The sequence below is a fragment of the Antedon mediterranea genome, chromosome 7 (genome assembly GCF_964355755.1).
Source record: "Antedon mediterranea chromosome 7, ecAntMedi1.1, whole genome shotgun sequence".
Lineage (NCBI taxonomy): Eukaryota > Metazoa > Echinodermata > Crinoidea > Comatulida > Antedonidae > Antedon > Antedon mediterranea.
The window spans coordinates 10,687,010-10,813,735 of NC_092676.1; the positions used below are offsets into that span (position 1 = coordinate 10,687,010).

At 32.7% G+C, this 126,726-nt stretch overlaps 9 protein-coding genes and 1 long non-coding RNA gene across 14 annotated transcripts in view; 7 read left to right on the plus strand and 3 right to left on the minus strand.

The window, feature by feature from the left end:
* LOC140055414 (uncharacterized) overlaps positions 1-904 on the plus strand; it is a 3,929-nt gene extending 3,025 nt beyond the window's left edge. Inside the window, exons 6-8 of the mRNA XM_072100754.1 lie at positions 1-189; positions 353-526; positions 701-904. The exon at positions 1-189 is cut by the window's left edge and continues 18 nt beyond it. Coding sequence (XP_071956855.1) covers positions 1-189; positions 353-526; positions 701-881 — 544 coding nt within the window. The 3' untranslated portion in view covers positions 882-904. The remainder of the gene's footprint in view (positions 190-352; positions 527-700) is intronic.
* LOC140055415 (uncharacterized) lies at positions 895-10,112 on the plus strand. Its single transcript, XM_072100755.1, has 26 exons — positions 895-899; positions 972-1,454; positions 1,564-1,614; positions 1,838-1,918; positions 2,026-2,061; positions 2,191-2,359; positions 3,695-4,020; positions 4,196-4,279; positions 4,399-4,482; positions 4,592-4,675; positions 4,793-4,876; positions 5,094-5,195; positions 5,736-5,849; positions 6,010-6,093; positions 6,338-6,448; positions 6,575-6,691; positions 6,878-7,138; positions 7,249-7,558; positions 7,776-7,901; positions 8,078-8,223; positions 8,491-8,570; positions 8,667-8,791; positions 8,946-9,098; positions 9,225-9,302; positions 9,495-9,589; positions 9,781-10,112. Exons 1-26 carry the CDS (start codon positions 895-897, stop codon positions 9,839-9,841), a joined length of 3,450 nt encoding a protein of 1,149 aa, XP_071956856.1. The 3' UTR covers positions 9,842-10,112.
* Positions 10,113-18,968: 8,856 nt separating this feature from the next.
* On the plus strand, positions 18,969-27,526 carry LOC140054513 (uncharacterized). Its single transcript, XM_072099532.1, has 4 exons — positions 18,969-19,364; positions 26,208-26,729; positions 27,092-27,130; positions 27,249-27,526. The coding sequence occupies exons 2-4, from the start codon at positions 26,390-26,392 to the stop codon at positions 27,326-27,328; spliced, it is 459 nt and encodes a 152-aa protein (XP_071955633.1). The 5' UTR covers positions 18,969-19,364; positions 26,208-26,389; the 3' UTR covers positions 27,329-27,526.
* On the plus strand, positions 27,410-30,127 carry LOC140055416 (NACHT, LRR and PYD domains-containing protein 3-like). The gene is made up of 3 exons (XM_072100756.1): positions 27,410-27,488; positions 27,589-28,557; positions 28,677-30,127. The coding sequence occupies exons 1-3, from the start codon at positions 27,410-27,412 to the stop codon at positions 30,125-30,127; spliced, it is 2,499 nt and encodes an 832-aa protein (XP_071956857.1).
* A 2,959-nt stretch (positions 30,128-33,086) lies between these two features.
* Positions 33,087-33,452, plus strand: LOC140055418 (uncharacterized). Its single transcript, XM_072100757.1, has one exon. The coding sequence runs from the start codon at positions 33,087-33,089 to the stop codon at positions 33,450-33,452; it is 366 nt and encodes a 121-aa protein (XP_071956858.1).
* A 3,559-nt stretch (positions 33,453-37,011) lies between these two features.
* On the minus strand, positions 37,012-38,518 carry LOC140055419 (organic cation transporter protein-like). The gene is made up of 4 exons (XM_072100758.1): positions 38,323-38,518; positions 37,808-37,916; positions 37,414-37,611; positions 37,012-37,060 (listed from the first exon to the last, which is right to left on the minus strand). Exons 1-4 carry the CDS (start codon positions 38,516-38,518, stop codon positions 37,012-37,014), a joined length of 552 nt encoding a protein of 183 aa, XP_071956859.1.
* Positions 38,519-39,467: 949 nt separating this feature from the next.
* LOC140054570 (uncharacterized) lies at positions 39,468-40,385 on the minus strand. Its single transcript, XR_011846531.1, has 3 exons — positions 40,308-40,385; positions 39,888-40,056; positions 39,468-39,614 (listed from the first exon to the last, which is right to left on the minus strand). It is a non-coding gene; the product is annotated as an uncharacterized lncRNA (long non-coding RNA).
* An 18,762-nt stretch (positions 40,386-59,147) lies between these two features.
* LOC140054512 (transcription initiation factor TFIID subunit 12-like) lies at positions 59,148-71,018 on the plus strand. Of its 5 annotated transcripts, none has more exons than XM_072099527.1 (7): positions 59,148-59,238; positions 60,232-60,385; positions 64,285-64,377; positions 64,610-64,822; positions 67,900-67,977; positions 68,227-68,341; positions 69,037-71,012. In XM_072099527.1, the coding sequence occupies exons 2-7, from the start codon at positions 60,263-60,265 to the stop codon at positions 69,159-69,161; spliced, it is 747 nt and encodes a 248-aa protein (XP_071955628.1). In that variant the 5' UTR covers positions 59,148-59,238; positions 60,232-60,262; the 3' UTR covers positions 69,162-71,012. The 5 variants fall into 5 exon arrangements, with proteins under 5 accessions (XP_071955628.1, XP_071955629.1, XP_071955632.1 ...); XM_072099528.1 differs by having other exon boundaries at positions 59,231-59,327; XM_072099531.1 differs by having other exon boundaries at positions 59,235-59,334; positions 64,610-64,774; positions 69,037-71,018.
* A 3,160-nt stretch (positions 71,019-74,178) lies between these two features.
* LOC140054510 (lysine-specific histone demethylase 1A-like) lies at positions 74,179-103,995 on the minus strand. The gene is made up of 18 exons (XM_072099525.1): positions 103,862-103,995; positions 92,348-92,641; positions 91,521-91,662; positions 90,976-91,109; positions 88,963-89,041; positions 88,589-88,681; positions 88,136-88,324; positions 87,692-87,786; positions 86,190-86,341; positions 85,702-85,792; positions 82,923-83,057; positions 82,523-82,596; positions 81,417-81,664; positions 80,940-81,124; positions 80,202-80,444; positions 75,977-76,284; positions 74,583-74,649; positions 74,179-74,394 (listed from the first exon to the last, which is right to left on the minus strand). The coding sequence occupies exons 2-17, from the start codon at positions 92,624-92,626 to the stop codon at positions 74,625-74,627; spliced, it is 2,472 nt and encodes an 823-aa protein (XP_071955626.1). The 5' UTR covers positions 92,627-92,641; positions 103,862-103,995; the 3' UTR covers positions 74,179-74,394; positions 74,583-74,624.
* A 349-nt stretch (positions 103,996-104,344) lies between these two features.
* On the plus strand, positions 104,345-116,085 carry LOC140055029 (uncharacterized). The gene is made up of 6 exons (XM_072100178.1): positions 104,345-104,472; positions 109,724-110,203; positions 112,447-112,593; positions 112,948-113,421; positions 114,820-115,240; positions 115,834-116,085. The coding sequence occupies exons 1-6, from the start codon at positions 104,413-104,415 to the stop codon at positions 115,935-115,937; spliced, it is 1,686 nt and encodes a 561-aa protein (XP_071956279.1). The 5' UTR covers positions 104,345-104,412; the 3' UTR covers positions 115,938-116,085.
* The last annotated feature ends 10,641 nt before the right edge of the window (positions 116,086-126,726 follow it).

The window sequence follows — 126,726 nt, forward strand, 5'->3', positions numbered from 1 at the left end:
AGATGTTACTTGCAACCATGTAGCCCAGCCTGCTGCTGAGTTTAATTCTGCTACCCATGTCATCAAAGACCAAACAGCAACTGAGGCTATTAATGATGTTGACAACTACACACCAGATGATGTTGTTTCTAAAGCCATTGATACTCCAGTAACTGAAGATATTTCAGTTGCCGATGACAATCAGTTGGGGTTAGTTGAAATAAATTGAAAATCAAAAACAATACAATGTGTCAAAATAAACATTGTTTGAAAGTTGATATAAAGCTTATTATTTTTTTAAGGAATGCTAATTATTTAGAAGATGATTTTCTCATTCAATATTTTGAATACAAGACTTATTTTTTATTTTCAGACATGCTGATTATTGGGAAGGTGTCCAGCCTGCTTACAATGCTACTACCCATACCATCAAGGACAAAGCAACAACAGAGGCTGCTAAAGACAACCACACACCAGATGTTGTTTCTTATTCCCTTGACACTCCAGTGACTGAAGATATTTCAGTTGCCGATGACAATCAGTTGGGGTTAGTTGAAACAAATTGAAATTGAAAAAAACAATACAAAAAAAGCACAGAATAGGAACATTGCCTAATTATAATACATTTGTCAAAATAAAGATTGTTTAAAAGTTGATATAAAGCTTATTATTTTATAGGAATGCTAACTATTTAGAAGATGATTTTCACTTCAATTTTCAGACATGCTGATTATTGGGAAGATGTCCAGCCTGCTTACAATGCTGCTACCCATGCCATCAAGGACCAAACAGCAACTAAAGACAACCAAACACCAGATGTTGTTTCTAATTCCCTTGACACTCCAGTGACTGAAGATATTTCAATTGCTGATGAAATTCTGTTGGGGTTAGTTAAAAAATAAAACAGAACAAGCAATGATGCATATTTTGAAATAGGTTTCTGTTGCTGAACAATATTGTTGTAATAATGCTCATTATTCCTTGTTTTACAGGAATGCTGATTATCTAGAGGATGTTGTTGTTTTCTTCAATGATAAATCCTCATTTGTCTTACCAACTGATGCAGGTCAAAATGCCGTACAGGGTAATGGTGACACACCAACATCAGCCTCTGAGACCAGTATCGGTGATCAAATAATAGTATACACTGCTAATGAAGATGAAAATAAGTTTTCAGTTCCAAATAATGTTGATTGTCAACAAAAAGTAATTGTTCCAGAAGACAAGATCTTTATTGAAAATTTTGCTGATGAACCCTCAATGAAAAGTTCTCTAGAAACGTTTGTGAATGAAGAGATTCTTATTGATGACATTGACCACAATGAGCTGACACCAACTACTAGCTCATTAAACATCGCTAAATATAAATCAACATCAATATCTGAGACCAGTTCCATTTCTGAGGAAATTGTATCTGAAGCCAGTGATAATGAATATTTATCCATTAATGTCAGCCATTCAGAGGAAGTATGTCTGTAAGTAAAACAACCATAAAAGTCTGAGAACTTTTAGATCTTACATTCTTTCACAAAACATTCAATAACACAGAAAGGTATTATAATTGAAACTCATTTTATTTTCTAGAAAGAGCACTTCATCTAACAGATTGATTGAAATTCAACCTGAAACTGTCATGTAAGTATAAATAAGTGCACTTTTTAGAAATATTATTCACTTTCGTGGCATCACTACCAATGCATGTAACTATTTATCCTTCTAACATAATTATGTTTGTATTTATATCTAATTATGTTATTTTGTACCTCACCGAAAAAATGTTAATACTTATATTTTTGTATGGTAGCAGTTTATCATTAAAAATAATAATTAACCAATGTATTTATTCTATTATCTTCAGCATTAAGACTGATACAATCACATTGGACGATGACCAACTTCTTGCAAATGAAGAACATAGCATAACACCCACATCTGTTTTGTATGTAATATTGTTACTACTCTGAAAATGTTAGGTTATCTGGAAATTTTTGTGAAGGAATGTATGCTTTTTCCTTTTCTATTAATCTAACTGTAATCTTTTTACAGAGATGATGACACCTGCCCATTCTCATCACCATTGAGGTTTGTTTGCAATTACCATATATTACATTTGCATATAATATATATGTACATATTATGTACTTATCATTGTTAACTGGCTTAATACTGGATTTATAAACATTATTTTAATTACATAGACTTGTTTTTCAGTGTTGAATCATATATTCAGGATGATATTGATACACTTATCACAAACAAGACTGATCATGTGGCAGCTGCCATCAAACAAGTTGTATCACAGATCTTTGATGACGAAGACCATCTTAGTTCATCATCACTAAAGTTCAATTCTACTTCAGATGATGAAAATCTCTTTGAGGTATACTTTTTAAATGTTTAAACTTTTTTAAACAAACATTTTATTGTAAAAAGTGATATTTAATTTATCATTCATTATCAATTGATTAGTGAAGTAACTTAATTCCTTGCGTTCAACAATCAAATAAATTGTAATTGGTGTTGGTGGTTAAAATACTTGCCTTCAAATCCCAAGTTTCACGGAGTGACTCAAGATTCTTTTAACTGAACTTCCTAAGCCTCAATGAGTTTATAAGCATGATAGATTACAAAATAGTTTATCCTGTGTAATTGTTGAGATGGTCGCTGTTGCATTTTTGTAAAATAAAAAATAAATAAAAAACCTAGTAGGAATCATATTGTAATTGTTTTGTAGGTATTATCAGCTCACTAAGTACCTATTATCAAAATAAATTAAGTTACAATGAATAATTTCTATTTATTACGATCTTAAAATCATTGAAATATGAAAATATAAAATATTAATTTGTATTGATTTATTATAATAATGTAATTGACAGCCTCAACGAAGAAGAAAAACACCATATTAGGTAGGATCCTGTCATAAAATTCATGTCAAACTCATTTAGTTGTGTGCTGTTTTAAAACGTTGTTGTTCTTTATTTCACTATTGAATGTTCTAAGAATATTTTTAAAGGCTATTTTACCGAGTCTCAACGGCATAAAAAAAAACCTTGGTAGTAATAGATTTAAACTTAAAATACAACATCAGTCAGTCTTGTTAATTTTAATGTATTATAGTTTGCCTTTTGTGTTCTCACTTAAACTACTAAAGAGCAATACTATTTTTAGCACTAACATGTTGCCTTACTGACCATAATTACATTGTTTAGGCCACTTTGCCTACTACTGATTTTTCTGTTGAATTGTTATTTGTGTTAATATGGTTTGTCATTGTACTTTGTGTAATACTTTTTATTGTTTTAATTTAAAACTGGATGTTTGTGTATGTAATGTAATGTATTTTGTAAATTTTAAAAAATGTTGCTGCTGTAATAAAAAAACAAAGATAAAGATGACGCAATGACTCTGAATGCTTATGAAATGAGCACCATGCAATGATTGACTATGATGACAAAGATAAAACTGATAATGTTGACAAATTAATACATTATAACTGTATAATGTTAATACCATGTTAATGCATTTATCAACTTATATAATATCAGAATATTAAAGAATGAAACATTATGAAATAAAAGTTTAGAAATATTTTGTCAACATTGACTTGTAAAGAAATCTATAGCCTAACTGACGGTAGAATGGAGTAGTAGAAATTCTAGATGACTTTATTATTTTTATTAACTAATTAATTTTTATTTAATCTTTTAAACAGGATACTGTTTCAATCCAGGACGATCGATCCTACCTACAAAATCAAATACAAGACTTGACCACTGAATGTGAACATCTGCTTAAAGACAACGAAAGCTTCAGCAAGGAAATCAAAGCTTTGCGATCTAAGTTCCACCAGTTAATATTGGAGAAAGAAAAAATCACACAAGATTGCAATGATGATTTATTTGATTATTCTGAAGCAGTGAAAGAAAAAGAAGAAATAATTGAAGAACTGAATAAGGATGTACAGTGGTATACAGATGAATCCAATGCCTATAAGGAAAAGAATGATAAATTGCAAGCTGAAATACAACAGTTAAAAAAGTAAACAACTATTTATAGTTACCTTTTGTTACCATGTTGTAGAAAAACGATATTCATTCTGTACAATGTATGTTCACTTTGACCTAATTATAGTTTATTTTTCCTATGACTTATCTGGTAGTATATAGTCAATTAGTTGATTTTTTTTATAATTTTAGTAATATTTGTTTTTAAGTACTTCAGACAAACAGAAAATAACAGAAGAAAAGCTTTGTGAAGATAAAACTTTACTCAATACCAAAGCTAAGGTGTTAGAAAGGTGAAGTATTTATATTGTAATCTTATTGTTGTTTGGAATACTTAATGCCTAATAATTTACCAGAATTAAATAAAATAATGATTATCAATCACTCAATTTTTTTTTTCATTTTGTATTAGCGATATTGATGAAAAGAAAATTATAGTACAGAGACTTTGTGAAGACAACAATTTCCTGAAAGATAAAGCAGAGTTGTTGCAAAGGTAAGATTTAAAAATTAGTATTAAACAAGATGACCCATATATTCATTAACATAATTAATACATAAAAAATTACAAGATTTTGTGATAATAGTAACTTTTGTTCAATTAGGACTTTGAATCAACAAAAACTTAAAAAAGAAAAACTTAGTGAAGAGAATGTTTCCCTAAAAGACAAAACTGAGGTGTTACAAAGGTGAGATTAAAATTCAATTTATTACCATTACTTTTATAATAGCTATTTCTTAAGCTTTGATTATCATGGAAACATAATGTAATTATGGTCTCTTAATAGTAACTTTTGTTCAATTAGGACGTTGGATCAACATAAACTTAAAGAAGAAAAACTTAGTGAACAGAATGTTTCCCTGAAAGCCAAAACTGAGGTGTTACAAAGGTGAGATTGAAAATCATATTAATAACATGAACTTGCAATGAAAAAGCTATTTCTCAAATTGTGATTATTATTAAAATGGTCTCCTACTAGTACTTTTATTTTATAAATTACCAACTCTAAAAATAATAGAATATCTGTTAAGTACAATGGCATCTATTCAATACAATTAGAACATTTTTAATAACAATTTTTGTTTTTATTTGTTACAATTTTTTAGCATGGTTGATAAGCACAAAACTGCTGCAGAACGATTTGTTACTGAAAATAACACCCTCAAACAAGAACTTGAGAAAGTAAAATCATCAGAAGATGAAAAAAAGTATGTGGTTTTCTTAAAATTAAATATAATTATTAAAGATGGATTTTCCCAAACAAAACAAAATGAAAAAGATTGTTAAAATCATACTTTGAACATGCAATTTGCAGTTTTGATAAAGTTATTTCATTTTATATAAAAAGAACAACAATAATGATTTCACTTATAAAAAGACAAAATAAACAGTTTTTTATCTTTCGTGGGAATCACCCACCTTTATTGTAATTTCTTCTCAGTTAACTTTAATCAAAAACTTTCTGACAGACAATTTGACTATTTTTTTGCTTTAACCCTAGAGTTTATTCAGGTGATTCAATTTTTTTTTCATTCCAAATTTTGGTTAAATGGAATAACTACTTTCCATTACAATGAAAAATTGAAAAAAGAATTGTAAACAATTATTTTTTAGAGGACAATATATCTTTAATTTATTTTAAATATAAATATATAAATTATTCATTAGTGGGAATTGTTTTTCAAAATATTTTTCTTGTTAAATCTAATGAAATATACATTAAAAATTGTTGTATTTGATTAACATAGAAAACTGAAAAAAGTGTCTCTTATGATGGATGACCTGATTAATGAAAACAACAAATTAAAAACTGAACTGGACTTAGCAACGAAAGAAAAAAAAAACACTGAAAATCTCTACAAGTACGTCATATATTTTTGGTTTTTTTAAAAATCATTCCTTAATTGAAATATAATCATATAAATCACAGTTTATGTTATTATTTTAGTGCCATGCTGTATTAAACTATATTTTCATTAACAACATACACTGTTGTGATAATTGTAACTTTTATTTCAACAGGACTTTGGATCAACATAGAATTAAAGAAAAAAACCTTAGTGAAGAGAACTTATCCCTGAAAGACAACATTGAGGTGTTACAAAGGTGAGATTGGAAATCAAATAATAACTTTTATAATAGCTATTTCTTAATTTTTGATAATTATTACAATATGGAAATGGTCTATTAATTGTGTATCCATTAAAAATGTAACTCTCTTATTAAAAAGTTATTATATCCATCATCAATGTAATGGTATAACTATTATGGTAGAAATGTTTTTATTTATGAAAATGTCAATATCATTAAACATAAATGTTAATATTTTTAATGTTAACATTAATTATAGCGACTTGGATGAATTGGTTTGGAAGCACAAAGAGTTGGAAGAATACAACCTATTTATGGAAGACATTTTTAATGAGAGAGATGCAGTCTTGTGTAGAAAAGATAGTGAAACGTAAGGAATTCTAATTCATTTATATAACTTAAACCTCAGACACATCTCTACTCTGAATTATTGGGATATTTAAAGTAGGCATTGACAAAACGTATATTTTTATAAAATGTATATATTTCTTTATAGTATCATTGCTAAATTAGAGACAGAGAATATTCGTTTAAGTGATCAATTTCAGCGTTTGCAATCTCAATCACGAAAAGAAAGAAAAACACATGATGTATTTGGCACCCGCAAACTAAAGTAAGTGTTAATTTTTTTTTTGTAAGGTTATTTTAAAATTTCCATCAAGTTCTAGTATCTTTATGAGGAACGTCTTACTGCTTTGATTTTCAGAGTTGATTGCATGCTGCTTTCACATGTGAAGAATCTACATTGGTGCATTTAGTATTTCACTCAGTTGCTAAGTGATTTGTTTTCTTTTCTCAGAGCTATTCAAGACCTTGAACGTAAACTAGTTGATTTGAGATATAAGAACAAGACTCTTAAGCAACAACTTACTGATGAGAGCTTTAAGAATGACGCCTTACAATCTACATTTGACGTGTTAGACATCCAAATCCACAATCACAGAATGAAAAGTGAGGAATTGGCGGAGGAGCTGGATAGAGCTTCAGAAGAGAATGATGATCTTCAACAAGAGTTGGTACAAGTAAAAAAACTTTTGCAAAATGCCACCAACAACCAGCTGTAAGTAGAAATGTTGTGTTTGATAAGTATTTAGTACTCGAATTAAATGCAAATGTGAGCATTTTGTACAGTATTTATCTTAAGGCATAACTTTTTCAATTGTTTTTTAGTTTCTTCCAACCTATGGCAGTACATAACAAGAAGCTAATGGTTCAGAACGCATCTTTGCAAGACAGCCATCTGGGATTGCCTACCAACACCATTGGCATTGATCACATCACATCTGAAAATTCGCCACCAGATTTATACTCCAGCACAATGAATGCACTCAAAAGAACATCAAACAATGTTAATATTGCAACACTGAAAGTTGTTGAAAGCTTTGATGGAATCAGTAGCAATAGTAGTGTTATTAGCAGCACAGATGACAGAAACTCCAGCTTGCCGACAACTAACCATAACATGACACCATCACATAAGGTAAGCATTACCTTTTCGGTTTAAGTTCTTAAGATTATGACGTTTACTAAGTTGTTTTAATGGAGTTATTCCATGTCTATCAACTAAATCATTTATAAAATTCACCCCATGATTTAAGTTCTTAGTAATGGAATGGCTATGTACATGTAGAACAATGCATACAATGTATATTAATTCTTATTTATGAAGTGTTATAGTTTAACAACTTATGTTACAGACCTATGTAAACAGACAATGGCAAGAAAATATGACATCAATGTTTGGGGAGCAAAACAAACAAATGACTTTATTTAAACAGCAAGTCATGGATGACATTGTTGACATAAAGAGACAAGTAGCAGAGGTTTGTGCTATATGTGTGATTAGTGTTACTGTAATCTATTGTATTAATGAATACATTTCCATTCCACTCAATCACTGCCCATTAATATGACACCTTTACTGTAACATATGCAGCTACAGTAGGTCTAATGAATTATTATTTTGGAGTTTGTACTTTAAAACACTCATTCTTTGTAGAGCATTCCAACCAACAAAACTAATTATGTAGACAACAACAACACTGAAAAATCAGAAGAATTAACAATCCTAAAAAGAAAAGTGAAAACATTGAAACATCAATTATTGGAACAGAACAAGACAAATGCAAGAAATGTAGCTTTAAGGTGTGTTTTTTAAATTATTATTTTTAAATAAGCCTACTCTTCTATGCTGCCGAAAAATAATTTACAAACATAAAAATCACAGATGTTAATTGTATGATGTTAATGTAGAATAATAACTTGAATTGCCGCCTACAAGATTTAATTGTTTGGAAATCTCCATTTCTGGGATTATTTTTCTTAATATTAAAGTTACTGTATTCTAATTACAGTACTGTTAATGTTCAAATTCAGTTTAAAACACCCATGCTATTTTTAATCTCTAAATAGTGTACAAAAGGACGGCAAAATTGAATGTTTAACTGGAATAGTGGAAGCAATTACAGCTACGAACCAGAAGCTGATGGAAGGTAGTTTTGGCTATAAAGTCTGTAAATAAAGTAATTAAAATCACTTACTACACTTACTTCTTCAATAATTTCATTTATTTTTTAACTTGTTTGTAGAAAACAATGCCTGGAAAGCTTTAAAATATAAAAACATGATTTCTGCCGGAGACACAAAGCTTCAAAACAAAACAGAAACATCAAAGAAAATTGGAGATTCCAGCAATAGACCTACTATTTCAGATGTAAGTGTGTAACAATTGGAATATGATTACATTCAAGGGCATTAACATATTCATTATTTACATGAAAACATTAGTATTAACATTTGGAAATGCGAAATAAATGTGTATTTATTATATCTACACACACATTTTTTTTTTCTTCTCCTTTTTTTAGGAATCGGCCACAACTACCAAAACAATTGTATCAAAAGATAAAAGACTAAAGGCTCTATTTGCCCATCAAGAACAGAGAATGCACACAATCATGGAGAAGAGCATGGAAAGATCAAAGACCCAGATGGACAACTTTAGAAAGCAATTCAATGAAGTAAGAACAAAGTAAAACGACGATGATAATGATGATGATTTTATTTGAAAAGAAAATATACTTAATGCTTAACATTTTTAGATAAAACTCCTCCAATTAATTTGTGTATTTTTGTTTCTTCTAAAGATGATTTGTATTGCGAAAGTATCCAAATCTAAAGTTACAGGAAACAGTACAAACAAGGACGACGATGACTTAACTGAGGTATGTTGAAGGAAAAATAATATTACTGTATTATAATTATGAACTCACATAAATAAAAAAGTTATTAAATTATTATTAGTATTTCGCTCAGTTAGCTCTCTGACTTAGTTTTCCTTTAAATTGTATTTACCGTAATGATTTTTATTCTACTACTGTAACATTAACAATTTGTTACTGTTTTCTGATTTATAGGCAATGGGTGACATACCATACTGGACTACACATAGCACAGAAAATGATACAAATGACATCACAATCAGCAGCAAACCAACTCGACAACCATCACAGTAAGTTTATGTTTACTAATTGTATACAATGAATATGCTAATAGCTAAAGGTAAAAATCTAATAAAAAAATCAAATATCTTTAACAATTTATAATGAACATAATATTACTTTTAACAACTTACAGGTTTTTAAAAACGGTTATTGTGTTATTATTATTCATTTATATGATTTTTTAATTTTTATTTTACAGAAAAGGTCATAGCAATGAGACTGAGCACACACATACTAAAGCATTCAGAGGCTTCGTCTGACTCTACTATCTCTATTATTTTAATTGAAAATTATTTATCAGATTTATATCGTTAGTTTATATCGTACAGCAGGTGTTACATAATACACATTTTTGAAAAGAATAATTATAATTTATTATTTATATGAACTTTTGGTATTATTTTAGTTTTTGTTAAATAATTATGTTGAACCCAGATGTGAAAACGACCACAAATGTGAAAACGTATCACCCACAATGTGAAAACGACCACAAATGTGAAAACGCATCACCCACAAATGTGAAAACAACCACAAATGTGAAAACGCATCACCCACAAATGTAATAAACAGTGCCCACAAATGTGAAAACGCCCACAAATGTAAAAAAAAAGGAGATTTTTTCGCCCACAAATGTAAAAAAATCAAATCAAATTTAGTGCTAGGCTCAAACAAATTTGATCGAGTTAATACATTATATAATGATTATATTGAGTTGTTTCAATACTTGTGAGTTCACGATACGTCTGCTACAGTCGTCATTAAAGCTTTGGATTATTGCGTATTTTACGTAATAATAACACATACGTACCTTGGCAATGATTTATAATGGCTCGCGTGCAACGCGACTCTACAGCTCACTATGTCGGTCGGTCGGGTCGGTAAACACTAACTTGAGCACGCGACTGCAGGTATGTTAATAAATTTATATTGAGACAATTTTAACTTGTTCTTTTAACTTCTATCTGCCATGCCATCAGCTCTTTGATTTATATTTATATACAGTATTATATTAGCAAGCTAGCTCAATTGCTTAGATTGTGGAACTGAATTCCAGGACCGCTAAAGGGATTGTCTATCAACCCATCGTCATCCGTGTCCTCAACAGTCAATTTGACAGTGATTCGCTATGATCTTTGCACAATTCTCCCTCCAATTTGGCTCAGACGTCATCAAAGTATTTTCTGGTGGTACAAGCAGCTGTAAGTTCACTCATCAGTAATCCTTGGCTACAAGTTCTTCAAGATCGAGAGTTCCTCTCCAGCAAACGGATTATTTTAACAATCCATATACTTTATCATCAGGGTAGGCCAGCTACATTCCAACGTTTTGGCTTTATCTCGTCCCCACATCCTAATCATCCATTTTACTGCATTGAAGATTTACTAGTTTAACAATTTCATTTGCTACATACAGCGTGACACACAGAACAGGACAAGTGAATGGTGTCTGGTTCTTTTAATACATGAACAACGAGGAATAAAAACTCCCAAGCTAGAATTATATAAAATATAAAAAGATGGATTTAGGATGAATACAGTACTATCTTGTTGCTTCTCTTCTGATTCTTGGAATGTGTAACCAATATAGAATTAGCCTCAAATCTCCTCCAAGGTCCTGTTGCCATGGCATATTTGATAAAAGGGAATTAAATCATTTGTAAAAAAAAAAAATATTCTATTGTGACCAAATATCACATGTCACAACAGTATACCGTAAGATTCTTCTATAATTCTTCTTCAATGTCTAATGATTCAGACATCAAGTGGTTGGGTACGAGAAATCGTGTTTTTCAGAAGAAATTCTACAAAAACATTCCCTTTAGTGATTAAGAATGGCACGGTGCATTGTCGATTAATGAAATTATATTTCTATCACCACGCTTCATTCAGATAAGTTTATCGAGGATGTTTACAATAATTTCAGTACGCATCATCCAATATTTGTTACTGGAAAAAGTAATAAGTACCACACCGACGAGGGATATTCGGTATCTTTTAAAAACAGCTTAATTCCTGAAATAAAGACGGTAATAAGCACTTAATAAGCATTAACATTGTAATTTTGTTGTCAAAAGTCAATACGATCTTTCGGGTGACCGCTTACACGGGAGGTAGGCCTAATGATCATACAACTCTAATTGTTTTGCAGAAAATATATTATATAAATTACAGAATAGTTTTATTTTAAATATGTTAATTATCAATTGTAGGCATTTGGATGTTCTAACTTTTAAACATCTTGCATCCAAAACTGATAGTGGAAAGCATTGTATCCCAACCAGATTTATTCGTTTGTGGAATAGCCTACACTACCGGTCAATATTAAAGACGCCTTTGTTTGCGGAAGTTGGGTACAATTTAAAAACATGTTAATGGACCACTTTAAAAATACTATGCCTCTTATATAATTATGGTATTAATATTACATATTTATATTGTTTTATGTTTTAATGTATGCTTTGAGTGCTGGTGTGGCACGCCTTATGGCGACAGTGGTCCTTCGACCGCTTTTGCCACTCCTTGGCACACTCAAAGTTTATGTATTGTTTTAATGTTGCTAAAATTAATAAAATAAAATAAAATACACAAGACTATAGCCTAGCCTATCAGGCCGAACTACTACTGCAATAGAAAGCAAGCTAAGTCTTATGTGTACATACATCGAAGTAGTTTATAAAACAGTATAACACTCACCAAAGATGCCTCTAAAATACAACTAAAAACTGAACAGCTACAGTACTACTGTAGTAGCCTATTCTAGTTAACAGCATACAATCAAGCCTCTATACAGATAGCACTTCACACTACCAAGTACAAAAGTCTACTGCCCAAGCCAGCATACTAGGCACGCCTGTGCACAATAAAACTTTATCTATGTGTACACTAACAAATAGATAGGCTATATAAACGTGCTATTGAATGCGTGGCCGTAAAGGGAGGTCGCCGCTTACGGGAGGAATAATGCGTATACGACGTACGATTTATTTCATTTCATTTCATTTATTTCATTTATTTATTTCACTTTACAAATATTTAAATATAAAGTGGAGGAGCCTAAAAGAAAGCAAAGCTTGTGGTGAATAGGCTCCTCAAAACAAAACAAATAAAATATAAATAATATAACACAATTACAAACTCCAAAAAAACAACAATTAAACTAATATCTTTTCTCTAACACATAAGTTTAACATGTTTAAAACTAAAAAAACAAGTAAAAAATAGATTATATAAATTATTTAAGAAATATCAAATATATCAATAATAAAAGAATTTACAAAGAACCTTCAACCAATAATAGTTTAAATTGACGTTTAAATAAAGCACGGTTATGAGATTTTTTAAGAGATAAAGGAAGAGAATTCCAGAGTTTAGGTCCAGTGTATACAAGGGTATTCATTTTAAGACTAGTTCGAGTAAATGGCAGGTGATACTGATCTTTTTGTCTTGTTTGGTGAGTGTGGTATTGTTTATTTTGAGTGAATTTACTGGATATTATAGGTGGTAAGTGTCCGGCGGTTAATTGAAACATGATGACACCAACATTAAATCTATAGAGATCCTCAATTTTTAATATTTTATTTTTTTGAAAGAAATCTTGGGTGTGAGCACGAAAAGTTACCCCGGAGATAATTCTCGTTTCTGGATGAATAAAATTTTAGTAATAATTGATTTTGAAGCATTTCCCCAAGCAAGAACACCATAATTTAAGTACGATAAAATAAGAGTAGAATATAAAATATTTAATACTTTTTGAGGAAATATTGATTTCAATTTATACATCATGCCAACAATTATTGATAATAATTTGCAAAGGTAATTAACATGGGCTTTCCAGTCAAGTCTGTCGTCAATAAATATACCAAGAAATTTTGTGTTGGCTATTTGATTAATAGGAACATTGTTGAAAATAATATCTTTTGGTAACATACTATATTTGTTACTAAACAACATAAAATTGGTTTTTAGCATATTTAGGGATAGCTTGTTTGCATGTATCCAAGTAGTAACCTTTTTTAGTTCTTGATTAACGATGTCACAGAGACTATCTGGATCATCATGTGAATAAAACAGACTTGAATCATCCGCAAACAGTATTGACGACATGACATTAGATATATTATTGAAATCATTTGCATAAATTATGAAGAGAAGTGGGCCCAGAATCGAACCCTGGGGGACACCACATGTAACAGGTCTGCAGCTTGATTCAAAATTATTTAATGATACAAATTGTTGCCTATCTGAAAAGTAACTTCTAAACCATTTTTGAGCCACCCCTCTAATTCTATAGTTTGATAATTTATGCAGTAAGATTTCATGATTAACAGTATCGAAAGCTTTGGAGTAATCGAGGAAAATACCAATTGTATGCATAGTATGATTATCTCTAAGGCTGATGTAATCATGTCAACGAAGTGTAAAATGGCATGTGACGTAGTGTGCTTTTCTATAAATCCAAATTGAATGTTTGAAAAAATATTACACTGGTTTAAAAAATGTAAAGTCCGCATATATACAAGCTTAAAAGACTAAAACATTCATTTTGAAGAAATTTAAGTCTTTCCATAAATACATCAAAAGACTTGTTAGCGTCATTTTCATCTAGAACTAATTGCCAATCAGAGTTTGCCAAACGTTCTTTAAAGTGAGCCAACGATTGGGGATTAAAAGAGTAGATTGTCTTATTACAATGACAGTTACAATGTTGATTAACCGTTAGCGAGGTTTTTGCAAATATCGGAAAATGATCCGATATATCGGATACAATAATTCCCGAGACCGGGAAAGGGTGGATATTGCTAAAAATATTGTCAAGTAACGTAGATGAAGTATCAGTTACACGTTTGGTAATAAGTGGAATAAGTGAAAATGAAATTAATGTATCTAGAAATTCACTAATGCGTGCATTTTCATCGTGATGTAGTAAATTTAAATCGCCCATAATAAACACATTTTTATTTGTTAATGCTTGATGTGAGAGAATGTTTTCAATTTCAGTGTTAGATAATGATATGTTACTTTGTGGTGTACATGACTCCAACGACAATATTTTTTATTAGGACATCTGATTTCTACAAAAATAGATTCCAATATGTCATTCATAAATTGTAATTCAGATAATTCGAATGTACAAGGCAAGTATATTGCTACACCACCTCCACGTTGATCGCCAGGTCTACTGTTTGTTAACAAATTATAGCCAGGGAGTGAGTAAAGGTTATGTGAAGAATCAGATAGCCAAGTCTCTGTGAGACCAACAATTGTATATACAATTAAATATTAAATATTAATATTTAATTAAATATACGCATAAAGAATCAGAATATATTGTGGGGAATAGTATTATAAAATTACATAGGGAGATTTGATGATAAGACATTTTTCGAGTGAAATCCCGATAGCTGAGTTTTATTGAGTAAGCTTGCAGGAATAACTGTAGGCTATCTTCCTGTGTCCCGTTAAGGACCGAGATGTCTGCCCATGTCTTCTTTCTTGGGCCCACTCTGTCACGGCAGTTAGTTTCAAAAGATGATTAAATTAAAAAATGTATTAATAATTATTAGGATGGTATTCATTTGAATAAATACCTCTCCAATAAAACATCACTTTGAATAATAACCCCCCCCCCCCCACCCCCAACCCAACTATCTAATAAACTTCCATCCACATATTTATAATAACACAATTATACTATTTGTAGTAGAATTCACCGCACTGTTATCTACAATTTACCAAGCATTTGTTATTCTTTTTTACCACTTTTCATATCTATTAGAGGATTTCATTTGATTATAAATGTTACCATATTATTAAAACTAATTAATTTAACATATATCCCTCGAATAAGCACCTCCCTCAAATGACATCCGCCTCCCCCAAAGGGCCCTACCAAACAATAAAAACTATACTTTCAAATGTTATTAATCATCTAAAACACTGTGAAACAAAGTAGTTTAGTTTTACGAATGTCAAGCATTTTCAATAATGGTAACCGACAGAAAACGTATAAGGAGAATATTATCATTCCGAGAACCATCGTCTACACTTCCTAGAGGGGGAACGAGCGAAGCGAGCTCACCCTCTAGTACTTTAAATTTGTCATTGATGATCTCAGTGAATCAGACTTAAAGAAAAAAAAGAGGCTTGAGAGAATGATGAACAAGGCCTATGAAGAAGGGAAGCGACCTACTTTCAGAAATGGTAACCTCTATATCAATGGTCAGTTGTATGGCTAACTTTAATTGTATACATTATCCTGAGAAGTAATGATCACGGCCTATGAAAAGTGTCTTCCAAAGGGACACTGTATTGATTGATGGAAAGTGCCTGTTTCCAGTCACCTTTAGGGTCAAATCTATTATTTTAACTGCTCCCTTGTGTATAAAATAGAGAAAATATTTGAAACCAGGTTGTTGCAAGGTGAACTTACTTATCTTAAACCCGGAAATTACTTTGACCGGGAAGAATTGAAATTGAGATGAAAATCTAATGTTGAAATCATAAATTTTGTTAAAAAACTCTTTATAACATCTTCCTAAGATAGAAATATGGAACAATAGCGTCGATGTGAACACTAATGTTATCAAATCTACGTTTCGCGGTACATCTCAGATAGATAAGGTAGGTATCCAAGGCGGAGATTTGTACCGAAGTTTTTGCATTGTGCTCGCCTATGTCAGAATTAACCATAATTTATATATAGATTATCACTCTGTAGGCCTACTTTGTACGTACGTATATGTAATATTAACACGTATGTACGTATTCAATAAAACGTACGTACGTAATAATTAGTTTTAAAACTATTTTTACACCAAAAGCAAAACTCCGGAGACACTCTAGAGTTGACGCCCCGGCCCCCGGTGTGTTGGTGTGAAAGGTAAAATCAAACAATTACTCCGGAAAAAAAACATCGAGGTTGAATGCCCTCCGGATGCATATACCAACATCAAACTTCGGAATTTTTAGGTCAAAAGGTCATCAGTCACACTTAATCATCAGTTCAAAATATTTTTACAAAGACTGTTATCACACGTAAACTTTCTTTTCCGATATTCTTGCTTTGTGTGCAAACGATATATATTTCTTGGTATATTTTTAGTTTAAGTTGCTCAATTTACAGGGAAAAAATCGAATTCCTAACCGTTTTTTTGTTGTCAAAATCATTATTAGAGTTTAACATAATATGTGTCGGAATTGCATGTTTTTTCATAAGTATTATCTTAAGCGAACGCAAGTTATTAAAATCACTGATGTGGCTTGAAACTATTTTTTTCTTTTGGGTTTACGGATGGAGTAACCGATATTGAACATATATACCAAGTTTGAAATATTTTTAAATTCCAGAAATATTTTTTCTCGATGTTTTTGTATGTGACTATTTCCCTGTGCTCCCATTGGTGCCAAATTGGGTCCACTTGAGCACAGTGTAACATACGAAAAGATATTAAAATTTAGTGAATTTTTTCTATTTTATATTTTTACTGTGCTCACTGGCGCGCGCGCCAAATTGGGTTCACGTAAGCACAGTGTATTAACATACGAAAAGATATTAAAATTCAGTGACTTATTTCTATTTTATATTATCACAGTGCCCCCCTGGCTCCAAATCGGGTCCACTTGAGCATAGTGTATATTAAATACGAAAAGATATTAAAATTCAGTGACTTTTTCCATTTATATCACTGTGCTCCACTGGCGCCAAATTAGGTCCACTTGAGCACAGTGTATTAACATACGAAAATATATTAACATTCAATGACTTATTTCTATTTTATATCACTGTGCTCTCCTGGCGCCAAATTGGGTCCACTTGAGCACAGTGTATTAACATACGAAAAGATATTACAATTCAGTGACTTTTTTCTATTTTATATCACTGTGCTCCACTGGCTCCAAATTGGGTCCACTTGAGCACAGTGTATTAACATACGAAAAAATATTAAAATTCAGTGACTTTTTTTCTATTTTATATCACTGTGCTCCCCTGGTTCCAAATTGTATCCACTTGAGCACAGTGTATTAACATACGAAAAGATATTAAAATGTAGTGACTTATTTCTATTTTATATCACTGTGCTCCCCTAGCTCCAAATTGGGTCCACTTGAGCACAGTGTATTAACATACGAAACGATATTAAAATTCAGTGACTTATTTCTATTTTATATCACTGTGCTCCCCTAGCTTCAAATTGGGTCCACTTGAGCACAGTGTATTAACATACGAAAGGATAGACTTGCCCCAAGTCTGTATTATCTTTTTTTTTTAATTATTTTTTTTTATTTCGACCGCGATTTTTGTCTGAAAATACAGACTTGTGAAACACGTATAGAAATCGATTTGCAGACCGCAAACATACGATAAGAATGACGTAGGTTATCATACCGTATTTGGCTATATGGGGCGGGCGGTATGTGGATTTCGAATCAACCAATGATCATTTTGTTTCAAGATGAAAGAGATCGAGTACGTAGGCCTACCAGTGCTTAATGTACGATCGAGACTGTTGAAATATAAAATAGTAATGCCAAGTTGTTTTGTTTATTAATTGTTTAGTCCTTGGCCTAGGCCTCTTTCGTAGGTCCTACTCAACTCGCACGTATGACCTGCCAAATAAAACGCCAATGAAGTAGGCCTACATACCACCGGCACACAACAGGGCTACACCACCACACAGAATTCTTGGTGTCAAACCACGTGACTTGTGCGTGTTTCCCCAGACGGAGTATCCAAAATCAAGTAGTATACGTATGAAACGCCATATGTGCCAAAATATTTATCTTTTAACTAATATTAAGACAAAACTCCGTCTGGAACCCAGACTAACGAAAGGATATTAAAATTCAGTGACTTATTTCTATTTTATAGTCACTGTGCTCCACTGGCTCCATACTGGGTCCACTTCTTGAGCACAGTGTATTAACATACAAAAAGATATTAAAATTCAGTGACTTATTTCTATTTTATATCACTGTGTGCTCCCCTAGCTCCAAATTGGGTCCAGCTGAGCACAGTGTATTAACATACGAAAAGATATTAAAATTCAGTGACTTATTTCTGTTTTATATCACTGTGCTCCGCTGGCGCCAAATTAGGTCCACTTGAGCACAGTGTATTAACATACGAAAATATATTAACATTCAGTGAATTATTTCTATTTTATATCACTGTGCTCTCCTGGCGCCAAATTGGGTCCACTTGAGCACAATGTATTAACATACGAAAAGATATTAAAATTCAATGACTTATTTCTATTTATATCACTGTGCTACACTGGCTCCAAATTGGGTCCACTTGAGCACAGTGTATTAACATACGAAAAGATATTAAAATTCAGTGACTTATTTCTATTTTATATCACTGTGCTCCTCACTGGCGCCAAATTGTGTCCACTTGAGCACAGTGTATTAACATATGAAAAGATATTAAAATTAGTGACTTATTTCTATTTTATATCACTGCGCTCCACTAGTGCTAAATTTGGTCCACTGGAGCAGCTACCGTAGTACTATTTCTATTTCGTAAGTAAATAAAGGCATAAATGGCGCTCCGTAGAAGTAGAGAATGCTCGAACGTCGAAGCCTCGAGCGAAATAATGACGCAAAGATCGTATAGCGGCCGTGGCGCTAATTATAGTAGTAACTTTGAAATATGACGCTCTGAATATACCTCCATCTCGCTACTATTAAGTTCTAGGCCTAGGCCTAGGCCCTGCAAAAGAAAAGAAGACAAAAAACTTTGTATATTGTAGAGTAGTACTGATAAACATTCAAGGGATAAAAGGCAAGCTTTTACTAGTTTTTTTCAGAAGAAGGCTAGCTCCCTAACTATAGTATAATCCTTCTCCTACCTACTACTAGTTTTGGCGCTAGTTCCGTTTCGCACCTGTCATTTATTTCGACTCAAAATGTGTTAAGAAACTTTATCGTGAGTACCACACCTTAGAATTAGGCCTCAAAAATACTTTTACGAAGGAGATCACACAAAAAGTAAAAAATAAATGCTTTAAATTGATGAATTTACAGACGTGTTTCTCGCACATCGGTTCATCAATTTCGCATACGCCATGTTCAATGTTGTTGTTTCTATGGAGCGCCAAAGGAGCAATCATAATAGAGGGCTAAAAACTCAATATAATGCGTATATTTAATGCATTTATTGGTGAAAATTACGTTCAATTTTAATATACTGTATTTTGTCAATGTCAATGCAACAAAACCCTAGGCCTAAATCAGCATCACTACCATGGAGTAATCACTACCTAGCCTAGGCCTAGGCCTAATAAGACTAAGAGGAATATTATTTAGACCATTGAGGTATAAAAACTACAGTACATGTAATATGATGATGAATTTGTCGATTTTCATTCTTAAAAGTTAACGAAAACTGCGAAAACCATGTACAGTATCAACAGTAACATTTTTTTTTTGCATTGACATTGACAAAATATATTAAAATTGAACGTAATTTTCACCAATAAATGCATTAAATATACGCATTATATTGAGTTTTTAGCCCTCTATTATGATTGCTCCTTTGGCGCTCCATAGAAACAACAACATTGAACATGGCGTATGGAACCGATGTGCGAGAAACACGTCTGTAAATTCATCAATTTAAAGCATTTATTTTTTACTTTTTGTGTGATCTCCTTCGTAAAAGTATTTTTGAGGCCTAATTCTAAGGTGTGGTACTCACGATAAAGTTTCTTAACACATTTTGAGTCGAAATAAATGACAGGTGCGAAACGGAACTAGCGCCCTAGTTTTATACTGTGTATGGTAAGTAGCCTAGGCTAGTGAGTAGTACTGGCTAGGCCTACTAGCTAGCCTAGAGGCCTAGCTAGGTAGGCCTAGTAGGCCTAGCCAAAGAATATCAAGAATGATAATCCGCGATTTTTGCATTAGAAATTTGTAACAGGGAGTCCTCATAAGGGCGGATGTATACAGACTAAATAAAGAAGACTTGATTTAATACAAGATATTATACATGTCACATTAAATGAAATAGAATTAGGGCCTAGCTAGTAGGCTATGCAATAATATATTTTCGCCGTGGCTAAAGATACGGTACCGTATTCTAACTTCTGTTTACTAAAGGTACGGTAAAATTGCATTACGTCATAATCAGCCAATGGGGTGCTGGTACGTGTGTGACGTCATCGTATAAGGACTTGGGATTTTTTTTCATATCGCGTCTGTTGTTGGTTGTATATATGTAGAGAATTCCTATCGGCGGCGCCAGGCTGCGTGGATGTGTGTGCGCTGCAGATGAGGGTTTTATTTTTATTTATTCCAAATGGCCTATTTAGGCCTATATTTTTTTAAAACTTTGTTTACAATGGTGACCATAAACAACAAGCAAATGCGGAAAATAAAGGGGCCCTTAAATACTATGATTTAGACAGCAGTGTAGCCCCAGGGCTGACGAGTCACAGAAATCAGCGCACACATATGCAGCTGGCCACAGCCTGGCATCGCTTTCCCTAAAACAAACAAACTCATATAATGAGGTTATACATAGTACGTAGTAAGTATAGGCCTAGGCCTCTTTTAAAACGGTTTTCTCTATTCTAGAATTAAAATCAACATGGCTTTTCAATAATAATAACAGACGTAGGCTACATTTAGTTTTTGTCACACACGACGGCGATAATAGCGATAAATAAAGCATAAAGAAAATGCGGTTGATCCCTGTTTTCGCCATACCTCCATGGTTTTCGCGATATGAAAAAAATCCACATAGGTCCTTATACGATGACGTCACACACGTACCAGCACCCCATTGGCTGGTTATGACGTAATGCAATTTGACCGTATCTTTAGTAAACAGAAGTTAGAATACGGTACCGTATCTTTAGCCACAGCGATATATTTTGCAATTATAAAACATTTTATAAAACATAGTTAACAACAGCCTAGGCCTAGTGTAGGCTACATTCACTTAAATACCATGTTAAATTAGTTCACAAAGAAAGGCCGAACAGCAACAACAAAACAACCAAGCGTTTACTAATCTACGGCCGGTAAATTAAGTAATGTTTTTATGATATAGTTTGTATAAAATACATGTTATTAATAGGATACAATGTTAAATTTCATTTTTTTACCAGAAACAAGTTAAATATAGAAATATTATTAAACTATCCATCATGAAAACGCGTAAACAACAACACGACCGGTAGCGCCCGGTTGAAGAAGCAAACTGTTTATTCGGCAGTTTTTTCTAAATAAATTGCATGAAATGAACAATTAAATATCCAAACAACATTTAACATGATGATTGGCATGTAGTTAATAACATGTTATCATGAAAACACTACCGGTGGTCCAGGCTTAGATTAGTGTGACCGTCACAAAAAGTTGTATACATTCTGACTTACTGTATGGCGGCGCCCTACTGCATGGACAATATTACTGTTTGTTACAGGGAAAACCGCGGATTACTCATTCTTGTGATACATATTCTTTGGCCTAGCCTAGTAGAGGCTTGGGGCCTAGCTAGAAAGGAATGATTGACAGACGATCAGGGGCATGGATGGAGGATCGGGGCCAGACAATCAGGCTTATTCCAAGATATGATCGGGTACCAACGGTATAGACGTTCGGGCCCAATATAATTATTAGAATTTGGCCCTACTAAGTACTACAGTAGCTACTAACTAGCTAGGCCCATTATAAAAATAAAGGAAAGATGATCGGGTCCACGAAAACGAATTGAATTTATAGTTGTTTGTTGTGCACTCCGGCCATAATTCAATTTGGCTTCCTGTGTAATGAGCCGTTTGTATGAAGTGCCACTGGCTACTTTTTTAATTTATGCTACAGTTATCATAAATTAAAGTTAGCAAGAAATTAATTTTTTTCTAATCATCAATTTTTATGCTACTGTTATAAAAAAAAAATGCTTTTGTAATACTATCTTCAGTTATCTTTATGTTTCTTATAAATACAAAGAATCTCGGCAATTTAAAGTATATTATTTTTATGACATGCTAAATTAGTGGCCTTAATGCTAGCTATAGTTTCACAGCCAAAAAAACATGATTTTGAAGTTTAAAAGTTTATTGATTCAAAAGCATATTAATTAATTAACTAATTACTGTTGGAAGGAAGGGGTTAATCAGTTTACTAATGTTAGGCTAAACATTTAGAAATATAGAGATATATTAGAGAAAATGTAATTAAAAAAAATAAAATAAAATAAATAAAAAATTATGGATCTTTCTCGCCCGAACTCGATTTAATATACTATTAATTATGCACTAAATATAGTGTATTTTTACATGAAAAAATATAGGAATTTGTTGTTGCCCCAAGAGCTTTGGGGTTTATTTGAATATAACATTTTTGAAATCAAGATTTAAAATGAGCCTGTACAAATCAGGCGAACGAAATTATATTTTGGGTATTGAAAAAGAACTCGAAATCGAAACTCATCGTACGTTCAAAATGTATCCATCGTTTCGTGTGTATTTGCAAATTATTTAATAGGAGGGTTATTAAATAATATTATAAACTAGTTAGTATTTATATTTTGAGGTATTTATGAGAAATCAAGATTTAAAATGAGAGAGCTATGTACAAATCCGGCGAATAAATTACGGCAACTTGCTGAGTAAAATAAACTTCCATAAAAGTAAGCTTGTTTTGCAGTTATTTACCTCCGCCAAGGAGGTATATGTAATCGGTAGGGTGTGTTTGTTTGTTTAATTACAAGATCTTTACCAAAATGAATACAGATAGATAATTTTTGGACCATGGTCCCAATTCTGGACCACTTTTTAGTATACTTTTCAGACCTGCTAGTGTTAAAAGATAGGACAGAATTTTTCAAAAACCGGCGAGCAGTCTTAAAGTAACAAGTAAACTGGAATTGCATTTTCTCGAGAACTACTTGTCCAAAAAACTTCATTTTTGTACAAAAGGCAAGAGTTATAATTTGTGATTTGTAATTTTAAAACATATTTTGCTTTAATGTGCATGTTTTTTTGATGCGAGTTGTTTAAAAACACTATTTCTTTTCAAATTCACTCGTTTGATTTTCGCATTGCTGTTCTATTGTTAGTCAACTGAAGCTATTGTTAATTGAAAGGCTTGTTACATAACCATTACACCAAACTCGCATACACATGCTTGTAGTGAAATTATATTATACAGTATTAACAATTTTTTGTTTATTAATTTCATACATGCATTTCAAATTCATAAATTTCCCGTCCGCGACATTTTAGGTGTTTTTTTTACATTTATTTTAAAAGTAAAGATGCAAAAATCTTAATATTATTTCATTGTCTTCTCCTGAGGACTATATCTCACACGGAAAAAAAACGAAACTGTTACAGAAATAACATAGGCACTGTGACAGGTTACTTATTTTGTTGAAAATTCATATTGTTTTTTGGATCCTAAAATCACCAAAAAAAAAATGATTGTTTTCCATGGCCAACGGTGTCTTCTTATTTACTAATACCGTAGTTCCTCGGGTATAATCCCACCCCCTTGTACGTGAAATTTGCCAGAATTTGGGAGGTGGGACTATACCCGGGGATTTCCCGGTGCATGAACTGAAAATGACGATATTTCTTCTAGCTACGATTTATGTATACGGTAGCTATATTCCGATGTAGGCCTAACAATTAGACGGCCATCTAGGCCTAATTGGTCTTACCTGTGCTATGTCTACCGTATAGATTTTCCCCCCCAGATTTCTACTTTAAAAATACCCTAAAATATGATCTAGCCTAGGCCTAGCTTCCTAAATAATATCGACATGAACTCATACAAGTTCTCCGTCTCTCCGGTTCCCTCATGCTCGAGCTCTGTGTAAATCGCATGTTGTTGCATGTGACACGAACTTCAGGGGCCGATTGCAATAAAGGTCTTAACCGCGGTCTTAGACTTAAGCCCAAGATGAAACCCTTAGCAACGATGGTCTTAGATTTAAGACCATTGCAATAAGAAGTCTTAGGCTTAGAATTTCAGCGCCGTGGTCTTAGATTCTAAGCCTCTTCCAGGCAGGCTTACGCTAACCGCGCGACGTGAGCGCTCCTAGGCTAGCTTGTAATATCATGGCGAAATTAACTTCTTTAAATACTGCTGTGAATTGATTTTATGATACTAGTGTAGAAAAGGGGTATTGAACTATAAGACATGTGTATTATTATTTTTGTCTACCAATTGTTTCAGTAGATAAAATCTGTATAGGCCCACACCTACCTGACGATCAATTACTATTAGCGGTCCACAACCGCACCAACAAGCTGTACGCATATTGTCCATACGCGGCCTAGCGCTACACTATTTTGACCAAGAAAAGACTACATATAGTAGCATATTTAAAATTTATTTTGTTTGAAGTATTTGTTTTTAAACTTTAAGCATGTATTAATTAACCAATATTTACTATCAAATTACATACAATTTTGTTGCCAATATTTTTAATTATTTGCTAAAATCTCCTAGTATTTACGTAATCTTAACGCTATTGAATAGGCACTGCAGTGTGTCCATTCATGCATTAAAATGGCCTCAATATATACTACTGAGGAGCTTGTCGCTACTCCTTATTGTTAACTTACCCTATTTGCACTTGTTGGTATAGCACCCTCATTTATCGGTAACTATAGGCTGGTTTGATTGTTTGAAATTCTTTACTAATAAAGTCTCAGTTAAGACCGCTATATTGCAATCGACTTTGCTGAGAGGCTTAACTAAGACAAAGTCTTTATATTGCAATCCGCCCCTGCACAAGCTCCGGTCGGTATAGAAGGCGGTGTTTTTTTTTAAGGTAATCAAGCATGCAGTTAGTATAAACAAGGAAGAATGTACACGGCGAAAGGATGTACAGAACGCGACGAAGGTTGTATTCAACTTCACGATGACCAATGTTTGATGGGTCAGCCAAATTTATTAAAATTACTTACTTATTTTTTGGTGAGAATTTGTTTTAAAAAAATCGACGTCGGCCTAGCTAGCTACAGTAACCCTAGGCCCACCTCTGTCCGGCCCTGTCATAATGTTAAATTATACACTGGGACTTTGCCCAGGGATAAGCTTGCGTGCTAAGGTAATCGTAAATTCATGAATTACAAAATTTGGCAAAATTCTGCTATAAAAATCAGGAAGATTTTTTTCAGTAGTTAGGGAGTTTAACCTAATGTAATAACTGTCTGGTGACTCCCTAGAAGGTGAAAAAAAATGGATGGTGGATAATTTTTGCTATAGCATGAAAATAAAACTCTGAAGTTGAATAAAATTACTAGAAACGTAAAATTCAAGTTATATTACCTATATTTAGTCATCTGATAACATTTTTTACCACACCGTTTATTTTTCAAAGTTTTTTAAAAATGCCTCTCTATTTACAACATTTGTGTACAAAAGAATAGAGTTTTTACTGTGTAGTTTGGAGTATCTCCCCACTGATAAGAAAGTGCTTATTTTCAACAAGCTTGTGTAACACAAATGAAATCCTCAAAATTATGAAACATAGGGAAACTATAGATCAATATTTATTGGAATGTATGATCAATAGAAATTTTTTGCCCGCACCTGACCTTTAAAACAGTGGCAATCTTTTTAAAAACAAAATAACATTAACAATGACATTTTTTTTATTTTGCAGAAATTTTGCTCAAATGGCAGCTTTTGAAACTAATTCGGAGTTCGCTAAATTGAAGTCTGATCTCAGTCGACACTTTGATGGTAACAGAATTCGTTGGTTGAAATTCTGTTTATTTGACCACTTAACTATAGGGGACCTTACAGAAGCAAATTCTATTGGAAATGATTTTTTCAATAAGCTAAATGACAAATGGGGATATTGCACCTAATAATGTTAACATTTTATTGGAGGTTGCTAAACTATCCAATTTGAAGAAAGCCGAAGATCTTGTAGTCCAGTATATTAAAGATAATAATGCTGAAAATACTGACACAGAAAAGGTATCCTCTCATCGAAAACAGATGTTTAAAACTTTGCAAAATGCTAGCCCGGATGCATTGAAGAGGATTATTGGTCACTATGATCTGGCAATGTATGAATACACAAATATATGGGATGTAGTATTTAGATTAGAGACTGACAAACTGTTATCAGATGAACAAAACAAAAGAAACATATTCATTAGTCTTCTTCAACAAAGTGGTATGTATTTTATAATTAAAAATCTGTTATTGTGATTTTTTTAATTAAATAAAGTGGAATATTTCATCACCAAATCTTCGGAAAAATTATTCTTGGTTTACATTGCACATATCTTCCCTAACTGAACTGTGAAGTGATGACATCATCCCTATTAAATGGCTAGCATTTCCTCTATCCCTTGATAAACTGTGAGGTGATGATGTTTGGTGATCATATCATATCATGGTCATCCATAGTAGAATCTAAACTATCTATACTTAATAAGTTAGTAATATTGTATAATATTGTAACTTTTTTCATTAGGGCCGATGAAATTTGATTTAAATACTGTATAATCTTAAAGATATATTTGCTTTTTTTAGATGATAACGTAACATCCAATAGAAAAAGAGCAAGACAAGGTATTTAAATTCAAACAATTTAAAGTTGTTATAGCACATTTCAACTATCAAATTTGTTATTGCTGTATAAAATGTGTTTGATTGAAATTATTGTAAAAAAACAATTTTGTTTTTCCAGGGAACAGTGGGGATGAAGATGATGGAGCATCAGGTTCCAAACATAAACAAAAAAATATTTTTAAAAATTTTTATACCTGATAAAATGGTTTTTTTTTCCCTAAAAAAATGCCAGACATTTCATCAGTTTAATTAAGAATCATTGATGCAACCTACTTGGAAATGTACCATTTTTTAAGATATCAAACTGTTCTCATCAGCACAGACAACCACTTTTGTACAAGAGAAACTCATAATACTCGCAATAATTTAAATATGTTTAGATCTATTACCATGTCTCAGGTATCTTGCATGTGGATTTTGACCCACTGTAAGTCTGTTTTATTTATTTTATATTACAGAAAAAATAGAAGCATACCTGCTAAACAGACAAGAGACATTCTTCCGCAATGCCACGACTTTTACACCGGCAATATTGAATAAGAGATACAGAGTCGACATTTCTGAAATATTCACAGAGTTGGACTTACTTAAAGAAAATGACAGAAAGAAAGAGATTCAACCAACAACGTTGAAAGATGTGTTAGCGATAATCAAATCTAAACCAGATTGTAAAGTTCTCATAGATGGAGAGGGTGGTATAGGTAAAACAACTTTATTAAAGTACATAGCATACAATGCAGCTACTGATAAATTATTTGAAGGTAAATTTTTATTTCTGTTGAATGTAAGAGATTTACAGAAAAGAGATGGAGTCTTAGATCTCATTGCTAAGCAAATCAATATAAAAGATTTTAGTTTGAAAACAGAGCTTAAAGAAGATTTAACATTAATAAAACAATTCATAGCAAAACATGATGATAAATTTGTGTTGTTGTTGGATGGATTAGATGAATTAAGATTTGAGAATAAATGTGTGATTCAGCTTTTTAGGAAGGAAAAATTGATGAATAGCGTAGTGATACTTACTTCTCGTACAGAAAACATAAATGAATTCATAAATGCATGTGACTTACATGTAAGAGTAAAAGGATTTGGGAAGAAGAGTATAGAAAAGTACATTGAAAAACATTTTGAGTATTTTGGAAACCCAGAACTTGGAAAATCTCTAAGAAATGAGCTTGAAATTGGACAATATAGTTGGCCACCTAAACATCCAGAAATATGTTCAATGAGCAAGAATCCAATGTTACTCCTTACAATTTGTGTTATATGGGAAGATTCACAAAATATTTCTAATTATAAATCTGATCTTTTCAAAGAAATCTTTCGAAGTATTTTGAATCAGTTCATTGAAAAACAGCAACACAAATTTATTTCAAATTTTGAGGAGGCTCCAGAGGAGTATGTACTTGCTATGATTCTGTTAGGTAAATGCATGTATCAAAGCTTGAAAATAAATCAACTTTCAATAAACAAAAAAGATTTGAAAGCTAGATGTAACAAAAATATTGTTGATATGGCAATAAATCTTGGGTTTGTTATGAAGATGTGCCAATTTCAAAATCTAGCTTTGAAGATATTTATACGCCACCTCACAAGTTGATTAATGAATCGTTGGTAGGATTTTATTTATACAAAGTAGTTGAAAGTAAAGGTATTAAGAATAAATGCACTGATGATTTAAAGCTACTACTTGCACCATTGGATGAAAATGAATGGAAGGTAATACGAGAAAGTGATCATTTCAAAATGACAAGAGAGTTTGCAATAGGGTTTCTTGGTGCTGATGCTGGTAGTTTTTTAAAGCATTGGATTTCAAATGATTTATCAACATATCGATCTTTGGTTACATGCTTCAAATGTGTTAAGCATCATCACGTGGATGCTGTGGAAAAAACATTAAATAATCACATTAGCACTACAACTTTAGAAATAAAACAACAAATACAAGATATTTCTGATTCGTTAGGAATGTTCATGCAACATTTTCTACCACATGAAGAAACTAGTGAACATGTTATACATCGTATAAGGCAATTTCATTCTTTCATTGTTAACATTCATTGTAGTGGGGATGATGGTTTACGATGGAACGAATTTCTTAATACACTTTCATCTGATCATAAAGGAAAAGTTCTTGCACACATATTATGTATTGCAACTTTGTTTGAACTAAACGTGGCTAATTGTAATTTAACAGGTGATATAATAAATGCCATGATCACAGAGTGTTCCAATAAAGGAGGCAAGTTAAAAGTATATGACTTTAATATCAATAGTAATAATCTCAGCGGCATCGATGGTACTTTACTGTTTTCTTTATTGACTATTTCTCCTCAGCTAGATTCCCTTGACATGCACAATTGTAATCTATCAGGTCATTCAATAAATGATATGAGCAGAGAGTGTGCTAAGAGAGGAGGTGAATTGTCTTTAATCTATCTCAATGTGAGTAGTAATAATCTCAGTGACATTGATGGTACTTTACTGGGGTCTTTATTGTCTATGTTCTCTAAGCAGAGGCCACTAAAAATGCCTAGGATTGATACACTTGACATGCATGATTGTAATCTATCAGGTGAGATCATGAATGGTGTGATCAGAGAATGCTCAAATAGAGAGGTAATGTTAAGATTGTATGACCTCAATATCAGTGGCAATAACCTCGGTGGCATTGATGGTACTTTACTATGTTCTTTATTGATTATGTCTCCTAGACTTTGTAAACTTCAAACACATAATTGCAATCTATCAACTGATATTATGAATGGTATGATAACAGATTTTTCTAAAAGAGGAGTGAATACAAAGTCCTTAAAATATCTCAATATCAGTAGAAATGATCTCCGGAACATCAATAATACTTCACTGAAATCTTTATTGAGTGTGTGTCCTGAGCTACTTGACCTTAACATGCAAGAATGCAATCTATCAATTGACGTTAAGAATGATGTGATCAGAGAGTGTTCTTACAGCAATGTCCACTTAGCATTATAAATTCTCATCGAGGATTTGTTGTTGGGATGATTGGTATATTACTGGCATTTTTACTTGTACGTCTCTTAAACGTGTGATATTAATGAGTATGAATATTAAAAAAGAATGTATTTACATTGATTGTATTGCTTCTTTTAAAATATCTTGACTAATGAATTGATCAGTTATACTTAGTGTAGTGTTTATTGACTTAACTTAATAATATATTCTTAAAAAATAAATGTCAATATCATTATACCTATACCGTAGTATTCAGTTGTAAATGTACTGTATACGTTAATTATGTTTTTTGGGTTTTTTTTTTGCATGGTGCCATAATATCTTATTTGTATTTCTTTTCGCTCTGTATTTGTAGTAATGTATTGAACAATTTAACCATGTAAAAAGTTTAACTCTCATGCAGTATAGTAAATATATAATTATTTTTAATGTAAAATAATGCGCTATTTGGTAATCTAATAGTATTTAAGGAATGCTATAATTTATTACCCGCCGTTGTAATATAAGTAAATATGTTATTTAATATTTGAATAAACGAAATTAAAAAATGATTGTGCATACTGTTTATTTTGTTTAATTCTGTAATGAGTAATTCATATATTTTATTCATCTATGTTTAGTAGGTCTACGTCAGCATTGAAGAAAATGTATGGATTGAAATAAAGAAAATAATACGCACATACACTTACCCAAGCAAAATAAATAATAGCATTATATGTTGAGGATGATTTTTATCTAAAACAACAGCGATTTCCAGGAACATTTCCTCAATGTCACCGAAAATATTTGTCATGGCTGACACATGGTGCCAACGACCTTTTGATGCTTCTTAGAAAGTTCATGTCTCACTGAGATACTTTGGCGCAATGTTGGTTTGCTTTGTAGTCACTAGTGATTAACTCCTAAATCTCTTATTATTATCTCAACAGCTTCAAATTCCAATTCCATAGTATTTGCTATTTATTTTTATTTTTTATTTAACCTTATTTAGTGAGGATGATCCTAAACAGCATATGCTGACAATTAAGGGGCCCTCATATAAACATTATAAAAAAAACATATGGAAAAAGAAAAACGGATGAACTATGTTAAAAAATATATATATACATAAATACAAAATATAGCCTACAAAACTATACAAAAAGTTGAGGTTTTTCTTCTGGAATTAAATATTTTTTAGAGCAGACTTAAAATTGTTTATTGTTACCGCATTTCTCAGTTTGGTATTTTGGTGCTCTATAGATAAAGCTGTTGTAAAATTGTCGGTTTAGGGAAAGGGACGACAAATTTCCTCTCACGGACACATCGATGATGTAGGCAAGGCAGCCCAGTTGTAGATGTATGCGATATTGGACTGTATGAGGATTTAAAGTGTTATAAATGTTAGTTCGTGGTGTGAGAGGATGAGCTTTAAGGATACTGCGAAATGCTCTTGTATTTTTATATTTGAGTGTCCGAAGTGTGTGTATGTGTATGTATTTTTTTTATTATGAAAGTTGTTACCAAGCTATTAACTAATGTGGAAAAACGGCATCACTTTTTTTTGGTGAAGAAACTGTAAAGTTTGCTGGCTTCAAAATTCCATTATTCCTTGAAGTGATGATCGGAAATAACGCGTCTACGTCTCACAACACCTAGGATCACGAAACCTAAGACCTAATATTACAAATTCTAAGATATACGACAGCTTAAAAATATACATACTGCTAAACATAGTAGGTTTAATGTATTAATGCTTTTTACCATAAATATAATATCACAACTATTTTGGGATTTTATGCCCTAAATAAAACCCAATCTTCACATTTTTAAATATCCTATCATTGTTCATTAAGTCATTGTATAAAGTCTTGTAATTTAGAAACTTATAATCCTGTACTTTCAATAGATAGAAATGAAAAAATACAGTTGGTACTGTATTAAACATTGAAATTAAATGTCTTTTGCGATTTGGGATCGAAATCTATTTCTGATAGCAAGATAAAGACTATTCGGTAAACAAAATATGAATGAAAAAAAAGAGAAGTCATTACTACAGTTGAAAATAATTTGGATTCCAACAACGAACAATTCAATTCAATTCAAAATTTTATTTCACAACAGAAAAAAAGTATATCGATAAATAAATATTAACATAATGGTTTGAGTGAAATTGGTACCCACTGTAAGCTTAATAGCTTTTAGCATGGGAAGCTATAATTATATCAATAAACAATATTATACAGATATTGACTGCTTAGAGGTTAAATATAAGATTTGACATCCAGAGGGAATGATATTTTTTTCGAGGGAATATATATTTCCATTTCTGAAATGAAATGTTTGCTTCTTGCGAATAAGCATTTGTTTCCTGATGTTCCTGGTGAAATTAATGGAGTTTACCATGACGTGGATGTGGGCAAGGCCAAGCCAATCAAACAACACATAAACCCAATAAAGAGAAAGTGATGCAAGCAGAAGTGGACTATGTGTTGAAAAATGGCATCATCGAACACAGCAACAGTGACTGGAGTTCTTCTTGTCTGCTCGTACCAAAAGCGGATAAGACTTATCGATTCTGTACGGATTATAGAAAAGTCAACAATGTTACCATCACAGATTCATATCCATTACCTAGAATTAATGACTGCATTGATAACATCGGTAACGCTAAATATGTAAGCAAGCTAGACTTACTTAAAGGGTACTGGCAAATTCCCCTGACTGAGGAGAGAGCAAAACGTATATCTGCATTTGCCATGAGCACTGGTTTATACCGTACCAGTATAAACGCATGCCCTTCGGAATGAAGAATGCTCCACCACGATTTCAACGATGAACTAGTCCGAGATATTGATGGCTGTGACGGTTATATTGATGATTTAATCATCTACAGTAGTTCATGGAGTGCACGCCTGAACATTTTGAGAACTTTATTTGAACGATTAACTCAGCGGAACATAACTGTCAACTTGATAAAATGCGAATTTGGCCATGGAACAGTCTGTATCTGGGTCATACAACAGTTGTGAGTGGACACGTCCGACCAATTGACGCCAAGATCCGATCAATCAATAAATTTCCTGTCCCAGAGAATAAACGACAACTGATGCGGTTTCTTGGAATGGCGGGATACTACCGAAAGTTATGTAAGAACTTTTCCACAATTGCCGCACCACTAACAGCTAATTTAGCCAAAAACACTACACATGGTCGAAAGAGTGTGATATCGCCTTTTAACATCAAAGCGTCATTGATAAGCGGTCCAGTCCTTTACGCTCATAATTTTGACAAGAAGTTCCTGTTTTTGTCGACGCCAGCGGAGTCGGTGCCGGAGCAGTTCTAATGCAGAAAAGCGAGGATGGAACTGAATACCCAATATGTTATTTTTCAAAGAAGTTTTGATAGACACCAAAAGAACTACTCGACGGTTGAACAAGAATGGTTAGCCTTAATGTTAGCCTTAACTAACTTTGACATTTACTTGTCGTCTGTCCCATCAGTGTACATACGGACAATAACTCGCTCACCTTAATTAAGAAAATGAAATTAAAAATCAGAGAATTCTAAGGTGCGGACTGATGTTACAGGAGTATAATTTGGACTTTCACTTCATAAAAGGCAAGGATAATGTTTTTGCAGATGTCTTGTCTCGAGCACATAAAATTGATGCGACATATTATATTCACTTAATTTGTTATTATATGCATGCTTTTCCTAATTTTTATTTTACTTTACTCCTAGTTATGTATATTGTCTTAGAGGGCGTTTTCCCCAGAAAGTTTTTAAAACTTTCTTATGATAGGGCGGGGAGTGTCACATAGCTGTTTACTGTACTAGCTTGTTTATGAATATATTGCTGTGTGCACTTTCGCTGTGGAATATAATTAATCCCTTGTCCACTTACTTAGGACTTTAACGATTTTTGGTATGTCCGAATCTACCCCACTTGGTCATCAATTTGACATATTGATGACCATGTTTACCAACTTTGTATAATTATCAGCATCAGACCACTTTCTATTTTTAAATTGTGTTACCCAGTGTATTCTGATTTGGATAAGTACCTATATGCAAAATAGTTAACTACCCCCTCTAAATAGCAGCTATACCCAAAGATTGTTAGTTGTTGTGTGGTTCTTCTCTGCAATTCTGGGTAAGACTATTATTTTTGTTCTTTAATTTTCACCACCTCCTAAATTGTCCAATATCTAATATATTTTATGTTATTTTATTTGGTTATCGTTGTGTAAATAATTTGTAATATTGTAACTCCAGTTCTTACTTCTTTCTGTACATGTGTTATTGAGCCGTGCATGTGACACATTAATCTTTTTGGTCCAAGAATAAACTAAGCCAGTCAAATAAAGAAGTTTTAGTTTAATGAGCTTTCTTATTTTGTATGTTCAATTTTTTATTCTTGGATATTTCTAATCATTTTTCTATATTTTGTTTACCCCACAAATCATTATCCGTCCACATACATAAAAACAAGATAACATAGCATGCATACAGAAAACTATTGCATTACGCCTAATTGATTTATGTGATAACAGTTGCCATTATTCTTTAATTTGCGCACGGCTTTTATCTCGAATAACCATAATATTCTTCTTCAAAAACCTGCTGATCATTATCTAGGGACCTTTCTCTCAAACGGACACTTTCGGAGCCCAACACAAAATGTACCTTTAATAGTATGTCCCCTTGAATAGAAGATGTGTTTAGTTTCAATCTATAAACAAAAATAAACCATTTAAAATGTTTTCGCCAATAATTGTCGCTTATTATTTGTAAACTTTTTACTGTATAGATTTTCTACTGCTAATTGAAAAGTATATAATTCTTGCTTTTGACTTGTATAAAGACAAAAATATAATTAATATATCATAATAGTATACTAAGCGAATTGTTGCCGCGCAACGCCCCTTCCCGCCGTGCGTTCTGTATGTTTGTTCTGTTTAGAACACACCCACACAAAGTGTACGTTCTTAAATTCTCGCAATTTATTTAAAGTGTATTTGATCGGTGAAAATTGCGTAAGTGTTTTTATTTATTTATTTTTTAAAAGGCTTATGCCTAGGTCTAGTATGTGTAACATCCCAAGACACTTCCTGTTTTTTAATGCAAAATTTAAGAAAGTTAAGTTATACATTGAAGTAAAATTGCTTGGGCCTCTAGGCCTAGAATAGGCTGCAGTGTACATGTACTAATGCAAGGGCCTAGCTAGGCTAGGTCTACTAGGCTACTAACTATAGGTAGCCTAGGTCTAGCTAGTAAACTAGGCCTAGGCCTAGTTGTAGGCATAGCCTATGCCAGAAGCCTACCACATGATACCATTCTTACCTAAAAATATAAAGTGAATCCAAGGCCTAGGCCTAGGCCAGGTCTAGAATGGTTGGCCTAGGTTACCTCTAGGCAGGCCTAGGCCTAGGGCATAATCTAAGTATTTTATTTAACTATGTATTGTGTATTCTACTTTTAACGTATTTTAATATTTGTTTATTTTATAAATTTGTATAATAAAATAATAAAACTTATGTTAAGCTTGTAATTTGTACTCTTATCTCTCTTTTGTTCCTGTATTGTTTTATTTTTATACCTCTCCCGTTTCATTGATTGCTTTTAATCTTTGTTCTTGTTATGCTTTTTCTTTTCTGTTATTGTAAATTGAACTATATGAATGAACAACGTTTTAGGCATAGATGTGTGACCTGTATGTGACCTAGGTCTATTTATCAGTAGGCCTACTAGGCCTATCTCTAAGTATAAATTAAAATATTTATATCATTGTATAATGATTTAATATAATAATTCTATTTTTAAAAGAGAAAACAGATATGGATGAAAATATCGAAGACGTACAAATAGACAGATTTTTAGATAACGCCTCTATCAAAGAACTAAATAATATCCGAGTAGAAGTGCCAGAGTTAGAACATCACGGTAAACACTGGTTTCTTGATGATCTAAACGCTGTAAAAGAACGATTGAGCTACATACATTTATGGGAAATACACACTGAAGCGAAAAGAGTGGTAAAGAATTGCCTTGAACGTGCACATATGAACTATGAACATCTCGAACAGCATCACTTGTATAATCATGAAAAAATACAATCAAGAAATAAACATGGCGACCACGACGAGCGTAGATTCAGGGAGAATACTGCTGAAACGAAATATTTACAAGAACATAAGAAGGTCAATCGTGAACTTTATGATACGGCAAAAAATCTTTGTGGATTTACTGTAAATCAAGCTTTGCATGAACTATCACAGGAGAAAAACAACAGTAGACTTCGTGCGTTATTCAACAAATGTAAAACATAGACTTTTCTTTTTTAATGCTGATGATCTTTAAAAACATTCATCAATCTGTGTTAAAATATCTTTTTTGAAGTTGAATTTAATTGAAATGAACAAAATGAAAGTGTCTTTAAATTCGTTGTTATTTCAGTTGTATGAGGCTCATTTCGAATACTACAATTACTATTTTGAGGCGGTCAAAATAGAAAGGCTCCAATGTGCTTGGTTTTTTTACTTAACCAGTCTCATTAATTGTTCACATTTTGTTGACACTAATATAAATGTTATACATTTAAAAAATTATCATTATAAGTATTTTAAAATATCAGAAAACGATTGAAATCCCTAAATTATCCTTAAAAGACATACAAGAAGTCCAAATTGTCCAAGTTAAACTCGTTTACCAAATTAATGATTAAAAAAACAGTCGTTTACCAAATTACTGATATAAATAACAATGATTTTAGGAGAGTGTTCGTTTAATAAGGCTTCTGCAGAGATCTTCAACACGTTGAAGTTTGATTTCTGTCTCGAACGTTTCCAGAATAAAAAATCGGAGAAACGCACATCTATGCTGTCTATTTATCAAATAGTATCTTAAGTGATTTTCTCAGTAGCTACTTGCGCCATCTCTCCAATTGGCATACTTGAATAAAATGGAGAGGAAAAAACATCAACATTGCACAATGTTGTTTACTCAGAATAGATCGATAGAAACTTCACAAGACTATATTGATACCGTTGGCTATGCATGCCAGACGTTTTCTTTATACAAGCACAGCAAAGCTTCTGAGAGTACAAAGATGAGCACATATGCCATTTTAAGAAATTACGTGGCGTGATAAAGGAATACAAAAGCGTCACATTGGATATAGTATATTTTTCTATTTTTTTGTATATGTATTGTAATTAAACTTATTTATTAATAACGTGATTCCGGTTTACTGTTTCCTTCGTCCGAAAAAAAACACCATTATTATTATTCTATTGGTAAACTACCTGTACACGTTTATGGTCTGTGGCAGCTTCCGTCCAACAGTTTCGGGGAGAAGTAAACATGATAGGCTCGACAAAAACGACAAGCAGCTGAAGAACAGAACGGGGAGTGGTTTCCACCAATACGATAGCAGCGGAACTAAAGGTGAAAATATGCTTCCAAATCTACCCGCCATTGAGGCAACACCCATGCCAGCACTCCTATATATTCAAAATATGTATCATTGTTAATTTAACAATGATTTAACAAGTGTATGATTCTCAAAATTGTTATATTGATATGGAACTTCATACTATTTTTTCGGACATACAGTAAAATAAGCGTGTTGGTGGTTTCTAATTGATGGCGTAATTTAAATCTGAGGTTCTCCGAAAAAATGAATTCTACACATCTTACCTAACAGGGGTTGGATATACTTCAGCCGAATGAACAAATATTGAACCAAAGGCAGATGTAACAGCATATTTACCAACCATGACAATCGTAACCAAAACCGCTCCAGGTTCTACAATGGAAATGACCGAGTATGCTTAAAGTTAACACAGAGTTACCTAAACAATTTGAGTGACCATGATATATTTGTGTCCCCCCTGAACAATATTTTTTTAAACAAAGTTTTTGTTAAAAACATGCAATGTATTGCTACATAACAGGTCAAAAAATTGGACGGGAAAAAATTGACCTGAAAAAATGTCTTAAAAACAGAAAATGTTTAATTTTATGTGTGTGTAACAATTTATTTTGACCTTTTATAAATAAAACCATTACTTTTGTTAAGGTTTTTCCAGGGAAGTGAGCAAATATAATAATTTTCAGAGAAGAGTGACATTTATTCACTCTTCCATGATCTTTAACCAACAAACTTGTATCACTTCGAAAATAATAATTTATGAATACCGGGTGATACTTACTAATAAAACCAGCAGTCAGACATGATATTGTCGACGTCATCATAAACAAACAGAACATTCTACGGCGGCCATACTTATCAATCAATACCAGAGTGGTGAAATGTGCTGGATATTCAAGAAATCCATTTATTATAAATACTAGGTAAGGGTCAATACCCAGACCAGATGTACTTATTGAGATCCCAAAGTACACCATTACAACTACAAACCTAAATAAATAAAAACAAAATAGGCCTACTATAAAATGTATTACTAAAGGTCAGAATGTTTCACATTTATATTAATCATCTACCAAAATCAACTAACTATATTGATTTCCATTTATTCGCTGATGATTCAAATGTATTCCATTCGTACTCCAATAACCAACTTTAATTTAGATAAAATTATTAAATGGTGTTATGCTAATTAAAGTTAACTAATAATTAAAACAAAACTAACTATTTTGTTTTTTAAAACAGAAGAAACATCTTGATCAAAATTGGATCTCTATTTATTGGAGAGAATGTAATTGAAGTAGATAAAGTCTTGTTTGTTGATTTGTTTTGATAAATTTCTTTCATGAAAAAATCATATTGATACCTTATGAACTTTAACAAAATTCGGCTTTCTTTAAAAACAAATTACAATACGCAATCATTATTTATTTGATTTCAGTACTGCCGATAAGAATCCTTATAATATTGGAATTTTTTCGGAATGCAAATAACAGTAATTTGTCTTGAATTTATAAATATGCAAAAGGTTATCAAAATATGAAAACATACCAGTTGAACATAATAATCAGACTATACAATCGCAGTTTTGAATCACGAAATATGTCAAATACTGTGTATACACGTTTGGATTGTTGCTGAAGAAAATAAATAATATTCGAAGAAGTTATTTCTTAATAATGGTTTAATTCTGTCTTTTGTAACTCAATTTCAAACCAACCCTACCAAACCTACTCCCAATTTATCACCTCATTACTTTTAAAAGGAAATAAAGTTGGATACAAATGTTATCAAATTGTATATAAATAAACTATTTGCTTTACAGAAAAATATACATGTACAATCGACCTTCAGTACGCCTGGACTAGAGTGAGGCCATCGAAAAAAAAAAAAATAAAGGGAGCATGCTAGTTGATAAAAATGGGTGTATTGTGTGTACCTACCACTTTGGGTAAATTCAAAAATGATTCCGTAGGAAGTGAGGTGTTCTCTTTACCAATTAACTTTCTTAATGCAATCTCAGCTCTACTTTTAAAACCTCTAGACAGTAACCATCGCGGTGACTCCGGTAAAAATCTAAATCAAGTATTATAACGAAATAAATATGATGTGTGTTTGTTATTTGCGTTTGTCTAAAGAATCCAAATGTCAGGTCCAGATGAATTGTACATTCAAAATCCGAAATATGTTTTGCACACAATTCTAATGTAATTATATAATGATAAATTTTCTTATAATTGTTATTAAACACACTACCTCAGTATTTTCAGTAATTTTTAATTCACTTATTAACTAATTAATAACTTATTAACACTAATAAATGTAAGAAATAAAAGGAGTAACCCTTACGGTAAGTAAAAAAGACTGAATGCAGCAGGAATCGCCAGTACAAGTTGAATTGTTCTCCAATCTCGTACAAAGTAAGCGACCAATGTGAGTATAATTATACCAGTTGACCAACAAAAACCTAGTAGTGTTGATAATCGTGTTCTCCATTTTACTCCAGCTAATTCAGATACTATAAATAATGAATGAAACTTCATGACAACTAAAAACCAAAACATAACAATATTATCGTATGGAGCTAGATCATTGATGTGATGCAATAGTCCGCATTCTAATGTAAAGATTAATTAGTTATTTTTGTTGTTGTATTACCCAAAAAATGAATGTCTTGTCTTATTTCGTTGTGTGTTATTATTCTATAAGAACTGATTAAGAATGAGCTATCCTGTAAACTTAAATACAATTTATAATTATTAATTATACACAGTGTAAAATCCACCAAAAAGATTCCCATGGCAGCAGTGGCAGTCACAAATCTTAAAAGAGTATACATCTTAAAAGACTGTGCAAACGAAGTTGCTATGCCAGCTCCACTTTGTACAACAACGCATATCATAATGGTTGGTTTACGCCCAATCCTATAAGAAGATAGATATTAAGTACATGGTCAGTTTGCCAACTGCTTTGGTTTATCCGTATTTTAGTTCGTTAGTGACATTTGTTAATTAGACAGTTAATTGATTAATTTGGCAGATTCAATGATTACTTTCGCTTTTGCGTCAGTTGCAATGATCATTTGCAGTTCTTTTATTGTATTTGTGAGAAATGCGTTTCAAAAGTGTCAGTCACAACAACAAATTACGACACACACACGTCATTTGGTTGTATCTAAACTTTTCCTATACAATTTAAATATGTTGTTATTGTCTACTTTTTTAAAATCTGTCAACAATGTGTTTTGTTCTGTTCCATCAACGGGTTTTAAACATTATTTTATAGACTAACTTGTACGTGTTCCAATATATAAATAAAGAGGTGTAAGGAGAAAATTACTGTAATTATCATATTAGAAAACATCATTTCTGAGCTTACCAATCAGCTAAAGAGCCAAATATTATGGATCCTACGAGAACTCCAGAAAAATAAACTGACTGAGCAAGCGCTGTCTTGACATTGTCATCACATACCAATTCAAACTGTTAAGATATATATATATATATAGATATATATTTTAGATAAAATTATTATCATTATTAATGAACTGAACTGGATTGTGTATTGTGGATTATTTGAAGTTATATATTATCAATTATTACAAACAGTATAAAAAAAACTTGAAAAACATCATCATCATAAACACCATTTATTTCAAAAAAATGGTGGCATCATCTAGAAAGCAAAATGTTTGTGTCAGGGACGCCATTAACAAAACAGACAAAGAAAACAACAAACACACATAAATATAACATAAATAAATATAAGTATAAAAGACTTAAAACGTCAAGTGGTACATTTCAATTGTAGCATAAATCATAATAATGCATTTCATTGACTAATGGTGAATAGTATTAAACAATTTTAGTTAATATCTAAAACTATTTAAATTTTTGTGTTTTTGGAACGAAAGAGGCAAAGCATTTAAAAGTTTTGCAAAGATTATCGAATACATTTCTGAAATATAGTGGTCCTGTGTTTTGGAAGATGAATATAAGAGGATGACTTCATGTTGTAATTATACAAATTGACATTAAGTTTAAACATGTCGTAAAATATTTGGGGGTAATTATGATGAATACAGTTAGAAATTTCAGGATATTATCCTTAACTGACAATGGACTAAGTTCTTTAAATAGAGGACCCGTATTAGCTGTAAAAGAAGATTTTGAAATTATACGTATGATTTTTTTTAAGCAATGTTAATTTAGTAATATTTGATTGAAAGGTCCCCTCAGACTACGTTACAATATGAAAAATAAGGACAGTATTATATAAGGTATAAGATATTTACAGGAAGTAAACGTTTAATTATTTTGATTACTCCTATACTTTTAGATACAGTTACCAATTAATGGATATGGTATTTCCAAGTTAACTGCTCATCATTGAAAACACAGAGACACTTTGTTTTTTCTATTTTTTAAATGTCATAATTGTTAAGTAACATTTTTCAATTATTCACATCATCAGCCTTCTTTTTATAAAACTTTTTTAAATAAAAAAAAATAAAAATCTGTTAATGTAATGATAATCCACAAGTCATCATTACTGTAAAATAAATTTGTATCATCGGCATTATAATATAAAGTAAAAAAGATGCGATGTTTAAAAAATGTCATTAGCATATTCTAATAATGTTAATGACATTTAAAAAAGCCTAAAACAATACTCCTTTTTGTATAAAGAAATCGTCCAACATTAAGCAGACTCTAAAATCTTATCTTATGAATACGATACTGCTATAATCTGAAGTCACTCCTTTAACTGTATTTTGTGTCTTTCCTTGAATATGATACTATTTCACTTATAACCTTTTAGCTGTAGCCTTACGTACTGATTTTATAGTTGTTTATATTATTTGTATCTGTGTGGCTCTGGTTAATAAAGTAAATCAATCAATCAATCAATTCCAATAATAATGGTGCTAGTAGTGGAGCCTTGTGGTACTCCACATGTTACATTTTTAAGATCCGACTGCAAAGATTTATATTTTGTACACTGGGGTCGACTTTCAAGATAACTTTTAAACCATTGCAATGTAACACCATTATACATTTTTTGTTTTTGTTTATCATATCAAAGGCTTTTGATAGATCCAAAAAATCCTATTTTATTTATTTTTATTTTATTTTATGTCTTTAGGCAATGTGGCCAAGGATTACCAATAGTGAATTAATCACTGTCCTATCAGATAGGTGGTAATCCCCCTGATACAGGGGCTATTGTGTGAACCAGTTCACCGGGGTAACCCCCTACTCTTTTTCGAATAATGAACTGGGTTCTTTAAAGTACACACAGGTTATAACTGTGTACACTGGACCTACGGTTTATAGTCCTTATCCGAGAAGACTTGTTCCACCACCAGAACTAGGAGCGAGTCGGCCTCGAACCCTTGCCGATGTTGTTATTGGCTCTTTAGGTACGGTAAACGGCGCCCCTGCCTTAACCGCTCGACCATATGACTCGCTAATATTGCATTTAATTTTTACTTACACTTCTGTCAGTAGGATCTACCGTACCAAAGCCATTGAAGACGAAAATTTACTACAAAAACCATATTGACCATTGTGAAGAAAATCGTACTTATTTAGAAAACAAATTGGTCTGTAATTACTAATGTCTACTTTATCTCCAAATTTTTAAACGGGTGTGACCTTACCTAGTTTTAGTTAACTTGAAAAAATACCCTTAACTAATGATACGTTAAAAATATGGTAATGGTCTGCTAAATTTCTGCCATTACTGCCTTAACCACATTAGGACATAACCCGTAAAACCCAGCATCTTAATTTTTTTTCAAATTATTAATTATAGGTTATCACGTACTTTTCGTTGGATAGAAGTACATTGATTGATTGTTTGGTATAATTGTTTATTTATTATTATTATTATTATTATTTATCTGTTATCTCCAGTGTTCTTCTGGGTAGTTGGTCATGTCTCAACTGCTTCCAGTAGGGCTTTATCTTTCCAGCCCTTGGTTTTCTCATCTTTCCACCTCTTCTGATGATAATCTATAAGATTCTCTTTTTTCATCTAACACTTTTTCTTTTAAAGCAAATTGCAGCATCCACTCTGTAGTATTTTAGGTAACCATGCAATGAATTACTCTCTTTCCTTACACAGTCCTCAAAGCTGATCAGCCCTCTTCCTCCCTCTTTCCTCGGTAAATATAGTCTCATGACATTACTTCTGGATGCATACTTCCGTTCATTGCCATAACTTTCCTAGTTCGTCTGTCGATGTTGCCCAGCTCTTCCAAAGACCAATCAATTATCCCTACACTGTAACGTAACACACTAACACCCCATACGTTGATGCCACTTATCATGTTTTCCCCCATTTAGTTTAGATTTACATAGTTGTTTAACTTCCTTTATATACTCAGCTGTGATCTTGTCTTTCATCTTAGCATTCAGAATCTTATCCAGCTGCAATATACCAAGGTATTTGTAGCCGTCTTCTCCAACCTCTCTGATATGTTCATCATCTAACAAATCTAACCCATTATAGTCAATCTGTCTAACTCTCTTCATTTCTAAAACCGCACACTTTTCAAGACCAAACGACTTTTAATATCTTGTGAAAATACCCTTACAACCTGTGCAAGTGAGTGTAGTTGGTCGTTATTAGATCCATAACATTTTAGATAATCCATGAACAAAAGACATGTTTCATGCCCTTTTCAAATTTATAACCAGCTCTCACGTAATACTAAGGTCAGTGGCAGCATGATTAAGACAAACAGTAACGGTGATAGTGCGTCTCCTTGGAAAATGTCTCCTTTGATGTCCACTTATTGCCCGGTATCTGATCCTTTTGATGTCAGTACCGTTTTTGTTGTTGTTGCTGCTGTTGCCAGTGTTGCTGTTGTTGTTGGGAGGGACCAATTTGTATCATTGAATGCATTTGCATTATCTTAAAGTTGATCCAAAGGTCGACCATCACAAGTAACATTTTTAGTTTGTTTTGACGTTTCTGTCTAATTAATTATTTTTATTACATCCCACGTTTTCGTTATGTTCGATTTAGAATTGGAGAATGTTTAATTTATTAATTAGGCTAATTTAGATGTTGGATATACATGCTGACACCCTCTACCAACGCATTGTTGAACATAGTAGATGCTTAATAGGACAGCATTTAAAGGACGTGATTGTTAATCCAAGTAAAAATAATTAATGTTTTAGTATACTTAGGAAATGCAAAAACAATTTTGACAGTCTTATCCATGAAATGTTGTATATCAGACAATTAAAACCTAGTCTGAATAAACAAAGAGACTCTGTAAAAAGCTAAGCTTTTCATTTGACAAGGTGTTAGACAATAGGTCTTTTGACCCTTGGCTTGTGTTATTTAATTAGTTATTTTTTTAAATTTCATTCATTGGACTTGATAATGACCCCATGATGGAGTCGAAACGTCGTTCTTGTTTAAGCGTTATTTTTATATTATGTAATTTAGATATTTTTACAATATACTTTAACTTATTAAATTCCTAATATTGTATACTTAATTGTAAGTACACTTCGTCTGATTCCAGTTATTGATATTTCTGAGAGTAAAATAGAAAGAGGTTTAGCGATTCATTTGCAAAAGGAAAATGTTACGACATGTTGTGAGAAATGGACAGAGGATTTGTGTTCACCTCCCTCAATTTCCGTATTTTGGCATGATTTGTGTAATTTGGCATAGCGCCCTCAGTTTGCGTATTCTGGCATGATTTGCGTATTTTGGCAAAGCAGATTTGCATATTTTGGCATGATTTGTGTATTTTGGCAAAGCATAGCGCCCTCAATTTGTGTATTTTGGCATGATTTGCGTAAATTGGCAAAGCAGATTTGCGTATTTTGTCATGAATATCTGATTGAATTTGAAGGCAGTAACTCTTGGTTTGGGTAAATGTAATTCTTGGGCATTAGGCCTATCAGTATTATGAAATTATGGGCCTCGTGATTAAATTAAAAAAGATGAGATTAAAGAGAATCAGCTATCGAAGGGTCATTAATAAATGACATTTGTTGAAAAACTAATTTTTGAAATTTTTCTATAGATGCCTTGTTATTAGTCAAAACAATTTTACAATTATTTAAGTAGGGCTAAACAAGAGAGCAATATAATAAACGCAAATTTGAGAGAGCCTATAGATTTTATTTAGCAAAATTGAATTGTTTCCAAGAATGAAGGATTTGTTAGGACTATAAAAAATAATAGGACTGTAGTTTAAATTTACTTTGGATGTAAATAAGTTATAATATATTACTAAAATATATCGTGATGAATATCGCTTCGGAGAGTACAGTAATATTATGCTAATTTGAATAGAGTTTTAGTCAAAAGCAAGTACCGTAATTGACTTTGTTGGATACTGTATATTTTAAACTTAATTTCTTTTTAACTATCATACATCTTAGATAATATTAGAATTAGCTTTCGTGACCTTCTTAGGTCATTATTTCTATAGTACGATTTCTTTTTTTGAATTTCAGCGGCGGGTAAGACGTCGATTACGAACGTATCACAGTCCTTGAAAACAAAACGGGCGATTACATTTATAGCAAATTTCTTTATCTTTTCTTTATTATTTGTAATAAACTTTAAGTTGTGTGTTTTTATCTCAGAAAAAATTACTGGTAGGATAGCAACAGTAAATATAATATGTCAGTAGGCCTATTTTTTTTACATGGTACTGGCAATCAGAATAAAAAGTAGTTCAAAATTGTAAAAAACGAAAGCATTTTATTTACACTTGACATATGTGTTGTTTTTTTAAAACTTTTCTTGAATATTTTCAAATACTTGATGATACTTTAATTGTATAATTGCGGAATTTTACTAATGCGTTTTATGTTTTTTGTTTTTAAATTATTATATAAATTACAGAATAGTTTTATTTTAAATATGTTGACTATCAATTGTAGGCATTTGGATGTTCTAACTTTTAAACATCTTGCATCCAAAACTGATAGTGGAAAGCATTGTATCCCAACCAGATTTATTCGTTTGTGGAATTCACTACCGGTCAATATTAAAGACGCTTTTGTATGCGAAAGTTGAGTACAATTTAAAAACATGTTAATGGACCACTTTAAAAACACTATGCCTCTTTAATGTATATAATTATGGTATTAATATTACATATTTACATTGTTTTATGTTTTAATGTAGGCCTATGCTTTGAGCTGGTGTGGCACGTCTTATGGCGACAGTGGTCCTTTGACCTCTTTTGCCACTCCTTGGCACACTCAAAGTTTATGTATTGTTTTAATGTTGCTAAAATTAATAAAATAAAATAAAAATGAAAAAATTATTATTTCCGTTTAAGACAAGCATTGTGGACACTAAATTCTTTAATTACAAAACAAAAAAAAGTAGTTTTCTACTATTTCAAATTGGGTAATGTATATTTACATACACTAGTTGAACTACAGATTAGTTAAGAATACTTCATCACTTACATCTTCTTGAATGGTACTTGTATATCTTGAATGATCAAATTCATAGCCACTGATACATCTTTCTAAGGGCGTATTACTACTTATATTCTCATAGTTGCTGTATTGCATGCATTGGTATTCATCCACATTGGTAGTAGGATCGTCAGGCGGGATAAATATATTATCGCTGACGCCGATAGTGGTGTTGGGCAAGTTACACCAATACTTAGACACGCCGCCGGTAAAAACTTGTGTAAGATGATTAAATGCTGTAGTAAATGCTAACGCACTGTACAACGTGTACACAACCACCTGGCAACGTCCAACCTCTCCAGCCTTTTCTAAAACACTATCTATATTCATTTCAATTCTAACAAAAGAAAAGCTTGTAATGTTAACAATAATACGTGACCTATGCTTCCTTCTTTAAAGTTTAACAAATAGGCCTATATATTAGCTATGCAAGCCTAGGATATTTAAACATTTCTAACCGAATCAAGTTACGTTATTGGTTTATCAGAGACTTTCGTTTTGTTTGTTTTATCGTACGAAATTCTATAGCAAAAGAAAAGAAAGGGTCATTTTAACAATAATATATACGCAATCTTCCAAAAACAAATACATTAGCTATCTTTTATAATATTTAAACATTAAGCTGTATTGTGTGAGCATATGTATGACATTATTGTTTTTACAAATCGCTCATGAATTACGGTAGAGATCATTTCCATATATGGGCACATCATCATCATCATATTTGTCACAAAAGTTTGATAGTGTAGACCAGGCTTTATACTATTTCAATTATGTTGAATAATTATTTGTGTAATAAAAAGAATAAAAATATAAACTCATTCAAAAAGTGTTTGCTAATTGGACGTCTTAATAAGAAAATTGTTTCCACTTACCGTAGAATTCATATTCAATAGAGAAGTCCACGGGATACTTAAATTTGCGTGTAATGGTAGAAAGGGAAACAATTATTGTTCGTAAATTAAACCAAAACGTTATAGAAACCAATTGTAGGGCAATTTTATTCATTTAATTTATACATTTATGACTCATTATTCTGAATATTTATCACTACTACGCGTCGTTATCCAATCAGGGGTTTGGCATGGTAGAATCAAGGATATCCAATCAGCAAATGAGTATGCTGTTGCTGCACAAATAAATATTTATATCCTTACCAGTTAGATTTCTATTTTGTTTTAACGATTGACATACATTTACGTTAATTACATTTGCCATCAATATTTAATATAATTTGAATCCGGATTCAGCAAGTTAAATAATAGACGTAGCTGACGTTTTTTTCAATTTTTTTAAGAAAAAGAAAAATTAATTACCGTATTTAAAACAGGGAGAGTTTTAAGGGGGATTTAATTCAAGGAAGGCGTTTATTCGGGGAGGCGTTATTTTTTTGGATGTGTAATATGGTAATAATGGATAATAAAATAAATAACCCCTAGTACAATGTACCATTAATATAAAAAGTAAAAAAATGGTATCAACATAAATTGGCAGTCAATGAATTCTGCTACAATTAAAATTGTACCGTACGGTATGTGTTGTGTAATACATAATTGTGTATATAATGCATGTAGCGGAGCCTTAATTTGAGAGGAGAAGGGGGTCGTTTATTCCAAATTTATGTTGGGGTGAGTTTATTCGAGGGGGAGTTTATTTAAATATTTATTTATTTATTCGAATAAATGTAGTAATTCAGGAGTGGATATTGAGGATAAAAGCATGCGCTCCTCCCTTTATACACTACAACTACATGATTTTGTATCTTTATGTCGGCACGTTTTGGGGGTCCCAACATTTGCGACAGACCTAACTAATCTTTGCCCGACAGGGCCCGGTACCGTCCGGCAGTGATATTTCCCTTCGTGCATAAGTTGGGGACCCCTGGATAAAGTTGCTGCCAAGGGTATTTTTGTGCAGTAACAGTAACAATGCAAAAGGAATTAGACGTGTGGCTCTTGACATGAATAACACAATTTTTGAGTGGTCACTTGGGGCTACTGTCTGGGGCAACTTACAGGATAAAGTTGCTGTCTTTGCTGTTTTAACATTGTATAGGCCTACACATGGGAGATGTCCAGCAACTTTTATCCGTGTGGCTTTTCACATGATTAAATCCATTTTTACCCTCCCCACCTCATTTGGTGTTCCCAGAGTAATTTCACAGGATATGACCCGGCAGCGATTTTTTTTTTCGTACATAAGTTGGGGACCCCCTCATGAAACGTCACAAAATAAACATGAATAATTCATCAGTAAAATTTTCTTGTTCCGTGTGCACCCAAGAAGCGTATAGCAACAAGAAGTGATTACACAACTGCGATACGATACTTTTACAGTAGGCCATAGAGATATTATAGTGAACTGAGTAGGCCTAGGATTCTAAGTCAATTCACGTGATTGCCTTCGCGCACTCTTCTTCACACACACACACACCACTATGCAAAATGTGTCGAGTCGAGGCTAATCGACTGCTAGGCAAGACATTACACTAAGTAGTAATTCATTGGACATAGCCCAAAGAAAGCTTAGACCCACAAGAATAAAGAATGTGTATAATTTGTGTACTGTATTTTTTTAATTCTGCTATTTTATTATCAAACAATATGCATGTAATCAAAGTAACTGCGCGTATATGAACACATGAGATGGGAAGGTTATAGTCCAGGGGCTTATGTCATTTTGTAGGCTTTTGATGTTAATTGTCGGCACCAACGTTTTTCTGACTCAGAATTTTCCTCTGAACAAGAAAAACTTTGGTGCCATTTTTTTCGACCATGGCAAGTGGCCGCCATTTTGATTTTCAAGATGGCGGACTAACTTTAACAAAACTGATCATGTGTGGTATCGTTGGAAAGGGAATACAATACTGATCATTTATTGCCATTACACCCATACCCCAAAATGCATAGCAACAAAGATAATTGCAATTACATTATGTCATGTGATCAAAATGAGGTCAAAGGTCAAATTTCGACCACTTATGAATACCATTGTGTTTGGTATCGCCGGAAAGCTTTTTTTTATACTTAGTACAGCTGTACATATAGTTTTTACATTCATCACACCATTTTCTAGAAATTTTAAATTTTGTCTATAAATAATATAGCTAACAACTTATTTCAAGTTTAAAATAAGTGAGTTTATTACTGTAACGATATGTTAAGCCTTACAACCTATGTTTTTTCGACCTAATTTAAGGTCACAAACTACATTTTATGTAAAAATAAATACTATATGATCCTATTTCGATAACTTTTATCGTTTTTAAACTGTTCAAAATGTGAAAAATATGTTGATCCTAATAATTTAATCGGCCCGATGTAAATCCCACAAGGCATCGTGCGAGGATTGATATTTTCATGTTGATATTTTCATGTTGATATGGATGCACGACCAGTTTCGGTCGGCCATCATGAAAACAAATAAGAGAACCATAAACTTTTTATATGTAAATTGACAGACCGCAGCGTACAATTAACCAGCAGTCAACAATACCGCGCACAGATATATAATTATGTAGATAATTATGTTTGTGAACATGCTCAGAATGAATTTCTGACTGTTTAGATTGCTTGTGCATCATGCGAAGGTATATCTTCATTTCCCATGTCCGTAATATTGGGCCAAAATTCCGTAATAATTATGGACGTTCCCAACTTTGAAATAACAGTGTTAATGCTTCAACTCCCTTTTTAAATGCAATATTTTATTATTTTTTTCTCTCAAAATTAGTCGACCAAACTCTCGCAACATCGACTTATTTTCTCTTGCCAAAAATTGTTTCATTCAAAGATTATCAGAGCTTTTTAATTCAATTTCTATAAGGATAAAACTATCGATATTTTGTTGACACTTTGTCTAAATTTAGGTCTAAAATTCTTAAATCGATTTAAGTTTGCCATTTTGTATGTTTCATGTTTTGTATTTTTATGTGCTTTTAATTCTATATTTATATCTAAAGAGTTTTAATGCATCCTGTAATTGGCGATTTTTCGCTGTTTGGATGTGAAAAAAAAATAAATAAAATAAAATTGCTTTTTTCTGCAAATTTTGATTTTTTTTTTCTGGAGTGTGGTTTAAGCAACACTGTTGTACAGTTTATAGGGAATTAAATGAAATTTATTTTTGGAAATTGTGGTTTTATTGACTTATTTAGCATTTTTTCCAAAATATTTTTATCTAACTTTTTTTTATTCCATAGTCGCGTAGTGTGTGTTACCGGCAGAAAAAATATGCGGTATACGATCAGTATTGCTGTTTGCTACTATAGCCCGATATAGTTTAACAAAATTAAATTAATATGTGAAAACACTGACCCATCTACCGCCTCTGATTCAGAGGAAAGCGATGTTGAAATTTGACTAGGTTAGCTAAGTGTACCCAATACACAATATTGAATGTCAGTTTGGACATGGTCACGTCAGATATGGAAATGTTATTATCTTGAATTGAAAGATAATGTTATTATCTTGGTATATTTTATATATCCACTGGTAGTTCTGAAGTACTATTAGGGGCGGTAGCAGGACCCTTTGAATTGGGTTGCCCAAGAATCCAGGGCTGTCGGTACTGAGCATATGCGCCACAGGCCCCCATGGTTAAATGACACCCCTAGCATGGTACTCTCACACGTAAAATTCACGATAAATGGCAGCTCTAGTTCACCGCCGGAAATGACACTCGATATCGGGCTACAGTAGCAAACAGCAATACTGATCGTATACCACATATTTTTTCCACCGGTAACACACACTACGCGACTATAGGATAAAACAAGTTAGATAAAAAATATTTTGAAATAAATGCTAAATAAGTCAGTAAAACTACAATTTCCAAAAATAAATTTCATTTATCTACTATAAACTGTACAACAGTGTTACTTAAACCACACTCCAGAAAAGAAAAAATCGAAATTTGCAGAAAGAAGCAATTTTAACACTGTTATTTCAAAGTTCGGAACGTCCATAATTATAACGGAATTTTGGTCCAATATTACGGGCATGGGAAATGAAGATATACAGTACCTTCGCATGATGCACAAGCATTCTACAAAACAGTCAGAAATACATTCTGAGCATGTTCACAAACATAATTATCTACATACTGTAATATGTGCGCGGTATTGTTGACTGCTGGTCAATTGTACGCTGCGGTCTGTCAATTTACATATAGGCTCTTATATATAATGAAATGGCAAAAAACATTTAGTATGAAATTAAGGGTGTTGCAACACCCTGTGTCCGCCCCTGACTATACATGGTGGCATACTATATAGGCTTCATTTATACAATACATCTGATAGTCATTTTGTATGTTAAATCCCCAAAACCTGCAATTGTTGTCGTTTTGTAAAAATAATGTATATATATAATTTTAAAAACAATAAACCAGGTCATGTCTTGTCTTAAATGTACGTTCTAAGGTTAATTAAGATTAAAAGATAACGGTAACGTACGAACATCGTACGCTTGCTATATGCTTATCATGACGTTGTCTCATTGCTGAAATAATTTTCTTTCCTTTTTTGGCAGAATCCGTTAATACAAATTGGGGCAGACCTGGTATTTTCGCCAAAAAGTTATGGTTCTCTTATTTGTTTTGACGATCACCGACCGAAACTGGCCGTGCATCCATATCAACACGAAAATATCAATGCCTTGTGGGATTTAGCGGGCCGATTAAATTATTATTATTAGAATCAACTTATTTTTCACATTTTGAACAGTTTAAAGACGAAAAAAGTTATCGAAATAGGATCATATAGTATTTATTTTTACATAAAATGTAGTTTGTGACCTTAAATTAGGTCGAAAACACTTAGGTCGTAGGGCTTTAACACATTGTTACAGTAATAAACTAACTTATTTTAAACTTGAAATAAGGTGTATAGCTATATTATTTATATACAAAATTTAAACTTTCTAGAAAATGGTGTGATGAATGTAAAAACTATATGTACAGCTGTACTAAGTATAAAAAAAGCTTTCCGTTGATACCAAACACAATGGTATTTATAAGTTGTCGAAATTTGACCTTTGACCTCATTTTGGTCACATGACATAATGTAATTGCAATTATCTCTGTTGCTATGCATTTTGGGGTATGGGTGTAATGGAAATAAATGATCAGTATTTAATTCCCTTTCCAATGATACCAGTCGCGATCATTTTTGTTAAAGTTAGTCCGCCATCTTGAAAATCAAAATGGCGGCCACTTGCCATGGTCGAAAAAAATGGCACCAAAGTATTTCTTGTTCAGCAAAAAATTCTGAGTCAGAAAAACGTTGGTGCCGACAATTAACATCAAAAGCCTACAAGTGCCTTTTTTTCGACATAAGCTCCTGGACTATTAGACCCACGAGAATAAAAAATGTATTTTGGTGTAATGTTTATTGTTTAATTTTGCTGACTCTAACACACACACGTCACACACACCAACACAGCTACTACTAGAATAGACATGGGTTTAGAGAATAGTAATTAGGCCTAATAGTATCAATAGAAACTATAATTTTAACACGTAATTCTTTAGTAATAAATTATATTAAACACACCATAAACTAAAGGCTGATTATTTCGACAATCCACACAAAACGCCGCTATTCTATTATGAAATCGCACGCGGCAACCACAGCGGAGATAGGCCTAGAATCGTACCGCACTTGTGTAAACTACAGCTGTAATCACTTCTTGTTGCTATACGCTTGGGTGCACACGGAACAAGAAAATTGAACTGATTCATGTTTATTTTGTGACGTTTCATGAGGGGGTCCCCAACTTATGTACGAAAAAAAAAATCGCGACCCGGCAGCAATATTATTGAGTATTGAATATGTGGCCATTATATCTACATAATCAGCCCATGAAACCTTTGTGGCTTTTCACATGAATACATTTTCTGGGCGCCCTGATTTTTTACTAAATAAATTGCATGAAACGAACAATTAAATATAAAAACAGCATTTAATATGATGTTGGCATGTAGTAAATAACATTTTTTATCATAAAAACACTACCGGTGGTCCAGGCTTAGATTAGAATGTGGCTCGACCGTCACACAAAGTTGTATACATCCTGACTTATGGCGGCGCCCTACCGCATGGATAATATTACTGTTACTGTTACATTGCAAACCACGGATTGCTCATTCTCTTTTGATTATACCATATTCTTTGATAACAAAGAGCTCCAGAAAGTGATGCCCGCCCTCATAAGGGCGGATGTATACATACTAAATAAGACTAAGATAAGATATATGTCACATTAAATAGAATTATGATAATATATTTTGCAATTGTAAACTATGTTATAATACATATTTATTAACAAACTAGTGTACATTCACTTTTACAGACAATTATTTACTAACATGCTAAATTAGTTCATAAAAAAGGTCTAACACAGCAACACCAAAAATCAACGAATCGTTACTCAGCACGGCCTATTCTTTACCATTGCCGCGTACTCTCTACGCCCGGTAAATTAAGTATTGTTTTTATATGATATAAATAAGTATAAAATACATGTTATTAATAGGATTGATAAAATGTTAAATTTCATTAACATTTATTTGTTTTACCAGAAACAAGTTAAATATAGGAATATTAAACTATCCTTCGTGAAAACAGAAACACGCCCGGTCACGCTATCGTAGCGCCCGGTTGATAAAGCAAACTGTTTATACGGCAGTTTTTACTAAATAAATTGCATAAAACGAACAACTAAATATCCAAATAGTATTTAACATGTTGGCATGTAGTTGATAACATTTTTTATCATGAAAATACTACCGGTGGTCCAGCCTTTGATTAGGAGTGAAACCGTCACAAAAAGTTGTATACATCCCAGATACATCCACACTTATGGCGGCGCCCTACCACATGGACAATATTACTGTTACAGGGAAAATCGCGAATTACTCATTCTTGTGATATATATTCTTTGCCTGTATTTATTCTTTGTAGGTAATTACTACTACCAAAGATAGACTTCGTGGCGCTATAGATCTTTACCAAAGAATATATATCACAAGAATGAGTAATCCGCGATTTTAATATTTAATTGTTCGTTGTATGCAATTTATTTAGTAAAAACTGCCGTATAAACAGTTCGCTTTATCAACCGGGCGCTACGATAGCGTGACCGGGCGTGTTGGTGTTTAGTTTAGTTTAGTTTAGTTATAATGGGAAAATTTAGGCGAATGCCTTTTTAACCCCATATCAACTACATTGTGTCGATGCGATTCTTGAAGGTGTTAGTGGTCTCAGAATTAACAACGTCAGCTGGTAAACTGTTCCAATGGTTTATTACTCGTTGCGAGAAGGTATGTCTTCTACAGTTCAATCCTTTATGGAAAATAGGCTTGAAAAATCTCAGGTGATGTCCTCAAGTAATTCGGCTAATTTTACTTCTCATTTGGAAAAAGTCATCCTTGGCTACACCCTCGAAATCTTTAACAATTTTATATGCTTCAATCAGGTCACCTCGAATTCTTCTGTCGTACAAGGTTGTTAGGCCAAGAAGCTTTAGTCGATCTTCATAATTATGAATATGAACGGATACATGGAACTAATTTAGTCGCACGACGTTGTACTCTTTCAATTACATTTATGTCCTTTTGAAGATACGGATTCCATACTTGAACACAACATTCGAGATGTGGGCGTACATAATGCTTTTAGATGACGTTAAAACAATCCTTATCCATAATAATATACGAAAGTCCTTCTGATGCTTCTTAAACAGTTCATGGCCCGCTGAGATACTTTGGCGCAGTGTTGGCTTGGTTTACAGTCATTAGTAATTAGTACTCCTAGGTTCTTTATTTTCTCAACTGTTTCCAGTTCAACTTCATCTATTTGGTATTTAAAATGAACATTTGAATGTCCGAAGTGCATCACCCTACATTTGCTTTTATTAAAAGCTAACATCCATTCTTTACTCCACTGCAGTGCATTGTTTAAAGATTCTTGTAATAATTGTCCATCATTTCTTTACGCGTTTTCACGAAGGATAGTTTAATAATATTCCTATATTTAACTTGTTTCTGGTAAAACAAATAAATGTTAATGAAATTTAACATTTTATCCTATTAATAACATGTATTTTATACTAATTTGTATCATAAAAACAATACTTAATTTACCGGGCGTAGGGTAGTACGCGGCAATGGTAAAGAATAGGCCGTGCTGACTACAAGAAGCCCAATTGGCATGTCGCTGTAGGCCTAGTCCCTCTTTTTACATTATACAAATAATAATAATAATAATAATACTTAATAAAACAAATTGTGATCTTGATTATTTCATGCTTTCCGTCTCATGGTAAATATTTGCTTTCTGTCTCATGGTTATTTTATTTCGTTTAATTTAACTAACCGTTACATACATTACAGTATATTAACGCATGAAATAATTCATTATTAGGCTAGGACATTATGATTAGTTATAATAACAGTGAAATTACACTATTTTTATTGTTCTATGATTAGTTATAATAACAGTGAAATTACACTATTTTTATTGTTCCCTGGTTATATTACTTATCCGTTGAGTAGCCCTAACGAACAATTTTTAATTGAATCTTATAAATACTTACAGTAATATTTATGAAATTCAACCGTTAGTTAGTTAGTGGTTTTAGGTTAGGCTTAAGTATTTGATTTTAGGCCCTAACCAATTTGAAAATCAATTAGCATGCACGTAGACGTCCTATAATTACGTAAACGTTAATTATGATAAAGCAAAAACTCACTAGACAATTATTAATTTACAGACACTGATCGACAGCTAGATGGAATTGATGCAATAATGATGGCCCAATCATCATCATCATCATCATCGCATGTTGCCGATCAAGAAGACAACGATGCCACCACTGACGACGACTGCTGCTTAGAAGACTTTGAGATGACTCCGCTAAATACTTTAGAATATGTAGCCGGTTACGTCGTCAAGAAAGCAAGTGTAAAGCACAATTGGGATATCTGTAACAGTGCGATGCGAGAAATCAATCGAAAACTGGAAGACCTAAAGCAGCTAGTTCCTAACACATTTTATGAAGTTGAATGTTTGTTCACCAGCAATTGAAACATTGCTAATTGAAACGTACGTAAACCTACGCATATTCTATGCTGTTAAATTCTTCAACAGAGACATAATCAGTGATAAGAAGAAGAGTGAAAAATTAATTAAAGTATCACATTTATGAGGTATGCCATAAAGTTGTAGGAGGTCTGTACGCGCCTCGGTCTGTGCATTATCGGCTAGAAATGATGATCATTACGACGGTCTGGTATGATGATTGAATAATTGTAAATATGATGATTTTATTTCAATGTTTCTACATTTTTTATATTTCCTCTGGGTGGCCCGTGCATCATTTTGCAATAGTTATTGAGTTAATTTTAAACTGAGACTACTATAACATAACTAATTGCTATCTCAGGTTTTAAATAAATTATAATAACAAATGATCAATGTCATGGCGAATGATGGGTACACAATGCAGTAGTCCTAGTATGAATTGTACCAGAATTGACTATCATAATCTGTTTCATGTCATGACTGTAGGCTTAAGCCTATGATTGTTTATAAATATATTCCTAAAAATTACTGCAATAAAAATAATAGTCGAAGTAGTGATTTTCAAAAAGTGACTTCTTGTTCTTTTTTAATTGTTTATAACACACTATTTGACAACTATATTTTCCTAATCTGTACTGTTTTGCTGCTGGATGAAAAGGAAGAACATATCAAGAACAAAACGGAATACGATGCGCTTAGTATTGTTAATACCAGAGGGATAAGTATAAAGCATAAATAAGTAGTAGTGATGTGAGTGATGATTACTCCTATATGATGATTTTGAGGATGATGATAAACATTCAATAATAACAACAATATTCAGTAATTAAAACAAATAGAGATATACAAAGTACAGGAAATAATTTATTATAATTTAATCGCACATTACCGCAATTATTGTGATGAAAAAAATGGAGTATTCAGTTACAATACAGTAGACATACCTGATCCATAAATCTACTCGTTTGAGCGAGAGGGCGCCCTATAAAATGAGCTCCATGTGCGTTACATAAATCTCACGTAAAATTCCGAGAGTGTCCTATCTTTAGTATATAAGATCTTTGCTACTACTGTACAAACAATAACAATAACTTTATTGAACATACGCCTTTAAATCGGCGGCACACGTTCTTCTGGACGGTGCGTTCTTACATACATTACATACATTAAGTTAGCCAGAAGGCTAAATAAAAGTATAAAGAGAAAATAAAAGAAAAAACATTTAAATGAAAGGAAACGAATTGTATAAAAAGAAACTAAAGAGCAAAAAGTACAATACTTACTATTATTTATTATTAGTATTATTATCAATGTTATTAATATGTTAATTTTAAAGAAAATATTATTAGACCTATTATTAAAAATGTCATTTAATTTAAATATTATATTGTTTATTATTATTTAATTATTTATGTTCTTGTTAATACTGTATATCATTTAATTATGTTATGAATTATGATCTTTATTTGTTATTTAGTTAAAGTGGTATTATTTTTATTATTATTTCGATTTTCCTAATTTTAATATTTAATCTTATTTTTAGTGTTTTATTAACCATTTTACCTCCTGATTTAATTGTGTTTTTAAAGTTTTGTAAATATAAATTTAAAGTCTCCATGCAGCAGTTAAGTGTTGTTTACAATGATGATACAAAATACAGATATAAATAAAAGGCCTAAAATGAACAGAAATTACATTTGCAAAATTAACAAATTACATTATAAAGTTAAACATAAAATCAACTGATACAGTAAAAAAAAAAACAACAACATCAGAAATTTACACTATACAAGTCTTACTCTGCAATACAGAATGGAAATCGGGTACAATCTCTAGATCTATTTATCAAGTATTAGATGGGTTTCTTTACTGAACACATGATAGTCACTTCCAAGTGTTAGGTGTATTTTATTTTTTAATTTCGGAGCGCTTTTTCCATGCTCTTTTGGCATATATTTTGCAAAATTTATCAAGTATTAGATGGGTTTCTTTACTGAACACATGATAGTCACTTCCAAGTGTTAGGTGTATTTTATTTTATTTCTAGCAAAGATTGTATAGCCAGAACCATTATGGCTCTGTGTATAGCGCCGCTATATAATCTTTGCTACTCGCTCGTCGTCGAGAAGTACATTCGTCATTAGTAAGTAGTAGGGGAGACAAAAATACAGAACAGAACAGATATATATCATTCAAATTTGTTTTCAGTATGCTGTAATTTCAGTAATTTAGGTTACAGGTGTTATTATTATTATTATTTTTTTCATGTAAAACTAAGGAAGTCCTCTTTTGGCTAGCCTACCTAGGCTAGGGCCTAGGCCTAGCTAGCTAGACTCTACCTAGGCCTACTAGGTAGGCCTAGGCCTAGCCTAGCTAGCTAGCTAGCCTAGGCCTAGTTAGCTAGGCCTAGCCTAGCCTATAATATATAGCTAGGGTAGGGCCTAGGAGGCTAGCCTAGCTAGCTAGTCTAGCTAGAGGCCTACCTTTCCTAGCGTGCCTAGCCCTAGCTGGTAGTAGCTAGTAGGACCAAGTCTAGCTATAGCCTAGTTTTAGTAGGTAGAGGCCTACTCTCTAGCTAGTAGGCCTAGGCCCTCTCTCCTACTAGCTAGGTGTCAGATGAAAGCGTTTGCGCTTGAAATCGGTCGCGATAATAAAATTAAAATCAACATCTGGTATTTTGTATGAAGAAGGGGCCGCTAGATACGCTTTTTATCATATTTGGCATAGGCCTAGTTACTTTTGAATCTGTCACGTGACAGGCTGTCACAGTGTATGGATCAACAGTTTTATATTTATTTTACCACGTCCATGTCATAATTGAGGCTGTTGAAAAATTTTAACTATTCGATATGAAGGAACAACATTCGAAACAACCAACAAATTTATAAACAGATGTGTTGTTCATGTTAGCCACTACACTACGGCTGACATTGGTACACAGAAGACCTTATCCAAATCCTTAATTTGAGGATGAATACAAAAATGTCATCATTCAAGTCTTGGCAATGTTTGTTTTTAAAAAAAATTCTCAAGCCCAGCAGTGCTTCACCAATGTTTCTCGGCCCAAATCTGGGCATCGAAATTATTTTTCCCTAATTTTCTAATAATAAATGTTTAGTACTACCTTATTTTACAGATATTTTAATAGCATTTCTTTGGTTATCATAATGGCAAACCAACAACCACAACTTTCTCTAACACAAGCTATAGGTAGTCCAGTTATAAGACCTGCACAAGCGCCACGTAAAACACTACTGGAAACAATCAAAGAGATTGAAAAACAGATTGAGGTAAATACAGTGATGTGTGTGTGTCATGTATACTTTCGCTCTTTTTTCTGTTTCTTCCTCCTTTGTATGTTTATTCTTTTTACTTCTCTTTTTTTTGTCCACTAAGACAATTTTAATGGGTCTGTTAGTTTCATCATCCTTTTACTATTCCTACTATTTTAATTTGTTATTGAACCATGTTTCATAAGGGTAGCCCATCCAGCAAAGCTGATCATTGTGGCCCTCGACAATACAATACAAACAATACAATACAAACAATACAAAAATACATTATCATAAAAAATTAATTATAAACTAGACATGAAACTCGTCACTTTGACGAGTTAGTTATCCGCACGACAGATGCCACGTGCACGAAAATACAGGACCACCTCTTATTATAGTTTTTAACGTATTATAATTATACAGTACACTGTGTATAAAAGGAGACATTAATTCTACATGATACAGAGGGCGGCAAACAACAATTTGCTCACATCAGAGACTATGCTGGTGTACATTGTACTACTGTATATTATATGACATATTAACTGAATTATGGGACCTGCCTTTAATTCAAATATTTAACATGACGACGTCATAAAAAAAACAACACAACGATAGCAATTTCTGAAGAAAATTATCTTAGCAACAACATATTAACGTGTAGAAGAAATTTGAATACGTAAAATGTTGGTGCGCGCACATTTAAATGTGATGAACTATTACGCAAAATATGAAAATACGACTTTTTTTATTCAACTGGCAATATGATGACGTCACAACATCCGATTGGCAAAATGTTTACATGAATTCGTATCTACAATCCTATAGCTTCCAGAAAATGTGATAATCACCAGAAAATGTTTTAATCGTGATTATCACATTTTATTCTTACGAGCTATTACAGATTAAAATTTACTGTAAAGATGAAATTAATGACCCACGTAATTAAAATTTTTAGGCATGATGACGTTATAAAAATTTAAATATTTTTATCTCATGCTAAAGAAAGTTGATTGACCTAGACAATATATAAATATAGGAGAAAAAGGAATACAGATAAGCGTGATGCGCTCCATTGAATGTGATGAGCAATAACGAAACAGACAAAAATCCTATATTTTACATTCGTGTGGCCATACGATTACGTCACAATGTTTTTTTAGCCTTATTGATGCATGATCCGACATCTGCAACTCATCAACTTCTAGATTTTGTAATAAAAATAAACGGTTCACGGTTTACTTTAGAAACTATGACTGTTTAAAAAAAGACATTATTTTGATGATTTTTTAAGCTTTTTCATAAAAAACGCGCACAAATTGTCTAATTCAACGTGTTCGTATGGCGTTATTTAAACTGGAAAAGTTCTAAATTGTTTTCAAAATTACTAGGAAAGGCTTGAAAAATATAATTCAAGAGAAAAAAATATGTTTTTTCGCTACGTGCGCACCGCGTGCGTAAAAAATTGCGCGCCCGTGGGAATTTTTGACATGCTCAAAATGACATGAAACGCGTAAAAAGTTGATTAGAAATTAATTTTGCGCATTTTGAAATTTTAAATGCGCGTGCGCGCGTAACTTCTTGTGAAACATGCCATTTTTAATCCGTAGAAAGTTTGCCCCTGATATGACTTAAATTTTGTCAAAGTGTCAATACTAAATGACTTTTGGTTTTTAATCTATGATCAATCATTGAAATTCATAAAATTGCGCGTAAGTCACGTTGCGCAACTATGACGTCATTCAAAAATAGGAGGTGCACAACTTCACGTAAATGCCCATATGTTGTCAAAATTATGAAATGTTATGTTTACACATTTTAGAGAAACGCGACTCACAAAAAGGAAGGAAGGAAAGAAGAATAATACAGAAAAACTAGATTTGAACTCGTCACTTTGACGAGTTCGGGTTATCCGCGCAAACGCAACATGCACATACTTTAAACTATATAAACTTCGACAATTATTATACCATCCTATGACATGAATTAAGAATGTTTACAGTGCTGAATTGTACCTATTTTGTAGCATACAGCATATTACAGTGTTTACAGAATACACTGTATGTTATATACAGTGTAGAATAGACGAAATTACGAGACCCATCTTTTAAATCCAATTATTAACACAATGACGTTATCAAATTGGCATATAAAGATAACAATTTTAGAAGATAATTATCTAAATAATTACATTAATACAAATTTTAAGAATTTTGGGCACGTGAAAGTGAGATGCGCTCTCGTTTAAACGCAATGAACTTTTACGCAAGAGATGAAATATGACTTTTTGAATTTAACTGGCCATATGATGACATCACAACATCTGATTGGCAAAATATTCACATGAATTCGTATCTACAATCCAATAGCTTCCAGAAAACGTTTTAATCATGATTATCACTTATAATTCTGACGAGCTATAACCGATTGAAATTTACTGTAAAGATAAAAATAAGTGACCCACATTATTTACATTTTTAGACATGATGACGTCATAAAAATTAAAATATTTTTAACTCATGCGAAAGATAGTTGATTGACCTAGACAGTATTAAAATATATGAGGAAATGGAATACGTATAAGCGATATGCGCTCTATTTAATGTAATGAGCAATAACGAAACAGTCAAAAATCCAATATTTTACATTCGTGTGGCCATACGATGACGTCATAACATCCGAGGGGTAAAGATTCTGCATGAATTCATATCTACAACATATCTGCTTATATATTAAATTTAAAAAATTGGGGGTAACGGTTGATCCTGAGGAGCTATAATAGATTCAAAGTAGGCATAAATTTGACATTATTTTGTAACTTTTTCAACAAAAATGCGCGCAAATTGTCTAAATCAACGTGTTCGTATGACGTCATTTTAATTTGAAATGATGTCAATCTTTTTTAAAATGACTAGGAAAGGCTGGAAAATCATAATTCAAGAGAAAAAACATGATTTTCATGCTCCGTGCGCACCATACGCGTAAATTTGTTTGCGCGCGCGGGAATTTTTGACATGCTCAAAATGTCATGATCAGCGTAGAAAGTTGATTAGAAATTAATTTTGCGCATTTTGAAACTTTAAATGCGCGTGCGCGCTTAACTTCTTGTGAAACATGTCATTTTTAATCCATAGAAAGTTTGCCCTTGATATGACTTAAATTTTCACTAAGTGTCAAAACAAAATGACTTTTGGTTTATAATCTATGACCAATCATTGAAATTCATAAAATCGCGCGTAAGTCACGTTGCGCAACTCTGACGTCATTCAAAATATGGAGGTGCACAACTTCAGGTAAATGTCCATATGATGAAAAAGTTATATATATGATATAGTAACAAGCAATAGGGGATATGCTGCGCACAAAAATCCGGGAAAGAAAGAAGAATAAAGATGAAAAAAAAAAAGATTTTTACAATAACAAGGGGTTATCCGCAACTTAAAGTTGCGGATAACCAAAAATGTTGATCTCATACAATAACAAGGAGTTATCCGCTTGGTATACCAAGCGGATAAATAAAAACTACTATAAATATAAAAATTGTGATAACATTTTCAGATTTCGTAAAATTCAATAAATCAAATATTAAAACATAATACAGGTACAAGAATTCAATATAATACACAGAGGTTTAACATGATAAAGTACTGTACTTTTTTAAATACAAGCACAATTCAAAAAGAGAGACAGGTCAGAAAACTAGTTACTACTTTATTTAGGATTTGAATCTAATAAGATTTAAAATTTGTCTTAAAATTTCCTACAGTAGATTTCCGAATAAAGGACGGGAGATATTAAGTAAGGTTGAGCTCTATATACAAAGCTACGTTTTTAAGTTCAGTCTTAGGACGAGGAACATCAAATAAACTAGAGTGGATTTAAGTTTTATTAATTAAGTTGTTGCCTTTAAATAGATCTTGGAAAGTGGTCCGATTTCAGGAAAGCAGGAACAAGATTTAATAAAGTTGAAAGAATTACACAGACGGGCACTTGGAGAACAGGAAAAGGTAACAATTGAATGCACTAAAAGTTTTTACTATACCTAATTTAAGCTAAATTCAACTTTAGTAAATCCATGCAATCCTTAGCTTCAAAATTGTTTCATTGCATAGGAATATTTTTTTTCTCTATTCTGTGGTTTACCACCACTTTTATTTTATTTATTCAGATAAATAATAACTATGAAATAAAAATTATTATTCTACTCACAAATATTTGTTTGAATATTTCTATTTTTAGTTGCAAAATCAATGGAAAGTTTCACAGCAGGGTTCTGTAAAACCTATTCAAGTGGTGGCAACATCAAGTCAACCAGTTGCAGCATCCATGGGCATACCGACAAGCCAATTACCTGTTAATTCAGTGTCTGCAGGCAGCATTGGTGGTACACCACCATCTATTAAGGCGAGTCCTGTAGTGTCAGGGCATTCAATGGGAGTTAGTGAAGCACAGGTAAATAATTCATTTAAAGTTTAATGTCTGACAGTTGACAAAAAAAACTACCAATTAAGGATTTACTAGACCCCTAGTCCTTGGCAACGGCTGTTTCACCAAAGATTGTATAGGTAACTGCGTGAGACATTTGTAATCTATGGACGCTATTCCGGCTGACAAATTTGAACCGGAATAAGTTGTTGTCAAGGCAATATCATACAATGTTTTGATCAAAAAACGAAGTTGTATAACCAAGCATGTCAATGTAAACACACATAATTAATCAAAAAGTGTCCAGATCCAAAAGAATCTTTTATTTTACTTTGTTTACATAATTTTTTCCCTTTTCCATGAATCAACCCTCAAGATGGTTAATTACGGATACTTCGATGCGAACCGCAAAATTTAAACCATTTCCATTATAAATCAAAATAGAAGGCGCTATAACCTATGTTCATGTGTCCCCCCCTGAATGGCGTCTATAGATTTTACAAGGTGCGTAGTGTTATAAGATAGGAGCTTGGAAACAGTTATCTATGTTGTGCCGCTATCTTTGCTTTTACTAGATTTAGTAGATTAGCAAACAGAAAGCACTAATTTTTAATTTTGCCTGATTTTCTATTTTATTGACGTCCTACTACTATTTGATGGTGTAGTGATTCTTGTATCTGGTTGGCTACTACAAAAAAAGGTTACAGCTCACATTACAGTGTCATGTTGTAGATCACCATTGATAAAATCTGCACATTTGATTGATGGATCGACTTTTTAAGTTTTAATGTAATTAAAATTTATTTTAAAAATCAATTTTGACAAACCAAAATTAGTTACTAACCTGACTGACAGTTTCAGTTGTCATTTCACGAGCATTTTCTTCAGAGTGACGACCATATTATTAAAGGAAAGGAACACCATGGGCTAAATGTGCCACTGTGCTTATAGATAAATGTAATAAAAACATGATTACCATGGTTCAAGGTACAATAGTAAGCAATTTACGGTAGTTAAAAAATAGACTTTTAAACGACAACATGACGCAAATTGAACAGCGCCATTTTGACAGGTTAAGAGCAATTATGTGTCGCATTCAAGCAAATCAAAACGTTCATCGTCTTTAGTACAGTATTTTAATACGGTAGTGCGGGATAGGATAACCATAAATAAAATCAATTAAATAGCCTAACATACCTAATATTTTCGGAATATGGCTTGGAGTTTTTATAATGCGGAAAATTTGGAACCAGAATATACAGAAAGAGAGTTAGTTTGCGTCGTGAGGAAAAAAGACAACATTCTTCTCTTTCGTTGTCCTTGTTGTCGCTGCGGTACCGCTACTACTACTACAAGAATTACTAGGCCTAGAACTCGTGTTGAACGAAAATAAAGTAGGCACTGCATCGTCAACCAACAACCTCCGCTTGGAAGGTTTGCCAGTTAATTCCCCTAGCAATAAAAGTAACAATAGATTAACAATAGCTGAGAGATTTACGAAATGGCTTGCAGAAGAAAAGATCGATCGAAGGTTTGTTTACCAAGCCAGTGCATGCTCATACCGTGTCATCGCCGTCCTGCATGACCGCATGTCGCGTTATTAGCCAATCATATTAGCGGATTCGCTTAACCAATAGAACGGTATTTGACGTCACAACTACCATGAGAACAAGATGGCAATTTTCAAAAGTCTTGAAAACAACTTTAATACCCTGTTTACTAGAAAACTACAAATCCGATTTAAACATAAATTGTTCTGAATATTTAGTTGGTAGGGTTACTTTTATAATAGTTAAGTAAAATATTAGGGTGTCCCTTTCCTTTAGCGTTATTGGTTATTGGCTTAACAATATGGTCGTCACTGAAGAAAGTGCTCATGAAATGAGCACTGAAACTGTCAGTTTTGGTTTGTCAAAATAAATATTTTAAATATTGTATGCATGTACTATAATTTCTTTATTCTTTATATCAAACCAACAGTGTAAAACACCAATAACAGGTTGAAAATAAAGCTAAACTATAAAATATGAACCAATATAAATATATACAAATGAAAAAGAAAATTTAAATAATTTCATTAATAATACATTTAAATTGAGAAAAATTACAGTTAAAAATATCTAAAGAATTATTTTTTAAAATACAAGAATTGTACAATGACGAGAGTCTACAGAAAATACCATTTTTACAAACATTGACACGAGAAAATTTAACATGAAGAAAGGGTTTACTACGAAGATTACGAACAGGAACATTAAAATAAAACAACGAAACAAGATCACAATCAAACTTAGAAGTAAGACATTTATACAGGAATTGCAAGTCCTGTCTTGCTCTCCTAGATGTCGGGGAAACAATAGGAGGCAGGTTGGCTGCTGGGCCGACAAAGCGCAAGAACTTGTTATGGGTCCGATCAATTCTGGAGGCTTGAGAAGCAGAGAGTGAATTGTAAATAATTGAACAGAAATTAAAAGATGGTTGGACGAGGGAAAGATAAAGCGCACGTTTGGTGTATGGAGAAAAATGTTTGCAATTGCGCCACATCAGCCCAAGCAGCCTATTGGCCTTTCTGACAACATGATCAACGTGTAAAATAAATGTCAGTTTACGGTCGATGAAAATGCCGAGGTCCCGGTAAGAGTTTACACTTTCAAGGACTTCTTCTTGAACTGAGTAAGCGAAAATAATAGGTTTTTTCTTAAGAGAGCAAGACAGGACTTTGCATTTCTCGGACTTCAGGGACATTTTCCAGTCGGAAACCCACGTACCGAGTCTTTCCAGATCTGCCTGAAGTGCAACGGAGTCCTCAGTAGTGGTAATAATTTTGTAAATCTTGAGGTCGTCAGCAAACATAAGACAGTTGGAATTTTGAAAGAGATTTGGTATTTCATTAACAAATATTAGGTTAGGTGAATTAACACAGCTTGGTAAATATAAGTAAAAATTGCACACAACAAGGAACAACAACATTAACCTTTCAGCCATCTTGACAAAAAAAAAAAAAAAAAAAAAAAAAAAAAAAAAAAAATCATAGTGCCCTGGCAACTACTACTGTATATTAATTGCTTCTAAGCAACATGGAAACTGATTTGTTTATTTTGTAGGTTTTAGACAAGAAAAAACTTCAAGATCTTGTGCGAGAGGTAGATCCAAATGAACAGTTAGATGATGATGTAGAAGAGGTAAGTAACTGTTTAAGCCTGTTTTCTGACATTGAAATTTGATGTTTAATGATTGTTTTTGATCAATTTTATTTAAAACAAATTGTTAGTTATAATGAGAAGGCCGCTAGAATGTCTTTTTGATCATAATCAAGAAAATTACATTTGTCAGTGCACAAACTGTGTAAAAAGGATTTATCTGGAGACACCATAAAAGGGGATTATCATAAACAATGTGAGTTTGAATAAAGTTTGAATTGTTTTTTGTAGATGCTGTTACAGATTGCTGACGACTTTATAGAAACTGTTGTAACTTCCTCTTGCCAACTGGCTAAACACCGTAAATCAAATACACTAGAAGTTAAAGATGTCCAGCTATACCTTGGTAAGTACTTTTATTTCCTAAAAGTAGATCCTTGTCATTTGATTGGAGGATATGAAGAGTTCAGTTTTATGCAAGTGCAAATACTGTATTATATTATCTTGTTTTACTCACCTGATTATATCCTTTTCATTTGATTGGATTAAACTACTCTAATAAATTCATACAATACATCATCAAGAGTGGGATTTCTGGATGGAACACATCCCAAACCTACGATCTATAGATCACTAGCCTAGATTTTGTTCAGGGTCAGTGGACATTTGGCAGTAGACTTGTTTGCCGTATGTACAAATCATAAAAAAATATCATAGAGTATCAGTTGAGATATGCAAATTGAAAAGTCCCTAAATCAGTTAGACAAATACTTTAAAGTATAGCTAAATTAGAGTGTTTAGTACTAACTGACTACTTTGACTCTCAAGTTACTATTTTATAGTAGTTACAATGAATTTTCAGTATTTGCGCGCATATACATTTCACTCTTGATCATGTCATTAAGGCAATAAAACATTTATTTAATATTATGTGACCCACAATCCTCCAATCAAAATGACAAGAATCTATTAAAGTGTGTTTTATAAATATAATTACACAAGCTCAGCATCCTGTTGTTAGATTACTTACTTAACGAACAATTTTTTTTTTTTATTTTGACATTTGATACAGTATGTATATGATTTGATTATGTTTTACAGAACGTAACTGGAATATCTGGGTTCCAGGTTTTGGTGGCGAGGATGTACGAACTTACAAAAGGCCAAATGTTACGGAAGCTCATCGACAGCGTATGGCACTTATACGTAAAACTTTAAAAAAATGAAGAGATTTGAAGCTAATGTGAATAATACCTGAATGAACTTAACGTAATGATAAATTCATTATAGGTGTGCGATTTATAGGTAAATTAGCGTTCCATAGAAGTTTTAATTTATGGCTCTAATAAATACAGAAGTCCCACTAAATTGCACTCATTTTAAAATGTGTTTATTCAACATACACAGTATGCCTACATTTGATTCATTTGAAAGGCCTAGGATTCAGATTTATTTGGTCCTTGCAGAAATTCATGACCGGCACAGTTGCTCACATGAAAATACAATAACATACAAAATATATATAAGTAAAAATAAAGATAAACAAGTAGAGTTGGAATAAAGATACAATATACGGTAGACAACAAGGTGATTCAACAGTAATTGTCATTGAAAGCACGAATGGAAAAGGGGACGAATGAATTTAGATATTTGTTCTACATCGTGTGCTACGTAGTCGCTTTTCTGACCTTTACGTGGTTAATGGATGGTTGGTGTAATGGATGTTTATCATTTAGTATATAAATGCCCTTTGTTTTTGCAGTACATGTTACATCAATTGAGATACTTTCCTTAATAATACGACAGGCCGTATTAATAATTTAATTTCCACCATCCAATTTCCATAAACTACTAAACCATACAATAGAACAAAAAAGGATCGCACTTTCACCAATGGAAAAATAAAAAATCTTCAAGATAGGTTAAGATACCTATTTTTTGTAATGACATCTGAAGCTTGATATTTACCTCTAGCCCACTGACCGCATATTTGATTTGTTTTTTGGGGTTTTTTCAGTCTGCATCATTATGTAAATTAGTATTCATTGTCACTCAACAGAGCAAAATTGCAACCGGAGATATACTCTATTGTTGTAGTTAGGGAGGCCGGTGAGGACGTTCTTGTAGTTCCGGTCTTCCATCGACAAATAATATTATTTCACAGCACTCTTGCTGAAGCATGCACAGAACATTGTTGCTATGCTGTTGTTAAGGGTCATGCTGTCCAGGCTTCAGTCGATAAAAATCTGAATACACAGCGGTATGTGAAGTTTATTGACTTATCCCACAAATGACAGGAATTTATATAGGTGGTATATAATATTATATAACCTATTTTATCATGATTATTTATTCTTGTTTTGATAAATCGTATGATTATGTTTATACTTGAACTTAAAACTTTGTTTTAAAAAGGAATAACGTGTATTAATTTGTATAGATAAGTGTGTTTTATTTGGTATTTTGTGATATCTGTTGCCAGATTGTAAGAGGGTTATGTAGTGTGAAAGTTTTATTATGTGTGGTGTGTTGTGTAATCATCTTAAAGTCTCAGTATTTTGTTTCCCACTGTTTTTTGAAAACAAGAAATAAAATCTATTTTAAAAACGTCTTGTATAATTGTGTGAGTGATACTGATTGTTAAAATGACTTTACAGTATTGTGTAGTTTTTTTTTTTTATTGTTATCCAGTACATTTTTTTTAAAGGAATTAAGGTTTAAATAAACTTAAAAATGAAAAATTGTTCTTTTCAGTTATGGATTTTCAAATACGTCCAGTAGTTCAATCCTTAGAAACTCTAAAAACTTCTTCAGTATTCCATTTAATTATTTTATTTCATCAAGCACTTTGGTTCAACAATTCATTTGGGAGTTCCTATTAGGTCTTTTCAATGAACATGCTTCTCATATGCTTTCCTCTAGGTTTCTTCTCTTTGGAAATTAAAATTTGAGGTTTTTTGCTTTTTTTTTGTCATATCAGAATATAAATAAATTTGTTCATATATCGGTCGTGTCTTTTGTCAAAGATATACAACATTATAGTTTTACTGAAATAAATAGTTTGACATGTTTCTGATGGCAGGCAAACCTTGTATGTATTTACAAATCTTAATATTTCAATCTTTGAAACACTGATAAAATATTATGAAATTGTTTTAACTAGATGGTACGCTCGCTTTGCTCGCGTACCATCTAGGTCGTATCCACAGATGGTTCTCGAATACACAGTAATTTCAGCGTAAAAAATGTACGTACCGCAGGACTAAATAGTACATTGTCGTTTACAGAAACGAATAAATAGACACGATGATTTATGTAAAATTAGCACCCTGGGAATTAGACCTTGTCTTAAAAATGAGTCCAATTTTTTAATTTGAACTCATTTAAACAAACCCAATTTGTGTTTTGTACATAAAATTAGAGTTAAGGGATGGAGAAGAGGAGGACAACTTTTAAATATATTCTCTATCCACTCAGTAACGAAATATTGTTTAAAATGTTTTATAGGCCTATCAATAATATACCACTAAACACAGTAAAACATTTACGATTTATAATACTTTTTAAAAACTGTCCCTGTTATAGTCGATTGAAATAGTAAAGTACATGTAACGATACACCACTACAACGTTTATATTTTTTATAATTATTAATTAATACAAACGTTGAGAAGCAACTGTTAGTAATCTACCCACAGTAACAGTAATAAATGTTCTTTGTATATTTTGTTTATATATCTAACAGTAACCACATTCACAGTAAGACAATTTCGATTCAAATGACGACCAAAAATTTACAATACTAGATGGTCGTGCCCACAGATGGTTCTCGAATACACAGTAATTCCAGCGAGAAAAAACTGGAGATTTCAAATGTACGTACTGCAGGACTATAATACATTGTCGTTTACAGAAACGAATAAATATACACAATGATTTATGTAGTCAACCAAAATTAGCACCCTGGGAATTACTTCCAAGAGAGAAACTTGTCACAAAATCACAAAATGAGTCAATTTTTTTTATTTGGACTCATTTAAACAAACCCAATTTGTGTTTTGTATGTAACATTAAGGGTTGAGGGATGGGGAAGGAGACAGGTACAAAGACGAAACATTTTTAAATATATTCTTATCCACTCAGTAACGAAATATATTTTTTAAATTTTTTTTTAGGCCTATACATAATACACCACTACATACAGTGAAACATTTACGATTTAATACTTTGCTAAAACTCTCACTGTCATAGTCGATTGAAATAGTAAAGTACATGTAACGATACACCACTACGACGTTTATATATTTTTAAATTACTAATTTATACAAACGTTGAGAAGCAACTGTCAGTATAATAAAGTTTATTTATTTGTATATTATATGTTTATAATCTAACAGTAGGGCCTACCCACACTCACAGTAATAAAGTTTATTTGTATATTTGTTTATATTATATCTAACACTTAACAGTACCAACATTCACAGTAAGAAATTTGCGATTCAAATTGCGATCAAAATTACCCGAATCTGTACTTGTTATATATATTTGGCTTATATAAGTTTTAAGTGAAACTCGGTTAGTTCGATTAAAGTTAAACTTTATTCAATTAAACATGTTGTTTTGGGTGGTTTTTTTTGCTGCTGGTGGTATCTACAATATCTAAGCTACGCCATACTTAAATGGTAAATGGGGTCTCTAGTCGAACTTTAGAGGGGTCTGCCAGGGCCAAGGCAGTGTACAGATAGTTTGTAATAGGTATTTTGGTATTGCTTACAATGTGCTAAATCATTTAACATTGGTTGCTAGTGGTATCTACAATATCTAAGCTGGGCTAGTTGAGAAAAGAGGGGTCTCTAATCGAACTTTAAAGGGGTCTGCCAGGGCCAGAGCAGTGTACAGATAGTCTGTAATAGGTCATTTGGTATTGCTTACAATGTGCTAAATCATATAACATTTGTTGCTGGTGGTATCTACAATATCTAAGCTGGGCTAGTTGGGGGAAGGGGGGTCTCTAGTCTAACTTTAGGGTATCTGGCACTTGCGGTGCAGCAGACAATTAGTCTGTTGTTATCCATTTAGTATTGTATGAACACAACTTGTTCATTTGGCATTAATTTTGAGTGGTACCTCACTCATCTATGCTAACCCCTTTTTAGGCCCTCCCTCGGGGGGTCTGGCGGGCCTTTTGCAGCAGAGAAAAAGTCTGTCGTTTGTGATACTGGTATAAAGATGCCAATGGGCATCCCATGGTGGTAAAATTAGGTGGTATCTCTCTCATCTAACCTGGGTCGATTTTTTACCACGTTGGGATCTAGACGCAGCAGGGGGTACCCGGCAGACTCCCATTTTCATTGACTTCAAGTGACTCCCAAAACACTTAAATAGTCAGATATTGGTACCTAGCTCATCTAACCAAATGTCTCTGGGCTGCCTGTCTAGAAGTGTCCTCGTATTATTGTGTGCGGGTATTTTTCAAATTGACATCCATTAGACAGTGTATACCACGATCAGAAAACACCCCTATTTGGGGCAAATCGTTGAACCTAAATTCGTTTTAATCGTCAATAACTAACTATCGAACTCAATTTAATTAGTAAACAGGGTTACATCAGGTGGTTAAAATCAGTACCGGAAGTACGAACCAACTTTATATACCATCGAGTAAACATTCTTGAAATAACGCGCGATTTACCGAATTTTGCCCTTACGTAAATTTATATATAGATTGTCAAAGTATTGCAATACTATAATAAGTTTTATTCTCCAAGGGCCCATAAATTTACCTACTTGTGTTAAACCAAGGGCTCATAAATTTACCTACAAACTGGGAGTCTGAGAGATTGGGATGTTCCATTCATCGCAAATCAATACATTTGTATAGTATATTACATCTATCAAAATAGTATTTAAAAAAAAAAATCGGCCTGTCTTCAACTTTATGATACTGTACTCGAGCTGTTCAACCGGTTTTCAGCTATTAAAAACAATTATCGTAGGAGGAGATAGGAAAATGCGAAGTATCCTCGTATTATTGTGTGCAGGTATTTTACATGAGGACATGCATTAGACAGTGTACACCACGATCGGAAAACACCCCTATTTGGGGCAAATCATTGAACCTAAATTCATTTTAATTGTCAATAACTAATTATCTAACTCAATTTAATTAGTAAACAGGATTACTGTACATCAGGTGGTTAAAATCAGTATCGAAAGTACGAACCAACTTTATATACCATCGAGTAAACATTCTAGAAATAACGCGCGTTTACCGAATTTTGCCCTTACGTAAATTTATATATAGATATTGTTTACATTGTTCAGGGGAATTCACAGCCCAATAACAAACAATTTGATTCAATACACACATACGTACATTTTAAACAACTGTAGGCTTTGTATTCATGTCATGCGTTGGACTTCTGGCTCTTGTTTGTTTTCTAATCAAATCGGTGATTTACTGTAATGAAAGGTGATGACTCTGAACTATAACAACTACTATTCATTAATGGTTATATGTGACAAATAATTGAGGATAAAGGGCACATATTTAATTTGAAATGAAGACGTTTTTACACCCAAAAATAAAATGTGCTACTTAAATTTTTATCTTGATTTTTCTAAACTATAATCAATTATATACAGTACCAGCAATAAAATGTCTTCACCGATCACGTCTTGTATAACTGATCACGTCTTGTATAACTGATCACGTCTTGTATAACATTTTTAGAAAAAACAAAAACACACGTTTAATTTGAAATACAATCACAAAATCACTGTATATTTTAATTTATTCAAAGACAGAAGACACTAAGAGCTGTATTTACATCTGGAGTATAAACTTAATTCTGTTTCATAGAAAATATTGTAGAAAAAAAGTACAGGTAGGCCTAATACCGTGATTGTCTACACCTTCAAATTTTAATTTGGTTACTTTAAATTGTACTGTTAAATATCAAATTACACTAGCACAGGGATTACAACTATACAGTTTACATAACTAAATGTTTGAAATTATTTCATATTTATTGACCTTGAACATATGGAATACTTTTTTTTTAATTTGATAAAACAAAAACATTTTCCAGAACTCTGAAAAATACCCAAGAAAATAGATATGAGCTGTAGATTTTCTGATCAGATTATTTTAGCTGAAACATTAAATTATTTTTTCAAGTTATTACTGTACATATGTACTGTTTTATGTTTTACACATAATGATAATTAAATTATATTCTTGTTACATGCATTTTGTCACTTGCATGCATTTGAGATCTGAATTTTAAAATTGTTGATGTCTAAATTTGATTTGTATAATAGTACAAACAAGTTTAATCTTTATGTTGTTGCTGTATCGGTAAACAACACTCAATAGAGAGGTTTCACAACCTTACGAATACGATAACGAAAACGGATACGTCACGCACACGTATTCGTTTTCGTAAGCCATAAAAAAATCTGTTTCGCATGGCAACGAAATATTGAGGCGCGTCCAAAATATATAAATTTGAGCGAAGCGCAGGTACGTGTTGCTTGGTGCTTGGCTGCCAAGGCCTAGCGTAACATCAAAGCGAGTGAGGACTTTAAAAACTGCTATTTATCAAAATTGACTTGGCATTTTAGTAAATTACTTTAGTAAATTACTTTCAATAAATCTATAATTATATTATAATCATGAATCATTCCTAATTCAAATGCAAAATGTGCAAAATAGATCAAAAACTATACTCGTTTTGTAGTTACGAATATGACTGGTGATATTTGTCAACACGAATACGCTTTACGAATGTGAAATGGGGATCAGCTCAAAAGTTTCACAAATGTATGACGTATCCGTTTTCGTTATCGTATTCGTAAGGTTGCGAAACCTCCCTAATATAGTCATAATGTGACAACTCAAGAAAGTATCTACACTTATTGGTTACTACATCATCAATGCCTTGAAGTGCAACCAGAAATTCTGGTACTACAGTGTATCGAGTGAATTTAAAATGAGAGCATTAATAAGCACTTCATATTGCTGTTTTTGACATGCTCACTTTGGAGTTGGCCTTGGTGCTGCCGGAGGTGCATAAGATGGGCCTAGTAGTTGATCTGTAATGCGACCAGCTTCACGCAGCCCACTAAGAAGTGCTCCATGAACTGTGGCAGGGTAGTTTCTTATTGTATGTTCACCAGCAAAAAACAATTTAGGCAAGTTGGTAGATGCTGTTCCTGCTACTGGAGCTGTTGTTACCGGTGTGGCCATCAGGTCGTAGTCACTACCCGAGGAGCCAGCAGCTACGTATGAGTATGAGCCACGTGACCAAGGGTCTGCCCTCCAGCGAGTTACTACAGTCTCTTTGGGCTGAAAAAAAAAAAAAAACATAATAAAATGTAATATTCAAATAATTACTTCTTTAATATTTGTAGTTGTATATCAAATTTATGATGTCACATGTCAGTGGTGGATTGCAATATGAAGAACTAAGGTTTTTTAGCTTGGCATAAGACCTACAGTAAGACCAAGAGAAGTCACAATTAAGATCAGTGACAAGTCCTAGAATCTGAAACTTTGCTTAGATTTTATATAGCAATGGTCTTAATTGTATGAACACAATTATTATTTGAATCCAATCCATGTAAACAAGTATAGGCCAAAATCAAATGTTGTGAGGTGTTTTACATGAATGATTGTAAAACATGATATGATTTTATATACGGTACATAAAACATTTTACAATTGAAGGTGAATCTACCTGGCCTGGATAAATCAGACCTTCCAACTTGTAAAACACCATTTTTGTCAACAAAGTGTTCCTCACAATTAGTCCAAGAGCATTAGTTCATAAGTATAGGCATACCCGGACATTTTTGGTAACAAGCTAATTTTTTCAGGAAAGGTCCAGAACTATGATTGGAACATCATACTAAAAGTCCTGAAAAATCCTCCTTGTGCTCTCCGAGAAATCCAAGATGGCGTCCAAAATGGCTGCCATTTTAATTAGTCTATAACTTTGTAACCGCTTGTCATAGAGTAATGGTTTTGGTGTCAAATAGTTCACAGTATATACATTCCTATTTGCTCTAACAGAAAATGTTGTCAAAAAATGGCCGCTACAACAGTTTCTGGTAGTTTGACCTTTGACCTGGTCTTATCATATCTTGGTAACGGCTTGTCATAGAGAATTGAGATTAGGCCCAAATTGTTCAGAACATGCATATTTTTATTTGGTATAATGAAATATTTTATCCCAAAATGACCGGAAGTGAGGTTATTGACCTCTTATTGACCTATTCATATATCTTTTACCGTATCTCAAGAAATATTTATCGTATAGAGTTACTTTTGGTGTCAAATTGTTTGGAACATACATTTCTATTTAATCTAATACAACAGTTTGCCCTAAAATGCTCGGAAGTAAGTTAAAATATTGAATATTTAAAAAATCAAAGAGCTGCATAGGCAGAGTATATGAATACTGTAGATGAAATCAAACTTTTAACTTTTAAAAAATGCCTTAAAACATGTTTTGGGCATAGCACATCATCAGGTAAAGTGAATTGTTACAAAAAGAAAATCAATAAATTACAAAGAACAACTGTCAGTGGCTAATCAAAGTTGGTTAAAGTAAACAAAAGACAATATATATACAGTATATATATATATGGCATATACCATGGCACATATCCGGATTGTCAAAAACAAATGTCAAAGACCCTTCTGCAATTTTTAGATTAGATTTTTAAACGTGACTTTATAGCTCACGATGTCGGTCGGTAAACACTAACTCATATTCATATTTTTTCGTTATGTGGACACAGGATATTAATACTTGGAGGCAAATATAAATGTTTTCAAACATTTTTTAACATTTTCAGCAATTTCGGTCGGTTGGTCGGTCAGTAAACATTAAACTCATATTCATATTTTTTCGTTATTTTGACAGTCGATATTAATACTTGGAGGCAATTATACATGTTTTTAAAAATTCAAAAAATCAACATTTTCAAACATTTTCAGCAATTTCAATCGGTAAGTCGGTCGGTAGGTCAGTAAACAATAATTCAAATTTGCGCAAGCGCATGCAGCCATGTATATGGCCTTGTTGACTTATTAAATATAACGCATTTTGAAACATTACTTGTTTTAAATGTTCGTTATATGGTTTATTTATGATAAAAACAGAATGTACCCTAGGTATTTCGCATCAAACACCCTTTACCCGGCATGCATAGACTTTTTTTCAGATTCAGATTTTATTTGGTACTTGTGGAAATCCATGAAAAATAGATTGAAACTGAAAGACACGGGCAATGATCCCGGTACCTCTCACATACTATAGTGAGCGGGTCTACCAATTGAGCTAGTCCCCCAGTAACATATTTAACTGTTCTAAGATGAAAAAAATTATCGCCATACAGTATGCCCTATATAGGATTTATTATATATTGAAAATATGCAAAATAAGGGTCTTTAAATCACTGTAACATTGATCAGCAGCATTCTGTTACAGTCATTCATCATCTGATGTTGCATCTTCAACATCTTGGTGTTTGTTGCTTTTTTCACATCATTACCATCATGTTCATCTGTATGGATGTTGTTTCATGTTTGCCAAAAACAGTTATGACATTATTTGTTTTCATCTTTAAACAGTTAAAAAGTTAGAGTCTAGGCTTGCCAGTTAGAGAACATCAAGAGTGCATTCTCTTTTAAAACAAGGAATGACCTGGTTTCATGTTTCAAAATGCATTATTTTTACAAATAAAATGGTCTTTACATTCTTTTTTTGACAATCCTGAGTAAATAAATGCCACGTACATATACTGTAGTGTTTGCCATTTGGGTATTTTCATGTGAAATGTATATGACCTGAAAATTTCATTTTCACAGTATCATAACGTCTATACATTTCCTAAATTACATAAAAGTTATACTTCTATGAACAAAAATAAATATCGTAATTTGTATATAAATAAAATAATAAAAATAATGACGTGATTTCAACAAAGCACTAATTCGCGTATGTAACGCGAGTTAAAGACAAATAAAGCATTTAAAATGTATTCATGACAATTGACATCTACGATACATGGGTGACATTTTGTAGCAATAACATTTCAACCATAACTAGTAATGAGAATTTAAGTTTCCCTGTCTTTTGGTCATGTCCATTTTTTGTAACAAGTGTTATGCTTGGTTTCCACTAGCGACGCAACACAAGGACGTAACGCAATGCAAGTGAATTGACCAATCACAAGCGATGGCATATTCGCTTGTGATTGCTAACTGTCTATAACTTCGCTTGTCATTGGTTAAAACGCTTGCGTTGCGTTTACGTCCTTGCGTTACGTTCTAGTGGAAACCAAGCTTTACCGATATTCTTTGTTCTATCGCAGCAAAATTTACTCTCAAGGTTATTGTTGAAAACAACAAAACACTATTCAACTACCCAATAAAATGTAACGCTTGTTGTGGAATAACCCATTTTAATCAACTTTGATTAGTAACAATTCACTTTACATGATGATGTGCTATGCCCAAAACATGTTTTAAGGCATTTTTTAAAAGTTAAAAGTTTGATTTTATCTACAGTATTCATATACTCTGCCTAGATGCAGCTCTTTGATTTTAAAAATTTTCAATATTTTAACTTACTTCCGAGCATTTTAGGGGAAACTGTTGTATTAGACTAAATAGAAATGTATATGTTCCAAACAATTTGACACCAAAAGTAACGCTATACGATAAATATTTCTTGAGATACGGTAAAAGATATGAATAGGTCAATAAGAGGTCAATAACCTCACTTCCGGTCATTTTGGGATAAAATATTTCATTACACCAAATAAAAATATGCATGTTCTGAACAATTTGGGCCTAATCTCAATTCTCTATGACAAGCCGTTACCGAGATATGATAAGACCAGGTCAAAGGTCAAACTACCAGAAACTGTAGTAGCAGTCATTTTTTGATAAAATTTTCTGTTAGAGCAAATAGGAATGTATATACTGTGAACTATTTGACACCAAAACCAATACTCTATGACAAGCGGTTACAAAGTTATAGACTAATTAAAATGGCAGCCATTTTGGACGCCATCTTGGATTTCTCGGAGAGCACAAGGAGGATTTTTCAGGACTTTTAGTATGATGTTCCAATCATAGTTCTGGACCTTTCCTGCAAAAATTAGCTTGTTACCAGAAATGTCCGGGTCAAACCCTAATGCTCTTGGACTAAATATCTAATTGTTTCAACAAAAATGATTAATATAATTTACCTGTGGGACAGCAGTTTGCCCAAACACACCTCTAAGTACTGCCAAACAACGGCCTACAATCACATCATCACTGACATTTTCCATGATCTGAGCTGCTTCACCAGCCACAAGTGCCAGTAGTACTGGTGCTTTGTACAGATTCCAAAACAAGAACAATTCACCTCGACTGGCTGTAGTACTGCCGACATGACCAAACAGGTTTACTGATGGGTCCCAGAAGATTTTATCAAAGCACAAAACAACCTGTTGTAACAGACACAGAATTTGTTATAAAATATGAAATATTTTGCATAGCCTGCTCTATCACTGTTCTTCTACCTTGTTGACAATCTAGTTTAACTATGGGCAGTAGACATACAGTGTGCAGTTCTGTTTTTAAGTTCATGTTTGTACACTTTGCTATTCCTTTCTTATTCTTTCTGTGTATATAATTTCCTCATCTTTATCCTTTTAAAGTTAATTAATATTCAATTTATCACCAGGCAGTTTAGAATTTCCTCTAATGCCTGAAAATTGTAAATGAATATATATTATGCATTATTTTGGCTCCATCCATAGATAATAGCTGCACAAAGTGTTGTTGCCTTGATACTAGTTCAGAAATAACTAAAATAATAATATATTTAACAAATGTGATCATCATACCAAATATAATTGCTCAATGTTTAAATTCATACATTGAATAATTATAGTACATATCTAATTGAAGTCACAGTACAAAAATAGAGAAAAAATTACTTTGTTAAGATTTCCATAGCCCATCCTCTGGATTGCAGACGTCTTCCATTCAGGCAGTGGAGGCACAAATTGCACAGCTGGTGGAGATTGCTTAAGAACTCCGAGTGGCAGAGTACAGAGTACAGCATCTGCCTTGTATGTGTATGTACCTTGACCCTTTGATGTATTTGTAACTACCTCAACACCTGTAATATCATTAGAGTTCATTCACAATAATTGTAGGTAAGGAAAGCTTGAAATTTGGGGAGAATAAACAAATCAAAGAATGGTTTCTAAATAGTGCAATGGCATTTAAACTTTTAAATTATTTAAAAACATATAAAAACAATAGATGACTGAATTTTTAGTTACTCTGAAAATGTGATTAGATGCAAGCAACATACGATGGTTAATATTCAATTCAATTTCTATTCAAGCATGCAGCTTTTAGTTTTGTTTCATTCCTTGTTAAAGTAAAATGTTCCTTATTAAACGTACCTGAAGTAAGATTGTAGCGCACTTGTCTTACAACAGTGTTCAGTTTTATGTCAAGCGTCTCAGCCAATGCGACAGGAACGCAAGAGTAACCATTTCTGACAGTCAAATGGTTGCCAGAGAATTCAAAATCGTCATCCTGATCCCAATGTTTAAGTGAAAGGGTAGAAAGTGGAGTGGCATTGGCAAATTCCAAGTTAGCAAAGTGCCAGTCGAGGATTTGTCTATCAATGGACGACAGGTAGACATCACTAAAGAAAAACATAATAATAATAGTAAATTTTTTCTTAACTAGACAATACAGAAATGCAAATAAAAGTCTACAATGTGCTCAGAATACTACAGAAATATTATTACACATCCTTAAAATATGCAAGTACTTTTGTAACCAATTCAACATCCCAGATTTAGTCTGAATTAAGTCACAATTTACATATCCTTTTTTGGGTAAAACTATGACGTGGACGTTGTTGTTTAAACTTTTGCAAATTATTAAATCAATTGTTTTAGGATTCGAATGGACACTAATTCCCTGTGTAAGGATGATAGACCAGGCAATCTAGCATTTTGAGTAAAACAAATTTCTTCTTTAAGTGGTCACATACCTGAATCGTGTTTATGCAGTATTAGAACCTACATTTTACATACGGTATAGGTCGAAAGATGTACGAAAATTGGGAATCATAAAATCTAGGTTAATCTTAAATTGACCCCCAAACATGTAAATCTTAGCTCAACTGATGCTGTGTTTGCCTACTTTCATAATACGTGGTTACGAGGTTATTGTGAGATTCAAGCTTTGTGCATGCGAAGATCAGTGAGCACTATTTATGTATTAAATTACTAAAAATGATGACATTAGCGGCCATTTTATGTGTACATAAAATCTAGTTTTATGAGTACGTAAAATCCAGGAAATGTAAAATCAAGTATGTAAACCGAATGTTCTACTGTAAATTAAAGTAAAGTGTAATTTTTTTAGTAATTTGAGCTGTAGGTTTGTTGACTCAATAAATAGAGTAAAAAAATTTGTGTTTACAGAAACAAAGTGCATGCTAAAACCATGCATGCCATTTTCCAAATACTTTTTCTCATATCACCCAACTTACCTGGGTGGATTATCTGACATCTCTTGCACTTTATCATCTAGTTCTTTCTGTTTTTCCTTCAACTCATCATATTCCTGAAATTACAGTGCACAAATGAGATCTGCAAATTTCCATATTTATATTCCGTATTTATGGGAACTAGTGTAATACTGTAAGTCACAACTTCAGTGAAATAGACTTCTATTCATGGTTTACTTGCTTAACAACTTTAGGCTACCCATAGGGTATTTTTCCTTTTATAAGAAACTGTATGTTCATCAGCCACCGGCACTTTTTCCTGCCAAAAATAACTTGCTGTGTTGAGTATCAGACATGATTATGGGATAGGTACCATTAGATTGAATGTAACATTTACTTAATAATTAAATATTTTTTTTATTGTAATAAAGAAAACAAATACCTTCCATGCTTCAACAAGGTCTCTGTGTTTACTTCTGACTAAAAACTCTGCTGTTATTTCCCTCGGTAGTTTAACCTCAAAGGCATCTCGATGTTGATCATGTAAGATTTTTATTTTGTCTTGTAATGTCAGCATCTATTTAAAGAAAAGTAATCATTTTCAAGTAATACCTGTAATAAGGAATTAAATAAATTAAAAAAAATATTTAATTATAAAGAAAACCAGTTAATGAAGGGATTTATAAATTGCTTCTGGAATGAATAATTGTGTAGCTACAAAGAATTTCATGTATAAAGAAAAAACTAAAACCTATGTTATTTTAAAGAATGAAGATACTGTTTTTATATTGTATTATTCATCTAATTTCATGTATTTGTACATAATTTCATTCTAGTCAATCAATACAAAACAATCAATGGAAAGTTATTTAAAAATAAATATTGTTTTAATAACCCTTTTAAAATTTATTTATGGTGCTTAGGATTTTATTTCTATTTTTTATTTAGTAGGGATCTTATGAGAACATTGTACATTGACTTTTTAGTTGAATTTTGAATGAATAAATCAGTTTATTTATTTTTTTTAATTTGTTCAATTTCTGCCATATAAATTACAAGGAAGACAAAACAATTATAAAAGGAGGCACGGAAAGACCAAACAGGTGCTAAAGACCTATGCTAGTTGGCCAGTAAGACCGAGAGAAAAATAGCACGATCAATATTGCCAAGTGCTAATTCAATTTAACTTTTATTTCAGACAATTGTCCATATGATATAATACATTACAAAGAAAACAAAAAAGATGAAGGAGAGAAGACCAAAACTTTTATCTATTGGTATATAATGCCTCTCTCCATTTGTAGTACATATATGTGACCCGATCTCGCAAAACCCTCTCTTTGTCGGCAATTCAAAATTCACGTAATCAGTCAAAATACGTCCAATTCGACTACCCTGGCAGATTACATGTTTTTGCATTTTCGAAATATTTCACTATTTAAGAATACGTCTACCTGATTTAAACACCCGAAATTTATTTAAAATTATGAAAAAAGAAAGTTTTAAAAACATGTATTTTCCTCAAGCCTAACAATTTATTCACGATCTACGCTAAAATTTTGCGTAAATTCAGTTGAAAGTTGCCGAGTTTGACGACATTTTGATCGCCAGTTCGCTGCACAATGTTGAAAGGTCACACATCAAAATAAAGCTCATCTATTTGACATTCCAAATATGGAAGTTTTAGGGCGGAGTTTAAAGAAGGAACCAATGAAATCTTTGATTTACTATGACATAATTTCAGAAAATTCGGTTCTTTGAAGTTTCTGAAACAGCGAACTGCGTGTGTTGCTATGGCGCATCATCGCAATAACAAACGTTATTGGTCAACGCGCTAGATGTTATACGCTCTACGCGCGGAAATAAAAAGTTGTTTACATTTTTGTGAGGTTATTTTCATTTTACACACAGCATGTCGTATTAATTGGAATAAAAACGATTTTAATATTCAAAGTAAAGTGTTCGGCGTGTTCTGCAATAGCTGTAGCCTGTATTTGTTTATTCCATAGTAAAATAGACAAGTCAAAAACAATTCACGTCATAAATTCAATTGTATTTTCTATATTTTTTTGGGCTAGGCCTTAATTTTATTATGGTTGTAGGCCTACTACTACTGGGCCTAGCTCTATTGTCAATAATAGTTTTCTTTATACATTTTATATATCCAATCGGCTCTTAATTATTTATTTTATTTATTGTCCAGTCCATTCATATTAAATGTTTTTTTAATCATTGGATTCAAGTCCAAACATTACAGCGAATCTTCCACGTTATAAAAAAAATAAATGTATTAAATCGTCACTACAATGTTAGTAGCTAGCAAGTTGTGACTCTGCAAGGCGCCAAACTTGTCTAGGCTAGTTTACTACTAACGCCGGCCCAGTGTCGATGCACCACTGCCATACACGGCAACCCATCAGTAAAGTCTTACAGGCGATGACGGCGAAAATCTGAATAGGCCTAGCTAGGCCTGCTTGGTTTTTCGCTGTTGATATCGTAAACACCTACGAAACCAGTTAAAATAAGCTTGATGTTATAATGCTGCTTTTCAATAGTGCAAAATAGTTAATTCGAGTGACTAAATAGGTTAAAACGGGGTCTGAAATCAGTCAAATTGACTATGATGTGCACGCTGCTATTATCGCACACACTTCCTGGTATGACGTCATTGTGCCTTAGACCAAAATACCGCGTTGCTACGGAGTGAGTTTTCAGCGCGTATCAAAAAGAATTTCATTGCAAACTTCAAACGCGATTTTCTCGTAAACTAATTGAATGATTTGTAAGTTTTTAAAATGTAATAACTTTTTAAATATTTACTCAATTTTTATGAAATTAACACCACTACAAAGCTTATGATTAAAATAATCCAAATATATAAAAAAATACAAAATGAATATTTCCGACAAAAGTAGGGTTTTGCCAGATCGGGTCACATATACAAATTAACATTCTGTTTTCAAACATAAACAATTGTAACAAAAGAACATGCAATGTACCAGGAAGTGATGTCCCCTTTAGTAATAATATACATCCAATTGGTGCAGCAGAACCCCGCCGATTCCTTGGGCTTGAATCCAACGCAAGCTCAGTTGTCTAGAGGTATGAATGTCAGCAGGCTAGTAATCTTGAAGTCATGGGTTTAATGCTGCTAACCTCAGAATTACTTTAAATTAGCAATTTAAGACTCAAAGACAATGGGCATATTTAGGCAAACTTACCTTTGCTTGTATTACTTTCATCTGCTCCTGAATACTCAATATATTCTTGTAAAAATCAAGTTTCTTTTCTTTTACTTGTTTTTCTTGTAATCTAAAAAAATCAACTCTTTAATTAAATATTTACAAAACACTGATGAAGATTCAAGATTCAATTCAAGAAATGTTTCAATAGCAATTTATGCAAAATATTTTAGTTCTAATAACTATCCATGCGAGACTTTCTTGATAAAAAGTTCAATAACTATCATACTTATACTTATTTTATACGTTCAAAAATCATTAAAATAAGATTTACTTGATTAAAAGTTCCAGCAACTTCCAAGTGGATCCTAATTTATAACAATTTTTCTGGACAATTCAAGTGAGACTTACTTGATAACAAGTATGAAAGGTCACAGTGACGCTTACAGTGAGGTTCTAATTAACCATCCCAGTTAAATATTTACAAATAATAATGTTATAAAATAAATCACCTAAATGAGACTTACTTGATAACAAGCTCTAATGATTGTCCCAGTGAGAGAGGTTTGCTGTTGATAGAGTTAAAGTCTAGTTGATGTGACATGTAAGATGTAGCTTCTAAAAGTCTGTTGAACTCTCGCTCTACCATCTCATCTTTGTCCTTGTTTACCTGTATTGTCCGCAGATTAAATACATAGGATGATATCATTAATGCACAGCTCAACAAAATATATTCTGGCAGTTTCAATTACATTTTTCTCACTGTACAGTATTTTTTAAAGTATGTACTGAACCGTGAAGACCTTTAATTGGTAATACAAGTATCCTTCTTTTAATATTTGACTATGGTATGTATTCAATTGCTTTGCACAGTATAATATTTGTTCATAAGCAATGTTTTTTTATACAGCCCAATCCATTTTTTACCTCTGCCTAGGAGGTATATGTAATCGATCGCGTGTGTTTGTTTGTTTGTTTGTTTGCAGGATTACTTAAAAAGTAATTTGAAGATCTTTCCCAAAATGAAAATACAGATAGATATGTGGTCAAGGACCACTCCGTTAAATTGTTAATATTATTTTCAGACTTGCTAGTGTTAAAAGATAGGACCGAAATTTCAAAAGCCGGTGAGCAGTCTTAAAGTAACAAGTAAACTAAAATTGTATTTTCTTGAGAACTACTTGTCCAAAAAACTTCATTTTTGTACAAGAGGCAAGAATAATATTTAGTAATTTGTAATTTTAAAACATTTAGATTTAATGTCCAAGTTTTTTGATGCAAGCAGTTTAAAAAACCTATTTCTTTTCAAATTCACTCGTTTGTTTTTTCGCGTTTCTGTTCTATTGTTAGTCGGCTGAAGCTATTGTTAGTTGAAAGGCGGGTTACATAACCTTTACACCAAACTCGCATACACATGCTGGTAGTGAAATTAGCCTAAATCACAAACAGCATTAAGACACACACAATATATATATATATATATATATATATTTTCCCAGAGAAATCTTATGTAGGAGAATTTTACAGTAGGCGGAGGTATGCACTCTCAGAGTGGCTTTCTAGTTTAAAGTATGTACTGAACCGTGAAGGCCTTAAATTGGTAATACAAGTATATACCTTCTTTTAATATATTTGACGATGGTATGTATTCAATTGCACTGCACAGTATAATATTTGTTCATAAGCAATGTTTTTTTAGACAGCCCAATCCATTTTATTGATTATTATTTTGAAAAGCACCTTGAGTTTTGTCACAACCTTTACATATATTGGTTGGAAATTTGTAGCATTTTAATTTCTTAAAGTAAAGTACATTTTATAATTTGGCCACAACCTGGGCATGGCATTCCTATTTTTGTTTGGTAAAAAAAAACAACTTTTAACAACAAATCATTAAGAAATCCAGGAAATTTGAGAAAACAAAATTATTATATGTAAGAGTTGCCTGTTAAACTTTGATTGAATTGGAAAGAATGCATGTTGCATCACAATTAAATATCAGTTAAATGCAATATTATTATGTACTTACTGTGTTTCCGGCACTTTGGTACAAAGGGCATTTTTGTTTAATCTTTGCTAATTCCATATTGACCTGCTTACTGACAATTGCCATTGGATTTCCACCTGAAATTAAATCATTTTGACATGGTTTAAGTTTAAATTAACACATTTTTATGATCATTTAGAAAAAAATGATGTACTGGAAGACCGAGAAGAATTTTAGTAACATTTGATTTATTTGTTACTTAAATAATAAAACTTATTAGTTGGAAGTATAGTAAACTACATGTGGTAACAAGGCTGGATCTCAGTTAGCCAAAGCTGTAATGTTACAAGATGCTTTATAACCAAGTCAAGTAATCAAGGTGCTACAGTCAATAATATATTTATATTAATTGAAAATCATTTAATACCAACAATAATAATTTGACACTGCTAAAAATGATACTGATGATGATGATAAAAATCTTACCAAGTCCAGTGACAACCATAGCTCCTAGATCAGCAACATAAGGACCCTTGCGGAATGTTGCAACACGACCTCCAACCCGATCTCTTGCTTCAAGTATGGTAACGTCAACACCAAAAGATTGCAATTGTCTAGCAGCTACCAATCCAGAGATACCAGCACCGATAATCAGCACTTTCCAATCTTGTTTTGCTTTTAAAAAACACATTATATATGGTATAGCTTTAATTATTAACTCACTAGAATTTCCTTATTAGTAACAAATCCTAAAATTTGATCTGTAATAATTAACACAATGTACAAAAGTGTGCATGGGACCCCAAAATTAGGAGAGATTCTTAAACCTAAGCTAATTCAATGAAGACAAACAAAAACAATTGTTGACACATACACAACAAAATGCTCCACTACTGTAAGTTTGTAAAATCTGTTTTTATAGAAAATAAAAAAAAACACCTGGTAGAGGTTTCAGCCTTTTGTAAACTCCATAATTGATGTAACCATGACGCTCTAGGTAAGCATGCACTCGCATAATGAAAGGAACATCACCTATTGGACAAAAAAACACAATACAGTATGATATTTCATAAACAATGTTATGACTTTCTATATTTTATGAATAGAACTTAGAATATAGATGTGGAAAATAAAGACAATTAAATAATTTAAAGAATTTATGTTGGCCCAAGTTAATACTTAATACAATATTCCAGGTATATTAAAACTATGAACAGTATTGAGAATATTAAAGAGTCACTATTCAATCAAGTTTGAACTATACCATTACCATGTTTTTATTCATAAAACTTTTATTAATTTTATATCCTTACTATTGTATGGAGCTTCTATTTCTGGTAAGCTATTCTCAAATGTCAACTGTACTTTTGGGCTTTCCATCCATAATTGAAGCTAATGAAAAAAAAAGATATTTTTGTTAATAAATTAAAACATTTACCTGATTTAAACCAGAAAAAAGTATATTTGTGCGTTAACATTAACACTGACGTTTCCTAATGGGCCGCACATGATAGATCATTTTCCTGAATGTTAAGGATAAACACTAAAAAAAGGGCAAAAAACAGTAATTTAATATCTTCGAATTTCGAAAGATGTTACGTCACATTAACTATGCAACCTCCTCTGTTGTGAGCCCCAATGGCATGGTCTACGAATGCCGAGTCATCAAATTAAAACATTGTTTAGTCTGAGCAGCCGGCCAATCGTGTCGAATGATCGCGTATTGAAGTTTTAATTAATTATTATCCTTGGAATTAATTTCTTTCGTATATCAATCATGGCTAGCTCATCGAGTAAAACGCTGTGACCATTGATATCAATGCTTAGTACATTCTAGTCGAATCTGCGAAAAAGTTAAAAATTCGTCAAAATTATGTCTTTAAAGTCATAGTTTCGAAAATAAACAGTAAAATTTATATTTATTACATATTGCAGAGGGTGATGAGTTGTATATATCGGATCATGCATCAATATGGCTAAACAGACATTTTGAAGTCACCGTATGGCCACCCGAATATAAGAAATAGGATTTTTGTATCTTTTGTCATACCTCATCACATTTAATAGAGCGCATCTGAGCTCAATTTTCTCAAGATTTTAATATGTTTTTGCTCAATCACTTATCTTTCATAGGAGTTTCAAATATTTTAATTTTATGACATTATCATGTCTAAAAAATTTAATAACCTTGGTCACTTATTTTCAGCCTTTCGTGTGTATGATCCACGGAGGGATACTCTCTCTGAACTGTACTTTTTTATGTTCTGTTTAACCTTTAATTTAGGGAAGTTGAACTTTTAAATAAAGTCTTGTGTATTTCCTTACCCTAAAATGTTAATTATAATTTATTTGTATTTAACTAAAATAACATATTTATTTAAATACTATCGAATTTATTATCGCGCATGACCAAAACAACAAGATCAGGCAAGCACATGTTATGTGTCCTCGATCCTTCTCTCTCTGCTAATGACAATGTTCTACTACGACCTGAGACAACTACTTGACCCTCCACCGATCCTCTGCAGCAGGTTGTTGTTAAAATAGCTAATATTATGAAGTTTGATGTACAGTTACAACAGTTTCAAGCCTGGATAATTTTTGTTTAAATGAAACATACTGACGTACTACATTAAATAATATAAATTAACTTGTAATTTAGGCCTAGCCTACTACTAATAATGGAAGATCATAATGGTCATCAATGATTTGTGTAAACTATTTTGGCTGGCGATTGTGAATGTACAGTCAGCAGTAGGCCTAGTTAATAAGATTTTTGAATTTCAAGTATTTTTAATGATGATGACATTATTGTATTGGCAAACAATAGTATCATTTCCATTTATTTGAACTTTTCGTAGTCTGTTTAACCGTCGACGATGTACGTGTACACAGTTGAGTTTGGGGAATTCCCACACACAGTTGATCACAACGTAGGCTACAAATGCTGCGCATGGCCTACGCATTTTGTAAATTACGCCACGCAACCGCCATGCGTAGACTACGTTACCTACATGTGGGAAAAGTTGCAGTAGTTTTTATCTGTACTGTACTAGACGGGCCATCCGGCGCCGACCAGCATGGTGACATCCCTGAATATTCCACAAATTTTAATCTCACTATATAAACCATGGCATTATTAGGAAAATATGCTGATGGCTATTTTAATAATAAGAACTCAGGTATATAAAGCTAATTAAAAAAACAACAGAAAAACATTAATGATGATATTAGAACTAAAAGTATAAACTTATTAGGATGGCTTCATTTTGACTCATGACATTCAATAATAAATATTTCAATTCATTAAAATAAAAAAGACATACCAATCTATTTCTAATGTACAAGAATAATTTCTGTGTTTGTGGTGGACTTTGGATGACATCAGGAAAGCATGCTGCCTCTTGTGAGGTTAATTTATCTGATGGCAATCGAGCCGAGAATGCTGCTCCTTCAAGACCTAAATACAAAAATGTTATTATTATATTTTAGTTGCTTTGAAATGTTCATGATAATTCATAGTTCATTTTATCACTATTTTTAAGTTAGACTCTGACTTTCCGACTACAATAGGTACCATTTTATCAATTGTTAAATTATCTTCATATACTGCATGGTTCAACCAACAATGTTGTTTGTAGAGTGTTTTTGTTAGTAATGTTACATGCATGTCCAAAACATACTCTACGTGTCTATATGTTCAGTATTTATTATCCGCACTGAATTTTGGGCAGAAACTCTAAAATCAAAATGGTGAGTTTTTGTCTAAAATTGTCTATGGATTATTAATACATAATACAATAATCATTAACCAAATTTTATTCATGGAGTATTTGTGTCAATGGATATAAACATGGAGAAAAAATGGTACCTTTTGGTTCATCCGTCTCACTTTCCTCTTTTTCTTCTACATCAGAACCTTTTTTATCTTTCTTGACATTCCGCTCTTCTTCACTATAATATTCATCCTCAGACAGATTGGCTAGTTTGTCATCCATTTCCTTATATTCAACCTACAGCAATGGTTCAAAATTAAAAATGTAACCACATTTTTATAAAATAATAAGTTAATGATTAAGGGCCTGTTTCTGCTGCATAAAAATAACCAGTTAAAATCGGTGTGAATAAATTAACTCCATTTTCTTGGGAGCAGAAACAGGACAAAATTGTGGTAACCGGTTAAAAGGCAGCATAAAATAACCGCTTATATAACCACCCATTCTGCTGACCTCGAGTAACGTTTGAATTAACCGCCAGGACCAATTGCATTTTGGGTAATTCTAACAATTTCTTGTCAACGACCACCAACTGATTTAAATAGTTATTTTGGATCATATATTGAGCAGAAATTCAGTCAATTTAAAAATTAAATTTTTTAAATAATCGGTTAATTTGGCGCTATGCAGCAGAAACCGACCCATAATTTATATACCACCAGGTCACAAATGTGAGGCTTTTTATTTTTTTATTTCATATGCATTCAACAGCACAACTCACTAATTACAGGATTTTATGATTTATCATGCTTATTAACTAATTAACTCATTTGAGGCTTAGGGAGTGGAGTTGAAAGAGTTGTGAGTTACACCCCTGGCACTACAGTAGGTCAAGATTGAACCCTAGACCTTTGGTATGCAAGGCAAGCATGTTAACCATCAAGCTACAGTTCCACTACTACTATATGTATCTATAATTAACCTTGACTCTTTTTCTTTTACTCATCCGTCGTCCACTCAATTGGTCACCAAGCGACATTGACGTTTTACTAGACTTGTGCGGATGATGGTGATGAGGACTGTCTATAGGACTTGATCGTTCTCGCTTTTTATGAAGATGTGGCACCATGGAAGTTACTGAGGAGTGTTTTTCACTTCCACTTTTGTACATGAGGCTGCTGTCTGCTGGGGCTGATACTACTGTAGTCGTCATGGGTATAGCTTCCCTGCTTGTCTGATCTTTATTCTCTTTTTTCTCCATTATTTGTTGAATTTACTGTGAAATGTGAAAAGAAAGTAGCTTAAAATGTTATCAAAATGTTAGGAGGTAAATTATTGGAAAAAAAAAGGAAACCTGTAAATCATTATCTGAAACAAAATTTAAAGGTAAAAATAAGGAGACAAACACATATTGAGAATTTGATGTTTTGATGCCCTACCATTTTTAAGGAAATTGTTGAAAATGATCAATAGTTTGAATGGATTTTATTAAAAAAATATTAAAAACACATTGAAGCTTTTTTTTTCTTTAAGTTTAAGTAAGTAAATTCATTGTACTTTGTAAACATATAAAAAAACGTTTACATTGAAATGAATTGAACGGTTTCAGCTAACAATAAAAAAAATAGAACTTTAAAACTACATGATGAAACTATTGCCCGCCGGACACCATCCCGGTATTTCTAGAACTGGTTTCAGGGGTTGGTGAAAAACTTAACCATGCCGGATATCATCCGGTATTTTTTGGGGAAGTACAAACTTAACGTAAACATGTGTTGTTGGGTAGATAGAAAGAAAAAAATGACATGTGAGACATATTCTCAACACAATGCATAAATTGCCTATCTAAATTGATAGTTTGAACATTTGTCGAAATACTAACGAAAACAAAAATGAAATAATGTACTTGGCAATTGTATGACCCACTATAAGACCCCTGGGAGAGGTACATCATTTGTCCGATGTGCGTCATACAGTACCTTATGAATAGGGTCATTCCATACCAAATCACCCAAAAAAAATGAAATTTTAAACCCTACTTTCTTCAAATTTGCTCAAATTTGGTTTTTGGGTTATTTTTAGCTAAAAAACCTGAAATTTTTAATTTGAGCGCCATACGACCAACGGTTCGCGCGCTACGCGCCGTCATTTCTTCGCGATTTTGCGCAAAATCGACGCGGCGGGCTATACTTAAATAACCGTATCTCCGTAACGTGTGGACCGATTTTGTGGTGACAGGTATCTTTGGAAAGCTAATTGTTAAAGCTATCCAAATCTTCTATTTACTATTGAGATAGAACTATTTAAAAGATGTATAACTTATTCTGTTCCATTTGACCTAGGATTTGACCTTGTGGGACAAATTTTTTTTGGATGAAATTTTGTGAAAATTATCTCCTACATGATATTTACATAATATAAAAAAATTGGAGATATATTATTTTTTGTTTGCTTTCTAGATCATTTCAAAGTTGGCTTACTTCAACAATTCTGGTATTTCTATACAGTGTTTCAAGTTTCAAGTTTATTGTTTCACACACAACAATACAATAGAACAGTAACATAAATTAATAAAAACAATTGTGTGAGGAGGACGCATTAAGCCAAGGCTTTAAGTTTGGTCCTCCAGATAATTAATATATTTAATTATTTAATTTAAGTGAGAGAACAAAAATAAACTTCTTTCTTTCGTCAAATTGACAAATAAAATTAAACAAAAGGCACAAAAAAGAAAAAAAAAAACAGTCTTAAGGCAATTGTGAATTACTAATGTTCTAAATAGTTTGAAATAAGTGTTTGTTTGTATTTTGTTTTAAATGTATTTATGATGGTTATTGCTTTTAGATTGAGCGGTAAGTTGTTCCATATATACGGTCCATTGTAAATAAAAGATGTTCTTCTAAGTAATATGGTATGCTTTTCGTATATCATTTTTTGCAGTTGAAGATCTGGTGTTGTAAGAATGATTAAAATTTTGAAAATAGATGTATTGAAATGTAGATGTATTGTCAACATTATATCACTACCAAATTTACCTCTTAATACTATGGGTGTCACTGTCAGATTATTTAAGACTATAACAATGCTTTAATTATATTTTCATGCTCCATACAAAATAATTATTACTTAGGTAAACATCTGTACACCATTTGACTACGGTACCCCATTTGGTTAGCCAAGGATGTACCATCAGTTTATGGCACTCTTTTCACACTTTCAAGCAAATTGAATCATTTTTTTTGTTTGATGATAACTTTGAAAACATTGATTGTTCTTTGCTGTTCATCATTATTTTACATTTTTGTTCATTGTATTTTGTTCACTTATTTCTTCACTCATAATTAGGCTATAATTACGTTATAAACGGCATGGACCGGGGTGACGATACGTGGGTTGGGGCAAGTAGGGTCCAGTCATTTCAAGTGAAAATACCACTTGCCCCGGTCCATGCCGTCTAGCTGCCATTTTATGCAATTTTAAAACATTACTACAATTTTAACGTTTTTATAAAAAATGCAATATAACCGCATAAATTTATAGGGCTATAATTACGTTATAAAACGGCATGGACCGGGGTGACGATACATGGGTTGGGGCAAGTAGGGTCCAGTCATTGCATAAAAATACCACTTGCCCTGGTCCATGCCGTCTAGCTGCCATTTTATGCAATTTTAAAATGTTACTACAATTTTACGTTTTTGTAAAAAATGCAATATAACCACATGATTTATAAGGCTATAATTATGTTATAAACGGCATGGACCGGGGTGACGATACATTGGTTGGGGCAAGTAGTAGTAGTCAATGCATAAAAATACCACTTGCCCCGGTCCATGCCGTCTAGCTGCCATTTTATGCAATTTTAAAACGTTACTACAATTTTATGTTTTTGTAAAAAATGCAATATAAATGCATGATATATAGGGCTATAATTACATTATAAACGGCATGGACCGGGGTGATGATACATGGGTTAGGGCAAGTAGGGTCCACTCATTTCAGAAAAATACCACTTGCCCCGGTCCATGCCGTCTAGCTGCCATTATATGCAATTTTAAAACGTTCTACAATTTTACGTTCTTATAAAAAATGCAATATAACCTCATGATTTATAAGTCTATAATTACGTTATTTAAACGGCATGGACTGGGGTGACGATACATTGGTTGGGGCAAGTAGTAGTAGTCATTGCATAAAAATACCACTTGCCCCGGTCCATGCCGCCTAGCTGCCGTTTTATGCAATTTTAAAACGTTACTACAATTTTACGTAATTATAGCCCTATAAATCATGCAGTTATATTGAGTTAAATTGTTTTGTATGGAGCATGAAAATATAATTAAAGTATTGTTATAGTCTTAAATAATCTGACAGTGACACCCATAGTATTAAGAGGTAAATTTGGTAGTGATATAATGTTGACAATACATCTACACTGTATAGAAATACCAGAATTGTTGAAGTAAGCCAACTTTGAAATGAGCTAGAAAGCAAACAAAACATAACATATCTCCAATTTTTTTATATTATGTAAATATCATGTAGGAGATAATTTTCACAAAATTTCATCTAAAAAAAATTTGTCCCACAAGGTCAAATCCTAGGTCAAATGGAATAGAATAAGTTATACATCTTTTAAATAGTTCTATCTCAATAGCAAATAGAAGATTTGGATAGCTTTAACAATTAGCTTTCCAAAGATACCTGTCACCACAAAATCGGTCCACACGTTACAGAGATACGGTCATTTAAGTATAGCCCGCCGCGTCGATTTTGCGCAAAATCGCGAAGAAACGACGGCGCGTAGCGCGCGAACCGTTGGTCGTATGGCGCTCAAATTAAAAATTTCAGGTTTTTTAGCTAAAAATAACCCAAAAACCAAATTTGAAGAAAGTAGGGTTTAACCCATTGGGTGATTTGACATGGAATGACCCAATACCATGACGCACCTGTGTGTCAAAAATGTGACTTGCCTTTACTGTAGGTGACCATGACACACCCATGTTGATGCACTGTGGCCATGTTGTTTATGATATGGTGGGTGGTACCTAAAAGTGACGGACATTGACATACCATTGTTCATTGATGTTACAGTACCTACCATCTATTTTTTGATTTGTATAGTGGGTCATACAATTGACAAGTGTATAAACTCAAACAAAAATACAAAATAACCAAATAAAATAATAAAATGCTGAAAACCCAATTGAAACATATACCGTACCATATTTATTCAAATAAATGACGTTTATTTCTTTGGGTGTAATATAATACAGTTTGGTAACATGCATCATAGTGAAACTATAATCAAATAAATTTTCCATAAAAATATCAAGAAGTAAAAACAGTAAAAAAAAATGCTTTGTTAATTGTAGATAATATGGGAATTCAATGAATTCTACAGTACTAAGCCTACAAATAGAATGTGTGTTTATGCATGTTGCAAGGAAGTGATGGCCAACAAAATACTGTACATCCTCTTTAAACTTTATTTTAGCTACCAGATAATTACTTAATTAGGTCTTACGGTGAAGCTGAAACATTTTTTCCCGTTCCTCATTGAGCATATAAGAACTTTCATCTATTGTTAAACTATAATAATATAGGAATGCTTGAGCCAAAAGTGAGAAATATTGATTCAAAAACGATAAAAAATAAAATTTCTGCTGTTGCCATTTTCCATCACATGACCTTAATTTGACCAATCGTGCGCAATATATTTTCAACCTTATGTCGTATTTTTATGTACAGCGAATGCGACGAAGCGTGACGTGAAATTACGAGACGCCGTATTCTGGACATTTTTTTTTACTTGCGTGGATATCACAATGCATTGCATATTTTGAACTATCATTTGCAATTATAATCTTAATTTTAGAGTAAGAACCAATCATTTAATAATAATCCATTTATCCATACGAAAGATGATACCTGTTGTACTTTCACTTTCCAAAAATTAAGAGCGTATCAAAGGAGCTGGTTTATTATTCAACTGAATCTTACCAACATTTTTCATTTTTCACCCGCCGCCACCCACAGCTGCTCACTGACAATGGGGAGGAGGAGCCAGTTTGATCCTCTTTGAATCCATCTGGCCTCCAATGTGTGAAGTTTATAAGCTACTGTAATAAACGTCATCCATGACGATTCTTTAAGTCCGAAGTCATTTTCCAGAATTCAGAGTATTCATAAAGTTAAAGTATTTTCCCGTTTTTTCATTCACATTTCGCTAAATAAAACAGAGTGAGATGTTAGAGGGTGATGCAAGATTCGCGAGAACCGACATACAGTATTACCCAATTCTCCTTTTTTTAAATACATACATTCTAATATCAAGTTTTTTTGGTGGAGAGTGCTTTCTCCTCCGAACCACTGCACATGTGGGTGGAATTTTAACAGAATTGTGAGCATGCAGTCGTGAGCTTTAAAGCCATGTGAGCACAATTGGCCAATCACAGTGCAGGATATGGCATTTGACGTTAAGGAAAATATTTTTGTTTATATCACTAAAAGTCGTTATCATTATTATTAGAATGAAGAACAACTGAAATCAAACTAGAGATGTTAGAGTGTGATGTAAGATTCGCGAGAACTGACATACAGTATTACCCAATTCTCCTTTTTTTAAATAAATACATTCTAATATCAAGTTTTTTTGGTGGAGAGTTTAGTGTACGGTAGTTACCAGATATTAATAAAATCTCTGAATTATTTGTTTTTATATTACTCTTGTAACATGCCAAATCTCAATACTGTATACTGTACACTACTCTCGCGTTGTGTCCTGCTTTCTCCTCCGAACCACTGCACATGTGGGTGGAATTTTAACAGCATTGTGAGCATGCAGTCGTGAGCTTTATAGCCATGTGAGCACAATTGGCCAATCACAGTGCAGGATATGGCATTCGACGTTAGGAAAATATTTTTGTTTATATCACTAAAAGTCGTTATCATTATTATTAGAATGAAGAACAACTGAAATCAAACTAAATATTGATACACTGACAATGACATAATTTTGGTCATAGGGTCATTCCATACCAAATAACCCCAAAAAAATGACATTTTAAACCCTACTTTCTTCAAATTTGGTTTTTGGGTTATTTTTAGCCAAAAAACCCGAAATTTTAGCGCCATACGACCAACGGTTCGCTCGCTACGTGCCATCGTTTCTTCGCGATTTTGTGCAAAATCGACGCGGCAGGCTATATTTAAATGACCGTATCTCCGTAATATGTGGACCGATTTTGTTGTGACAGGTATCTTTGGAAAGCTAATTGTTAAAGCTATCCAAATCTTCTATTTACTTTTGAGATATAAAACTATTTAAAAGATGTATAACTTATTTTATTCCATTTGACCTAGGATTTGACCTTGTGGGACAAATTATTTTTATTTTAGATGAAATTTTGTGAAAATTATCTCCTACAGACAATCGTATTCGATTAGTATCTATGTATCCGAGAAGTGTGTACGCTAGGTTAAAATATTATTATGCTATAATCACCTGGAGAATATACTAGTCGAATACCGTACAACATGTGGCCGCCAAGAAGGGCTTGCGCTGGGGGTACGGCGGTCGGCGATCGTGCGTATAACTATAAATAAATACTAGGCCTATTCCAATCGTAAACGTTTACAAATGAAATTTTATCGGAGCGCCTAAAACAGCTCCATAATAAACAAATCTTTTCATCATATTTAGTATAACATCACGCTAAAATGCCTTGAAAACTAGGCAGAAGCAGGTTGCCGTTACGTTAGTACACTGTAGCTAGGCCTAGCCTACTCAGGCCTAGCCAACGAGGTGACGATATGTACACTGTGTGTGGTGAGGCATTTATGTTCGGTGTATAAGACGCACCCTTAATTTAGAGGTCAAATTTGCGTGTCAAAAGTGCGACTTATACACCGAAATATACGGTAGTTGTACAAGACTATTTTTTTTTTGGGTGGGGGGGAGGGGTCCTCGCCCTCCAAAATTCGTCCGAGGGCTTTTTGCGCATGTTTATCCCAATGCCAAAAATTCCCAAAAAGTACCCGTCTTTAAATGATTCGTAACTTTTGAACCAGTGTGTGAATTGGTTTTTTTTTTGCATTGCATAGAATGTAATATGTATTTTATAGATTTACTGTATATTGACATAAAATATTGTTAACAAATATTTAAAACGTAAGTATACATTTTTTGTCTAATTCTAGTATATATTATAATTATAATCATATATTATATTTTAATTGATTTTCGAACCACAAAAAATAAGAATTAAAAACATTTTTAAAACGACTTTCTAAAAAAAAGAACACATTACAATTCATTCAAACCTGAAAACAAAAATTATTTATAAATAATGAGATAAATATTTATATTTGCTGTACTTAAAAAATAACGATCTAGGTTAAAAACAATGTCAATACTGTAGTATAATTAGAAATTCCAATATTCAAAACTAGAATTTAATTCGTCACTTTGACGAATTATAGGTGATCATTTTTATTATTTTAATGAAATTAACATTTTTTAAACATGCACGTACGTTAACATACGATCGTAAAAAGTTGATGTACGCCATCCTATGACATGATGCATATACACTTATAGTGCTGAGTTGTACCTATTATGTTTCATATACAACAGTATATACTGTATATCTATATACAGTGTAGCATAGGTGAAATTACGGGACCCACATCATGTTCTAAATTTTTGGTATGATGGAATTATCAAATTAAACTCGAAGATGACAATTTCGAAAGATAATGAATTGAGCAAATAAATATAAGGATTGGAAGAGAATTTGACACGTAGAAGCGCAATGCGCGCTCTTTGAAATTTGTATAACTTCAACTAAAGAAATTTAAAAACTACTTTTTAACTTCAACTGGCCATAAGATAACGTCACAACATCCAATAGGCTTAATTTTTTCATGAATTCATATCTACATTTCATCAGCTTTCATAATAAATTATAATTTTCAAGGTCACCTTTAATTCTGAAGAGCTGTAAGATATTAAAATGTATGGTGTAGCTGAAAATGCACGACCTAGGTTATTCAAGTTTTTACGCATGATGACGTCATCAAAATGAAAATGTTGACAACTCATGAGAAAGATAATTAATTGAGCAAGCACATACTAAAAGTTGAGCTAAAATTGGGTTCAAATAACGGAGATGCGCTCTATTGAATGTGATAACCCACACAAAAAGATAAAAATTTCTAATTTTTAAATTCAAGTGGCCATTTGATGACGTAATACCATTTTGTACGTCTAATGTGTATATACATTTATATCTACAACTCAATGGCTTCCCGAATAAGTTAAAAAACTTAGGGGTCATCGTGCATTCTGAAGAGTTATTTTCATTTTAAAAAGGCCTTATTTTTTACCATTTTTAGCACTTTTGTACAATTAATGTGTGCATTTTGTCATTTGTAATGTGCTCATAGAGCACTATTTTAAGTGGAAATGGACTCAAATTTGGTGAATGTACTAAGGATTGTGAGTAGATTGTGATTTATACATCAAATTTTATTTTTTACGCTTTTTACGAATCGCGTGCGCAAAAACGTGTTTTTGCGCAGTAATTTTTTGAAACACGCAAATGGCCTAATTCATGCTCTAAATTGATCAAAACCTAATTTTGAGCTTTTTAAAATTTTAACGCGCGATTTCATGCGCATGACCTTGAAACTCGCAGGTTTTTATTTGCTAATATTTTTTACCTTGACCTGAAGTTTACATGTAGTGAATTTCATTAATATGTGATAATGAATTATGGAGATATGATTGATAATGTGATTTCACAAAATGGCGTATACGTGTTGTCACGGATGAGTGATCACGCTGAAAACCTTATTAGGACTAAGTTACAGTATTTGAAAGACATTGTGAAATTTTGGTAATCATTGACATTTAACTTTTTGAGATATTTGTTAAACAAAAAGTGTACAGAAAGAAGAAGAAGAAGAACTAGACATGAAACTCGTCACTTTGACGAGTTAGTTATCCGCACGACAAACGCCACGTGCACGTCATACGTTGGAATATTGCACACAGAAAAAGATTATGGCATTATGACCTGAACTGATGAATATGATATGTTGTTAGTGCTGAATTCTGTTATTTTGTGTCATAGTATACACAGTATAACCTGTATACATATCACATACAGTGAAGAATAGGTGAAATTACGGGACCCGCTCTTTATTCCAATTTTTAACATGGCGACGGTATCAAAATGAAACACTAAGATAGCAAATTCGGAAGGAAAGTATATCAGTAAGCACATATTAATGTGTAGAAGAAATTTAAATACATAAAATATAGATGCGCGCTCTTTTAAATGTGATGAACTATTACGCAAAATATGAAAATATGACTTTTTTTATTCAGCTGGCCATATGATGACTTCACAACATCCGATTGGCAAAATGTTTACATGAATTCGTATCTACAATCCAATAGCTTCCAGAAAACGTTGTAATCATGATTATCACTTTTTATTCTGACGAGCTATAACAGATTAAAATTTACTGTAAAGATGAAAATATGTGACCCCGGATATTTAAATTTTTAGACATTATGACGTCATAAAAATTAAAATATTTTTAACTCATGCGAAAGAAAATTGATTGACCTAGACAATATAAAAATCAAAGTGAAAATGAAAAACGGATAAGTGGAGATGCGCTCTATTAAATGTGATAAGCTATGACGAATGATACAAAAATCCTATATTTTATATTCGTGTGGCCATACGATGACGGTACAATGTCCGGTTAGCCATATTAAAGCATGATCAGATATCTACAACTCATCAACTTCCAGAATATGTAATAAAAATAATTTTTACCGTTTAGTTTAGAAACTACGACTGTTTAAAAAAATGCATTATTTTGACGAATTTGTTAACTTTTTTATCAAAAACGCGCACAAATTATCCAATTCGGCGTGCTCGTATGACGTAATTTTAAGTCGAAATTGTTTAAAAGTTGGTAAAATTACTAGAAAAGGCTGAAAAAACATAAATCACGTGGAAAAAGTATGTTTTTAACGCTACGTGCGCACCGCGCCCGTAAAAATTTGCGCATGAGTGGGAATTTTTGACATGCTCAAAATGACAAGAAATGCGTAGAAAATTGATTAGAAATTGATTTTTCGAATTTAAAAATTTTAAACGCGCGTGCGCGCGTAACTTCTTGTAAAACATGCCATTTTTTGTGCACAAAAAGTTTGCCCTTGATATGACTTAAATTTTCACAAAGTGCAAAAAAAAAATTACGCTTGGTTTTAAATCTATGATCAATTTAAAAAAATCATAAAATCATGCGTAAGTCACGTTGCGTAACTATGACGTCATTCAAAAATAGGAGGTGCACAACTTCACGTAAATGCCCATATGTTGACAAAGTTATGAAATGTTATGTTTACCCATTTTAGAGATACGCTCTGCACAAAAAGTGAGGGAGAAAGACTGAAGAATAATGAAAAAAAAAAGACACAGGACAGTTACAAGGAGTTATCCGCATTTAGACACAGGACAGTTACAAGGAGTTATCCGCTAAATGCGGATAACTAATAAAGATTTGATACAATAACAATAGGTGATCATTTTATTCTAAATGATCACCTAATTAACTAAAAACATAATAGAGACTATGGCAAGCCAAGTCCGCCAAAAGTCCTCAATCCATACCATTCAACAACAATACATTCATGTAAACAATCAACGTAAACCTATATCATTCACCCTCTAGCCACACCATTTGTTATCATTTCATTCAATTCATTGTCAAGTAAAACCATTCATTGTCAAGCCATGCATTGTCATGTGAAATCATTCATCGTCAAATCAACCCATTCATCGTGAAGTCACATCGGTCGCCGTCAAGTCAAACGATTCATCGAAAAATCATTCATCGTGAAGCCAGATTGTTCATCGCGAAACCAAACCCTTCACCGCGAAGTCAAATTGTTCATCGCCAGACCAATCACCGTGAAGCCAAACCAATCAAAAAAGAGCGTTTTCATTAAAATGTGTCTACAACTTAGCGCGACTAAAATAAAACGCGACTGATATTATTATTAAACGTATTCCTAACATGACAAAAAGCGTATCTAGCGGCGCTCCATATAAATGTCATACAAATGACCGGATGTTGATTTTATCGCGACCGATTTCATCTGACACCCAAAATACAGCATATCACACAGAAGCCAGGCCTAGCCTGCTATATAAATAATAAACTCTCTATTTTCTCATCGATCTTTCTGTTGCTGAGCCTGCCAATTCATGCGTGCCGACCGCCTCGCTCTTTCCAAAAAGTCTTTGTGTACTAGCCTAGGCCGCGCGCCTCCTGCTGTAGGCCTCTCTGCTGGGCCTAGGCCGCCTCATCCTTCTTTTAGTTTTGCTACATATAGTATTTGCTATATTTTATTTATAAAGATTCAGAAAATTCCCACACTTTTAATATAGTTACTCTTAATTCTTACCTTTTTGTTGTTATAAAAAAACTGTTTGATTGACCGAGTTGACTGGCTGCTTGCTTTGTGTGTGTGTGTCGTGTGTATGTTTCTTTTTCAATTCTTTTCTCACGGGCGTACAACATCACATCACAACCCGTCGTCCTCGAGAGTAGTAGGTTGTTCTCCGTCCCTATTTTAACGTTCCCGGTCGCCATTTCTATTGTGATCGGTTGAGTCGCCCTTATTGGCCAAGTTTATAATAGTGTTGAACATCACTCCCCAAAACGCAATATTTATGTATTTTATATAATTAGTAAACAATAAAATTAAAATTTACACCAATTTAACACATTTTTTTTTGAGTAGGCCTAGATAAAATTTATTTTGTACTGAAGTTATGTATTAATAGATAAAAATAAAGTTGAGCTTGTGTCTATTTTCATAAAAATTACCAACAAATGATTTCCAGAGGTTAATCACTGAGGTCAATCACTAATGATCTTTGTTTTGATTTGGGAGATTTGAAGCACAAACCTTTCATTCAATTTGCTCAAAAAGCCATAATACTTCATCATTTTATGTTTGCTATGGAAGTAGATTTTGTAGGATCTGCCCATCCAACAACTGAACAGATCCAGGTATGAAAATAAGTCCGCGAAAGATAGTAAATTTAAAGCATCCTAGGCTTTTATTAGGCCTAGGCTAGGCCTAGCTAACTTTCGCGCTAGCTCTAGCCTAGCCTAGGCATAGCTAGGCTAGTAGTTACTATATAGGCCTACAGTAGGGCCTAGCTAAGCCTACTATCTAGTGGTAGGCTAGTAAACTAGGCCGTCCATATTTTTTATAGACTGTAGATGGAGGATCGATGATGGTGGGAGGATTATTACATCAGCATGATCTTCTCTATTCATTTTTTTGACATTTCAACATCGTCAGTGTGTGTGGGATGTATTGAATGGAGGAAGAAAGGGGTTCTTCTAACACAGTACTAAACACCACCAGATACCACCCAGTCAGTCTAATTACCAAAAACAACCGGCCAATAACAAACCGAAAACAAAATTAAAAAATCTAAATACCGAAAACAAACTTGTATAATTTGTTTAATGTCGCCCTCTACTGATGGTGTTTCTAAAGCTAAGACAGAAGGAAGACCGCACTCGCAAAAGCTAAGGAAGACCCTACAAAATGGTAGTGTGCACAAAATACAAATAAAAATCGTACAAACTCAATGATAACACCGTACATTTATACTTACAGAATCTGTAAACATATATTTTGATTTTAGTATAGGAATTATCTTCTTTCATTCAGTATTTAAATAAGTATTAAAATCACTGATATGGCTTGAAGGGTGCAGGTCAAGTCGGCCCCAAACCGTCTCGGCCAAAGTCAAGTCGGCCCCACGTCAACTCGGCCCCAAGTCAACTCGGCCCCAAGTCAACTCGGCCTCACGTCAACTCGGCCTCACGTCAACTCGGCCAAAAACTAATCGGTCAACTCGGCCACAATAAAGTATGGAACGCAAAAAGTGCTTAATATTATTATGATTCTTACTATCCACGCTTTAAAAAAAATGAAGAAATAAAAAATATAATATAATTAAATAATATCATATAAAAAAAATGAACTCATTGCCGATATGAATAGAAGTACTGTACCAGCGTGTTACAAAAACATGTGCAGGTACCGCATTTTAGTAAATCGAAGACGGAGGTCTACGTTCCACCATTTGGCCATAGAAAAAATGATTGTACATCCTTTTTGTCCATGATTTGCGTTTTTAAAAAAGGGGAATCAGCGAAAACACGTAGCAGTTGTAGATATCGAAAAAGCTGCCAAACTCGCAGGGAGGCTCAGCTACAAATTGTTTTCAATTGTGCAATTTGAAATTTTATTAAACGTAAATAAAGGAAAGTTGGTGAAATCATTCCTATTTTTTTTGCTAAATATATTATCTATATATAAATTATGGTTAAATCAGACATAGGCGAGCACAATGCAAAAACTTCGGTACAAATCTCCGCCTTGGATACCTACCTTATCTATCTCAGATGCACCGCGAAACGTAGATTTGATAACATTAGTTTTCACATCGACGCTATTGTTCCATATTTCTATCTTAGGAAGATATTATAAAGAGTTTTTTAACACAATTTATGATTTCAACAGTAGATTTTCTACTCAATTTCAATTCTTCGCAGGTCAAAGTAATTTCCTGGTTCACCTTGCAACAACCTGGTTTCAACTATTTTCTCTCTTTTATACACAAGGGAGCAGTTAAAATTTTAGATTTGACCCTAAAGGTGACTGGAAACAGGCACTTTCCATCAATCAATACAGTGTCCCTTTGGAAGAAGGAAGAAAAAAACCGATAGTAGGACTGGAGCTTAGTTGCATAGCCATTTCAGTTTTTTGTTTATTTTAGGAACGGACCGCGCATGTGTGAAGGTACAGTAGTTAAAAAATAAAAATTATACTGCAAATTAATAAAGATCAAATTAAATATACGCCATAAAGAATCGGAATATATTGTGGGAAATAGTATTATAAAATTACATAGGGAGATTTGATGATAAGACATTTTGTTTAAAATCGAGTGAAATCCCGATAGTTGATTGAGTAAGTTGGCAGGAATAACTGTAGGCTATCTGTGTCCCGTTAGGACCGAGATGTCTGCCCATATTGCAAGCCGTAATGTCTTCTTTCTTGGGCCCACTCTGTGACGGCAGTTAGTTTCAAAAGATGTTTAAATTAAATAATGTATTAATAATTATTAGGATGGTATTTATTTGAATAAACGCCTCTCCAATAAAACATCACTTTGAATAATAATCATTATACTATTTGTAGTAGAATTCATCGCACTGTTATCTACAATTTACCAAGCATTTGTTATTCTTTTTTACCACTTTTCATATCTATTATTAGAGGATTTCATTTGATTATAAATGTTACCATTATTATTAAAACTTAAAAAATTAACATATATCCCTCGAATAAGCACCTCCCTCCAATGAACTCCGCCTCCCAAAAGGGCCCTACCAAACAATAAACACTATACTTTAAAATGTTATTAATCATCTAAAATAAAACACTGTGAAACAGAGTAGTTTAGTTTTACGAATGTCAAGCATTTTCAATAATGGTAACCGACAGAAAACGTACAAGGAGAACATTTTTATCATTCCGAGAACCATCGTCTACACTTCCTAGAGGGGGAGTGAGCGAAGCGAGCTCACCCTCTAGTTGTCTAAATATTAATATTCATTAAAAATCAGAATTATTCATAGTTAAAAAATTGTGAAGAAATATTATTTTATCAATCCCCTTCATTTGCACTTTTTGCGTTCCATACTTTAATGGGGCCGAGTTGACCGATTATTTTTTGGCCGAGTTGACGTGAGGCCGAGTTGACGTGAGGCCGAGTTGACTTGAGGCCGAGTTGACGAGGCCGAGTTGACTTGGGGCCGAGTTGACTTGGGGCCGACTTGACTTTGGCCGAGACGGTTTAGGGCCGACTTTTTTTTTCTTTTGCATTACGGATGGAGTAACCGATATTGAACTTATACCAAGTTTGAAGCACAGTGTATTAACATACAAACATTTTATTTGAATTAAAAAAATTACTCTTCGATTTACAGAAAAAAGATGTACTGTATTCCTAACCGTTTTTTTTTTGTTTTTGTCAAAATCATTAAAGTTTAAAAAAATGTGTCGGAATTGTATTTAACTTACTGTAAACAAACGCAAGTTATTAAAATCACTGATTTTACTTGAAACTAATTTTTCTTTTGTATTACGGATGGACTATTAAACCATTATTGAACTTACAGTAATACAAGTTTGAAAAATTTTTAATTTCAGAAGTATTTTTTCTGAATGTTTTTGTAATTGTATGTGACTATTTCGCTGTGCTCAACTGGAACCAAATCGGAGCACAGTGTATTAACATACAAACGCTGTTTTCCCCTGGTGCCAAATTGGAGCACAGTGTATTAACATACAAACACTGTTCTCCCCTGGTGCCAAATTCAGCTTTGAGTTTGCTTGCTTTGGAGACAAGTCTATTCCGTACTCCTGCTTTATTTTTTTAGAAATGTTTTTATAAATGTGGTTGTCCCTTTTATTACCTTTTAGTTGGCCGGACATTTTAGCTTCTTCCCCACACAGATTTATTAATATAGTAAATACTGTGACGTCTTCGCTCCACATTTTCGCCAAATATATCTATAAACATGTGTAAAACAGCTGACAGCGACAGAAAATAAAAACACGATGTTGACCTCATGTCGCAGGTAAAAAAAATACGGTATTTTTTATTGGCAGCAGAAAAGGGTACAAAAAATATGGTATATTTTGTAAATACCGTATTTTATCCACAAATTTTGTGGGAAAAATACGGTATACAAAATACGGTATTTTTTTTATGAGCTCAGTTTCTGCTGCCAAAAAAATACGGTATACTGACGGTATTAAAAAAATACCTTATAAAATACAGTATTTTCTTGGCAGCAGAAACAGGGCCTAAATAATATTACTTTATTATACTAAACACTGAACAGACTCAATTTCTGTCACTTTAGTTTATTTTATTGCTAAGGTCAAGTCTGGGGGTCACTTTATCAAGCCTAGATGCTTCAAGTGTCAACAATATAATATGGACTGTTTTGATAATAATTCAATGATTATCTGACAGTGAATTACAGTATTATAATATCGATCTAGATTTACAGTCAAATGAAACTCATTGTAAATACCAGAAATAATCCATTAAAGTTTTTGTTTGTAATAGGATACTTCACACTTGACTACTAAATTTACAAACCCCAAAGCACGTCTGAGAGAAGAGAGTCTATGAAAAAATTTGCTGATAATACAGTATACAGTAGATGCATGTAGACAATAATCTGTAAAATCTTGTTCAATAAATAATGATAATTATTCAACGATTATCTGACAGCGAATTACAGTATTATAATATTAGTCTAGATTGACAGTCAAATGGGACTCATTGTAAATACCAGAAATGCTTTGGGATTTGTAATTTTAGGATGACCTGTCCTACTGTAGTTTACAAAAAACCAAAAACATCGGCCCCTAGAACCATAACTGCTGCTTGCTTTCAGCTTCTGAATGAGTAGTCCTCTTGGGACGTAGCTGGCTAAAGCAGCAACTTGAAAAATATATTATAGATATTTATTATTACTAAAAGTTATTGATAAAGTGTCATGTTTTAATTTGATTGTGTTTTGGTCGTAATTATTGTATTTTGTAGCTAGCTATGCTTTTGATGAGTACAGTTTTAGAAATTGCATTGCCGCCATAGTTTAACCACCGGCGGATGAACATCTAAAAAAAATTCCCTCTAGGCAACTGAAAAAATAAAGAAAATAGCGAGTAAAGCCACCCACACTAGGTTGTATTGTAGAATATAATTATAAGTAAAGTAAAGAAGGTCTGGAAAAAATGTATATTAGTGAACCTAAAAACAGCAAGAATAAAATAAAATGCAACCGATGTTACCAAAATCAATTGTTTTTTTCATAATTACTGAAACTTAACAGAATTTATCTGTCATGAAGTGGTGAATCTGCACGTCATTACGCTTGATCCATGATGAAGGTCTATGACAAAAAAAGTCAAGACAATTGTATTGCACCATCTCCATCTTGCAGTAAAGTGATAAGAATAGGCTATGTATGCCCATGTATCCATCTGTTCTTTATTATCTATTAAATGTGCCTCTCTTATTAATGTACACCCTAAAACAATATTAATAAAATCACTGTTGCATCTGTTTCTCACTCATGTTGCATATGTGTACAATCATAATTATAAAACAATCACTGCAAAGTCTGAGTTAAATGTTTCATTATTTTGTTTTAGGCTTCAAGTAATGAAAATGCAAGTTCTCTTTTTAAAACAAACCAAAGTGACGATACAGTTCTTATAAAAGAGGAGTTGCTTGATGCATCTACTTGTGGTTTCCAAGGGGGAAATAACAACAGAAAGATCACACACATGCATACTGACGAAATGAATCAGTCCACCGAAAAAGCATTTGCAAGCAATCAGGCACAAGTTTTGCCAACATGCTCACTACCAAACCAATCAATGTTGAACACATCACAGACACGGCGAGATATGTTCCAAGCTAGTGGATGCTTAACACAGCATTCTAGCAATGGTTTAGCACAGCAAGGAAATAGCCCTTTTAATATTAGTATACTACCACCTATATCAAGTATTTCAAGTAGTGTTCTAGGTCCAAGTCAATGCCAAACTAGTACTGTTAGTAGCATTGCAGGCTATGGTGATAGCCAGGTTCCAGGCTATGCAAGAAAATCCTTAAGCCGGTTTAATAATGTAAGGCCATCATTTATTTAGATTATAAATTTTTTTTTAATGTTTGACAATAAAACTGCGATTGAATCAAGCAAACCTCTGCAAAATATCAACAAATTTTTATCCAAAGTTCATGTTAAATCACCACATAAAACTTTAATAATTATACTTGTCGTGTTTGAAAAAACCACTCGGACAAGTAACACCCGGACAATTACCCCTGGACAATTATCCCCCCGAACAATCACCCTTCTAGGACAACTACTCCCCGGACAACTACCCTCTTAGGACAACTACCCCCTAGGATAATTCCCCCTCTAGGACAACTACCCCCTAGGACAACTACCCCCTAGGACAAATACCCTTTAGGACAATTTTTCAAATTTTCTAATTGAATCAATTAATTAATATTGTAGGCTTTTTTAAAATCTAAAGTAAAATTAGGATAGGAGGTTCTTTGCTGTAGAATACGAATTGGAATAAAATAAGTAGAAATGTTCAAGTTAGACATAAACACATCATCGGTATATTTATTCTTTAGGTCCTAAACACGTTTATTGTCCTATTTTCTCAGGGATGGGATAACATTAAAAAAAACAATTTAAGTTCTTCTATGAAATAGTAACAGCCAAACTTGCAGTAAACGTATAAATGTCATTAAACAAACAGCATGACATAAGCTCTTGCGACGTTAAAACATTGTTTTGGTAAAAGAAAAGCGAGAAAAAAAGCAGGCCAATTTTATCGATAGTAAGAGGCTGTAAAAATACTTTTTTTTACCTCCGCCAAGGAGGTATATGTAATCGGTAGCGTGTGTTTGTTCGTTTGTTAGCAGGACTACTCAAAAAGTAATTACAAGATCTTTACCAAAATGAATATACATATAGATATGTGGTCAAGGACCATTCCATTAAATTTTGGGACCATGGTCCCAATTCTGGACCATTTTTTTAGTATACTTTTCAGACCTGCTAGTGTTAAAAGATAGGACAGAATTTTTCAAAAGCCGACGAGCAGTCTTAAAGTAACAAGTAAACTGAAATTGCATTTTCTTGAGAACTACTTGTCCAAAAAACCTTATTTTTGTGCAAGAGGCAAGAGTTATAATTTGTGATTCGTAATTTTAAAACATAATTTGATTTAATGTGCATGTTTTTTGATGCGAGTTTCAAAATTCCAAATTCACTCGTTTGATTTTCGCGTTGCTGTTCATAGTCAACTAAAGCTATTGTTAATTGAAAGGCTTGTTACATAACCATTTCACCAAACTCGCATACACATGCTTGTTGTAGTGAAATTAGCCTACATCACAAACAGCATTAAGACACAAACAAATATATATATATATTTTTTACCGGAGAAATCTTATGTAGGAGAATTTTACAGTAGGCGGAGGATATGCACTCTCGGAGTGGCTTTCTAGTTTATATATGATTTTCAATTGACTGGTGCAGCAACCTGTGTTCCTAGATTTCTATATGGCATCTTTATGTCATGCAAGAATAAAATAAGCCTACGCTTTTTTTTGTCAAAATTGGAATACGTTTTAAGATAATTTGGAGCGTTTAATGTCAAATAACTGACGAATACACATATTAAATTCATTTTTTTTATATTCATTCATTTAATATCAATCTCTCTCCCTATGTTTTAAAGTTCAGTGAGTTTTACAAGGTCATTATCAAAGTGTAATGTAATTTATTATTAGAAAAAAGGAAAAATAAATTATTGATTTAAAAATAAAGGAAATTAAATAAAAAGCCTAAGGTTTAGGTATCATGAAATTAGTTAGAGGTTGTACTAGATGGTAGTTGTCCTGGAGGTAGTTATCTGAGGGTGTAGTTGTCCGAGGGGGTAGTTGTACAAGGGGGTAGTTGTCCGAGGGTGTATTTGTCCTAGGGTGTATTTATCCTAGGAGGTAGTTGTCCGAGGGGGTAGTTGTCCGAGGGGGTAGTTGTCCTAAATGCGGTAGTTGTCCTAAATGCGGTAGTTGTCCTAAATGCGGTAGTTGTCCTAAATGCGGTAGTTGTCCTAGAGGTGTAGTTGTCCGGGTCGGTAGTTGATTAGACATGACCCCTCTACACATATTTATTACTGATCTGAACACAAATTTTTAATCCATCAATCAATAGGCTCTAACAACTTTCTAAATTCCTTTTGAATATTCTTCTTTTTTATATTATATGTTATATTATAGAAACAGTTTATACATATGCAATATTCATTGCGAGATTTGAATAATTATATTCCCGATTTGTTTAAAGATTCAGATGAGATATTCTTTTACACCTGAGCAGAAAATGATACTTCACAAGCACTTTGAAAGTGGTATGACAGGCCAGAGTTTAGCCTTCCAGGGAAAGATAATGGAGTGTGCCCTTGAAGCTGGTGTCGAATTTGACGTAGTTAGGGTAATGTATGGTCTTAGTGATTGTAAAGAAGACATTTTTATTAAGTAGAAAATACGGTAACTGAAACTAATCAATGTTCATGGAATGACATAAAAAGCTAAATCTTTATTAAATGTTATAATTGTAATTAAAGAAATATAGGTTAAATTTGTCATAATTATATCTTTTCAATTTTAATTTTTTTTTGGCTTTCAATGATATTGATACAGAAGGTATCTATGTTCAAGGGTGAGAGCCAATTATCACGGTCAGGGGAGGTCTTTTAGCACTGAGAAAGTGCTTTATGGGGCAAGGTTCAGGGAAGAGACCATACAAGGATCACTAATAAATAAGCAATACATGTTATTTTTATAGAACTGGATTGGTAACATGAGACGTAAGGAGAGAATGGCTGCAGCTCAACAAGCATACATGGAAAACAGAGCATCCACCTTAGCAGGTAACCCATCAATGGTGGCAACATCCATACCAGGAATGCCACCCCCGAAGGTACCTCGTATGGACATTCTACCACCACAGTCAATCTCCATGTTGCATCGGCCACCGACCGCAACATACCCCAACCAACCCGGAGTGGTACCACCTGCTTCCCAGATACGCCCAGTCGGTATGGTTCCGTTACACAGCTTGTCTGTTGTATCTGGATCATCCCAGCCTGAGAAAGCTTCTGTTACCCCTGGACAACCTGGATGGCTTGGTGAAGGGTCAGTGAATGCGATGATGAATGACGCAAGAAATGGACACCAACCTTCGCATCCACCAGTTATGTCAGCAAATGATCAAAAGCAAATGCATGTACAAGCTGTTATAGAAGCCATCAAGAGTCATGTAAAGAAATTCTTTATTTAAATTCTAATTATTCTTCATTTTCGTTTTTTAGGTGGTGCAGGGTGAGTTTAACAGTTTTATACAGTGTTTATAAGACTAGTTACCATACATTACTCTGGCGACTGTGGATTATGTTACAGGCAACAATTGCTGCTCAATTTGATAATGTTTGGTTCCTCCGATATGTTACCATTGGTTATATGGAATAGATTTGTATTTATATTTTGCGTTATCTAAAAATTCATTTTTCTAAAGGTCCCTTTGTATCTAGTGTTGCCACCAAATGGCAAGCATTGTCTGTCCACAATGACAGGGACTAAGATGGACCAGTACACTGGGATAATCCCCTCCTCTTCCAAAAGATGCGCTGGGGTCTTTAAAATGTGCATAAGCCAGATGTACACTGGACATCCATTTTTAAGTTCTTATCCAAGAAGACTTGTTCTACCACCAGATACTTCAACTTGTGCTAATTCGATCTAAAATATAAGATTTATATTAAATTATTGGTTTAAGATTTTTTTTTGATTGAGACTTTGTTATACTAGGAAGTGTAGACGATGGTTCTCGGAATGATAATGACTTGAGTAAAAAGGTTTTAGAAGAACGTTCTCCTTGTACGTTTTCTGTCGGTTGCCATTATTGAAAATGCTTGACATTCGTAAAACTAACCCTACTCTGTTTCACAGCGTTTTAGATGATTAATAACATTTTAAAGTATAGTGTTTATTGTTTGGTAGGGCTCTTATAGCCTACAGTTAATCCTGCCAGCTTACTCAATAAACTCGGCTATCAGGATTTTATATGCGATTTTAAACAAAATGCCTTATCATCAGATCTCCCTATGTAATTTTATAATACTATTCCCCACAATATATTCCGATACTTTATGGCGTATATTTAATTTGATCTTTAGTAATTTGCAGTAGGCCTATAATTTTTATTTTTTAACTACTGTACCTTCACACGCGCGGTCCCTCCCGAAAATAAACAAAAATAACGGCTGACTTAGTTGAAACCAGGTTGTTGCAACCTCCCTGGTTGCAATGTGAACTCATCGTGAACCCGGAAATTACTTCAACCCGCGTACAATTGAAATTTAGTTGAAAATCTACTAATTAAATTAGAAATTTTCTTTAAAAACTCTTTATAATATCTTCCTAAGATAGAAATATGGAACAATATCGTAATAGTGAAAACTAATGTTATCAAATTTACATTTCACGGTACATCTGAGATCAGGTAGGTATCCAAGGCAGAGATTTGTACAAAAGTTTTTCCATTGTGCTCTCCTATGTCAGAATTAACCATAATTTATATATAGATTGTCAGATGAGATTAAATTACATAGATTTTCTGTTTTATAATTATTTTTATTTTGTATTGAATATTTTCCAGATGCAAATACTACAAACTATGGGCTGTGAATGTGTTATGGCTGCTGTTACTCCGTTTGAAAACAAAGCCCTTATTGATAATCGAACACTAATCACTGGAACAACAAAGGGTGTACAGTATTTTGCTCAGATACAAAAAATACAGCCGTTTGCTGAGTTTGTTAAAGCAGAAGCTATGTTTGGCAGTGATGATGATGATCTGTCAATTGGAAATGAATCATTATCTGATGATTTTGACGATGTTAGTGTAAATTTACAACAGCAACAACAACCGAAAACAATTACTGTAGATAGCAACAATGGTCAAACATCTTCAGATAGCAATGCATCAAATAGCAAGAGTAATGAAGAGAAAAAAAGTGCTAGTGTTTCATCAGAAGACACAGAGGTCAAATTGACCAATGGTCAAATTATTCATGCAGGTAAATAACTACTGACCACTATATAGAAGTCTAAGGTTTACAGGTTACAACATAGGCAGATCATAAGGAACATGGACCAATTTAACAATTTAGCTCAGATTAATTTTAAAATTGTTTAGACCATTGGATCTATCACTGCAACAAAATGTTAAAACCATATAACCTGCAAATCTCATCTCATAGCAGAAACATTGATGCATGCTCAAAAAAATCCATGGGAAATATTATTGCAGGTGTGCAAATTTCAGGGTGACATAAAAAATTATTCATCCTTGTTTTTTTTTGTTAAGACATAGATACTGAGATTGATATGGCGATATTTTCATTCTTTTCTGTATCTATTATACTGACCTGCCATTGAGTGTACACATGTTAATGACCTTCAGTTCATGTTTGTAAGTAAGCTAAAAATCTGCTAATTAAAAGTTTCTGGCAAGAACAGAACCCTGTTTTTATAACAAATTTTAAAATTGATAATAATATTAACTCCTCAATTACTATTTCATAAAATGTTTGTTTGCGAAACAAAGGCAAATCCAAGAGAAATACTGCATTGTAGCATAATATTTTTACCTCTTTTATTATTCCTACAGGTGAAGAAGTTCTTATAGTGACCAAGGATCATCATATTATTGGTAATGGCTTCCTTTTACCATCTCCTCACAAAAAGATTAAATTGAAATCAGATGGCAATTGATCTATTGTGAAGTATGTAAATCTGCTCCTTGTGTTTATATCGGTCAACTAGATAATTAGTATCCCCATTTTACACTTTCTCTGGGAAAAAATTAGAAACAAGTGTTTCTCAACTGATTTGTGTCATTTTGGGTCTATATATCCACCAAAAAAAAGTCCCAGCTCATCTGGCCTGGGGAAAGTTGCCATTTTGGATTTTTAAAATGGCTGCCATAAATTACATATTTTTGCTCATAACTCAGCTTCTACATCATGTATGGACATGATTTTGGTGGTAAAGTATATGTTTTTAGGGTCAAGGAATCCAAATAAAGCATTTTGAAGATTACTCAATGGCCGCCATTTTGTTTTTCAAAATGGCCGCCATAAAATACAGATTTTCTCATATCTCAGCTTCTACAAATTATATGGATGTGATTTTGGTGGCAAAGTGTATGTTTTGAGGGTCAAGGAATGCAAATAAATCATTTTTCAGTTCACTAAATGACCGCCATTGTGTTTTTCAACATGGCTGCCATAGCATTTACAGAATTTTCCACATATCTCAACTTCTATCATCATATCTGATTTTGGTGACTAGGCCTAAGTCTATGGTTTACAGAATAAACATTTTCAAAATCTTATACCTTGCCATATTAGAGTTGCACAGTATATAGTTTTTGGGTTTCGAAATACAAATACACTATTCTGAAATGTTTTTTTGCACAATTGCTATTTTTTATCTTTAAAAATGGAAATGTAATTTGAATATCTACAATAAAATGGCCACAATAAACATACAGCTTATTAATTGTCAGCTATCGAACAATCGTCATCACTTTCCTCGTATGATCCTTTACCATTAGAGCAGTGACCACTGCAATAACCACACGCAGCAACACATGCTATAGAGTACTTTCTACAGCTGCATTTGTTTGTGCTGCATAGGTTTCCTCCTTTGCAGTTACAGCATATTGATTTCAGTAAAGATTGAAGTGCAATATCATCGTCTGTCATGATTGGAGATGATTGTCATAAATCCTCCAGCCTCTTTCATCGGGTTTATAGCATTTGTATTCAAGATCTTCCATGTAATAACTTGCTGATGAGAGTGCTTTATAGTTGAACAATTTTTGATGGTAGTCTGTCTGGATTTAGTTTACCCTTTGCTGCCTGTCGCACAAATTAGTCATGTCTTGCCTTGGACAAGATATCTGGATTAAGACCATGTAATCAGCATAGCCTTAATACCATATTTACATTTTCGATGCTTGATAGCGGGTTGGTGAAAATCGTTACAACAGTAGGAGGGAATTTCTTCTTGTAAATGCAGCTGGTTTAGTGTATCCACATATAGATGATACAGTGTCACATACAGACCATGCATAATTAAAAAGAAATTCATCACGGTCAGCGATTAAACCAGTAATAGACGATATGTTAAAGATTCAGCTACTTGTTTGCAAAAAGAGCTTTGGTTGGATAATGGTAGCATAAAAGAACTAACACATCTGTATCTTCTGCAACTACAACCGCATTTGTATCAGAACAATTGGTTTGAGATATAGCTTCTTTAACCATTACCGTGTCTGCATCTTCATCAGCTTGGATGGTTTTAATACCACATCTTTCCATTTCCTGAGAGAGTAATGTTATGAAAGATGCTTTGTTGCAGCCATTATGAAGTAATTCCTCTCGTTCTGATTAAACCTTGGTATCTAGAGTAATGTTCACATTACTGCTTGTTTTCTTCTGGAATGTTCTTCGATGATGCTCGTAGCCTTTGGTTGGCTAGGATATCCATCCCTAGCAACTATACACCACCATTAAATTTCCTCTGGAAGAGGCCTATGTAGGACATCACAACATCAGAAAAGTAACCACTTTATTCCATGGTACTTGGTGTAAGAACCAACCACCATCAACAGTGTGAACAGATACGGCATCTATTGTGGTGGCGTTGGTAACATTCTCCTTCAGCATTCGACCAAATTTTGATTTTTCTGGCTTTCTCATAAATTTGTCCATCTTAAACAAAGCTGTTGGAACAGGTGTCAGTTCATGTCCAAATGCTGTTTCGATGTCTCCATCTCTTTCAGAGAGAACAATAAGTCTGTTGAAGAGAACCGTTTTTTCGACAGAAATCATCTTTGTTCCAACTTTTACATGCTTTTCAAGAGAACTTAGTAGTTTTACTTTCATAGGTGAGTGGCATCGTCCAAGCTTTCTTGGATGTCTTGGCCAATGTTCCAAGCTTGTTCACAACTGGTTTGTGTCGGTTATATTCAATCCATTTGAGAGTGAAGCTATCACAAGAGGATCGCTTACCACTATAAATGGTCTTTCTGTAGACGTACTTTCCCGAAATCTTTGTTACTTCGTTTGTCTCTCTTTAACCGACCCTTTCATCCATCATCATTTCCAGATGCTTTAAGTGCAATAAGCTAGAAACCCACACTTTTACTGAATTCGTATGACGAAGTCTGCCACGTGAGACCGCCACTTTATTTGTCTTTTCGCATTAGGGTTCCTCTATTGTCATGTCTGAAAACTTATCATCACTATAACACGTTGTGTGATATCCATTCTTATGGAACATCTCATATGTATGTGGAAATTTGTGTTTCAGCTCAAGCATTTTCTGTAGATATAGATGAGTGGAAATAGACTTTTCAGTCAAACAAATTGCAACAGTTTGTTTTTTTGCTGAAACATGCTCAAATATATGTAGATATTATCATATCCAAAATCTACCCTGATCTGCCCATTATAAATTACCTAATTTGCATAAAATCAAAATTGCTGCCATTTTACAACTTTGATCCCAATTATCTCTTAAACCATAAAGAATTTGGTATAAGAATGTATTGAACACAAATATAAACATGACCCCAAAGATTCAGAATAATATATTTGATTTGTCTTTGGGGTCAAGGTCAATGGTCATTCCAGTTTGACATCTAAAATATGCTAATTATCTCTTAATCCATTAGGTATTTTGAATAAGAATGTATAAGTACAAATATAAATGTTACCCTAAAGATTTAAAATAATGTATTTGATTTGTCTTTGGGGTCAAGGTCAAAGGTCATTCCAGTATGGCCTCTAAAATATGCTAATTATCTCTTAATCCATTAGGTATTTTGAATAAGAATGTTTAACTATAGTACAAATATAGGCCTAAACATGACCCTAACGGTTTAGAATAATGTACAGTAATTGAGTTGTATTAGGGTTCAAGGTTCAAAAGGTTATCTAATTACACTATATAAAATTTGAAAATAACTCTCAAAACATCAGGTATTTTTAACAAGAATGTATTTAATATAAATATGATCCTAAATATTCAGAATGATGCAATTGAGTTGTATATGGGGTCAAAGTCAAATGTCATCTAATTATGCCATATAAAATATGCTAATTATCTCTCAAAACATCAGGTATTTTTAACAAGAATGTATTTAATATAAATATGACCCTAAATATTTAGAAAGATGCAATTGAGTTGTATGGGGTCAAAGTCAAATGTCATCTAATTATGCCATATAATATATGCTAATTATCTCTCAAAACATCAGGTATTTTGAACAAGAATGTATTTAATAGAAATATACATAATATGTTCTTATGATTTGCATTTGATTTGTATTGGGTCAAGATAAAATGTCATTATCTTACAATATAAAATACTCTAATTATGAAGTGAATTCATTTCAATTTGGATGATGTACTTATGAACAACTCATATCTATTTTGAAAAGCTCATTTGAGTTAACTTCAGGGATCAGACTATTAGGAAAGGTGTTTTAATTGTAAGGAATTACATTTATTATATTTGGTTTTTTTTTTTTAGATTATAGTACACTATGCTAAAATATGTCACACAAAAACTGTCAATCCTGGCTGGTTGTGTGAAGTGTTTAAACTGAAATTATGGGAAAGTGTGGAAACACCTTTACCCTTACAAAATTTGTAACTGTGAAAATGGAGGTCATGTGGTTCAAACAGTAACCGACCACTTGAAACAGTAAAACCTGACCCTAACATTTGGGAAAAGTTAAGTTGTACTAACCAAAGTGGGTGCAGAAGTGAAAGATGACATATTCTGTGTATTAAGAATACAGAGACTATGAGAACTAAAAATCTTTAGAACAAGTGTCTATAGTTTACTTTAGTATAAGAACGAGTCCTCTGCTCTCAAATGACACAAATATAAAGATACATTAAAAAAAAATTAGAATCTTTCGTAACACCCTAAATTTTTAAGTTTGAGATGGATGAAAATTTAAAAAAATCCAGCCATTAAAAACAAGTGTAGTTTGTATTCATATTTAAATACCATTAGTGTACTGTATGTTAAAATTTATCTAAACACAAACATTTTAAAGTATCAGTATATATTAGGATTAAGTAACAGTATTTATTAATACTTTTATTAGCAAAATGATGCTTCAATCGAGAATGTAATGAATACAGTAAGACAGTAATGAATACAGTAAGACAGTAATGAATACAGTAAGACAGTAATGAATTCAGTAAGACAGTAAGTCATTGTGATACTTACTAAAGTATACTTTAACAAAACTAGTTCTTTGCAACTGTTGTTGCTTAGTTTAATTGTAGATAATTTGATTTAAAAAAAAAAGATAGATGATAATTTAAATTACTAATTATCAGAAAGCTAAGTTTATTGGTCTACTCTGACGTAATTTTACTGAATTCTCAGTGAAGCGAGAATTGTCCAGAGTATGGCAAAAACATCTTAAAAAGTAACTCCATTGACGATCGAGTCCGACCCAAGAATTATTTAGACATTTTTGTGACCAATGTTTCAGAAATGTAAGCTTATAAGCTTTGTAGGTCTACTAAAGTAGGTATGCCTAAATGTAAAAGTAAATGTCAAAATAAGCTATACTGTATGGTATAAAGTAAATGACCTACTGATACTATGTAAATTTAGTAGTTATAATATTTATAAATAAACTATTTTTTTTTTAATTGACCTAGTAGTCTCTGGGTGGGAGGGGTGTGGGCGCAGTGTGCAGACATCAATCTGCTGCAATGTCTGTACTGTATATGCTATGTTTTTAGTAGTAGTAAGACTACTATTGAAATTGATTTAAAGGATAATTTGAATTTTTTTATATTGTGACCTTTGACCCCAGGGTAAGATGAAAAATCAAATGTGCTATTCAGAATCTTAAGGGTCATGTTTATATTTGTACTTATACATTCTTATTCAAAATACCTAATGGATTAAGAGATAATTTGCATAATTTAGATGTCAAACTGGAATGACCTTTGACCCCAAAGACAAATCAAATATATTATTCTGAATCTTTGGGGTCATGTTTATATTTGTGTTCAATACATTCTTATACCAAATTCTTTATGGTTTAAGAGATAATTGGGATCAAAGTTGTAAAATGGCAGCCATTTTGATTTTATGCAAATTAGGTAATTTATAATGGGCAGATCAGGGTAGATTTTGGATATGATAATATCTACATATAGTTGAGCATATTTCAGCAAAAAAACAAACTGTTGCAATTTGTTTGACTCAACGCCTATTTTTCATCTATTTCCACTCATCTAATATAACATTCCACTCTTGGCATATTGTCCATGATCAGCTGCTGCAAATATGTAAAGCATAGATGATACTGTCTGAAGATAGAGCGGCTAGGTACAGTATTGCCTAACAAGTGATACCATCTCGTGATATAAAGCCCACAACTTAGATGTTCTTGATACCTGTTTGATCTTCCCGATTGTTCTATTTACTGTGTCTATATCTGGATATGCAGCTCCCTTTAAAATGTAAGTGACAGTATTTGGTTCATAAAGTAAGCAAAGCACATCTTCCAAACCCGAACCAGTCATTATATGTGCAATACAACCCAGGATGCTCTTGAGAAGATTGAATCATCCAAGCCTGACAACAACTGGCAGGTGCCTTTTCTTAACTATCTGTATTGTTTTAACCCACAGTGGTTGATTATGTGAAGAGCTATAAGATATACATTTACAGAGTGAAATCTACAGAGTGTCGAATTATCATTTGGGTCATTTAGAATGATCGGCAGAAACTCTATTGTCGACTTCTCCACTGATCCAGTACTTGTGCATAAATCCAGACCAGTGCTGGTCTCCGGTGTATTTGGTAACCATCCATTCACCACATAAGACGCTGCTTTAAATGGGGATCTCTTTTGTCACAAAAAGCATATATGATGATAAAAGCTGAGATATGAACAAAATTCTGTAAATTTTATGGCAGCCATTTTGAAAAACAAAATGGCGACCATAGAGTGAACTAATTTATTTGCATTCATTGACCCTCAAAAAATACATTTTGCCACCAAAATCACATCCATATAATTTGTAGAAGCTGAGGTATTCAATCAGTATTTTATGGCGGCCATTTTGAAAAACAAAATGGCGGCCATTGAGTAATCTTCAAAATGCTGTATTTGGATTCCTTGACCCTAAAAACATATACTTTACCACCAAAATCATGTCCATACATGGTAGAAGCTGAGTTATGAGCAAAAATATGTAATTTATGGCGGCCATTTTAAAAATCCAAAATGGCGACTTTCCCCAGGTCAGATGAGCTGGAACTTTTTTTTGGTGGATATATAGACCCCAGATGACACAAATCAGTCGAGAAACATTTGTTTCTAATTTTTTCCCAGATTGGCCCTTTTTAGACTTAATTTAGGGATACTAAATACAACTCATACATTCATATTATATACACAAAGTACCACCCATGATGATGCATTGTATTGTGTGTAACAAGTAACAAATTGAGTCTAGACACATTTTTGTGTTCAATTTATATTATACATCCAAATTATAGACTTCATAATACTAATAGAAAACTTTCAAAATTTAAAAGCAATATAGATTTTTTTTTAAAGTAATTTAACTACTATTCAGATTATTTAAATACATTAATTTATTATTTATTTCGTTCACCCCCGTTTATGAATTTGGCTACTACTGTAGTATATAAATTCACAAAAATCGTATCAATTTGAAATGAAAATGATGTCGCCACTTGATGGAGATATAAACCTTGGTACAATTACTTTACAAATTAGTATTATGTTGAGATGTTTTCAGGATCTGCTCCACATAATAATTATCAAATGTTTAGACTGTACGAAGTCATTATTGCACCAATACAATTTTGTCAAAAAGCTTGTAAGCTTGTAAGACGTCAATGTTTTGATAATCTGTCACTTTTGCAAACATACATCTTGTGATATCTTTAACGGTGTCGTAATTGAATCTTAGCATTGTATCAGGTGTTATGGACACCACAAATAAATAGCAATGAGAACAAGTGAATAAGGGGACTTTAATACGATGCAGTTGCGATGGACTACACATTATTCCACCACCACCACCACCACCACAAATCAGTGCAAAGTCTTTGAACATTCCAAATTGATGCTACATAGTGCCAAAACAACTCATGATGGTCCACAAACATGTGCATATTGCTAACAAATTTTCTAATTTGTGTTTTGTAGTCAAATTTTTTTTTTTGAAAGGGACATTACGATTATGATGTTTTTTGTCATTTTGCTGTTGGTAATAATGAGTTGTATTTTACTGATGAAATAACTGTTGATGTTTCACTTTGTGTGTCTACATTTACAAATGTATTTATTTGGTGGATACTACATCTTCATCTTGTATCTTTTGATCTTAAAGTTGATTACAGTTTTAAGTGATTGGAGACATTTATGTTAATGTTCCAGTATATGTAAATTCATTTCAGTTTATTATGTTAATGTTTCTGTGGTATAACAGTTCAGTTGAATTTAACAAAAATGAATGATGCCTTCATAAATTAAAATAGGATCAGATTAAAATATTTTAATTTTTATTTCTAAGTTATACAAAGGTTTTGTGTATGGGTGCAATGTATAATCAAGGCAAGGATGTTGAGCTCTGTTAGATCAAAGGTTTTATGTGTAGCTGCAACACAATCCGTTTCATGCCCCTAAACAGAACCGACGAATGATGTACTTGGTACTGTAATTGCAACTATGAATTTGTCAAAGGGGTGTTACAAGTTCCTATCTTAGCAAGGCAAGCTCAGAATCCTGTTAGATTTTCTGGTATAATCTACTTTATCTACAAAATTTTAATATTAAAGCAAATATTAATGTATTTTATTCATTTAAAAACTTGTTGTACAGATGTACTGTAACACAATAAAATGTATGTATTTATTAGTGTGCTATATTTTATCAGTATTTCTGTAAAAATAAATTATAAAGTTTAGTGTGTAGTATGCAAACAATTCTGTCCATTACAATACTGTAGCATTATATTTAGCTAAGTTTTTATTTTGCAAGTTTTTTTAGGCTTTATTCTACTTTCTATGTTAGCAACCCATTTTTTGTTATTATAAATGTCCAATCTTTTAAATGGTCATTGATAGAGTTTATCCTGCAAAACCACCTCTCTGGTGACTCTTTACAATCCTTGGCTGTGTGCCCAAAAAGTAAATTTACAATACAAATTGACTGGCTAATACAGGCTTCCCGTCGGTGTTTCACAAAGTCCCTAATAACTTTTTGAACAGAACTGACTGTACTAATCTGACATCAAGAATTATATTTTATTTATTATCATTCATTGTCTTTCAAAATCTAATATCTGTGCTAGAAAATATATAATTACAAATGGTATTATTATATTATACTGTATTTACAGTAAATATGTAATTAATTTTTATTTTAACAATAATGTATACAACTACTGCTGACTATTTCTTTAAATGAATCAGTGTTTAGAAATGTATAGTCTAATTAGCAAATTTTATATAAAAGTTTATGTAAACAATAGTCATCTTTATTTTATGCCTATTGATATAATGATTTTTGATATTAGTTGAATGACAATTGAATGAATTTCTCCAGTTGATAGAATAGGACATTCAGGTTTCAATGAATGAATAATTCTCCCCATTTAACCAACATACAAAATAATAATTTTATAGCACACTTTCTACTATTTTTAAATTAATCCGGCGCTTTCATCTGAAATTGAATGTCGGGCGCTCTTGTTTTGGCAGTGGACAAGAGGAGAAGGAAAATGATCTACATGCAATACAAAATCAACCAATCAAATTATTGTTTATATGAGTAAGTCAATAATGAATTTATCAACCAATCAAATTATTGTTTATATGAGTAGTCACTAATGAATTTATCAACCAATCAAATTATTATTATTAAGTAACATCTTATTAACTTACTGAGTTTTATCAAAATGTGTACCGTCTTTTTTTTTTCATAGCCAGACTATTATAACTGTACCTTTATTGCGTTAGGACTTTCCATATGTAAATGAATATTTATTTTTATTTCAAATGTCATCCCATATCTAATGTATTGTATGTGTGCTTTTGAAAATAAATGTCAGGTCAAGCTACATATTTGTTAGATATGGTGTATTCACATATTATTGCTGGCAGTTTAGGCATTATCCTGGCAAATATAAATTGTCCATTCATTTTATCATTTAAATAATAGTTTTAAATTTGCAAAGAGGGTTCACGATTCAAATAATGGTCAAACTCCACTGCCTAAGACAGTGTCTTAATCTCGCCTTCTAAGACTTATCCTTGGTTTTCAATTATGGCAAACTTCTTCTGAGTTTTATAGTCGCTCTGTTAACAGTGCGGTGTACACCATCGGGTCTATCTGTCCTCTTGCTTGGTCTAATATAAATAATTAATAAAGTTTCGGCCTGGCTTAATTTCGCCTGCAGTTTACTAGGTTTAATAAATGGTATTACTTCAAAAAATGTTATCTAAGGTTGCTTTTTAAAATGTCGTTTTATTTATTCTTTTTTTTTATTTGTAAGAAAGTTTATAACAATTCGTGAGTAAATTATTTCACATTCCAGTTCAATGCCAGTAATCGTTTCTATTAAACGTACATGTATGATTTTATAAAAGCAATATTTATAACTGTATTTTAGAATGTACTATGGCATTTCATTCAGTTTTTAAAATCTGGTCATCTATTATGACAATTTGGTCACTATTACAAATGTACCAATACATTTACAATTACTCAAAGTCACTAAATTATTATTATTGTGATGAAAGATTCAACCTCATCATTTTCTTCCTTTTTAATTATTTTATAATGAAGATAAATATTTGTTTGAGTATGGTCATCAAGATTGTTACCTGCCATGTATATATATGCTTGTATTTGAAACCCTTGAAAGCCTTTGGTAGTTTAGACTGTGCATGTGCAATAGCCCGATGTTGTGTATACTATACAAAAGACATGCCGTGTTAATAATAAAATATAAATGTCTTTTTTATAAATCATTATTTACGTTTGTTATGTAAACCTTTCTAGTAATGTACCTTAAGAAATGAAAATAAATCAGCACATACAGACTTTCAATTGTTTTAGTATTTTTTTGATTATTTAATATAGTCAGGCAGCATTTGTATTTTACTTCATATATTTAGCCAAGTTTGATTTTTTACTTTTAAGTGATCAAGGACATCACAACGAACAACTTCCAACTTGTTGTCCAAATTCTAAACGCGTTTTTCATTCGCTGGGGGCGCTTTTTCAAAATGGCCGCTTATGCTATCAAGTACTTATATCTCGGCAACCACTAATCGTAGAGACTTGGTTTTAATCTTAAAATGTTTGTAAGGAACATATTTATATTTACTCTAATGGAATATTTTGACCAGAAATGACTGAAAATGCCATTTCTGACCGTTTGACCTTTGACCTTCTATCATCATATCT

Bases quoted from the DNA above. Each gene is read 5' to 3' on its own strand.
- LOC140055415 (XM_072100755.1), top strand. The intron at 2,360-3,694 runs GTATACTTTTTA...TCTTTTAAACAG, and splicing joins ATGATGAAAATCTCTTTGAG to GATACTGTTTCAATCCAGGA. The intron at 4,280-4,398 runs GTGAAGTATTTA...ATTTTGTATTAG, and splicing joins AAAGCTAAGGTGTTAGAAAG to CGATATTGATGAAAAGAAAA.
- LOC140054510 (XM_072099525.1), bottom strand. From the start codon at position 92,626: ATGGAGAAAAAAGAGAATAAAGATCAGACAAGCAGGGAAGCTATACCC. The intron at 86,342-87,691 runs GTAAGTACATAA...TTTAATCTGCGG, and splicing joins ACCAAAGTGCCGGAAACACA to ACAATACAGGTAAACAAGGA. The intron at 80,445-80,939 runs GTAATTTTTTCT...CTGTTACAACAG, and splicing joins GCTATGGAAATCTTAACAAA to GTTGTTTTGTGCTTTGATAA.
- LOC140055029 (XM_072100178.1), top strand. From the start codon at position 104,413: ATGTTTGCTATGGAAGTAGATTTTGTAGGATCTGCCCATCCAACAACT. The intron at 113,422-114,819 runs GTAAAGAAATTC...AATATTTTCCAG, and splicing joins TAGAAGCCATCAAGAGTCAT to ATGCAAATACTACAAACTAT. The intron at 115,241-115,833 runs GTAAATAACTAC...TTATTCCTACAG, and splicing joins TGGTCAAATTATTCATGCAG to GTGAAGAAGTTCTTATAGTG.
- LOC140055416 (XM_072100756.1), top strand. From the start codon at position 27,410: ATGTACCATTTTTTAAGATATCAAACTGTTCTCATCAGCACAGACAAC. The intron at 27,489-27,588 runs GCAATAATTTAA...TTTATATTACAG, and splicing joins AAGAGAAACTCATAATACTC to AAAAAATAGAAGCATACCTG. The intron at 28,558-28,676 runs GTAAATGCATGT...TTTGTTATGAAG, and splicing joins ACTTGCTATGATTCTGTTAG to ATGTGCCAATTTCAAAATCT.
- LOC140054512 (XM_072099527.1), top strand. From the start codon at position 60,263: ATGGCAAACCAACAACCACAACTTTCTCTAACACAAGCTATAGGTAGT. The intron at 64,823-67,899 runs GTAAATAATTCA...TTTATTTTGTAG, and splicing joins TGGGAGTTAGTGAAGCACAG to GTTTTAGACAAGAAAAAACT. The intron at 67,978-68,226 runs GTAAGTAACTGT...TGTTTTTTGTAG, and splicing joins TAGATGATGATGTAGAAGAG to ATGCTGTTACAGATTGCTGA.
- LOC140055419 (XM_072100758.1), bottom strand. From the start codon at position 38,518: ATGGTGTACTTTGGGATCTCAATAAGTACATCTGGTCTGGGTATTGAC. The intron at 37,917-38,322 runs GTAAGTATCACC...TTTCCATTGTAG, and splicing joins TCTGACTGCTGGTTTTATTA to AACCTGGAGCGGTTTTGGTT. The intron at 37,612-37,807 runs GTAAGATGTGTA...TTGAATATATAG, and splicing joins GTATATCCAACCCCTGTTAG to GAGTGCTGGCATGGGTGTTG.
- LOC140055418 (XM_072100757.1), top strand. From the start codon at position 33,087: ATGCGAATTTGGCCATGGAACAGTCTGTATCTGGGTCATACAACAGTT.
- LOC140054513 (XM_072099532.1), top strand. From the start codon at position 26,390: ATGACAAATGGGGATATTGCACCTAATAATGTTAACATTTTATTGGAG. The intron at 26,730-27,091 runs GTATGTATTTTA...TGCTTTTTTTAG, and splicing joins TAGTCTTCTTCAACAAAGTG to ATGATAACGTAACATCCAAT. The intron at 27,131-27,248 runs GTATTTAAATTC...TTGTTTTTCCAG, and splicing joins TAGAAAAAGAGCAAGACAAG to GGAACAGTGGGGATGAAGAT.